Source organism: Prinia subflava (assembly GCF_021018805.1).
Source record: "Prinia subflava isolate CZ2003 ecotype Zambia chromosome W unlocalized genomic scaffold, Cam_Psub_1.2 scaffold_32_NEW, whole genome shotgun sequence".
Taxonomy (NCBI): Eukaryota; Metazoa; Chordata; class Aves; order Passeriformes; family Cisticolidae; genus Prinia; species Prinia subflava.
The window spans coordinates 66,809-210,987 of record NW_026960609.1 but is presented as its reverse complement, the minus strand read 5'-3'; the positions used below and the strand labels follow the sequence as shown (position 1 = coordinate 210,987).

General features: G+C 44.0%; 1 protein-coding gene and 2 pseudogenes across 2 annotated transcripts; all 3 read right to left on the bottom strand.

The window, feature by feature from the left end:
- Positions 1-27,567: 27,567 nt before the first annotated feature.
- Positions 27,568-52,675, bottom strand: LOC134565041 (beta-mannosidase-like; annotated as a pseudogene).
- A 12,837-nt stretch (positions 52,676-65,512) lies between these two features.
- Positions 65,513-110,689, bottom strand: LOC134565056 (beta-mannosidase-like; annotated as a pseudogene).
- Positions 72,276-81,340, bottom strand: LOC134565055 (uncharacterized). 2 transcript variants are annotated; one of them, XM_063424423.1, is made up of 3 exons: positions 78,590-81,340; positions 76,175-76,284; positions 72,276-74,348 (listed from the first exon to the last, which is right to left on the bottom strand). In XM_063424423.1, exons 2-3 carry the CDS (start codon positions 76,233-76,235, stop codon positions 72,982-72,984), a joined length of 1,428 nt encoding a protein of 475 aa, XP_063280493.1. In that variant the 5' UTR covers positions 76,236-76,284; positions 78,590-81,340; the 3' UTR covers positions 72,276-72,981. The 2 variants fall into 2 exon arrangements, with proteins under 2 accessions (XP_063280493.1, XP_063280492.1); XM_063424422.1 differs by lacking the exon at positions 78,590-81,340 and having other exon boundaries at positions 76,175-78,359.
- Positions 110,690-144,179: the final 33,490 nt, after the last annotated feature.

The following is a 144,179-nucleotide window of genomic DNA, read 5'->3' as shown; positions in this document are numbered from 1 at the left end:
TAAATATTATCATTGTTTCACAATCTTCTCCTTGGAGAGGAATGACTGTGTGACAGCCTCCTTGACCAATGTGGCTGAGAGGTGGAAATGCCACTCTCCAATCCATGGTCACCTTGCTTAAAGTATATAATAGGAAGTAATAAACAAAGCAAGGGATTCTCCCCTGCTGCTTTCTGCTCTCCCAAATTCCTGGCTCCATGTGTCTTTTCGAGCGAGGCTCACAGCATCAGGAGATCAGGTTGGTCAAGCAGGAGCTGCCTTTCATAAACCTCTGCTGGCTGGGTCTGATCCCCTGGTGATATGAACAAAGGCATGTTCTGGCATTCCAGGGACACTTCCTGACAGAAAACATTGGTGGTTTAAAGAACAAATTTACCAAAAACAGGAGGTGCTAACAAATTACTCCTTCAGTCATTAAACTTGAGAAGATGGGAGGTTTGGACTAGGGATGGATTATCTGAAACAGAGTAAACTGGGGGGCAGTATCTGATCCAACAAACAAAAGCTATGGGCCTTGTATGGGGAATGGACAGGGAGAGTCTGGGAGGGGTTGAAATCTCTAAAGCCCTCAGGACTGCTACAGGACTTCCTGGAATTTCAATTGTCAATTAATAAAATTGCCAATACAATAGATGTTGCTCACTGCAGAATCCAAGCAGAGCCCACCATAAGCTCAGACAAGTTACCCAGCATGGTCTGAGGTTTCAGTGCCTGTTGACTTGAATTTTTTTCCTGAGCTTAATTCACATGATGAAAATCTAGGCTTCAGCTCTCTTATATATGGAAATTAATAATGCAATTGATGTAGAGCAGTTTCTGCTACTTAGTGTAATATAAAATCCTGTTTCTTTTTGAATGAGTCCTTCTCTCAGTCTTTGCTGTGCCTTGATTTCTAACTGGATTACACAGCCACACTGCAGAGGGAAAGAGAGAAGGCTTGCTACCTAGGCAGCAGAGATCCTCAGAAAACCTTTACAGTGGAGAAGATGACACTCAGAGTGAACATGGCATTAAACTTCCACAGGGAAACCAAAGCAAACAAAAACCCCAGCCAACAAACAAAATCAAACAAACCACACACTTAAAAGTTTGCACCATTTCAAAACCCAATCTACTACTATGACACCCATTGTTATGAAATGCTTGAAACATCATTAGTCTGCTTAACTCAGATGAGCTTTTAAGACTGGTGTGGAATTGCATTTTATGGAAATGGTTTGCTCTCGTTCACCCCTGGAAAATGTATGGTTTATCCCAAGTCTGTACCCTCTCTGCAGTATCGTGTATCTGTAACCTCATTGGCTGGAGAATGTTACCGCGCCCACCTTGAACCTCTGTGTTAAGAGTGCAAATGCAGGGGGCTCACCCTCTTTGCCCCTCTTCCCCCTGGAGGTCTCGAGATGCTCCCCTTCCCTTCCCCCTCTCCCGCAGGACCATGCTCCCTGCCTGGAGTGAGACTTTGAATAAACCCTCATCTCAGCAGCCATCTGAGTCTCTTTGCCTGCCAGCACGGGAACACCCACGACCCTAGGACCCGGGGGTCTCCCGGGGGACCCCCCTGGGAGCACCCCAAAATTTAAATTACAACAGACTGGTATTTCCCTTCCCAAACTAGAGTCATTTTAAAGAACCAAAACTCAACTGCTGTAGCAATTTCACACAGGAAGTGTTTTCCAAAGACAACTTTTCCAGCAGCAGGATCTTGATAATACATTTGTCAAAGTAACTTTGGACAGCAAGGAAAACTGAAACTAATTAAAATGCCCATATTTTCCAGTTCTTCTGTTGTCTTGATTTTCATATGACCAGAGTCACATTCCTTTATTTAAAAGCAGACAAGTTACAGATCAACTGCACTGTGCACACACACCCAAAAATGGATGTAAAAAATCTGGAGGTCAGGAAACCTCCAGATGCTCATGAGAAACCTCTGGGTTTAAACTTTGCTGTTACAGACATGCATGCCCAAAGGTAACAGTCAAAAGTTATTTAAAATAGCCCTGGGGTGGTTTTCTCCTCCTCCCACCACATTTAAACAAATTCTTACAGAAATCCAAGTTCCTCGATTTTTCCTGACAATAACAAGGGATTTGCACTCTCTGTGGTATTAAACTTCAGAACAGGAAACTAAAATTTGGTTTGTAATGACCCCAGTACCCTTTTTTCTGACTCTTCCCCGAAGCCTTCTACACTGATGGCGGGAGTGCAAATAAACAGATCTCCCCAGAATGATTTTAAATTAATCACTTCACACCATTAAATGCAACCTGAGAAACATGCTGCTAGTTCTTTCTTAACCTCAGCCTCATGAATTCAGATCAATTATTCGCCATAACAGCCTGTACCAGGGCTCACCAGGGGCTCTGAATATTGAACCTGCAATAAAAGCCAGTTATCTGTTCAAGGGAATCTCATGACAACTGAGTTAGGTACCTTAAGGTGTGACACTTGTCTGGGAGTGTGTCCTGGGTTATGTAAACAAAAAAATGTGTATTCTATTTCATCTATTGAAGCCAGTTAAGGAGATGTTTGGGTTTTTTTCCTTTATCTCTTGTAACTCCAGAGAGGAGGGGGATGGATGCCTTCTGATAATAGGCCAGCTGTTAAAACCAGGTGGGGCAGTGTTTCTTCTCTCTTCCACCACTGTCCACCCTCAGAGGGGAATATCTTCTGTTAATGAGACATTAAGACTCACCACATGACATGACACATTACACCACCCCATTGTGAGATGCTCTACCCACTGGGAGGGGAGCCAGCTGTTCCTACCAAGATAAAAACTGAGCTGTAGGAACACCAAGCATCCACTTTTCCACTGGATTCTCAGAGGAAGACCGGACTCATCTCACCACCACTACAGGATCATCTCTACTCCAACAGAACCACATCTGTCACTCCAAGAGGACTTATCTGGACTGCTTCCAACACTCTGGCTGACAGTGTCAGGTCGTATTCCTGACTCCATCAGGGTTTTCTAGGACTTTTGTTTGCTTGCTTGCTTGTTTTTTTGGTTTTTTTGGTTTTTTTTTTTTTTTGTATTACTGCATTTGCATTTTTTAATATTCTTAGTAAAGAACTGTTACTCCTATTCCCATACTTTTTGCAAAAGTTGCAAAATTGTAATAATTTGGAAGGAGAGGGCTTTACATTCTCCATTCCAAGGGAAACTCCAGTTTTTCCTGACAGATACCTGTCTTTCCAAACCAAGACAGAGTGTCACAGCGCTCCACCAAAACATATTGCAGAGATGCTAAATCATCCAACATGGCACAGTCAGCTTCAAGCTAGGTGCTAACGGTCAGAACCCAGTTGTGATAAAAGCTGTTTACTTCTAAGCTGAAGGCAGAAGTACTGTGACACAAGTGCTGTGCTGTGTTCTCATTCAACCCAAGCAAGCATCTTCAGGGTAAAAGTTAAAAGGAGAAACATTTGCAATTTTCTTCCTTCCCCAATGTGGAAATATTTCTGCTTTGTACCGGAAATTATGCAAACCCCTCCATGACTTTCTGCAAAGTAACAGATTTAAATAAAAGCACTCATTGGTGATACTACTGTGTCATCTAACAAGATGCAGAAACATGTTTTTGAAGTGCAAATAAAACTTATTTCTCCGAAGTCTTGCATAATTTCAGCCATTAGTATCTCAAAATCCCTCTACCACACTGCTTAATTAAATGAATATTAAACCTTTCCTCATCTCACTGAGGGAATACAACAAAACAAAGGGACAGCTGTATCTCTGCTGAGCTTCGTTCTTCTAAAGCAACTTCAACAACATATGAATAATTCAAGTATTTGATAAATATTCTACAGTGTACAGTCTCTGTACTCAAATAAACATTTATGGTCTCTGCAACCATTACATCTATCAATACACCTGTCTTTACAAAGGGACACTTTTCCAAGCATCTTTTTCTCTCGAGGCATTTAAAGCCTAAGAGCATCACTCACTGCTAAAATCATAAAAATGAACATTGTGATATTCCATTTCCTAGTACAAGTCTAGAAAGTCTAGAAAGATGGCCTTAACATTTAAATATTTTAGCCTCTTTCTTCTACTGGTTTTTCCTTGTTGTTGCAGTTATTTTGCTTGGATTAACCAAAAAAAAAAAAAAAAGGAGTGGGACAAACATCTCCCAGAAAAAGACGGGGAGGATGGTGTGGGCTAATTTTTTCTCAAAACCAGGCCAAATGGCATTTTGTTCCATATTTTTTCACATGTGAAATGCTTAAAGATTTTCAAAACCAAAACATGTGAGAACTAACTAAAATTGAAAGACAATCTATCGAAGTCCTATACAGCTGCCATAGGACAGCTTCTCCATTTCTAAATTACTTCTAGACAAAATGTTTGGATTCAGCCACTTCCCTCATACTATACATTCCTCATTCCTCTCCTACTTCTTACTGCCTAAGTGACTTCTCTTTATATGTCTGATTGTGTTCTAATAGGGAAAAATAAAAATTGTAAATAGCATATTAGCTGAATAATTTAGTCACGAGGAGTGATTCACCTCATCTGACACCAAGTTAGACATCAAATCTTAGCCAGTCATCTCCTATAAAAAGCTTCTCAGAAGCTACACTGGGTGAGAGATATCTTATGAAATTCTATGAAAATAAAAAATTCGTCATGGAGAAGATAATTCATCCCAGTTTGGAGACAGCTAGGGACTTCATGAATCACATTTGGAGATAACTATCTCTCCCCCAGCTGACTACAGAAGAAATCTAGATGCTCAATTTTTACATCATAAATCCCATCCTGGAATGAACTTCTAAAGGATGGACAGAAACATGTTCAAAGTTTGTAAAGCTACCCAAGAGACAGAGCAGAGCTATATTTCTTATTCTAATACTTCCAGATGAGGAAAACACAACTGGTAGCTGCTGTTACCAGACTGTCACAAAACTTACCCAAGGAAGCCCCATGAAGGAGCCTGCCAAATGTCATTGAGTTGCCAGTACAGAGCTCCCCTTGTGTGTCCTTCTCCACTGATTATTTCACGTTGACTAAAATGATAGAATTCAGTTTCTGTCTTTATACACTGAACCTGCATCACCTCGGTCAACAAAGACATAAAAAATATTTTTGGTATATTGGATTTTACTTTTTTTCAAAACATGTATGAATGTATTGATACACAACACAGACATCACAGCAACAGCACATAACTCTAAACTTGAGCCCTGAGGAGTATCCACCTGCAGTGCAGTGGATCTCTGCTGGAAGGAGTTCTATTCCTAGCAGCTCCCAACAGCTTTGCCAGCAAAAGAATCTCATATGAGGCTACTTCCATACAGTGAAGATGGTCTTTGACAGGCAAATCGAAGACAAGGAAAATTAAATGAAATTTAAAATAAGTTTTTCTTTTTTACAATAATTTAAATAACCCCCTCCAGAGTTGCAAAATTATGTTAAGCTGCATTACTTTCAGTATACATTACCTTAGTGTCTAAACCCCTACACTGTCTCAGGGTCTTCATTCCCTGAGATTCTCCTCAGGGTTGCTGTTCCTCAAGGTAATAGGATCTCCCCAGGGCTGCTGTTCCCTGGGAGTTTCCTCGGGGTTGCTGTTCCCCGAGGTAATAAGGTTTTTCGTCTCCTCTTTGCCCTAAGTGTTTCACACCGAAGGTAGAGACGACAAGCTGAGTCCGCTAGTGCATGTTTCCAAGGTTGTTTATTCTTCATTATCTCTCTGTTCTTTCTCAGCTCTGCCAGGCCTCCCTGGCAGGGTACCTTATCTTAGTTCTTTCTCTGCTCTGCAAGGCATCAATGGTGAAGGGAAATCACGGCTGAAATTGCCGTTGACCCAGCAGGTAGCCTTGATATAAATGTGTAGGAATTATTTGCAGAGGATTCAGAAAGGGTGTGGCTACCTTATGCTGGAAGGGGTGATTGGGGGAAATGCATTGCTAAATTCGGATAAAATTCCAGAGCACAGTCTTTCAACTGAAGAAATAATTGCTTTTTAAAAAAAAATCTTTTGAAAATAAATATGATTGTGATTGAGTGGAAAAGGAAGTTTGTACTGTAGTCCAAAAATCATGTGGAGTTTGAACTGACTTGCTGTTACCAATGGTGAATATTTGCTGCTGCTTCTGGGCTAGCATATTTTGAACTTTGTTGTCTTCAGGAGTAGATGAAAGCTTTCTTCGTTACTGTTTTTGTTGTTGAAGCTGTGCAGTCTGCCTGGAAATCCATTGCAATGCTGCTGTTCCGCCATGCGTGGCGGTGACGCTGAACCGGCTGGGTTCAGTTTCAGCTTGTCCGGCTGGCCAGGCCGTTCTGACTGAGCTGAGGGATTTGGGGTTGATAAAAAACATTGAGGGGTCCCTGGCACGGCCAACTCCGTGCCAATGTTGTGATACAACGGGCATGTTTGTGAAAAATTCTTTGCCCTGATCACTGCAGCTTTTGGGTGTTGCTGCGTGTTTCTTATAAATCTTAAATGCTGTGCGTTGCCGTCATGCAACATCATCTTCTCCCTCTCCTTTCTGAGGATGGGAGAACTACAATGCTTGTGAAGCATGCTTTAAAAAGCTGCAATTTTGCAATTGAGTCACTCGCGTAGCGCCGGCTGGGTGCTGCAAGCATATTTGCTATTTTGCTTTAATTATTTCAACGCCTTGGCATTGCTGCATAATTGCTTTTAATTTCAGTCTTGCCCCGAGGTTGCTGCGGGAGGTTCCCGCTGCCTGAGCACTGCTGTGATGAGAGGGAATGGGCGGAACGCTGCTTGCATTTGCCGGGGGGGGGGGGGGGGGCGGTGCCCAGAGGGAAATCCCACCTTGGCCCAGCCTCGCCCCTGTCTGCACCGGCATGGGGGCGTGGAACGAAACTCCTCCGGCGTGGCCATGCCCCTCCTCTGCCTGTCCTAGCCTGGCAGAGCCTGAGGAGACGCACTCTCCCTGCTCTCTCCTGGGGTCCGCCCCACCCCGATCTGCGCTGGTGCTCCTTACAAATTCCCCCAGCGCTCGCGCTTCCTGCATCCCTGCCGCTTGTGCTGGAGTGGTGGCCCCGGGCCCTGCCTCGTTTTCCACGGTCTGTGTCATCACCGTGTGTCCTGCCCGCGCCGCAGACGAGTGCGGTGTCCGCAGGCAGGGCGTCCCCCCGGTCTGTGTCCCCCCAGGTGCCCCACACGGCTTGGTTTGGTGCGCCTGACTTGCTCCGTGCACCCGCGCTTCCGCACTCCTGCGCTTGGTGACCGCTGCCTGCGACCCCTCCACTCCTTTCCCGTTCGTCTTGCCCTGTCCCGCGGGGGGGAAGGGGGGGGAGTGGGGGGGGGGGGAGGGGGCGCAGCGCTTTGTCCCTCCGTGTTCGATGTTTGGAGGGGGGGGCTGAGGGGGCATGGAAGCAGGGTCTGTGTTGGACTCCCCGCGCCTCCTGTCCCGCCTCCTTTTGCTCGCGTGCAGTGACACTGGTCTGTTTCCGTCCCTCCACGCGCGCTGCCGCGGCGTGGCCCCATCTCCGCCTCCCTGCTGGGGGGGGGCAGCAGCCTCTGTCTCCGGCCGCACGGTGAGTGCAGGGGGCTGCGCAAACTTCTGCGTGGTGTGACCCAATTCAGCTTTTCCCTCGCCCCGCGGTGCACGGAGGAGATCGCTCTGCTCGCAACCTGTCCTGTTTTCCCCCGGCACGGCGGCCGCGCCCGCCGCCGCTTTCGCATCAGCTCTGAGCTGTGCGAGCACGGCGGCGGGCCACTGAACCTGCCCTGTGTGAGTCATATTTCATGAAAATCACACAGAAACGATTCGTTCTCCTCACTTTTTTGCTCTGACCGATTCAGAGGCGACTACGAAAGCTCGCCTTCTCCGCATTCTATTTCTTCACCCTCTGTTTCCAACCCCTCTTCTTTGCTAATGTTTCCTTCCCAGTGCAGGGCATCTGCGGACTGCCCTCCCCCGCGCTGTGTGTTCTCCCCCGGCCCTGGTGGCATGGCTGGTGTTCCTTCTGCCCTTTCCCCTCTTTCCCTTGCTGTTTTGCAGTGGGGGATGGGGGGAGCAGCGCCGCACGGCCGCGCGCCGCCCGCTTCAGTGTCCTTGCCAGGGTGCGGGGTAGGATGCAGAGTGGGTGATGGGGTTTTGAACTCTGGAGCACTCAGATGCCTCTGCTTAAGTTTACACTTGTGTGCAGAGGACTCGATTTCGTAAAATATCATATCAAGGCCTTCCTGGAATGCAGGATGAATGAGGAGGTTTGTGGCAGGCTTATAGGTTGTGGGGATGTCCAAGAAACTGTTAGAGACTGTTTTTGAGTGTCCCATCCCTTTTCTGGGGTTGCAGTCGGCATGTGGACTCACTTGCTCAGAGGGCTGGGAATCTAATTTCTCTTTGCCTCTCTGCTGCCATGGGAGTTTTAATTCTTCCCTGGAATTCTGTAATATCATTTGCAGCAGTGCTCTTGCCAATGCCAGTAATTTGAGAGCTGCTTTATCTCTCCTTATTGCTTTTTGAAATAGTTTTTTTTCACCTCTTTCCAAAATTCTGTTTGGAACTATAGTTCCGTTCTGCATTGTGGAATTTCGAGGCAAACCCATTATTAGAGAGCTGCTGGATCTTTGTCAAATAAAGCTGCAAGTTATGCAGCAGTGATGCTTTGCCAAGTTAATAAGATACGTAGCTATTTCTGGGATACATTCCCCCCGTGTTCTGGGTTTTTGACCGGTCTCACCTAAGTGCAGTCTTTCCTCCCTGTGGAACTGGAACCAGTGTTGTCCCTGGCTGTCTGGCAGCTGTGGGATGACGTAGCCATGGGCCCCTGGGTCCACGCCGGTCCGGCTGAAGTTCCAAGGTCGGCAACCTGCTGAATCTGTTCTTATCTTCTAATGATGGAGTTTTGTCTTCTTCTAAGGGTCCGTGGCTGCTTAGATGTCTTTGGGCACCAGTCTCTCAGGGTCTTCATTCCCTGAGATTCTCCTCGGGGTTGCTGTTCCCCGAGGTAATAAGGTTTTTCGTCTTCTCTTTGCCCTAAGTGTTTCACACCGAAGGCAGAGACGACAAGCTGAGTCCGCCAGTGCATGTTTCCAAGGTTGTTTATTCTTCATTATCTCTCTATTCTTTCTCAGCTCTGCCAGGCCTCCCTGGCAGGGTACCTTATCTTAGTTCTTTCTCTGCTCTGCAAGGCATCCCCAGCAGAGCAGGACATGCGGCGGACTGGGCGGATCAGAGGGTCCCGGACCCTTTGTACCATTTGTCACGATCCAAGTAGGAATCGTGATAGGTTCGTGTGATCTCAGAGTGCAAAATGTACTCGAGGGGACAATAGTTTAATCATACAACAAATGCACCTTTATTGAGTGCCAACAACACTTGCGATAGAGGGAATGAGAAAGGAAAAATAGGATACAGAGTGAGGAAAGAGGGGCAGGGGGATATAGCTACCAACGGCAGAGGCGTCCTCGTGGCGTGGCGTCTGGCCAATGGATCCGTCTTCTGTCCGTGGGGAGATCTCGAAGTGTGAGTCACAGGGGGAAGCTTTTATAGTCATTTCAGAAGCGGGGGGCACCTGGCCAACACAGGCAAAAGCGGGGGGCACCTGGCCAAGGCGGGCAGAAGCGGGAGGGAGCACCCGAAAGTCATTGTGAGGAGCCCCGTTGCTCTGGGAACCAGGTGAAACCGTTTAGATCAAGCAGGTCTGGGACAAGCAGGTCTGGGCCTGGTTGCAGGTAAGCACAGGCTGTCCAGCCGTCCATTGTCTTCGTACAAGTTCCCTTGGGAGCCAGCTCCGGTCCAGTAGTCACACCTGCAGTTCAGTGCTTGGTACACACACACACACCGTGGCTTAGGCCCGAGCCCCTTGCACACGGTCCCTTCCTTGACAGGGGTCCTTGATGAAGGTCATGAGGCAAAACCAGGGACCCTCGGGCCCCGACTCTCACACCATTTCCCTGGTCCAACCACCGTCCAAAATGTACTTTTTATTTACAGAATCATACCAATACTTACTACCTATGTTAACATGTCATTACTACTCTAAACCAATCCTTGAGATCCAACTCAGCAGAAAATGGGGGATGAAAGCAAGAACAAGGAGCACAGGGGCCACTCCCCAATTCCTCCATCTTGCCTCTTCAACCCCATATACTGAGAATCCTAGATTCTACATTTACATTCTATGATAAACTAAATACTACTTATTTTGAATTTTCTCAGCTTGTGATTCTTCATACAATGTGGGCATTCACTCCCATGGACAGGGATCAGAAGCAGTGTCCTCCTGGGCTCTGTGTGAGGCTGGCTGACCCCCTTGTACAGATCCCAGACCCCCCTGTCCGGTCTCCAAACCCTCCAGGGTGGCCAGAGGGATGTTCTAGGCTCCGACACACTGAACTTACATTCTCACTATACAGTCAAAACTGTGCATCAGAAAAGCAACCTTTCTGAAGTTGCACTCCCACTCCTTTTCGCCTTCTCCATGTCGTCTAAAAACCACTTTTCAGAATTTTTCATTGGCCAAGTTCTCAATGGATGCTAAACAGACTGCTATGTTCTTCACACCGTTTATTATTAGGTTGGGGAAATATAAAGAAATTCCTAAAGTAAAGTTAATAGCCTTCAGGACAGCCCAAAAGGTAAAGATATTACTTCTAGTTAACCACTGAAGCAAGATTGCTTTCTTTATCCTTTTTGCTATCCTTATTTTGGTATTAAATTGTTTAACCTTTTAATAAGGCCTTGAGAGACAGCCTTACAGAAACTCTCATTGCTTTTTTGAGTCAGGACCTCATGGTGCAAGCTTTAACTCCTGGTTTCAATTTCACAGCATCATCTATCCTTGTTCTCTTGTCAAGAGTGCCAAAAATTCTTAAGCTATTTTGCTTTTATATAAAACTTGCTGACAGCAACTCTCAAACATTAGATACTTAATGAGTGTGCACTTATTTCCATCAAGAGAGTTTTGGAAATTCTTGAAACACAACAAAAATTAACAGCACTTTCAATTTGCCTAATAGTATTAGAAAGTTACTTAGTATCTTTCAAAAGTTGCACAGAAATCACAAATAAAGAAGTAAGTATGATATAGAACTACTACTACTATGAATGAAAAGCAAAAGATATCTTCCTGATTTGAAAAAAAACCCAAAATATATTTTCTAAACTATCAATATTTGAGTCCATAACAAAATAAAAGCTAATACTAATCTAATTAATAGAGAACTACATTCTTTGGAAAAAATCTTGCTTCCAAAGCTCGTGTGTTCCATGTGGCAAGAAACAAAGGAGTGAGCCTACAGGGGCCACATGAAGAGCAAAACATCCCACCCTGGAACAGGGAGTAACACGGAGCACTGGGCATAATCTTGTACTGTGGAAGCCCAGCATATCTCTGCATCCTTCCCCAGATACAGGAGCCCACTTGGGGAGAAGGACCAAGGCAGCACATACCGACAGACTTTCTCCTAGTTGAGACAGTTTCTGGGTAATTCCCTGACTATTTCAGCCCTTCAATCATAAAAATTGGAGTCTCTCTACAATAAAAGAGAGACAAGGTAGCTCCAAATTAAACTGGACTCTCCAGTTCGTCAGTATGGAAACTTTCTGTATGATGGAACATTCCCTAAGGGACCAGGTCCAGTTCTAACAGCTGACAGAATTTAATGGAACGAGTATGGACAGCTACTTCTATGGAAGACAGCACTGTTACCTGAGTGAGGTAAATCATGTCTTTGAACTGCTTTACATGATCTGGGCTCTGGGGAAGCTTGAAATGACGCCCAATCTCTTGAAGCATCTGAATGTTGCCAACTTCATGGTGTTGCCGATGGAGAGAAAAATTGCTTGTGTAGGACCAGTCCTCAGGGGAGGAAACCTTTTAAAAAACATATAAATAAGGTATCTGAATGAAAATCTAGAATGTACATTTAATGACAGTCAGGATATTGAGGAAAGGATATCCATTACAGCCTACCAACATCATCCAAAACCTTAAAACTGGTAGTATATTTCTATAGTGCCTCATGTAGTCATGCCAGGACGTTGAATCACTAACACCCTTAGCTTACTCTTCTTGTACAAATAAATGAAAACACACATTGTTGTTGAACCCAGAAGAGGACCTTTTGTCTCAGTGGCATTTAACTTATTTGTCTGAAGGTTTCGGTTGGCCAAGGGACCTCGGAGTTTTGCTTGCATTCACAGTAAATCAGAAACACCCTAGATTAATATGGAAGAATGTAATCTAGTCAAACATATTTATGTATAAAAGTTATGTAAGTCAGTAGGGCTATAATAATATGTATATATTTTTTCAAAACCTGCCTCTGATAACAAATGATCATAAAACAGCTTTTTTCAACTAAAGACAACAATGCAGCATAACTCATTAAGTTATTACTGCCAAGTTTTCATTGTAATTACTCTCTCTAAACAGTCTTATTTAAATTTATTTCTCTTTAGGCTGGATTGAATAATTTTTATTGTTATTAATATAGATTAGTGTTCTGATTATGCTTCAAATAATATACTTTGCCCAGCAAATTGAAAGGAATATTCTAAACTCCTTTTGGTTGCATGCATGAATATCAACATCTCCCCCTGGACAAATGGACAAACAGCATATGTCTCTGCTCCACTTTGATAAATAAGACGGAACATAAAACAGCGAAATTTAACAGAGACAAAACCAAATCCTTTTACCTGCAATACATTAAGAAACAAATTATTTAAATAAAAGAAATTGGTAAAATACATAAAAATCAAAACATTTTAAAATCCAGCACAATTCAGCTTTTGTCAGGTTTCTTCTCTTTCTCAAATACATGTCCCCAAGACACCATAAAAGTAAACAGATGTTAGTGAATCATTACTGAGTTATACATTAAATAGAATCACTACCAGAAATAACAGTTTCATTATAGTCTCTCGTCCAAACCAAATCCCTCTTGCAACACCAAGGAAAGTATATTGAACACTGTGAGAGTTGGGGCCCAAGGGTCCCTGGTTTTGCCTCATGACCTTCGTCAAGGACCCCTGTCAAGGAAGGGACTGTGTGCAAGGGGCTCGGGCCTAAGCCACAGTGTGTGTCTGTACCAAGCATTGAACTGCAGGTGTGTCCACTGGACCGGAGCTGGTTCCCATGGGAATAGACGGCTGGACGGCCTGTGCTTACCAGTGGCCAGGCCCAGACCTGCTTGTCCCAAACCTGCCTGATCTGAACGGTTGCACCTGATTCCCAGAGCAACGGGCCTCTTCACAATGACTTTCAGGTGCTCCCCCCACATTGGCCGGGTGCCCCCCACTTCTGAAATGACTATAAAAGCTTCCCCCTGCGACTCACACTTTGAGATCTCCCCACGGACAGAAGACGGATCCATTGGCCAGACGCCACGCCACGAGGACGCCTCTGCCGTTGGTAGCTATATCCCCCTGCCCCTCTTTCCTCACTCTGTATCCTATTTTTCCTTTCTCATTCCCTCTATCGCAAGTGTTGTTGGCACTCAATAAAGGTGCATTTGTTGTATGATTAAACTATTGTCCCCTCAAGTACTTTTTGCACTCTGAGATCACACAAACCTATCACGATTCCTGCTTGGATTGTGACATTAAATTGGTGTCACGGACAGGATTCTGACAGAGGGGTTGCAAGGTTGTGTGTAGTCTGTAACAGGGAGAGGAAGTCTGGCTCCAGCCTCACCTAGCCTGTCATATTGGTGAACGCGGTTAGAAAGCAAGGGGGGCCTCTCTGATTCCTCGCACACTGCACACGCCTAAGGTGTAAAGGCACCCCAAACTCGATTGAGGGTTGTGCTGTCAGAATTTCACAAAAGAACTTTGAGTGCAAAAGTCAGGACCGACTACCTGGTGTTAGGGGGAGACATCCTGCGTTGTAATTGAAGGTGAACCTCCCAGGTAGATGGGTCTCCCCACCCACCCAGGGAAGAGAAGGGAAGACACAGCTCTGCTGTGTGTGTGTGTGTGTGTGTAACTAAGCAGTGCCTCCCTGATGTGGTTTTTGATCCCTTCACAGACATGGCTGAGGACTTCACTGTAAAAGATAAAACCGCATTTTATGCCTTGTTGGCAAAACACAATGCCCGACCCTCTCCTGGGGGGGAAGAATGGGCGAAAGTTAACTGGTTTAATTTGGAGAATGTAATTGATAGAATATCCTCTTTACAGCATGAAACAAAGTACAAATTGGGCAGAAATTAGAATATCCTTGTTTCAGTTTTGGGAGCTTGCCTCACAGTAGCCATAACAGAATGTAATGTGAAAATGACAGATCAGGAGAGGAAAGAGTTAGATCAAGAAAGAAAAGAGAATCTTTTACTGAAAACAGCTTTAAGAGAATTATCTGTTAAAAATTCCAAACTTGATGACCCACCAAAAATTACTGTGGAAAAGGAATCTCCTTGTATTTATCAAATATATCCACAAAAAGATTTGGAGTTAGTAAAAGATAGGATGCCAAAATTGAGACCATTAATTAAAACAGAATATAATTACATTAATGATGAAGATACTGACCCACACATCACAACTAAAGAAATCCCATACACAGCTACTGAATTGGCAAAACTAAAAAAGGACTTTAGTCGACTTCCACATGAATCAGAGACAGAATATGTCTTCCGAGTGTCTCTCACTGGAGGAGATCAAATTTTATTGTCAGAACAAGAAGCTAGTGATTATTTGGGTCATGGTGTTTTCTTAACAACTGGAGATAAGCATAGATCATGGTCCCTAACTCAGCATGCAGCTTATTGGGCTGGGGGAATTAGTCCCTTGGAAAGGGGAGACCCTTTAGCCCTGGTCGGTAATTCAGACCAAATTTTAGAAAACATTCACAAAGTTGTTTACAAATGATACATGAAAAGAAATTACATTCTGGTTGTGAATCACCAATGCAATCGCCGGTAAAGCCTGAAATTAAATTATGACTCCATTAATTTGAGGCTTGCCGGAGACCCTGATTCTTTTACAGAAAACTATAGCAACAATCACCGCACTTGATAGGTTGGACCGGTTTCTCGGTAACCTAAAGGATCAACATGATTCCTCTGATCCTGACAATCCTCCCTTTTCAACTCCCTCCCAACCCCCAGACTCACAAGTGCTCTCTCCTGCTAGTGACCGTAAGGTCTGGACATGGAGCAAAGTTGCAGAAGAGTTGATCAATTATAACAGAAAATATGGTTCTGTAAATACCTCAGCAGAGAAACCCCAGAAAACTAAAAATCTTAGACACATTGTTTATTCAGGACACAAATCAGAGAAAACCAAAGGTGTCTCACACATCACTGCTCATAACACTACTGCTCCTAAAGACAACACTGAGAAGGGGAAATTAATCTCCAATAGCCAGTATTTGTGGTCTTTAGGGTGTTGACTGGAATGCAAAAACAACAACACAGAGGCAGAGGTCTGCAGTGAAAAGCTGCTCCCCAAAAAGAGAGTGAGCCTGTTAATTTCTTTTCATTTTATAATTTTGTGGGTCTGGTAGTGGATTGGCTTCTGGGGTTACTACCCCTTCACCCCACTGGCCAGACCAGCTGTCAACCAACATTATTTTCAGGCTAGAAATATGTAAGCAAAGGACAGTGAACAAAAACAAGAAAGGTTGTTTATGTTCCAAAGTGTGAGAAAGTGAAAAACTGACCCTTAATATTGTACAGTAACTAAAGAACTGACTCCATCTTATAAGCAAGTAGAAGGCTTTAAAAAATTTCAGAAAAACCAGGGCAACATTAGGGCTGAGAAAGGGGGTCTCCAAATACATTATGGATGGCTTGCCGATTAATAAATTAAGTAAAACTGTGAGTAACTGGCATGTTTCTAAACCCATTGTATCACATTCTCCTACTGTAAAATACACTCAACCCACTGCACCCCTTCCACAGGTTTTGGGCACCCAGCCAGAACAATCCCTTCCACCAGTTCTGGGTGCTGAGTCAAAACTGAGCACTGAGCCAAAACAGCTTTCTCTGGTTCATAGTACCCACCCGCTTTCAGATGTGTACCCCATTGAGTCTAAACACTTAAACTAGATTCTCCATCTCTTGGTGGGCTGAGGGATGGAGATTGGGTGTACTTAAGAATGCTCACACATGATAAAACAACTGGAGATTTATGGATTACTGCAATAGTTGGCCCTAAACGTGTATTTGTTACCTTTTTAGTTGATACTGGAGCACAAATTTCTGCATTAAAAAACGCAGGTGCCTGGAAATGTGGAGCTGTTCCATTGAAAAAACAATACTGTGTTGTAAATGCTTTAGGTGCCCCTAGTGTTACACACATAGCTTTGATTAAGCTTTTGCTGCCAGGAGAAGAGAATTTATTGACTATCAAAATAGCAGTTGGAGATTTTGAAAGTAGCTTGATGGGGATGGATATTTTAGCAGGCAGACAGTGGACAGATTCAGAAGGCTGTTTATGGTCTTTTGTCATACCACAGCTTAACATCAGGTTGCTACAGGTTGCAACATCACTCCCTTTTAGCAAAATCACCAATGTGAAATAATACCCTCTTCCTTCTGGAGCCAAAGAGGGCATCAAACCTGTTATACAGGATTTGTGAGATCAAGGAGTAATAATTAATACACATTCTCCTTTCAACTCACCTGTTTGGCCTGTGCGAAAGCCTAATGGTAAGTGGAGATTGACAGTAGACTATCGCAGGCTAAATGCCAACACAGATCCACTCACCGCAGCTGTGCCAAATTTAGCTGAATTAATAACATCAATTCAAGAAAAGGCTCACACCATCATGGCAACTATAGATGTTAAAGACATGTTTTTCATGATACCTATACAACCAGAGGACATGGACTGTTTTACTTTCACCTGGGAAGGACACCAATATACCTTTACTAGACTCCCCCAAGGATATTGACACTCTCCCACTCTAGCCCACCATGCTTTGGCTAGAGAATTAGAACTAATACCTATACCTGACAATGTAATTGTGTATCAGAACATTGATGACATCTTGGTAGGGGGAGACAAACTAGAAGTAGTGGGGGATACTCAACAGAAAATAATTTCCCGCTTGGAAAGTCTTGACTTGCAGATACCCTCAGAGAAAATTCAGAAACCTTCACCAGAAGTGAAGTTTCTGGGCATTTGGTGGAAAGGAGGTATAACATGTATTCCCCCTGATACCCTGACTTCTTTAGATCAAATTAAAATGCCCTAATCCAAGAAAGATCTCCAGCAAGCTTTAGGATTGTTAGTGTTTTGGAGAAAACACATTCCAGACTTTTGTATCATTGCTAGACCTCTTTATCATTTGCTGAGAAAAGGGGTGAAGTGGGATTGGACTCAGTCCCAGGAGGAAGCATTGCAATTATTAATTTTTGAAGCTACAGCACACCAAGCACTTGGTCCTATTCACCCTACAGATCCTTTTCAAGTAGAATGGGGGTTTGCTTCCTCTGGATTATCAGTGCACATTTGGCAACGAGGGCCAGAAGGCCCCACTAGGCCTGTTGGTTTTTATTCTTGAGGCTTTAAAGATGCTGAAAAGAGATACACAGTTTGGGAGAAAGGCTTGTTTGTGGTTTGCTTAGCTCTCATTGAAGTAGAAAAAATCCCACGGCAACAACCCATTGTTTTGAGAGGCCCTTTTAAAGTTATTAAGATTGTTACCACTGGAGCTGCCCCCCCTGACGGGGTGGCTCAGGGGCTTCAGTGAGGAAATGGTACTGTAACACATTTAAGATCACTGGAGGTGCTGTTAAAAACTTAGCCATTCAAGAAACAGAGCTTGAGTAATAGCCAGGACAAACCTGTTTCTGTGATTAAGGTAGCCCCTCCTTTTTCCCCTGAACAATCAGAAAATTCATGGTTCACAGATGCTTCTGCTAAGCGGGAGGGAAAGGTATGGAGATACAGGGACGTAGCCTTACACATTTCTTCAGGTGAACAAATCATTACGGAAGGAGAGGGTAGTGCACAGGTAGGAGAACTCATAGCTGTTTGGAGTGTTTTCAAGCGTGAAGCACAGAATACTTCCCTTGTTTGTATTTACACTGACTCCTATGCTGTGTTCAAAGGATGTACAGAGTGGCTCCCTTTTGGGCAACAGAATGATTAGGAGGTTAACAGAAGCATAGTGTGGCAAAAGGAAAAGTGGCAAGAGATTCTAAGCATTTCTAGCCAAGGAAATTTTGCTGTGGGGTTGTTGCCTCTCACCAGACAGATGGAAATTTCGCAGGAGAGTGGAACAATAGAGCAGATGAGTTAGCTAGACTGAGTCCCCTGAAAAAAGAACAAATCACAGAGGACTGGGATTGCCTATGTTAGAAATGAGACGCTTGACACGGCCAATATATCAAGCAGCAATTCAATTTAATAATTAATTAATTAGCTTATTAAAGTGTGAGCAAAGACATCGCTGGGTACAGTGGTAGGGGTTTTCCCTTCCGACTGCACACTGATTGCTGGACTTGCTGGGATTTGGCTATATTCATACATATTCATAAGCTTTCTCAGCAGTTTCCATTTCTAGTTTTAACATCACAATTCAATACTTAACAGTAATAAATCTATAGTTTGTCCTGTATAATTCTATAGACTATTGTGATCTATTTCGATATTTCAATATTCCAGGATGTACATCCAGGATATGTTTTCCAGATGGTGGGGTCCGACTTCCAGATGTGGGGGTCCCATTTTTATTTTCCAGGTCCATCAATCTCTGATAGTGATGTCCAGTTTCCCTCTTCAGAAGTCATAAATCAGTGAGCTGAAGTCTTTCTTTCGTGTCCAGGATGTTTTCCCACCTTCTGTGAAAGGCCTGGGCCCCTTCTTAATTCCTTCTTTTGTCTAAAAGCCTTTTTACAATCTAAAACAACAGTTAAAAATTCTTTAATACAAAGCAAGTTTCTAAGGTTATAATTAAAAGACACTTATTACAGAATAGCTTGAGACTTATAATAGGTAATTGCAAGCAAAAGATTTATTCAAAAACTTCCTTCCATGCTTTACTCAGTTGTTTATTAGAACTCATCTTTATAACTGTCCCATGGCCGTGTTCCACAACTAGAATTACACAGATTTTCTTCATTTCCCTGACACGAAACATAACTTTGTATTTCACAGTCCCCACTCTGCTTGTATAAATTTTTATTTATCTTACTTATTCGTGTCTGGGTTTCGAATCTGGCCAAAACTTCAGTAACTTTTCCTTCTTCATCCTTTTCCTTCAGTTTCATTATTTTGGATATTTTAGATGTTTTCCCAAAATGGCCAAATTACCCTGTAGCTAGTTCAGGGTCTACTGGCATCACAACGACCTACATACCTTGAATCACAGAGTGGATAAGCCGAACAAAGCATGGAATTAAGCAAGGTAAAAACAGCAATCCAGCAAATGAACACAATATTGTAAATCTTATTTTCTTCCACCAAGCCCCTCCTCCAAACAACTGGTCCCACCATGAAGCTTGAAGGATAGAATTCCATTGTTGAACAAGCACATGTGCTATTCTTTTAATGTCTTCTGCTATTTGTGAGACAAGCTCCCCATTGTCATCTATTTCTAGACAACAATCAGAAGTGTTAAATTTTCCACATACTCCACCTTCTTCAGCTAACAAATAATCTAAAGCTAACCGATTTTGGTACACTGCCGCTCGAGTTTGGGTTAATTGTGTAGCTAGCAGCTCCAATGCCCTGGAGGTCTGATTTGTTATTATTTGCACTACTGCTTGCAGCCGAATTATACCATTTAACATGTATATTGGGGTTCTATAACCCCAACTACCATCCTGAGCCCATGTAGCAGGACCATAGTACTCAATTATTCTTTCTGGGGGCCATTCCTCGTCTCTCCATGTTTGAATTCCACCCACCAAGCTTCGTCTTTCCCTCATTTTCATCTGCTCATATAAAGGTTTTCCTAGCGCTTTCCTTTGTTCTTGTGGTAGCAGGAAAAACCCTGGTTGTATTATCCCAATTGTACAGGACCCTTTCCAATCTTTTGGCAATTTACTGTATGCCCTCTTCCCACATATCCAAAACAAACCCTCTGGAGCGCCCCACTAGTCTGATTCGCAGGAGTTTCCCAATATTTTCTGAGGTTCTCAGCTTCCTGGAAGGGGTTTGCTCCACTTTTGTTACCCCAATACAGTCCAGTAGCATCTAATTCACAATCAGGCATTTGTCTGTTACTTAAATATTCCTCAGGTTTTTGTGGCCACCACCAATTTTTAGATAAATTTGTGGTATACACTCTTTTGCAAGGGGTTTCCCCTACCCTTGTCCCAAAGGCTTTCCCTTTCCTGGCTATGCATTCTTGGCCTATCACTACATTTGTCAGTACCCATCCTTCTGGCCGTTCTTCAGGTTTGATAATTCCTGTTCGGTTCCACCTTAAAATTTGTGCTACTTCTAGTCCTTCTCCTCTCCAAGGCCATTGCTCTGTCATTTGGGTCCCACCACAAATCCAGCACTTGGAAACACTTAATTCTATTACAGTTCGTTGCATTAAATCCATGGACAAATTGTGTCCAGAAGTGGAAAGGTCTAACTCTGGCAGCTGTTTCCTTAATTTCTCATACAAATCTGGGGAAGCAACTTTAGATTCAGAGTGGGTTTTCAACCCTTCCACTGCTTTCTGCACTAAATTCTCCTCATATTGGTCTTGAACTCCTCCTCCATCAGTGTATCCCCACATACCTGCTTTGGTAAAACATATATATTCTTCTCCTCTTGGACATGTCTGGTAATTACGGCCAGCTCCTCCTCTTGCTCCTAAATTCCTTGCCATCCAAAATTCCCTTCCTTGCTCTTCACAAACACTTAACTGACTTTCATCATAACCACCTTTGTTTATATGGGTGTGACCAACAAAGGCTACCGTTGTGACTCCTCTCCCTTTCACCGACTGGTGACATCGGTGGCAATTGTCAATTGCCTTGGCAGTGCTTACACACATGATCAGGTATATAATGAGAGGTCTAGTATGACATGCCTTTCCACCCCTCCAACCTATTGGGTTGCTGCCAACAGTTGGGATTTTCATCTTCTTGGTGGCAAAGGAAGAGGTCAATCTGGTCTTGCCCTCTATTTATTCTTACCTGTGAATCGTGCCAGGCCCACTGAAGCTTAGCTCTGTGCCACTCCCTTATTTCAATTTGGTATCTGTCTGGTATCCAATTGTTGTAATCACACTCAGTTCTTTCCAGTTTTGCTTTTGCTTCTTCCTGCAGATCAATCCCAGCCCATATCCCATGCAGCCAGGTCCCCCACCAATCTTTATCACCTACTTTGATGTATCCCTTCTCTACTGCAGCCTTTAGTGTTCTATCTGTCTCTCTCATCCCTACAACTCCAGCAAAGGGTACTAGGGATCCTTGCCCCCACCAAGTTTGTATACCACAACTTCTGACACTCAATGCACCTGAAACCACCCCAAGGAAAACATTCACAATTTTGGTTAGGACATTTCATTTCTCTTGGAAGGTTTTGATTCTGAAGCCTCAGGTACAAGTGTTTCCGAAAGATGTGTCAGTCCTTTTTAAGTCTTATTTTCAGTTCTCCAGGAGCAGAAGTGATTTTCCACTGAGGCTTGGCCGGTGCCTCTGTTAGTGGTCCCACTGGTCCTTTAATGCGAGATGCGTGGGTCCAGCCTTTCTCTGCAGTTCGGATGGCTGTATCAGTGGTTAAGAGGGTTAAATATGGGCCTTCCCATTTAGGAGATAAGCTCTCCCCTTTCCATCTTTTAACCAGCACCCAGTCACCTGGTTTTATTTTGTGTATGCTAAATCCTAGAGGGGTGGATTGAGCCAATATTCCTTTTCCTCTCAACTCTAATACATGTTGTCCAATTGTTTGAATATATTTCTGAATACTCATATCTTCAATTATTACTGATGTTTGGGGTATCTCCTGGGAATATGGCATTCCATAAAGCATTTCGTATGCTGATAGCCCAGTATCTGCATTAGGAAGTGTTCTTATATTAAGCAATGCTAAAGGTAAACATTTTACCCAGGACATCTTGGTTTCAGTCATTAATTTGGTTAATTGCTGTTTTATAGTTTGGTTCATCCTTTCCACCCTCCCAGTGCTCTGAGGGTGCCAAGGGGTATGGTATTCCCAGGAAATACCCATGGCTTGTATTACCCCTTTGATGATGCTAGAGGTAAAATGGGAGCCTTCCCATTATATATATATATATAGCCTTCTTTATAACTGTCCCATGGCCGTGTTCCACAACTACAATTACACATATTTTCTTCATTTCCCTGACACAAAACATAACTTTGTATTTCACACCTATTAGAATGGGTGCATGTTAAAAGAAAGCAAACAGGTGCAAAAGATTTATACAGAGATGCTCATGCCCGTGGCTGGCCGGTTACCAGAGAAATGTGCAAATCATGCATTTCAGCCTGTGAGCAATGCTGAAAACGGCTTGAAAGACACCCTTTGGAAGATGACCCTTTGCATTTAAGAGAAAATAAAGGTTTATGGCAAATAGATTATATCGGTCCTTTTAAAAAGTCAGGAGGTAAACATTTTGTTTTAGTAGGAGTGAAGATTGTGTCTGGGTTAGTCCAAGCCGAAACTTTTAAATGAGCTCCTGGAGATAACCCTGTTAAAGCATTGCAAGAGTGGTTTGGGATTTTTCCAAAACCCCAGGAAATTCAGTCTGACAATGGGTCCCACTTTACTGCTGAAGTTGTACAGGATTGGGCAAAAAGTGAAGGAATATAATGGAATTATCACACCCCTTGTTACCCCCAAGCTAATGGTATTGTGGAAAGAACTAATGGTCTCCTGAAATGATTCCTTAAACCTCAGGATGGAGGTTGGGATCTTTGGCTGTGGGAGGCCTTGAAAGCTGTGAATGACAGATGGGGAGTAAACAGCTGTCCCAAAATCACTGCATTTTGTCCAAAGGCCCCAAGCATAATTCCTGTTCTACAGGGACCAAATGATTCAAAAAACCCAAGTCACTATCCTGGACAACCTGTTTTGGTGGACCTCCCTACAGTGGGAGAAGTATCACTTGTGTTAAAAACCCCTCTGAATAAATATGCATGGGTTGCATCTGATGCTCTGGGGAAAGAGCATCGGATAAGTACACGTTGGATAATTCCATCATTTTAATTTTCTGCCCCTTTAGTGCCAGGCTCTGTTGTTTTTGCTTTTTTACAGGAGAACACCGGAGGACATGTGTAGCAGATGAACATGATACCTATATTAATACTTCTCTGCATCCTACCGCAACACCATGGCCAACACCCTGTCGAGTGGCCATGGTCAGAAGCTACTGTCAGGTTTACCAGCATCCAAGGATCCTTTCCCAGGGATCGTCACCCAAACCTAGCAACCGTGGTACTGCATGACTCTGAGGTATACCACTCAAGTGACTTGGGTTGGGATCAGAAAGATTGGTCCAGAACTGTAACTGGGACTTTTGGCGAGAGGATTCAGGTAGGATGCAGGAAAGTAGAAGGTCTTTCACATGAGAAAGCTTTGAGTATTGCCATTGCGGGAAATTTTTTGGAATCAAACATTACAAGCAATTTGCACCCCAATATAACAGCAAATCTTTGCTGTACAACAGTGTGGGCATGTGAAAAACAAGTTCCTTTTATACTGTGTTGCCGTCAAAGGATGGTAGATAACTTTCCCTTAGACCCCAGTACTAACAATGTTGAAATCATGAGGCTTTGCAAAAATGAATCTGGTGATTGTTGGCATAATTTCACGTTAACCAAATCCACCTATGTATCATGTAATTGGCAAAAAATGGATCAATCAGGTTTGCATGGTTTGGTTTATAAATTTAAAATTAATGTTGTGGCAAAACCCATATTGAGTGTAATGGTAGTCTACCATGGTGAAAGTGTCTCCCTAGTGGTGGATGACAAAAATAAAGTTTTCCCTCCTTTTGTGGTATCACAAGGTGATGGCATAGCAATAAGATGTGAATTGAATAGTGGATCACACGTAGAACCAGTACACGGTTATAGCATAGGGCCTCATGGCCGTATTTTGTTTTGTGAATTTCAAAATCAGAACTGTTGGTTAACTTTAACTGATGTACAGATTTCTCATAAAATCATGTGTGGAAAAAAACCACTAAATATTGGGGAGAACTTGATGTTGATGTTGTGATGCCCACTTCCCAACCCCTGGTTGTGTTAACCCCAAAGATTTTTGAAATTCGGCCAAGAAATATATCATCAAGAAAACTGGACAACAACAAATATTGTTCAATCCGGTCTGGTCTCTTAAACAAGTCAAATTGTTGATGCAGAAAAACGTTTCAGAAATCCAGCCAGCGTGCTCACCTTTTTTGCAGACTTCCTTTGAGGGGTGGGATACCTGGTTACGAAAATGTAGCCCCTCTAAGAAACAGATGGCGAGAGACAACCGGTGTAGTGGGAACGGGACTGGGAATTTTGAACAGCATTGATTCAGAAGTATTGATGAATAAATTGGCTGCCACAACAAGAGATTAAACAAGACTACAACAGCCCTTGTCCTCATCTTTATCAGCTTTGGGGACTCAACAGTGGTTGTTGTCAAACATACTACCAAATTGGGAAAAGGTGAATGCAAATGACCACAAATTGATAATTGGTGCACTTAGTGTTGCCCAGAATAACATCTCCCTAGCTTTGTGTTCAAGCCAAATTCTCAGGGTTGCTGTTCCCTGAGATTCTCCTCGGGGTTGCTGTTCTCCTAGGTAATAAGCTTTTCGGGACTCTCTCTCCCTCTGAGGGTTGTTGTTCCCTGAGACTTTCCTCAGGGTTGCTGTTCCCCAAGGTAATAAGGCTTTCGAGCTTCTCTTGCCCAAAAGGTCTCACGCCAGAGCCAGAGAAGACAAGCTGAGTCTGCTAGTGCATGTTTCCAAGGTTGTTTATTCTTCATTATCTCTCTGTTCTTTCTCAGCTCTGCCAGGCCTCCCTGGCAGGGTACCTTATCTTAGTTCTTTCTCTGCTCTGCAAGGCATCCCCAGCAGAGCAGGACACATGGCAGACTGGGCGGATCAGAGGGTCCCGGACCCTTTGTACCATTTCCCTGGTCCAACCACCGTCCACAATGTACTTGTTATTTACAAAATCTTACCAATACTTACTACCTATGTTAACATGTCATTACTACTCTAAACCAATCCTTGTAATACAACTAAGCAGAAAATGGGGGATGAGAACAAGAACAAGGAGGACAGGACCACTCCCCAATTCCTCCATCTTGACTCTTCAACCCCATATACTGAGAATCCTAGATTCTTCATTTACACTCTGTGATAAACTAGCTACTACTTATTTTGAATTCTCTCAGCTTGTGATTCTTCGTACAATGTGGGCATTCACTCCCATGGCCAGGGATCAGAGGCAGTGTCCTGATGGGCTCTGTGTGAGGCTGGCTGACGCCCTTGTACAGATCCCAGACCCCCCTGTCCAGTCTCCAAACCCTCCAGGGTGGCCAGAGGGATGTCCTGGACTCCGACACCCAATTGTGGATGCAATCAGTTGCTGCTTCCATAATTAGAGAAGGTGAAGAAGGCACTTTTCTCACTGAATTTTGGAAAATAATTTGGAACAGTGCCACTGACTTTGAAAGAGATTTTCAATCCTGGTGGAATTTGGTAAATTTCACCTATGATCCTAGCACAAACACGACCACAGCTTTTATACTAACTATACAAAATTCTTCAGTGTATTCAATTTTCCCTATCATTGCATTAGGACTGAATCACGATGGAGCTGTTCTCTATCCTTCTGAACATAGAGAATGGGCCCTTCAGGTTGGTAATAAATGGCAAACTGTCAATTTGGAAACCTGCATTGTCTGAGAACAACAAGGGTTCATCTGTGAAGGTAATGCAATTAGAGCTCAGGACATTTGCCTAGACACAGAACAAAATGTTTGCCATTTTGAGGTTTGTTTTAATAAGACTTTTGAAACAGTGTTTGTATATATAGGCCATGGTTGTGTATGTTTAAGAACTATTTGTGATTCTTTGTTTGTAGAAGGTGTAGAAATAGATGTTAAAAATCATTCAAATCTTTGTGTTTGTAATTTTACCAAGATTGTAGGGTGTGACTTTTCTCATGTGGCTCCAGTTATTTCTCACTACCTTTTACAGTCCAATTATACACTCATTCACAAGCTATTCCCTACACCTATTGGAATGAACATTACTTTGGTAAAGCAATTGTTGTTTCATCAGGACTTGATCAAAATTTTGAACAAAATTAAAGAAGATGGACAGAGAACTTCGGTAACAGTTTATCATAATCTAGAAAAAATACACCGTGTTTTGGAGAGAGTTAAAAAAGATGCTGAACACAAATGGTGGAATACCCTTTTTGGATGGTCACCTACTGCCACTGGTGTTTTGAACAAATTGTGTCACCCCATTATTGTTCTTTTAATTTTGGTATTGATTGGCTTTGTTTTATCAGCAATTTTATGCACCATGAATTGGAAAATGATGAAACGGACTAAACAATTGGTTTTGATAATGGATCCACACAATTTGGTCAATAACTTACTTGCCATAGATATCCCCAAGGTTATTGACACAAGGTGAATTATACCAACAGTAAAAATTTTTTTTTGATGCATATTGATTGTTGTATTTTTGATTTTTTGTGATTTGTTTTGATTGTTTGAAAGAAAATTGTTTTATTGCAACTATTGATTGAAATTGTTGAACTGGAATTGTTTGATTTTTTTAATCATTAACTGAATGTGAACTTAATGAGAAAAAATTTTAACAACAATTTGCTTTGTTTCTTTTTCTTTTCCCTTTTTTCTCTTTCCTACTTTTCTTTAACCCTCTACTCTTTTCCCTGTTTTCTGGGATATGCTACTGATGGCTTGACGAGTCGTGAAGACTTCACAACCATGCTGCTGAATCAAGCTGTGTTCTCTTGACACGATCGTGAGTCACGAGGTGGTGTGAGAGTCGGGGCCCGAGGGTCCCTGGTTTTGCCTCACGACCTTCATCAAGGACCCCTGTCAAGGAAGGGACTGTGTGCAAGGGGCTCGGGCCTAAGCCACGGTGTGTGTCTGTACCAAGCATTGAACTGCAGGTGTGTCCACTGGACCGGAGCTGGTTCCCATGGGAATAGACGGCTGGACGGCCTGTGCTTACCAGTGGCCAGGCCCAGACCTGCTTGTCCCAAACCTGCCTGATCTGAACGGTTGCACCTGATTCCCAGAGCAACGGGCCTCTTCACAATGACTTTCAGGTGCTTCCCCCACATTGGCCGGGTGCCCTCCACTTCTGAAATGACTATAAAAGCTTCCCCCTGCGACTCACACTTTGAGATCTCCCCACGGACAGAAGACGGATCCATTGGCCGGACGTCACACCACGAGGACGTCTCTGCCGTTGGTAGCTATATCCCCCTGCCCCCCTTTCCTCGCTCTGTATCCTATTTTTCCTTTCTCATTCCCTCTATCGCAAGTGTTGTTGGCACTCAATAAAGGTGCATTTGTTGTATGATTAAACTATTGTCCCCTCAAGTACTTTTTGCACTCTGAGATCACACAAACCTATCACGATTCCTGCTGGGATTGTGACAAACACTGAGGAGGGAAACAGTACAGTTTCATCTCCTCCCTCCCCACCAGCACACAGCTCTATCCCACTTCTGCCATACCACACCTAACAACACATTACTACAGTTTGGATGCAGAAGTTTGTTGGGAAGAGACTCGTTGCCATCACTAAATGAGAACAATGGGGACAGTAAGGTGTGGAGGTCCAGCCTTACCTTTTAATCGTGCAGAGGAAGGCCAGGATTGAAATCCATACTCTGAAGCAAAACGAGTTTTAGGATACACTGTCCAGTTCCAGCAGTTACTGTTGTAGTCATAAAAGTGTGTGTCACCATAATGGCTATCATAAGGATCCTGGGACAGCCAGCCTTCTTTAACTGACTCCAAGCCATTGGTAGGACTGGATGCAACAAAAGGATGACTCCCATCTTCCTGGGATTAAAAAAAAAAACCAAAAAACAAAACAAAACAACAACAACAAAAACAAACAAAACCACATGCCCCTTACAAAGTGATTGGCTTTTACCATCTGAATACATAGACCATTTTTTTGAAAAGAGGGGGTTGGGGGCAGGGAGACCATGGTTTTTCCAAATTTCTGAGTCACCACCTGGGAAACATTCTCTTTCTATGTCCTAACATTCATCATCTTTACTTGCTGTCTTGGTTTGAGGGGAAGTGAGTTTTTCAGGAAGATGAGGTCAAACCAATCAGTGGTCAGGTTTGAATGTTGGCACCTTTAGTGGCCACTGAGGGGTTGGACAAGCCTCTGAGGACACAAGGGGGTTAAAAGCAAGGACTCCCAGAAGGACTTCCTCTTTCTGGCTCTGCTTTCAGGAGAGGAGCATCTTTTCCTTCCTCCCCTGCCCAGCTGACCAGGCTGGGTGGGGGAGGGGGGCCAGGTGGTCAGGCTGAGGTAGACCTCGGGCCCCAGGGGGGGAAAGAGAGAGAACGGGACTGGAGCTGGGCCAGCCCCACCCAGGATGGAAGGGTGGAGAACTTTGGAGGTGCCTTCCATCCCACCCTATCCCGTTCCCCACCCCCCCCCCCCCCCACCCCACCGTCTCGTCTCGTCTCCGCCCCCCAAGGGAGAAGATGCCAAGCTGCTGCTGTGTGTGGGAGTTGTCGGAGCCTGTGAGTGCCTGAGCCTGTGGCCTTGCTGGGAGACAAAAGCTTTAACTCTTTCTGAAGCAGAGGAAAATTTTTCCCAGACACTGATTCTCATGGCTGGTGGTTTCAGAAGAGAAAGTGACAGCCTGGGACCAAGATGATAAAGGACGATAGAAAAGACCCCCAGATCGGCTAGAGATGAAGAGGAGTGGCTTCTGAACTGGACTTTTCTTGCGTAATGTTAGCCATAGACGGACCCTGAACTCTCCTGAACATAAATAAGACTTTATTTGGGTGGATGCTTTTTGACTCCAAACCAAAGACTTTGTGACCTATTCTTGGAACCCTTGGCCCCAGGGGTAAATGTGGGGGGGACTGCTTGTTCCAATATGAGAAGATGGCTGGTTTTTGGTACTTGTCCAAACATCCTTAAAAGAGCCCTTTATGCAGTTTTGGTCCATGGATGGTGGTGAGAGCACTGGACATGGAAAGGAGGGTATCACCCTGGCAGGCTCCTCCAGGTAGTGCCATGGGTGACATGGGAACAAGGGAGGGTGTACCTGTGTTTCCTGTGGGGGGTCTGTGGTGCGAGAGAGACTGCTCTCTCCCTGGATGGATTGAAGATTGGTTTTTTTAAGGGATGATGACTTTGACAGGGAACCCAGGATTGTGGAAGGTTTAAGCAAGTAAGATGAGGGTAATGTGCAAGTGTAAACTGTTGAGCATGTAAGGGATGGAAATTGGGGGGAGGAGAAGAAATGTTCTGGGAGGTTTTTATTTCTGTTTCTGGGTGTTTGGGTTTTTTTTCTTTTCTACTGTCTGTTGTGATGTAGTTTAATAAAGTTTTCTTTCTATTTCAAGTTTTAGGCCTGCTCTGCTCTGTTCTTGACCACATCTCACAGTAGCTCATTAGGAAAAACATACACTCATGGGTGCACTGGCATTTGGCCAGCGCCAACCCATGACACTTGCTTAATTAGCTTCTTACTTATGTTCTTGAAGGACAGCTGGGCATGATTCTGCTTGCTGTGCTGTTCTGAGGGATTCTCTACTCACATCAAGAGATTTTCTATCTTTATATGCCTCTAAATTTGTGGCAGTGTGAAAATTAGGTTTATTAGGTTTATCGTATTATTCCTTTGTTCTCTCTCGCACATGCGTGCAGCTGTCGTTATGTAACAGTCCGTTACCTGTCATTCATTCTGCCCGTGGTTTTTTGTATTCTTCCCCGCTTCCCTGGTTGGTAAAGTTAAATTTCCCGCATGCTTAACGGTCCCAGGGATTCCCTTCATTGGTTGTTATACCCTCACCCCTCCCTCTCACCTATCTGGATAAAACTCTGCTCAGACTGCTTTTGCGCGCAGTTGCAGCACAGCCGGAATGCGTGTGTACTTACAATAAACTCCACTGCTACCCGCTGCCTCCCTCCCGCCTCTGTCCGAGTCATTTTACCACCGCTGCTGAGAGGATCTCTCAGGAACAAGAACCCCGTAGGAATCAGCATCATTCGCGCGGCGTACAAACTGACCCTTCAAGCGATATTCACGGTGCCAGGGCTAGCCGGGATGGAGATGCTGAGGTCTCAAAATGCGGCAGAGTGACATATCGTGTGGTGCCAAACGTGGGGCTCCAAAAAGGTCCTCACATTTCTCGAAGACCCACGGAAAGGACTGGCAGACTGCCGCAACTAGGAGCGGAGTCTGGGAAACGAAGTCCGGGGACGCTACACGGTCCCTCGTCTGAGCAGCCTCGTCCGCTCGAGGAACGCTCCCAGGGAAAGGGAAGGCAGCACCACTCTTCACACTCAGAGAAGGCGTCTCCCCCAAAGACAGAGGTCTCCCCGAGATCGTCTTTTTGCACCCACCGCAACGGTTTGGTAGGTATCCCCGCTTTTCTGCGCAGTGGGTTTTGGTTTTGGGACGCAGTCCCCGGAGAGCTGGTCGCGTGACTGCTGGCATTGAGCATTTTGGCTCTTTGGCCGGTTTCGAGTTTCCCTGGTGCTTTTTGGTTTTTCGGTTTGTGTCAGATTTTACGTTGTGCACGAGTGCGTGGGGGTGTGCGTGTGTCCCCCACTCGCGCGACAGTCAGCTGGGGAAAGGGTGAAGCTCGGGAAGAGCAAGTTGCTGGCTGCCAGCTTTTGTTCCGTGCTGCGCCCCGGTGTTCTTCCGCAGATTTAGTGAGTGTGCGTGTGTGCCGGTGATTAAAGAGCGCAGTGATTTTTTTCTTTTAAAGATTTTTTGTTGCCGATCTCGGTTTGGGAAAGTGCTGAATTTAAGATCTATAAGAGGATGGGTGCTTCTCTTTTGTCAGCACAGGAGGGAATTTTTAATGTTCTGGTTGAATTGTTAGAGTTTAAGAAAGGTAAGTTTTCAAAAAGCTGTTTGACGAGGTTCGTCCGATGGCTCTGTTTGAACTTTCCGGACCTCTCCCGATCAAAAGCTCGCAGCCCTCACTTTTGGAGCGCTACAGAGAGAAAACTAGAGGAATTGGCAGACGCTAGGGACAAAGACATGCAGAAATTCGAGGTTTTGATTTTGCAGCTCAAAGCTGCCGTGGCAAAATACAGGGAGTTTGAAAAAGAGCCTCTGCAAGGACCAACTGCCTCGGGTTCCCTTTCCCTCAACCCCAAACCCTCTCTCCGCAAAAAGGGAATTTTAAAAGAAGTGACAGAAAAAATGTCTTCAAAACTCCCATTCCCCCCGCTCTGGCAGTCGAGGCCAGACTGCCCGGGACCCCTCTGAAAGCCCTGGCCAGGTGATCGGAGGACCTTCCCCTCCCCCAAATTCTCCCGGTTCGAAGCCAAAAGTTAGTTTTAAAGTTACTGGGTCACAAAAGCCTCAAAATGGTGACTGTGGCACCCAAAATGGGGGGGACCGCGTGGTCTGGTCACCATCCCCCTCTTCTTCTTCCCATGATTCCCTTTGTTCTCCCCACCCTTCCCCTTCACCCCACCCCTTCCCGTCCCCTACCACTCCCACTGCCCCAAAGTTCCCACCCACCTGCCCTGCTCCCAGACCCGCCCATGGACCCGCCTGCCAGGCAGAGCCACAGGCGGAGTCCTTGACATGCCCCCACCCCGGAAGTTGGCCATCTTGTTTGTTTGGTTCCCACGGTAACGCTTCTGGACCCCACAGTTGGAACCAGGAAGTAAACAACCGGGAACCAGGAAGTCAACAGGCTTGCTTTACTGCCGCGCCAGTGACTTACCAAAGATCCTGGGGAGACAACAATAATAATCCTAATTGGCAACCTTTCTCCCAAGTAATCATTAGGGATCTCTGTAAAGCCCACAAAGAGTACGGTAGGGAAAGTCCGTACTTCCGTAGTCTCCTCACAGCTGATCTTTCTAATGTGGCAGTTGTTCCTGCTGATTTAAAGCAGCTGTTTTCATGCTTCATGAATGTCACAGAGTTTAAACTCTGGGAAGCAGCGTGGAAGCAGCTGTTGAACGAAACACTACCACACCTTTTACAGCAACCAAATACAGCAGTTGATGGTCAGGGGAATGCTATGTCCATTAGTCTCCTTTGTGGTTAAGGCCAGTGGAATTCTCCTTCCACACAGGCCTCCCTGATTCCCTCTGCAGCCCTCACAGTAATTAGAGATCTGGCTTGCAAAGCGTTTTTCAGCCTCCAAACACATGCTCCCATGCCACCTTATACCATGCTCAAACAGGGTCCAGCAGAACCTTTTGTAGATTTTGCAGAGAAACTGACCCGTGCTATTGAAGTGCAGGTCAAGAATGAGAGTGCCAGGGATCAAATATTAGAAGAAATAGCATTCATTAATGCTAAGGATTTGTGTCGCTCAGCTATTTTGAGTCTTCCTCTAGATCCTCCTTGCACACTCCACTCCATGCTTCAAGTGTGTCAGGTCAAGGTCCCCTTCCTCAGCCATGGGACCCAGCCTCGACCACCTCAAGCATCTTCTCTCCCGCGACCTCCACGTGTGGCTCGAGCGTCCCCTGCAGGCCAGACGCAGCACAAGCCTTTGCAATGCCGCATATCCTTCCACTGCAATCGACAGCAGCAATGCTTCTTCTGTGGAGAAGGACACTGGGCTGCCTCCTGTCCTCACAAACATCAAGGACAGACGACAACACCCTGAACACCTGGAACTCCTCGACCTTTTCATCAAACGCCAAAATACTAAAGGGGGAGCGTGAGTCCACCCAGCGCGATGACCCCAATCGGGTGGACCAGACAGGGGGGTCAAAAGGGGGTCAACCAATTTGTGAAAACACACCGGACGGGACATTGTTCTCACCTGAATTTGAACTTGCAAAACCCATTTTAACAACTAAATCTCTATATGAACCTTACAGGTTGCAGATCACAGAACCGTTGATTCCAAGTGACCATGACTGGCATTTTGTTACCATTGATCGTTGCAGCGCCAACGACTGGCCATTGGCGGAGTGCTGTAAGTACATCATGGTTGGGGACTGCAAACACACTCCGCAAGAGGTTGAGGTTCTTCCTGGGCGACTTGTTAACTGTCCCAAGCGCCTCATCCTCTGGCTGCATTGTATTTACCCACCCACAGTCTTACCGAAAGGACAGATAATTTCACAGGCCATCCCATACGGGGACCCTGACTTCCAGAACAACACAATCACAGTAAACACAGTACACAAGGTAACAACACAGAAACCCAGGGTGAAGTGTACATTTATGATGAGTGGAGAGTCCTTTGATAAGGATCTTCTTTTTGACACAGGGGCAGACTTGACATTGATCCCAATCAAAGACTGACCATCACACTGGGCTCTGGAGGACGTGGCAGGTCACGTCCAGGGTGTAGGAGGCCTTCAATTGGCAAAGCAATCAAAGAACGTGGTGAAAGTAAGGGGACCAAAAGTACAATTGGCAACTATATGTCCTTTTCTTTTAGATTACAAGGAGCCACTGCTTGGCCGAGACCTCATGGCGCAGTGGGGAGTCACAATTAACATCCCTGAACCCCCACAAAATTTTTGGGCAGCGGCTGCTGAGAAGCGCCCCCTCCAAAGACTGAATTAGAAAACCGATGATCCAGTCTGGGTGGAACAGTGGCCGCTTTCTAAAGAGAAATTACAGGCGCTTCAGGAGCTCATAGAAGAGCAATTGGAAAAGGGTCACATTGAGGAGACTAATTCTCCTTGGAGTTCACCAGTCTTTGTCATCCGCAAGGCTGACAAGACTCGGTGGCGGCTCCTTCACGACCTCCGCCAAATTAATAATGTTATTGAAGATATGGGGTCTCTCCAACCAGGAATGCCCTCCCCAACCATGCGCCCTCGAAATTGGAATCTGGCAGTCATTGATATAAAGGACTGTTTCTTCCAAATTCCCTTACACCCTGACGATGCCCCACATTTTGCCTTCTCGGTTCCTTCCATCAACCAAGCAGCTCCAAGGAAACGATATCACTTGCGAGTACTTCCCCAAGGAATGAAGGCCTCGCCAGTCCTGTGTCAGCAGTTTGTCGCTTCCTTGTTGACCCCCGTGAGAGCAGCCACGGAGGAAGTAATCATCCATCACTATATGTATGATATACTTGGTTGTGCCCCGACAGATGATTTACTGTCCCACACACTTGGCCTTGTAACAAATTTGTTAGTTGCTGCAAGTTTCGAGCTGCAGGCAAACAAGATTCAGCAGATGCCACCCTGGAAGTACTTGGGCTTGGAGATAAGTAAGCAGACCATTGTTCCGCAGAAATTGGAGATCAGGACAAAAGTCCAGACCCTTGCTGATGCCCATCAACTCTGAGGTGCTTTGAATTGGGTAAGGCCCTGGCTAGGTCTGACCACCAAAGACTTAGCCCCTCTTTTCAATCTTTTGAAAGGGGGAGAGGGGTTGAGTTCTCCTAGGTCACTTACCCCAGAGGCAAGAACAGCACTTAAGAAAGTTCAAAAAGCAATGTCTTCCAGACAGGCGCACAGATGTGACCCAGACCTGCCTTTCTGTTTCATCACCCTAGGAAAGCTGCCGCATCTGCATGGCATCATTTTTCAGTGGGACCAGTCTGCAAGAACACCCAGACAAGGTAATAAGGGCCAAGGCAGGGGAGATCCTCTTCTGATTATGGAGTGGGTCTTTCTCGGCCACCATCGGCCCGGGAGAGTGGCACAGCCGCAAGAGCTCATGGCTGAGCTCATCCGCAAGGCGAGAGTGCGGATGAAAGATCTGGCCAGTTGTGATTTTGAGTGCATTCACATGCCAACTGGCTTGAAGACGGGCCAAATGACAAAATTCATGTTGGAACACCTTCTTCAAGAGAATGAAGCATTGCAATTCGCCCTAGATTCCTTCACAGGCCAAATTTCAATCCATCGGCCGGCCCACAAATTGTTCAATTCAGAAGCAGCATTCACATTGGCAATGCAGAGTGTCCGGAGCAGAAAGCCCCTCAAAGCTCTGACAGTTTTTATGGATGCATCCGGGGCTTCTCACAAGTCAGTTCTGACTTGGGAGAATCCTGAAACTCAGCAGTTGGAGGAAGATGTTGAAGAGGTGATGGGATCACCTCAGATTGCTGAGTTGGCCACAGTCGTTAGAGCCTTTGAGAAGTTCACCGGACCATTCAATTTAGTTACCGACTCCGCATACGTTGCAGGGGTGGTATCTAGGGCAGATCAGGCCATTCTGCAAGAGGTGTCCAACACTGCTCTGTATGAGCTGCTCTCAAAACTTGTAAAGCTTGTCTCCCACCGAGAGCATCCATTTTATGTGATGCACACGAGATCACACACTGGTTTGCCAGGGTTTATTGCTGAAGGTAACAGGAGAGCAGACGCCCTCGCCGCTCCTGCAGCAATAGCCCCATTGCCAAACATATTCGAACAGGCAAAGCTCAGTCATCAGCTTTTCCACCAGAACGTGCCAAGCCTAGTCAGACGTTTCCACCTCACACGTCAGCAGGCCAAGGCAATTGTCGGCTCCTGTCCATCGTGTCAGTCCCACGCCGTGCCCACACTACATGCCGGAGTCAACCCTCGTGGGCTTCAAAGTGGCGAGCTCTGGCAAACAGACATCACACACATTGCATCATTCAGAAGACAGAAATACGTCCATGTATCAGTAGATACTTTCTCGGGTGCAGTTTACGCCTCTGCACACACAGGGGAGAAAGCATAGGATGTCATTAAACACCTTATCCAGGCATTCTCTTTCATGGGCATCCCCAAGGGCCTCAAAACTGACAACGACCTAGCGTACAAGTCAGGTGAGTTCTGCAGCTTTCTGCAGCAATGGGGAGTGGAGCATAAAACAGGCATCCCACACTCCCCCACAGGCCAGGCGATAGTGGAACGGACCCATCAGGAAATCAAAAGGGTCCTTGCACAACAGCAGTTACTGAAAGTTGAGCCCCCCTCTATCCGATTGGCCAGAGCCCTGTTACACGATCAATTTCTTAAACTGCAGTTTTGAGGTGTTTAACCCACCAGTCATGCGACATTTTGGATGAAATTCCGATTTCCAACAGAAAGAGAAACCCCCAGTCCTGCTCAGGTCACCTGAGAGCGCACAAGTTGAAGGTCCATATGACCTGGTGACGTGGGGGTGAGGGTATGCCTGTGTCTCCACGCCCACTGGGCTCAGATGGCTTCCTGCAAAATGGGTGAAACCTTTTAGGAAAAACCAGGGGGAGAGAAGGGAAGATGTACTGCAGGTCACTTCTGCAGCGCTGCGCCATAAAAGGCGAAATTACACCTGGTTGACCCTACCCATTCTCTGGGAATGGGAGGACCCCTCACCTTTTTCTTATTTCCAGCCCTCATGTTTATTATTCTGTGTTCTTAAGTCTGTTTTTCAGTTTTTCAGTGTGAAAGATCCAACCCAGACCAGAGAAAGTCTCCACCATGACACATCTCTTGCCGACGATTCGACCTCTTTTAGAACTGGGGGGTCTCGAGTTGGGTTGCATTCATTTTAAAAACCTGTGTTATCGTTGTAATTGCTTTAGTTGTGATAAGTTTTATTAGCAAGATAATTCATAAGTTTAAATCTAGTGCCACATCAAACCCAGCTGTGAACCATGTTTCCATGGCAACTGTTCCTGAGGAAGTGGAAATGGAAAACTTAGAGAGGTCTTGGGAGGACGAGAGCCTCTCTGAGGAGCAGTGGCTGTCCATGCAGTCAGGGTTCAGAGACAGCTTTTCTGAATTTGAACATCAGCTTCCTCCATGCCAGGTTTGCTCATCTTAATAAAAGAAAAAGGGGGAGATGTGGCAGTGTGTAAATTAGGTTTATTAGGTTTATCGTATTATTCCTTTGTTCTCTCTCGCACATGCGTGCACCTGTCATTATGTAACAGTTCGTTACCTGTCATTCATTCTGCCCGCGGTTTTTTGTATTCCTCCCCGCTTCCCTGGTTGGTAAAGTTAAATTTCCCGCGTGCTTAACGGTCCCGGGGATTCCCTTCATTGGTTGTTGTACCCTCACCCCTCCCTCTCACCTATCTGGATAAAACTCTGCTCAGACTGCTTTCACGCGCAGTTGCGGCGCAGCCGGAATGTGTGTACTTACAATAAACTTCGCTGCTATCTGCTGCCTCCCTCCCGTCTCTGTCCGAGTCATTTTACCACCGCTGCTGAGAGGATCTCTCAGGAACAAGAACCCCGTAGGAATCAACATAGATTCTTAATGAAGACTATTTAAAGTGTGCCTTGTGAAATATATACTCAAGGAACATTAATATTTGACTACTGTGACTTCTTTATGGAAAATTATTACTTTTGCAGTGTTTTTGCAAGAGCAAGGCCATGATTTTCTCATTTCTTCTTAAAAAGAAATATACAGTCACCTAAATTTAGTCCTAACAAATCCAAGGTGCTCTGCTTTTAAATTCTTCCATGGTATCATTACAGGTTATTGTCATTTTAGCTGGCTCTGCATGCTAAGATAGATGAGACTACAAGAACGGTTACATTTCAAATTGTTCAGAACTGCCTTTTTTTGTAGCCTCAGTAGACTTCGAATACTAAATCTTTTTACAGTAGCCTACAAAGTACTGAAGGAATCCTTTTACAGATATAATTCAAGACCCTACTTCTAGTAAGACAGAAGCCTGAGTTAGTTACCAGTAACAAGTTACTGCAATTGGCTCAAACACAGCAGTGCACTCAGATATGTGCTTCATTTTAAGAAACAGTACTGTTTCCCCATCTTCTTTTTTTTTTTTTATGTGATTAATTAATAATTAACTGAAATAATTTACTACAGGAAATCCTGGATTCCCTGAAGTCTTTAGCTCAAAGGTAGAAGTCTTTTCAAGTTACCAAGTCCAGTACTACCAGTAGTTACAGGTTTCCTCAGCTGGCTTCTATTACAGGACCTGAAGTTATCTCCCTCTATGGTTCCTTTTTGCACTCAAAATAGTTATTCTATGGATTTAAGATAAAAATGGGTCTGTCTTGGATGGCAATGCTGCACAAGTATCAAGCCAGAATACCTCACTTCGTTGCACACACACTGGCCACCCAACTCACATAGCTAATGACAAAAACACCACAGCATACCTTTACACAGAGCTCAGTACAGAAATCTACAATCTCCTCTTCTAAGAGGAGAAATAAACCTACAAAACCTGTGGCATATGGGTAGTGCCAAATGACACTAGATTTCATCAAGGATTCCAGGTGTTTGTGGACTGCATACTCGCAGTTTAAATTTTACATCAAAATATTTTACTTTGCCTTCATATACTGCAGAATACTAATATTTTGTTAAAAAATGAATACAATGACTACACAGCATGAGTTCAGTGTTTAGCATCACTTTTGCTTTACTTGCTTAGAACAAAAAATATTCAATCACATAATGAAGAAATAACATCTTTATAGATTTCTTCAACTGCTACTTAAAAACCTAAGGGTTGTTTAAATGCTTTTCACTGTATTCTTCAACAAAATCAGGACAAAGGAAACCTTATAATCTAGATTAATTCATTAATGGACAAGTTGATTTTTGACCATTGGATGTGAAGGCACTTGTGGACAAAGTAAAAGCAGGAAGGAAAAAGAAGCAAGATCTACTACACTTTCAGGTCTCAGTTTACACATCACAAAATGTTAAAGACAAGTAATTTTTTTATTTTTCTTTTTACTTTGAGAATAACTCTTGAGTTTAGAGAGTTGTTTAGAAGAGCTTGGAAAGGGCAACTTCTCAACATGCTGTTTCTCACGTCTTAAAAGGATTAAAAGAAAAAAAGGAAATCCCAACTTGCTTAAGCATTAAAACCTTTTGCCAAGCCATATCCTCCTACAGTTTCTTGAGATTACTTACACTAACAACTATTTCATGTATGTTCTTCACATAAAGGGTCACGTAGTCTTTGATATAGAGTCCTATGTCAGGATAAGGTATGGAGAACCAGTTGCTTGCAATTGCTGCTTCATTTTCATTGTTAACACTCCACAGAATAATTGATGGATGTGATTTTAAACGTCATACCTGAAATACAACTTACTATCACCGTGGGGCCTGACCAGAAATGAGACTCAGGAGACAGATCTTGGCTCATCGGGCAGAGCAGGGCAGGAAGACCACTTTATTTACAAAAACCCAGTTTTATACATTTCCTATGGGGCCCGTGGATTGGAGGATGGAATTCCACCTCTCAATCCACATTGGTCAAGCCAACTGTCAATCACCTTTCTCCTCCCACCTAGAAATATGTAAACAATGAAAGACAGTTAGCAAAACATGGCCAGTGTTTATAAAACATGGTCCTGTGTTTATATTCACGAGCGTGAGAAACTGTACATTTCTCCTTTAATATGAACACTCAGCAAACCAGGAAAAAACCTCATGGCAACAACTTACCATTTCAGAAGTCAAGCAAAATTACTTAACAATGATTTTTTTAAAAAAATCACTTTATTACTAGTTGAATTACAAGTCCACATGTATATTACATATGCTAAGCTTACAACTCCCGTTTTTTGCCACATGGTTCACTATTCCCTCAGCTTGCCACCAGGCTCAAAGTTTTGTAATACATGCTTTCAGAAGAATAGACTTCTAACATGCTGACATACATCTGCCTTATGCACATATGTACCATCCAACTCTACTCAGCCATTTGTGAAGGATAAATTCTGTAGTCTGCTTAACTTGACCACTCCTGCAAGCAGTCAGAGGAGTTCAAGATTTAGCAAGGTTACATTTTGTGTCTGCTACATAAAGGTACACTAACAAACACTTCCAAACAATCAATTTTGGAAAGCTAACTTATACAGTCAGTCAATGAAAAATAGATAATGTGAAATAGAGCTTGACAAATGGATAAAATATCTGATGAGAAACTTCTGCTCTTTCGGATTCTAAATAATTCTGGTTGGTTAGATATAGCTCACACGCAAACATAAAATCCTGCCAAATCTACAAGGGAAAGGAAAGATTAAAAAAAACTGTCAGCAAGTTCCTTTATATACTTTAAAAATATATGGCTATTGGGATGCACAATCCTTTGTTCAGACAGAAAACAAAACACATTCACCATGGGGCTCAAGTATGTGCATACTCCACTGTGGTTATCCTCGGTATCAGTGTTAGAAAATATTTACCCTTAGGAATCAGATCCTGACAGTATACTTTAAGAAGCAGAACAGAATAATCAGAAACATGAACAAGGAGCGATTTGCAGCTGAACAGAACAATTTGATATTTATTAATTATTTTGCAGGTGTTACACCAAATCCACTTAGTGAGAAGAGACAATAATTCTTCTGATGTGGTACTGAGCACACCTAACAGATGTTTAATGTGTACCTGTTAAGAAAACACCTCCATACAAAATAATCTTAAAACCAGCAAATCTCACCCAGTAAGAGGGGCAGAAACAAACTAGATGCTCTGAAAACACAGTGATCTTTCTCTTCAAAGAAAAAGTAGATACTAGAGAACAGCAAGCCTTTCAATTCAAGAACAATAAACTCCATTTGTACCTTGCAGGAGAATTACAAAAAGGGGAAAGGAGGCCCAATGAGATGGATAAGATTTCTTGTTTACCTGATTTGCTTTTTAAATTGCTGTAACCTAGAGGCTCCTTCCAGTCTATCTCAAATGTTAATGAAAAGACCTCTAGAAGGAGCACCTTAACCCAAAGGAGTCTGTAGGAGACTTCGCTTTTCTGAATGCCATGCTACATAGAGAGAGACAGAGACCAGCTCCTCACACAACTCCATTTTCATTGCAGTGAGAATATGCTTTTCCATGGCTCTTTTCAGCACACATTCCCTCAGGAAATGGAAGATAAAGAATAGGACAGTGGGAGATAATGGTGCCATTAATAATTGTTACAATCCTAACGCTGTACAGAAAAAGCAAAGCTATTGCTGCAGAATCTCTCATAATCCTTTAGTAACTGTTGGTGTCAAAATTCTCTATTGAAAGAAACTTTTTCTCACTATTTCCCCCAGTGAGCTATCATTGGTTTTCCTTAAGCACAGTTTGACTCCAATGGACTTTTAAGCCTTTGCAAGACCATCAGAAGAAACAAAACCAAAAACTTCCCCCACTAACCCCTCCAGAATAAGGGTTTGATTTTCTGCATTTACTTGCTATTTTGGCTGTTAAATACTGTGATAAATGACATGAAATAATTCGTGTTTATTGTGTATATAAAATGTAATTTAAGAAATGTTCTGTAAAATAAAATGAGAAAGTAGGTTGGGCTTGGGACAGATGGAATTTTAGGATGAACAATGGCCTCTGCCAGGAATTTGGGATGAACAATACCCCTGTCAGGAAACTGGGAAATACAAAATTAACAACAGAAAAGAAGGTGGATCCAGAGACAGATGGGTCCTTTTGGGTGGTGGAACTGTGAACAATCCAGCTATCAGGAACGATATGGATCTCGCCTCACTATCTGGGGAACGCCTCTCCATTCACGATTCCACCTCGCCATTCATGATTCCGAGAAACTGAATTAATATTCATTTTCCCTCAGAAGACCCATTCAACAGACCACACGCAGAAAGAAACTCCTATGAATATGAAGGAAAAGACAGAGGACAAAGAAATGTGAAGAAATACTCTGCCCCCGGCTAAATAAACTGTATATAAGGAAACTCCGAAAAGACTGGATTTGTGAACGGGGGAGTTATGGTGTGCTAGAGGCCGTAGCAAAGGTTCACCCAGTGCCGATCCCGGGACTCTACACTGAACCTCCGATTGCTGGCTTATCCTAAATTTTGTTTTGTTAATTCTTGATAATTAATAAAAGTATTTAATTCTTTGGAATTGGCTGAACATTTATAACAATGCCACCTAAATCTTGCACTGAGCACTGTACAGACACAGATCAAAGTGGCCTACTTAAGGTGCCTAGTGTCAAAAATTGAAGAACTGTAAGTGCTCAGAAGCCTTGAAAATCAGGACACTCATTCAGATGACTAAAACAGATGTAACTTTTTTTTTTTGCAAGCACACCCACCGGAAAGCTGCAAGGTATGAATTCTGTTTCCCTGCTTCTTATGGTGTAGAGTAAGACCAAACACACTTCTCAGGATTTTTAATACGAAATGCAACTTGGCCTTCATTCATCTTGTCACTACTTCATCAAAACTTATTAATACGTGCCTCCAAGCTTATATAATCAAAGGTACTCATCTAGGATTAGTGATTGCAGCAGGTGTTCTGAAGTCTGGGACTGGATCTTGAGGCTGGAGGCAGAGCAACGCAGATCCAATCAATGTGATTAATAACATACGTTCTCCCCTTTATTCACAAGATGGCTGGTTATATACAGTAAGAATAGTTTACAGTAACAGGTGCGTTTCTATTGGCAGTGAGCGTGGACAAATATGTAAGCTATTACAGTTTAAGGCAGCAACCGTATTTCTATCCTAACTATCTTAGCTAAGGCATGTACACACCTTAAGTGAATTTTCTAACTGCGCCACAGGTTTATCTACTTCTAGGCAGGCCAGAATCTGAGGCCTAACAGACCCAAATCTGAGGCCCAGTTTGGGATAGCTCTACCTTTACTCTATAAGTCATCCTGCTCTTGCTACAGTGTTCACCTTACAGCTACATTTATAATCAGTTATAGCTTGTTCAAAACGGCCACTTGGATAATGCCTTCCATGTTTGTCTTTGGGCCAAATGAAAAGTTTGAACCAAAAACACCCAAACCTTTTCAGCTATTGCTAAAATGAAGAAAATACTCTTAAAATAAATAAAATCCATTTCCTCAACTGAGAAAAGCATGGCTACCTTCTACCAAATGGCAAGCTTCTACTATAAAGTCTCCAAAATATCACTTCCAGATTCAACAGACAGCCTCTGAAATCAGAAACCATTCAAATTAAAAATAAATTAAAGAAACCCAACCAGCCAAGCAAAAAATCAGGTTAATCTGTGTCTTGGGTTATGTAACCAAAAAAATGTGTATTCTATTACATCTGTTGAAGCCAGTTAAGGAGATATTTGGGTTTATTTCCTTTATCTCTTGTAACTCCAGAGAGGAGGGGGATGGATGCCTTCTGATAATAGGCCAGCTGTTAAAACCAGGTGGGGCAGTGTTTCTTCTCTCTTCCACCACTGTCCACCCTCAGAGGGGAATATCTTCTGTTAATGGGCCATTAAGGCTCACCAATGACATGACACATTACATCATCCCATTGTGAGATGCTCCACTCAGTTGGGGGGGGGGAAGCCAGCCATTCCTACCAAGATAGAAACTGAGCTGTAGGAACACCAAGTATCCACTTTTCCACTGGATTCTCAGAGGAAGACCGGACTCATCTCACCGCCACTACAGGATCATCTCTACTCCAACAGAACCACATCTGTCACTCCAGGAGGACTTATCTGGACGGCTTCCAACACGCTGGCTGACAGTGTCAGGTCGTACTCCTGACTCCATCAGGGGTTTCTAGGACTTTTGTTTGTTTGCTTACTTGTTTTTTTTTTTGTATTACTGCATTTGCATTTTTTAATATTCTTAGTAAAGAACTGTTACTCCTATTCCCATACTTTTTGCCTGAAAGCTTCTAATTGCAAAATTGTAATAATTTGGAGGGAGGGGGTTTTACATTCTCCACTCCAAGGGAAACTCCAGTTTTCCCTGACAGATACCTGTCTTTCCAAACCAAGACAGATTCCAAACCAAGTCAAGTTGACCTCACATGTTGATACTCTACAATGTCCTTTGGAAAGATGGTTAGAACTTATTCTCTTTTTTTTCATTTAAAGTGGATTTTCATTCACAAGTTCTTGTCAGTTTTTAAGTAAGTATTCTGTGTCGTTTTTACCATTATTCCTATTTCATCACAAATATCGTAAAATTCATCTTCTTCATATATTCCTCCTCCCCAAACCCGAAGGGCATTCATGTTAGCATCTGCTGCAGACTTCAAGAGTAGCCTTAGTCTGTCAAATACAAAAAGGAGATATACAAGTTTTGTGAAGTTGTATTACTTAAGAGTTTCTAAGGTTGTACAAAAAACAAAGAAACCAATGCCCCTACCCAAAAAAACCCCGAATCTAAATCATTAGCAGGCAGTCTAAGACTTACAACTCTAACAGAAAGTATCAGAATACTATGGTTTCTAAACCTGCATGTCTGGACAGAGCTTTCAAAACGCAATTTTTTGTGCAGAAAAAGTTGCTTGCTCCTGTTAACACTTAAGAAATAGGTGGAGTTACACAGATGTAAGTGCTTTTACAGAAGTGTTGGCAGGACCAGATTTAGAAATACTGTGTTTTATTAATCATGTTGGTCTTTTCTCCCCCAATATTACTTGGTTTGTATGTGAATTACTTGAATTTAAATTCTCTTTAAACATAATCAGGAATGTATATTCTCTTCCAAAGTTACATAATGCATAGCAAGAATGTGGGAGTGAGAGGGTGAGAAAGACTGAGACTGGGAATCTCATTTTAGGAGTTTTAGGCTCCATTTTTCCTTAAATCATACTGGCAGTCTCTAAATAGCATGTGAATGCACACTGCAGAATGCCCTGTTGTCCTGGTGAAAAGAACAGGGCATATGCCTTTATTAATATTCAGCTCTTTATTAAAGTGATCAGCTCATTATTAAAGTCATCAGCAGGATTGCAGAGTCCAATCTGAGTTTTCCACGCTGCTGCAGCCATCTGAAGGAGCAGGTGCTGTCCCAGTTCATCATTCCACTGCAAACAGTAGATGCCGCAGTCCTTGTTCCCATAGGAACAGCTGGGAGTTCTCTCTGGTCAACCATCAGAAGGCAGAGCAGTGGGGGAGGGTCTGCCACTGGAGTGCAGAGTCAGCTCTTTACCCTCAGGGAAAACCTTCAAGAGTTTCCCGTTGTCTGACCAAATCACTTCAGCTGGCTGGTTCCCATTCCATCCAAACTCCTCACAGGCCATGGTGAATCTTCAAACCAGGCCAGGGGGTGCATCCACTTCTTGCTCGGCCAGGGCACTATCTAATTCTCCTCTGACGAATCTAGCTTCTTGTCTTGGGGTGCAGTTTCCCTAAAAAACCCTCCCAGGATCCACCAGGTCGGTTTTATTTGCATATACAAATGCATATGCATTTTTCCTGGTCGCAGCAGAGGTATTCCTGCTGAAGGAGGTAGTTACAAAGAACAATGATAGGACTATCTAGTCATGGGCAGCTTCTTTTCACATTTTAATGAGGTAGAAAAGTGTTGCCAGGCAACTTTTCTTCAGGGCAGCTTCCCTCCCTACTCAAACTTGCTGAGGTGTGGGGGTTACCTCTAGCCAGGAGGGGATCAGCCTCTTTCGAGGGACAGCAGCCTTACCCCAGCTATGGGGTTCTCTGCAAGATGGAAAAACCCCCATTTTTCTCAAAGGCTGGATGACGGCACAAATTGGGAGGAGGGCGGTGGCATTCTCAGAGCTCTTTTTATATGCTAATGCATGCTCTATGTTTTCCTCTGGGGGGGATGGTGCGACTGTCTCGGCTGTCTCGCTGTGGGGCTAGGACAGGGATAGCCCAGCCCCGCCCCCCCCTCCAGGAAATTTGTTCATAACACTGGTTCCTCAATAACCCCGAGCAAAGCTTAGTCCAAGTACAGTACAGCCCCCATCCCACCAGCATCTCCAGGGTGCTGTGCACTGAAATCCAAGTAGCCTAGATGAGACCAGGAAAAGGGAAGAGGGTACTCTGCACCTATGTAACCCTGCATGACATGAGTTAGGACATGGATGAAGCATACATCCTCTGACTACCAATAGATGTGTCCAGACAATAAGGTCAAACAGCCTGAGGATCATCCCTGAAAATACCCAAAAGGCCAGTAAATATGAACTTCAAACAATCACCTTCCCACCAGTAATTGCACCTACATGCCTTGAATATCACTCAAATCTGTTCATGTTAAGTCCTAATTCTGAAGCCTCCAACCCACAACAATTAGTGTTCTACCATCAAAGTTTTACCCACTAAAGCCAATCTTCCATAAAGGGTGGGAGAATCAGGAGGAGGAAAACATGATCCTTTTTCTTAGAGAACATCAAATGTGTCTTACGTGTCATAGGTCACTCTGTCCTGGAAAGAATCTGCTGGAATCCAGTTTGAGCCCTTAATAAAAATGGGTAGGACATTGATTCTGAAGTAGAAACTCAGACCTGGTGAGCCAGGAATAAGCTCCTGAACCAGTTCTACTGTCCAAAAATAAACCTGTGAAGATGTGAAACTTAAATTTAAAGCTGACAAAAAAGGAATTAAAATGACATAAACAAAAAAAATCATTACAAAAGGGATTGAACCGAATAATAACAGCATAGAATTTGTCAAGGAGTCAAAAGACATGGTCTCATGTCTAAATTCCTGCTTGCGGAAAACACACTGTGGGTCAGTAGAACAGTGCAAGAAAGAATACTTACAATAAGCCTGTTCACTTTTTAAAGTTGCTATTGTATTAAGAGAGCAAGGCAAAGCATGAGCAAATTGTACATGTGCACACAAGTATGTAAGGGACAGATAAAGTTTGGTTGTTGCAGAATTCAGTCAAAAGTCAAGCTGAAGGCCAGAAAGAGGAATACAGTGGTTGCACCAGATCAAAACCAACATGTAATCTGCAATTTTCTCTACCAGAAGACTGCAGCAGCTCAGTTTTAAGTCTTGCCCATGAATCCTGAATGCCTAGCATCAGATTCACGTAGTACAAGCAAGATCTCCTTTTACTGCTCTGATACCTTTTTAACAGGTGTAACACTTACAGAGAAAAATATACCCATGCAAACACAATTGCCAGTGTGCAAGTGAAGAGCCTCCTGGCCATCACAGCTGTGTTGAAACAGCATGATCAGCAATAATGTTTCAGAGAGACCAGTTCAGCTAAATAAACACTCTGAGTAAAGTATTAAAGCACATCTCATGCAGAAGCAGAGGCCAAACTTCTACAGCTGCTCTTTTAGCCTAATATATGGCATTGTGATGCTGAAACAAGAAAACATTCCTTTTTCCTGTTGCAGGTAGAATTAAAGCTCTCAGGAAATCGTTCCAGACATTTTCTGGGACTTCACTACAAGCAATAATGCAGCTCTGAGGGGTATCCTGGTTGCACTGACACAAACAGCCATGAGGGAGCAGTTAATGCACTGCAACAGCACTGACCCCTTATTCATACAGGTGCCTTCTCCACCTGCCATATCAGCTCCTGCACAGCTCCAACTCTTTCAGAAAACACCTCTTTCAGAGAGACTTAAAATGTTTTCTCCTGCATCCTTGTGCCAGTTCAACTTCTTTAAGTCAGAAAGAAAACTTTTTCTTTCTTGTACCCATTGCTCATTATCATAGGGAGAAAACTGGAAAATTAAATAAAGAGAAGGAAAGCTAATAGTAAATTTTAGCCAGAACAGGTTTGGGTCAGGAGAGCAGGAACCTCATTTTTTCCAAACTACTCCTAAGATAGCAACCACTCCTCTCTCAGATGACTATTTGCTTTATCTTTTGAAAAGGTCAGCTTGTAGAGTACAGCCTGTACTCTCTCTGCCACAAGCTTCAGCTGAGGCAAGAATCTGTCAGTAAATCAGGCTAAAATTAACCTAGTTAAGTGCAAATGATACACCTGTCTTTAAGACAAAATGCAATTCTTTATTTCACACACCAGACATGGCTGTAGTTTGAAAGGGAAATTATTAATCCCACTATGGGACTGCATTTTCTGAACATTCAGCTTATAAAAAATCACACATCTAGACAGGAAACTATTTCTAGCAGTAGGGAAGAAAAAGATTACCACTTTTTGCTTCCTCTTTGGTGCTTCTAAGTTAACTGGACAATTATTAACCAAATACCTGTACAGAGACAATGCATGTGACAAACCAGATGCTTTAGTGGAGGTCACAGATTACTGAGCTCAACCTAAACAGCTCTGCATCATGGTAGTGACCATTCCCATAATTTTGCAAACTTAGTTTACCATGAGAAGTTGAATTTAAATAATAACCAATGTTTCATACAACTTTCACAGTTACTCTAACTCCTGAATACTACAAAAGGAAAACTATAGTATGAGTACTGCACTAGCAAAAAGGTTCTGATCTTCCTACAGTGAATTCAATTACTTGGAGAAAAACTCCTCAGTCTCCATTACGGCTCTTTTTTTATGGCACAAAGTGGAATGGGACTTGCAGTCGGAGCTGCCAAAGTATTTGGGGTGTCATCTTAATGGATGTCATCAGGCAGGTTGGTACTGTCTCAGAGTGCATTTGTAATGCAGTATTTATATTACTAACAGAAGTTATGTGATACTGTTTTATTCATGCTCAAGTAGAACTCATGCAACTGGCTAAACCCAAGGCAATCTGAGAAGCTGAAACACTCAGCCAGGACCACCCAGACAGCAAGAGCAAGAGTAAAAGCTCCTTAGCCTCAACATTCCCAGGCCTTCAAGATTCAGTGCAACTCCATTGTTTCCCCGGGGCCAGCTGGTAACAGCACATCTTGTTCCTACTACAGCTTCCTTCTGCCTTGCAGGGGGGTAAAAGAAGGGCAGTGGGAGACAAACAGCATCTGGCATGCTTGGCTATGTGCCCTTTTGACTACCAAGACCTTAGCCACCTTGAAATATGTCTCATAGAGCTTGCTGCTTGAGGGCTAAACATTTCTCTCAGTCTCAGGGCATGCACAAGAGGCTTTCTAGCCACCCCAGACCAATAATATGGTTCTGGGCATAATTATGAAACAGATATCTGTCTTTTTAAGGCACATACAAAGGCTTTGTACACAGTTAAGTGACCTGTGGATCACATTTGGCATTCCCATATTTAGCAGTAGGAAAAGTAATAAGGATGAAGATGCCTAGAGCTGAAATAAGATCACTGAACAACCCAGTGACCTAACAAATTAGCATGCAGCATGAAAGTGGTGTGAAAAATACAAAGCCAGAAAGAAAGTCTTCTGGAAGTCATGCTAAAAGGCCTTGGGGGAAAAGAGTGTGTAAAGGCATGGAGGGAAAGACAGCTGGAGGCCAAGATCTTGAAAGTACAAAAATAGCCTTAGAAAACAAAAAACTGAGTACAGTACTGGAGAAATGACCATACAGAAAGATGGGGAAATAGAACTGAAAAGCAAACAAATGCTTCATGGGGCAATGAAAGAGGTAATAAATTCCTTGATATGGGGATGGCAAGAAATAAGCAACTTATCAATAGCAAACAGTACCCTCCATCAAGAAAACCAGTGTCGCTGTGAGACTTTGTTTCATATTATCCTGAGAAACAAGCTCTAGAACAAAATACTCAAATGGAAAACCAAACCACATCCCATCCTGGATGTTGGCTTTTATTCTGCTTTGGTTTTCTGCTACTCTGAACAGGAATAAATACTTCTCTGAGCCAAAGAGATTCCTAGCACTGCTGACTAGAGCTCTATAGAGCTCCTGCAAGTACATACTGGAAGGTCACCCAGAAATATTCCCAAAGGATGAATCAGTGTTTTGAAGACTACTCTATCATGTCAGAATCCAGAAAGTAGTTCAAGCTAGGAGTAGCCAAATCTGACATAGGATCAAGCTGTGCTTTCTCACATGTACAGTTTTCATGCTTCAGTTTTCTCCTGTCCAAAGTTAAGTAGATACTCATATGGACACAAACCACTTGTGAAATGCCTCACCACTATTTTTTCTGGGGGAGGGGAAAGAGTGGAAGTAGGAAATTTATTCCTCCTGAATACAGTCAGTACAACATGGTCAACAGAACTGACAACAAAACAACTTTCAGGAACATTAATCCCTGTTTGCATCTCCTGAACTACTCAAAGTTCTTATTAAGCTATATGAATGTTGCTGTTCAGTCCTTCTGACATGAGAGAAAATTATGCTACAACATGAAAAAACTGCATACAGAACCTTTTCCCACTCATACAGCTCTGAGTGGGGGGGTAATGGTGTGTATGTGCATGTGTGTCTGTTGGAATCTAAGACAGAGATTCACAAAACACAGGAAGGATGACCAGACTTCCCACTGTAAGCTATAAAGGCTTAATTCTGGTTAATTCGCAATCCCCACTCTGTGGTACATTTGCTTTTTTTTCCCCCTCTTTCCCCTTCAGGACAAAAAAATAAGAGGCTTCTATTGTAGACCATGAAGTCCCTATGATCATATGCCACAGAGCTCTGTGAAATATTCTGACATGAGCACCAAAATGGAAATTATTAGCTTTCCTATGATTGTGCAGTTTTCACACAGTAATAACAGAATTTTCCTTTTTATAGGCTTTATAGTCATATTTCTTACAACCAATTTTTCCAAGCATAATATGCGGTGGGTTTTTTTAGTTGTTTCAAAATTAGAACACTAATAATAGCAAAGAAGTATTATTATTATGACTTCATAATCAAACTAGGGGCTAGTCCTACAAAGACTATAACACCAGAAGCTATTAGTTTCTCCTAAGTTTTTTTCACGCAAACAAATGTAACAACAAATAGCAGTTTAGATGTCTGGTGACCAGATTAGTTTTTAGTAAAGCAATGCACACCAGAAACATCTAATAAATGCATACATTTATGTGGTTGTTTCCATATGTTCATGTCATAAGGAGGCCAGTCTAATCTCTCTGATTTTTCTTTTTAATGAACAATTGGCAATTACCTCTTCTACGCTTCTTAGTAAAACCAAACAAATAATTAAACAGCCAGTGTGTTAGGGGAACCCTTATGCGAAAATCCCCAAATATTACTTTTACCGTTGTATTTAAGACCTTACCTATCACCACGAGCCTAGCCAGATAAGGACACTCGGAGACAGAGATCTGGGTTGATCAGAGCAAGCAGGGCAGAAGACCTGCCCTTTGTTTATTCTTCCTATTAAATACCTCTAGCAAGGTGACCATGGATTGGAGAGTGGGCATTCCCACCTCTCACCACATTGGTCAAGGAGGCTGTCATTCAACGTCCCCTTCTCTTGGAGAAGGAATTCATAACAATGGCAATATTTACAAAACATGATCTTCGGTTTACATTAAGGAGTGTGAGAAGTTGCACACTTCTACTTTAGTATGAACGCTCAGCAAACTAGGAAATCTCAGGGCAACACTTACCTTTTCTTAAGCTTGAAGCATATTGTCTTGGGTTGAAAAATGTGACCAAAAATGTGTATTCTATTTTCATCTGTTGAAGTCGGTTGGGAGATATTGTTCCTTATCTCCTGTAACTCCAGGGGTGAAAAGAGGGCAGATGTCTTTTGTTAATGGGACAACTGATAACACCAAATAAGGCAGTGCCTTCTTTTCCTCCACTCACCCTGCTCCAAGGGATATCACCTGTGAATGGGCCATTTAAGGCCTCTCACATGACTGATAACATTACTTCATTCCATTGTGAGATGCTCCACCCAGTGGGAGGAGCCAAAGCCTTTCCACCAGGATAAAACCAGCAATCCCAAACACCAAGGGAGCCTGTTTCCACTGGATCCCCAGAGGAAGACTGGACCCTTTCTTGAGGATCATTTCTACTTCAACGGAGCCACAACTGTCACTCTGGGAGGCCTTACTTCGAGCTGCTTCCAACACCCTGACCAAGAGGGTGTCAGGTTTGCATTTTGACTCTGTCAGTAGTCCTTTGTACTATTGCATTTATCTTATTTTATTTTTATTTTTATCTTTTTGTTGTTTGTTTCTTCTCTCTCTATTAAATTGTATTTCTGACTTGGAGTCTCACTGGTTTTACTTTCAAACCAGCACAGATATCTATCACATTTTAATAAATAAATGTAGGTTAGGTTTTTAGGAATGTGTCTATCTCATAAATTTTTACAAACTGAATTAGCAAGAAAAATCTCAGTAATAAACCTTTGCATGATCTTACAGAAATCTAAAAGGGGTTTTCAGTGCATGATACAAAACCAAGAGCATGGTATATCAAGTTTAGAAGTGCTGTTTTCTTTTCATAAGCTAGAAAACTTAAGAAGTTAACATCTTTTCTCCTCTGAGGTTTCTGGTTAACTGTAAGCCAGCTTGCAGCCACAATGTAAGTAACAGCATCCATACAAGCTAAGACTACCAGAAAGCAGGTAGCCACACATTATGACATTAGATAAAGTCATTTCTCATTAGCATTTTCACATGCATATTACAACTCAGCAAAACATTTAAGAGCTCTAGACACCTGCTATGCAGAGCAGACGTCCTAATATTATCAGTGCAATGCCAAATGGAATTAAACTTTAGGGCTCACCTTTGAAAACTTCTCAATCTGGCATCCTACATCCATCATAAAAGTTGTTGTCATATTTTATCCAGTTTGCCTTCCATGTCTATTTGGCCACCAAGCCTCCACTGCAGCGCTCTTGAACATGCAAGGGAGAAAGTCTGAGCAACATGTATAACAAGAGGTATCAAATGCACCTGGGGCTCAGATAGCTTTGAGTGAATTACCACAATACTAATGAGGTTTTGTGCTTCAGCTGAGATATGCTAATACTCTCTCCTGCTGCAGCTCTGAGGTGAAAATCATTTAAAGAGAGAAGTGTGATTTCTTCTGCTGAAGTCCAGGCTATCATTTCATTTTGTGTCCACAACACACCCTGAGCACTCCTGGACATACATGCACACGTGTAGATGCTACTCCTCAGCTGAGGTACACTGACACTTGATTCCTCCAAACTCCAAATATCCATGTCAGGAGCATCCATTGTTCACTGAGGCCTGTATCATAACCTCCTCTCATTTATTCTTTTATCTATTCCATGCGATATTCAATATACAGCAGTAATACTTTCTGTCACGGTGCTGTGTTTCGAGACCTCAGTGTCTCCACGCACGGTCAGCCCGGGACACTGTGACACGGGACGAGGATCAGTTCGTGCGCCGTGCGACAATACTGATTCCTGTGGGTTCTTTGTTTCGAGAGATCCTTGGCAGCGGTCTTAAAGTGACGAAGCAGAGGCAGGGTGGGAGGCAGTGAAGTAGCAGCGTTTACTGTCCGGCAAGCGCGATATTCCGCGCTTGCGTCTGCTCTCGCAACTGCCCCGAGGGGCGGTTCTGCGTACACTTTTATACAGATGGTGTCAGGGAGGGGTAAAGGCAAAACAACCAATAGAGGGAATTCTAGGGACCGTTAGACAGGTGCAATGTTCAATTTTTGCCAACCAGGGGAGAGGGAGAAATACAAAACTCGTGGGCTTTGTGAGTGACAGAAAACTGACAGTTACGTAACTTGCCACAGGGGTACACGGGGATGGGGAGGGAACAATGGAACATATAACAAACTTAATAAACCAAATTTCACACACCGCCACAACTTTCAACTGTGACTGTTAATATGTGGCCACACTGACTGCTTCACTTATGTCAAGCTTTTAAGTCAAATTCTCTCATTCATTTGGTGGTTTTTTGCTTTGTTTCTGTATGCTTCCTAATCACATCATTAGTACTCCATAATTTTTACAAACATGAAATACAATCTCCATGATGATAGAATATTTATCTTCACTCTAGCAGCCTACTTCTGCTGCTCATTCCTGTTGCCAGCATTTGCAAGTTGAGTTCATCACACAAAAATTGTGGAAAGAAAGCAACAATGAATGCAACCAAACAATGGAGGGATCAGCACTGAATATAGACAGGCAAGGAGTGCCTCAGTCTTTTCAAACAAATTGAAGCCAGAAAGCAGCTCAAAATGTTTTGCTGTAGCTGTACTTGGACACAACCATCATGAATATATCTTTCAGCTTCTCCAGTACAGAATTATCTTAACTGCTTCTGAGGAAGTACTGATCTCTGTGCTGTATGGATGCAAATGGAAGCACAGACTCAGCGTGTGCCTCGACAACAAGGGAGTGTTTGCTGCTGCCTGGAATGACTGGATGTCTCATTGGCCACTAATGATGTCACCCCTCTACTCACCACTAACTGATAAGCAAAATGCTGTCATGTTGGCAGCACAGCACTTTGCGTGGCAACTGCAGGAAGGATGATACACATCTCGGAGACATGCACCACTCGAACACCTACTGACTCCACAATGTAATCTGCAGTAAGCTCTTAACGAGAAATAAATTTCTGGTGAGGTCTCAGTCTCTAACATGCACCACACAGAGAAAGGGCTCCATTAGCCTCATCAGTACATGAGAACACATTTCAGGGCTTCTCATAAAATCAGCTGATGTGAATTCATGCAGCAAAACCTTTTGTGCACAAAGAATAATGAAATACTGCTGCCTCTTCTCTGAAGGAAGTGCTTCCTTCCAGACTTGCAGTTGCACTATACTAACAGATCTCTCCTGAAGCTGGGGGTGGGACAACTAAATAAGCAAAAATAATTTTGGAAGTTTTACTTTGTAGTGCCTATTTAATGTAATCCATTAAAAGGCTAAGCAGAGACTAATGGTTGTTTTAAATGAAACCGGGTATTGGTAATTGCTCATGTAACTTGCATGTCAGTTGACAACAGTAACAAAAACTGTTTCTATGCTTCTGTGTCAAAATCAAACAAAGCACATAAGTATGCAAGTTACAGAGTGTGCATACTGGAACATAAACACCCTGCTTGCTTTCTCTCCATGCAAACAACTCAAGACAAGTCAACTCAAGAACACACACAGACAATGCAGTCAAACTGGGAAAACAGATGCAGAGTTACACAGCAATGCAGAAAATCAGCAGAGCCAGTAAAATATAGAAGAGCTTCAAGGCAGACCCCCTAATGCTATTAACTGCCAGTACTGTCAGAAGCCCCAAATTCCTGCTCACAGCACATCCTCCACCCACAAATGTGTCCTGCAACAGTGAAGCTCCCGTGGAGAACTCCGTCAGGTGTGGCTCCTTCTACACCTGCTGGGACTCCTGTCCACTGGCTGGAGCCTGATTTTTTAATTGAATTTGCTCCTCATTAGAGCACCTTCTACCGCTCAAAAATTCCTCCTGAGATTTGCCTATCCAAAGGACTACAAGCGAATGTAAGCAGTATTACTCCACAAGATTTTCTTTTGCTTTTATTTACCTGAAAGAATATCTACTGAGAGGTTTGAAGAATGTTTCCTCTCTCTCATGAGAAAATCTTATGTATTGCAGTATATTCTGGTTCCAATCAGTCCAGTAAACAGTAGCATGTGAGATACCTGCTGCCAATGAAGTGAAGTGACACAGGGTATCCAAAGGTTATTTACCTAGGTAACTCAAAAAAGGTCATTTAAGAGTGGCCAGCGATTATGCAATCTTTTTCTAAGGCTTCATCACCTTTTTGGCAGTGCTGCCTTTTTAGCTGTGGCGCTACATAGCTCCATAGACATCAGATTTTAGAAAAGAAAGGAACTGTTCTCCTACCCTGTAAGGGATACAGAACTGTTTTAGAAGTCAGGAACACAGTAAGGAATGGGAGGTGTTGGGGGTTAGATTTGTTTCTTTTTCACTTACACAAATTTTTCCCATAAGATGCTAGGAAACTTAAGGACTGAGTACTTTAAAACAAAGAAGTGGTCAAAAGAGATGGCAGCACAAGTCTACACCTATTGTTTTGGGGTCTCTGGGAGTTTCCCTCTGAGGGGGAAGATAACACTAGCTTTGGGAGAAGTAAAAGACAGAGTTGGAGGCAGTTTCGGTCTCTTGCTCTCAGCATCAGGGAGGACGGACAGGCAGCTGCTTGCTGCGAGAAGAGTTCACTGTCATCACTGCATCCCGTCCTGGGAAATCTACCATCATCTGCTTGTGTGCCCAGGAACTATGAGCTCACCTCCTCCTGCCCTGCTGGGCCGGCCCTGCCCCCACCGCCTCTGCTTCCTTGGTGTTAGAAGCTTTTCTGCTACTCTGTAGCCCTGCACTGCCCTGCCCTGTCCTGCCAGGACATCCCTGCCGCTCCAGCTACCAGCGCAGAGCTCCTGATCTCATCCACCAGCCCGTGACTTTCCACCGTTCCAGCTTGGTCTCTTGGAGTCCCACAGGGGCACCAAGATCAAACTGCCCCCAGACTTTGTGAAAGAAAGCCCTCAAGGTTCCTGGTTCTGTTTATTATTAATGCTGTAGTTGTTGTTTGTTTCTTTTGTCATGTACACTTTTAAAGAACTGTTATTCCTATCCCCTTACCTCTGCCTGAAAGCCCTTTAATTTTCTAAATTAGAATAATTTGGAGGGAGGGGATTTGAATTCTCCATCTCTAGGGAGGTCCTGCCCCCTTCCTAGCAGATACCTGTCTTTCAAACCAAGACACATGATCTTTCATTAAAGAAAAAAATTCAAACACTTAAGATTAAATTTAACAATTTTCAGGCTATGTCTGAACCAGCCTACATGGTTAATCTGCTTATTTAGTGCGTTTGACATCTGAGTCCAATGGAAGAGAAGAATGCAATATGATTTATGTTTCTTAACTCTTTTTTTTTATTCAAAAGCCATTCATGCTTTTTTCCAGAGTTCTGTACAAATGTCAGAGACCTTGACACCAGTTACTTCATTAGGAAAGAATTTTTTCCCACCAACTCCCATAGACATTGTATTTACTTTTAGTCAGCACACATATGAACATGGTACTCTTTGGGAAAGATTGTAATCACAAGTCAGTGCAATCACTTTTGTCAATGAAACAAAAACAGCATTAACAGAAAACAAGCTGAATTCATCCCAGACTCACTGGACAAAATGAATGGTGCTATGCTGGGGATGAATTGGGCCCTCTGTGTCTAGACTTGACAGGCTATTATCTTTATGTCCCTTCTTCCACCCATGTGTCATGAAAGAAACATGTTAATGACTTCGCTGAGATCTCTCTGAAGATACCACAGAGCATGCTCTCTTTTAGAGTTTACTGAATAAGGAGAGCCAGGGTCAAGGGTACTCAAGATCTATGTGTAAATTTCCCACTAACTTCAGCAATTGAATTGCCAAGCTACTAACAGTCTGGCTAATCCTATACTTCAAATATTACAGATTAACATATAAGCAAAAGCAAACAAAACAGAAAACAAGGAGAACTAGAACTAAGACATATTTTGTATACTCAAACTACTAATAACTTATTTGCTCTTTTCATTTATATAGTCTAGCTCTCCTTCCTCCACAAGAGAGAGAGCTCACTCCAAAAAACAAAGAATTGCATTCAGCCCTGGTGTGATTTTTTACTGTCTTTCATAGAATGAAGAGCAATGATTGAGTTCCCAAGTTTATATTACACCCAGCATTATCCAGTGAAGAACAATTTTCAGAAATATGGAATAGGTTAAAAAGTACCCAGCCTACAAGGATCAGATGTTACAGTGCATTTTTCCTCCCTTACAAAAGCATATAGAAATTCCAACCCATTCTTAACTGCATGAGCCATGGGGTCTAGGCAGAGAAACCAAGAAAATTCATCTTTTACAGACTCAGTGGTCAAAAGGCTATGACGCTAAATCTGATGAACAATAAAAGTATGTATGCAGCTTAAATTCAGGTTGTTCATTTACTCTTTCAAACATTATTAGGTTTGAATACTAATAAGCTCTTGTTCTGGTTCCAAGCCACTCTCTGCTGAATAAAGAGGTTTGCTCTCTCCACTTATCCAGAGAGCAAGACTATACCTACTAGAAGGTGGAGTCGTGGGAATGTGGAAGGGACCAGAAAAGATTTTTACAGTAACTGAATTTTAGAAAGCACACAGTCCGTGCTGGGGCTTCCTGTTGCCCTGGGTTTTCTGAGATTTTTTAAAGCCTTCTACTTGCTTGTAAGATGGAGTCAGTTCTTTAGCTACTGTTGCGATATTAAGGGTCAGTCTTTCACTTTCTCACGCTTTGGAACATAAACAACCCTTCTTGGTTTTGTTCACTGTCCTTTGCTTACATATTTCCCACCTGAAAATAATGTTGGTTGACAGTTGGTCTGGCATGTGGGGTGAAGGGGTAGTAACCCCAGGAGCCAATGTGCTCCCAGACCCACAAAATTATAAAAGGAAAAGAATAAACAGGCTGGCCCCTCTTTTCTCGGTGGGGAGCAGCTTTCACTGAAGACTCTGCCTCCGTGTTGTTGATTATTGCGTTCCGGGCAACAGCTGGTGACCCCGTCTGTGTGAGAAGTCGTTTGGTGAGATCTTTCCTTTCCCTCCCTCCCTGTTGTGCGGTGGTTTTTTTTTAGACAAATTGCTTTGCGCTACACCGGTGCCAGTGTCTACTCCCATGCAGTATGCAGGACTCCGAGGAGTTGGAGTTTTGGGGGGATTTGTTGGAGCGGAAACACGCTCGGGTGTCTCGGCAGGAGCTTCAGCGTTTGTACGAGTGGGGCAGAGGGCGTGGGTTCTTTCCCACACCAGATAAGGTGCTCCGTCCAGAGGCGTGGTCCCTCCTGGGAGAATGCCTCATGGAAGCGGTCGACACGGAATATGATGTGGAAGTAGCACGCCTTTTGATGAAATGGAAGCTGTTTGAGAGGGCTGCGTTCAGGTCAAGCCCTCCCAGCTCGTAGAGCTCGCGGGCTGTTTCCCCCATCCTGAAATGGGGCGGGGAGCTGGGGGACGGCGAGGTCATTCTGTCAGACCGGGAAGTATTGTCTGAGGCCGGACTTCAGCTCCCAAGGGAGGAAATCTCAACCCCTCCCTCTCCGGTCGCTGCGCCGGGGGGTCTTTCTCCCCCGGGCTTCGGTGTGGATCTCCGGGGGGCGGGGCGAGCCCCGGACCCCTCCGAGCTGCTCGGGCAGCAGGGGGGCGGGGCCCCGGCAAGCCCGGGGCTGGTCCCGCCTGTACCTGCACCAGGGACGGAGGAGCCCCTCCTCCATGCCTTTCCGGCGTTGGAGGGGGACGGCGACCCGGGAGCGCGGCCCCCAGAGCTCTTTGACCGGGATTCAGTCACGGTGTGGTGTCCATGCTGTGGCACGCCCATTGCGTGCCCGGTGAAGCCGGCTGGAGCGGCACAGCCCGCTCCAGCGTCCGGGCTCGCCCCGGGGGGTGCTGCGCTGGCCACTTCTCCACCCGCCCCGCCTGCTGAGGGCGCGGGGGGTGTGGACGCCCCCGGAGGCGGGGCCCCGGTCGGTTTTTCGCTGGACCCCGCCCCGGCGGGCGGGCGCACAGCCCCGCTCCCCGCGGGGACGACTGTGCCTGCTGTGGGTGTCCGCCCGCCCGCTGGGACCCTTCTGGGGGCGGTCCCAGGCCCTCCTCTGCCCATGCCAGCTGTGGCAACGGCCGGCTCCGCCGGGTTGCCGGCGGCAGGTGGGACAGCCCCGGCGGCGGCTGAGCTGCTGCTGCCGTCTCCGCCCGAATCGATCCCGGGCGGTGAGGCTTTGCCGGGATGCGTGCGTGCCGCGGAGCCCTTGGAGCGGTCCCCGGCGGCCGGTGCCGCGGCGCTGCAGGCGGGCTCCAGCCCCGCGGGGGCTGGGGCGGGTCCGGCGTCGGCGGCTGGCCCCGCTCCCCCTCCCGTTCCCGCTGCGAGCGCCGCGGCGGCTTCGGACGCCGGGGTGTTTAAGTTCAGCGCCAGCGGGGACACGGCCGGGATGCGGCCGGTCTTTGATAGAAGTAAAGGGCCCCGCACTGTTGGTTCTTCCTCCACAGCCTGGTGGACACTCCCCCCCTGTCAGGTGGCAGTACGCCCGAGAGACCGCAAGCGGTTTTGGGGGGAAGTGAGAGCTAAGTCCGAACAAGTGGGTGATTGTGCTGGTGCGCAAGACTCATTGGGGGTTGAAGATGTGTACTCCAGCCCTGTTGGTATTGCTGCTGATGCTGCTGCTGGACCTGCAGCGTCGGGTGTTCAGCCAGTCCCTAGCCGAGTGCCTGCCTCTAACCCTGTGGGACCCACAGGGCAGGATGTGGCAGGCTCTGCTGCTTCATCCGGGGGTCTTCAGGCCTTCCCTGTCCTTCAGGATGTTACTCATAACACCCATCAACCCTTGGCTTGGCAGGCCTTGGCAGAGCTGCGTGATGCAGTCAGGAAGTATGGTCTGGGGTCGGCCGAGGTGATGCAGATCCTCCGGTTTTTCAACGCAAATCTTTTAATACCATTTGACATAAGAACCATAGCTCGGACCCTCTTTCCACCAGTTGAGTATGACTGCTTTGAGGACATGTGGACTCAGCTGGCGGCCAGAGTGGTGGAACGGAACACGACACTGGATCCGGCCGATCCTAGGCATACAGTTAATACTGATATGCTGCTGGGAACAGGCAATTATGCCAGGGCCGATGGGCAGGTTGGTTTTCAGCCCTTGGTCCAGGAGCAGTGCCAGGAAACAGGCATGGCAGCCCTGGTCCAGACAATACAGATGGCTACTCCAGAAGAGTCCTTTGTAAAAATTGTCCAGGGAGCTGATGAGCCTTTTCTCCGCTTTGCGGGAAGACTGACTGCTGCTGTTGAAAGGCAGGTGAGTGATCCTGCGGCTAGGAAGCTCATGCTTCCGTTGCTTGCTCAAAACAACTGCAATGCTGTGTGTAGGGGGATCATGGAAGCACTTCCTGGGGATCCACCGATGCCACGGATGGTTCAGGCCTGTGCGAGGGTGACCCCTCCCAGCCACAAGATGGCTGCTGTGGCTGCAGCCATGCAGCCGACTGCGGCTGCTGCTGCACAGCCCGCTTGGATCACTCCCCACGGTGTGCAGTGGCAGCAAAGGGGTGCTTGGGCCAGGAGGAAACAGGGCAGAAAGGCGCAGAAGCCTACGGCTGTCTTGTTCTTTTGTGCACGATGTGGAAGGCCGAATCACGCTGCAGACGCGTGTAAGGCAACAGTGCACGTGAATGGTCGTTCGTTGATCAGTTCGGGAAATGCAACACGGAGCGCGAAGGTGAGGCACGTGCCAACACAAATGCCTCAGCCTCATCCCGAACCAATGGAGATCTGCTCGGCAGGCTTGCAGCCAGCACCCGCGGTTCAGCAGGAGTTGATGTCTGCACAGCCGAGTCTGTCGTAATTGGTTCGGACAAAATACACAAGGTTCCCCTGGATGCCTTTGGTCTGTTGGGTGATGGCATGAGTGCCTTCCTGATGGGGAGGTCCAGTGCCACCATTCAGGGTATCATTGTGCACCTGGGGCTGATCGATGCCGATTTTTCCGGGCAGATTCACGCGATGGTCTCCACACCTACCCCCCCTCTGACTATCCCAAAAGGCACACGAATTGCTCAACTTGTTCCTTTTAAGTCTTCTGTTTCCAGGACAGAGGACCGGTCACGAGGTGACGGCGGTTTCTGGTCTACTGGGCCACCTCAAGTGCACTGGACCGTTGCCCTGACCAAAGACCGTCCTGAGATGGTGTGTACTGTGTCCATGGCTGGTGCAACGCCGCCGGAGATTCAACTTCCCGCCCTCCTGGACCCTGGGGCCGATGTTACGATTCTCTCCCTGGCAGCTTGGCCCCCACAGTGGCCTTTGAGCCTGGTGCAGACACCTGTGACGGGCATAGGAGGAACGACACAAAGCTACGTGAGCCAGAATCCCGTTATCGTTACCAACCCGGAGGGACAGACGGCCATGGTTTGGCCTCATGTTATGAACACTCCTAGGAACCTCTGGGGGAGGGATGTTTTGGCCGCGTGGGGGGTGCGAATCACCACGGATTTTTAATGGGGGCCACTGTGATGAAGGGCGCAGAGTGTCCCACGCCTCCTTTACGGTGGCTGGTGGACAAACCCATCTGGGAGAATCAGTGGCCCCTCTCTCATGACAAGCTAGTCGCCCTTCGTGAACTTGTTCAGGAGCAGTTGGACCAGGGGCATCTGGAACCATCTACCAGTCCCTGGAACACTCCTGTGTTTTGTATCAAAAAGAAGTCTGGGAAATGGAGGTTGCTACAAGACCTCTGAAAAATCAATGCCGTGATGGAAGGCATGGGGACATTGCAGGCGGGCATGCCATCGCCTACCATGCTTCCCGCGGACTGGCCGGTCCTCATTGTGGATCTGAAGGATTGTTTTTTTACGATCCCTCTGCATCCCAATGACAGACAAAAATTTGCATTCACGGTACCTGCAATAAACAATGCTGAACCTGCGCAGAGATATCAATGGAAGTTTCTGCCTCAAGGAATGCGAAATTCACCGGTATTATGCCAGCGGTACGTGGCCCATGCCTTGTCTGGAGTCCGCAAGCAGTTTCCTGATGCTCACATCTATCATTATATGGATGACATTTTGGTGGCTGCGCCCACCCAGGATGAGCTGCTGAGGATACAGCCTCAGTTATTGAATGCTCTGCATTCACATGGACTGCAGGTGGCTCCAGAAAAGGTACAACAGCAACCTCCCTGGAAATATTTGGGTGTCAAAATTCTGGAACGGACTATCGGTCACCAGGAGGTGCAGTTTGTGCAATCAGTAAAGACACTGAATGATGCTCAGAAGCTGGTTGGTGTCATCACTTGGTTACGTCCGTACTTGGGACTGACCACCGCACAACTGTCTCCCTTGTTTGAATTGTTGAAAGGGGACACTGATTTAAAGTCACCTCGTAAATTGACCCCTGAGGCACAAAAAGTGCTGGAGGAGGTGCAGCAAGCTGTTTCGGCCCGCCAGGTGTACCGTATTGAACCTTCCATTGATGTCACTGTGTTCATCACCACTCCTGATTTACATCCTACAGGTATCATTGGTCAATGGAACGATGATTGGACTGATCCTCTGCACATCTTGGAATGGGTCTTCCTGCCTCATCAGCCGCACAAGACGGCAACTGCGTTGTTTGAATTGATTGCGCACTTGATAATCAAGTGCCGGCAACGCTGTTTGCAATTGATGGGTGCAGATCCCTCAAGAATCATACTCCCGGTTCAGAGGGAGGAATTTGATTGGAGCTATGCGAACAACGTTTCGCTGCAAAGTGCTTTAGAGGGTTTTTCAGGGCAGATCACTTATCATCTGCCCAGCCACAAGCTACTGCAAGTGGCAAAAAATACTCGAATTTCATTACGACCCAAAAACAGCCAAGAGCCAGTGCAAGGACCCACTGTCTTCACTGACGGTTCAGGGAAAACAGGAAAAGCCATTGTTACCTGGAAGGATGGATCTGAGTGGCAGGTTTTGGAAGGCCATGAGGACGGGTCAGCCCAACTAGTTGAACTAAGGGATGCCGTCATGGCATTTGAAAAATTTTCCCAGACACCCTTCAATTTGATCACGGATTCCGCCTACGTTGCCGACATCGCACAGCGATTGGGTTATTCAGTTTTGAAGGAGGTCAGTAATCCTGCCTTGTTTCATTTACTGAAGGCCCTGTGGTGTGCGATTCAGTCCAGGGTTCATCCCTATTATGTTCTGCATGTACGAAGCCACACTAATTTGCCAGGGTTTGTTGCAGAAGGTAACGCAAGGGCTGACAAGTTGGCTAACCCAGCGTGGGTAGCTCCTCAGCCTGACACACTTGCGCAGGCCAAGGCATCGCATGGGTTTTTCCACCAAAATGCGCATACGCTGCAGAAGCAGTTCCAACTGACGGCCACTGAGGCTCGTGAGATTGTCGAGTCATGCGATGACTGTCACGCTCTTGGTGTGCCATTGCCGGCAGGGGTTAACCCCAGGGGCCTTAAGGCCTTGGAGCTTTGGCAGACCGATGTCACCCAGGTCGCCGAGTTTGGCCGGCTCAAGTATGTGCATGTCACGGTGGACACATTCTCCTCTGCGATGTGGGCTTCGGCTCACACTGGAGAGAAAGCCCGCGATGTCATTGCCCACTGGAGGCAGGCCTTTGCCATTCTTGGCATACCTTCTGCGGTGAAAACCGACAATGGTCCTGCTTATGCCTCTCAACAGGTACGGCAGTTCCTGCAGTTGTGGGGTGTGTCACACAACTTTGGCATCCCTCATTCTCCAACGGGGCAAGCAATCGTAGAACGCGCTCATGGGACACTCAAGCGTGTTCTTCAGAAACAAAAGCAGGGGATGCAGGGCGAAACCCCGCACAGTCGGTTGGCAAAGGCTTTGTACACCATCAACCACCTCACAGTGCCGCAGAACTCAAATAACCCTGTGATTTTGAATCATCACCTCTCGTTGCAGGCTTCGGATGACGCGCATCAGCCTCGAGCAAAGGTTCGGGTCCAAAACTTAGTCACCAAGCAGTGGGAAGGTCCCTATGACCTGATAGCTATGGGGCGTGGGTATGCGTGTGTGTCCACAGATACTGGGGCACGTTGGGTACCCTCGAAGTGTGTCCGTCCTGACCTGCGACCGCAGAGGCAGAATTCGGCTAACAGGCGAGGTGGAGGCCGTGATCAACTTGAAGGTTGCCAGGTGGATGAATCCTCAAGTGATGACTCAGATGCTGATGATGCAAGTGGTCACTGATGATTCCTCCACAGAAAATGGTTGAATTTGTATATATGCCTTTTGTAAATTTGTTCATTTTTCTTTTTTCTGTTTTTCTTTTTGTAAAGTTAAAAAGGGTGAGATGTTGCCCTGTTTTTTCTGAGATTTTTTAAAGCCTTCTACTTGCTTGTAAGATGGAGTCAGTTCTTTAGCTACTGTTGCGATATTAAGGGTCAGTCTTTCACTTTCTCACGCTTTGGAACATAAACAACCCTTCTTGGTTTTGTTCACTGTCCTTTGCTTACATATTTCCCACCTGAAAATAATGTTGGTTGACAGTTGGTCTGGCATGTGGGGTGAAGGGGTAGTAACCCCAGGAGCCAATGTGCTCCCAGACCCACAAAATTATAAAAGGAAAAGAATAAACAGGCTGGCCCCTCTTTTCTCGGTGGGGAGCAGCTTTCACTGAAGACTCTGCCTCCGTGTTGTTGATTACTGCGTTCCGGGGAACAGCTTCCCATGGAAATTCCAGTTATGTTAATTCTAGCTAAGACCTGCAGCTATTTCAGGACACTTTAAAAGCAGCCATGGAGTGGTGTCTTCCTCTTTTATACATACACAACAAATCTATTCCCAAGAGCCAAAATTCACCCCAGTGCAGAGGACCCACGTGCTAGCCTTTAATCCATTGAAGACTCTGCTCAACAGTCAGTGAAAAAAAGTATGTGGGTGGTCTACAACGGGGCATAACACCATTTACAGAAAGTTTCAAAGGAAAATTAACTACTTTTGCACAGCTGCAATGATCTTCAGGACAAAGGATAGGAAAATCAGAGACCACTGCAAGAGAGGAAACCAGTTTGGTAAGTTAGGTAGCAAGAATGCCGAAGGTTATCCTCTCCAATTGCATCTTTAACAATTATCCTTGCATAGCACGACTGCTTTTCTCTCTCAGACTTCATGTTGTGTCCTGAAAATTCGGCACTTTTTGAATTCTGCTCACTGTGCATTGTTCCTTCCAACACAAAACCAAATTCCCATAGCAGCTTTGTTTTAAATGCAAGTGAGACAAAAGTGAGACATACTTACAGGGAATCTTCGTGAAAACACATGCCAATAGAAAGGAAAATTTTAACAACTGGAGAACAGGTGCTAATCTCAATTATACTACATTTATTTCTGCACTTATTCGGGGACTTCAGGCAAAAAATGATTCTGAATTCTAATACTTTTAACAGTTATTGTTTGTACTGAAGTACTGTTTCAATTCCTAATAAAGGTGTGCTGTGGAAAGAACTACACACAGTCATAAAAAACCCCATACAACATTTCCTAAACTGACGGTTAATTTGGCTTAACAATAAAATGGTTTGTATTCTAAAGGTGAAACCAATAAAAAGAAGAAACAAGAGACTTACCAAAGAAAGGAGTAATAGAAAAGTAAATCAGGTGATAATGGTTATAGGCCTCAATCCTAACATCTTTCCAGATTCCTTGAGTGGGAAAAGAAGGTCCCCAATCCCAACTACAGGAACACTGCTCCTGGAAAACAGAATGATTATGCTACAACTGCCTGTTTTTCACACAGACATTGATGCTGTGCCATAAATAAGACATTTGCTCTCTGTGAATAAAATATTGACATGCACTGAAAGAATTTTTCCAGTTTCCATAAATCCAGAAGAGCCTACAGTATTTTTTTCTTATTTCTCAACCAGAACTTTGCTGCTACTACCCGTTTTATATAAAATTAAATTTTGTATTAAACGTGCACATACGGAGAAATTTTGTCTTACCTAAAGAGCAAAACAACACTTAGCATATCACTTAAAAAAATGCCAAAAAAACCCCAAACAGTAAAGATAAAAAAAAAAAAATCCAGGAGATTACTCTCAATTCAGCTGTGAATTATTTTAGTTTGTAATGTCTTTATTTAATTATATACCTAAAAGACAAACTAAGCAGAAAACTGACAGGGATGTTACAGCATTCTAGAATAACAGTATCAAATTAAAAATCATATATGAAATTGTTTATCTCCTATTTTTAGTTTTAACAGCACAGAGTAATACAAGGAAAGAAATGGATATGTGTATTTGTGTAGTTCAGTCATGTTCACTGTTTCTCTCCTTTTCATGGTTCTCTTATACAAAAAGGGAACAAAACATGGTTGAGAAGTAGCTTAGTTCTGGTACTAACATCAGAATAACTGTCAGAATTATAAAATGCTGGTCAGGCAGAGAAGTACGTACACCAATTTCCATTTAGCTGTTTTCAAACCTGGTCAGACCTCTACTTAACAAATCCCTTGACAACATCTATTCAACTGCCCTCCAAGTTTCACACAGCCCCAGCCCCCAAAGCAAATACAATAGATCTCCTCAAGTCTTGTACAGTGACACACAGTTCTAAATTTAGAGACTAATAACTTACAGCCAAGGCATACTAATTTGGGCAAACCACATTGCACAAGCTTGGCCTATCCCCTGCGTTGTCAGTCAGCCTCCCTGTCTCTCAAATTGCAAAACAGCCTTCCAGGAAACAAACACTGCACATATTTCAAACAGAAAACCAGGGATAACATATTCTTAGAAAACATGTCCAATTGAAAGTCATTTTCCCTTTATAAAAAATAAACAAATAAATCACTGACAGATTGGCAGGTCTCACTAAAAATACTGCAGAGACTGCTATCAGAAACAGTCACAAGAACAACACGCCTGTATCACTGGAGTACATTAGCAGCAACAGGCTTGTGTTCTGTCACAAAGTCCTACTCAGATTTAGATAAGTTTACTGCACTTAATATTGTACCTGAAAAGTGTAAATAGCTCTCCATTACTTTCAGATGGGAAGCAGCCAGCTTATAGCAATGTCCTAGTATGTTTGTTTACTTTTAAATACATAGCTGCTGCTGTTGCCATATACTCAGAATGTTTCTGGAAATTTCTTGAGCAGCTTCCAAGTACAGTCAAAAGTTCATTTGAGGAAAAAGCACTAGGGTATTTTCTTAAAAATTTAAAGGTATAGTTCAGTGAAGCATAAAATCATTCCAGGTCTCTTTTGCTCTATAAATAAGAACACAACTAAGTCCCTTATTCCTTCCAAGCCTCCCCTCACACTGATTTCTGAGAAACACAGTGGGCTTAGAAAAACTAAGAAAACTTTCTAAAATGTAGAGAAAATAAAAGTAGCAGCAAGCAGAAATACAGACAGCATCTTAATCCTAAAGGATCTTTCCAGGACAACATGGAGTCCATTTTTACATTAATAAATTCTAAAGGAAATTATATCCAGGTTTAAAATTACAGGATGCTAGTCATTTTTGAGGAGACTCTAGAGGGACTTTCTAATAAAGTTTGAAAATAATTAACAAGAAAGGCACTTAAGTGGAGAAAAATGTGCAAAACCACCCAAAAAGACAAATTAGAAAAGATCATCTAGACATTGCCTCTATCTGCTACAAAGCTATCAGAAATACATGAGATGCTGCTCAAATTATAGTTTGCCAAGTAAAGTTTTAACAGCAAGGAAGCCATATCTTAAATCAAAGTTTCTGAGTTTCATTCCTTTGTATTTGTCTTGGTTTGGCAAGACAGGTATCTGTCAGGGAAAGTTGGAGCTCTCCTTGGAATGGAGAGTGTAAACCCTCTCCCTCCAAATTATTACAATTTTGAAATTAGGGGCTTTCAAGCTAAAATATGGGAATAGCAATAACAGTTCTTTACTAGGAATATTAAAAATACAACTGCAGTAGTACAAAAAAAAAAAAAACAACAAAAACAAACAAGCAAACAAACAAAGTCCTAGAAAACCCTGAGAGAGTCAGAGATATGACCTGACACCCTGTTGTCATGGTGTTGGAAGCAGTCCAAATAAGTCTTCTTGGAGTAACAGATGTTCTATGGAGTAGAGATGATCCTGTAGAAAAAAAGGGTCCAGTGCTGGCAAGATGGGTCCAGTCTTCCTCCGAGAATCCAGTGGAAAGCAGGCTGCTTGGTGTTCCTACAGCTCAGTTTTTATCTTGGTGGAAATGGTTGGCTCCCCCCTCACTGGGAGGAGCATCTCACAATGGGATAATGGAATGTGTTGTCATTGGTGAGCCTTAATGGCCCATTGACAGAAGATATCCCCCCCCCCGTGGACAGTGGTGGAAAAGATAAGAAACACTGCCCCACCTGGTTTTAACAGCTGGCCTATTATCAGAAAGCATCTGCCCCCCTCCCCCTGGAGTTACAAGAGATAAGGAAAAAAAAAAACATCTCCCCAACTCGTTTCAACAGATGAAATGGAATACACATTTTTTTTGTTACATAACCCAAGACAATATTACACTGTTTTTTCATTGAATATGTACATATAAGTCACGCTTCGCAACACTAATCAAAACATGTCCCCTGTTAGATAACACTTCTTGGGACATGCCAGAGCTGCCCAGTATAAATAGCACAGCACATGAGCAACAGCAAACACAAAGCTGCTTGGATGCGCTTTTTACAGCCTTGGCAATACACACTGGTATTTGCAATAGTGAACTCTATTGTCAGCATACGTTGCTAAACACACCCAGTGGATCAAAATGCAATGATTACACATTTCCCAATGCTATCCTGCCCTCTTAGTAGCAACTCTCCTTGCTGACTGATGAAAACAGCCTTTTAAACATTCTTATCACTTAGATATGAAGCCTGGCCTTCTCATGCCTCTTGTATTGTCAATATACAAGATTACAGGTTTCTAGGGGGGGATGGGAGAAGGAAGCTGCAATGAAAAATATGCCCTACTTATAAAACAACATTGCGGGTTTCAGAATACAACTGTAAGGACAGCTTGTGGTGCATTCCTCTTTCCCAGCCTGAAGCCAGAGACAAGACAATCCTGCTCCTACCTTTCTGATGAAATTAACATGGCCCTCTCCTTTCTGCACAGGTGGAGAGCACGCTGGGGGAATGCTGTGTGCTTTGTGACATCTGCTCTGCTGTGTATGAAATGGCTGACAAGAAACGGACTTCAACAAAATTGACCTCCTGGATCAGGCTGGTAATATCAAACCTCTAGCACAAAACAGAACAAAACCATTACAGTGCTGACATTTATATATGAGATCTATAATCACTATTACAGGGAGATTTTAATACCATACATATATTATTCAAAAGCTTTTGAAATACAGTCTCAGTATGCTCTGGTTTTGAAGGACAAGATACTTTGTAAACTGAAAAAAAGAAAATACACAGGAATGTTCCAGATTGAAGGAGATGTTTCTTGGTAAACCACTTTCCTCACACCAAGCTCTCGTTGCAGGCTGCAGCACTGTGCTTGCACACAGAAGTGCATGAAGGACAAGGACAGTAAGAGAATCTTTACCCTCCTTCCTCATCCAGAACTCGTGTATCTTTGACAAGACACCTTATTGCACCTCAGAAAGCTGATCCATATAGGAGTGCTTCCAGCTCACACTGTGCTGCCAGCTCATCTACCACAAGGCGCTGAGCTGCCTTGTCTATGGATGCTGAAAAGCTGTAGTTCATGCCCCAAAATGAAATGAGCTGCATTCTCATCCCCCAAATGTACACACACATTCTATGCCTGCTCCAAATGAAGCATTTGGGGGCTTCCTCACCAGGTCACAAAATCCCCTTCAGTGTGGCTGAAGAAAAGGAGAAATGCTCCATTTCAGAATTACCCTGTGCTATCACAGGTATGGTTCTAATGGCTAATACCCATTTATTCCTCAGAGTGCACATTTTTGAAAAGTCAAGTCTTGGTAATTTTTTCTAATTTGGGAGCAGCCCAGATAAAATCACTTATTTCTGTAGCATACATCAGGATATTAGAAAGCAAATAGCATTCCCCAATCCAGAGCCTTCAGAGAGAGTCCTTCCTGCAGATGTTGCCATGCTGAACAGGTGAACAAGGCACAAGCCTGGGTCACTGTAACCTCAGACTCAAATTAATGCAGTACACTCTGGTTTTACAGTGAAGGCCATTTCATGAATTGTTACAATCTTGTAACAGAATTTCTTAGAGAACATGGACATGAGGTATTTTGGAACGAGAACTGAGCTATCCCAAAATGGGCCCCAGGTTTGGGCCTGTGTAGAAGTAGATAAGTCTGTGGCGCAGTTAAAATTTAGATTGAGGTGTGTTTATGCATTAGATAGGATAGTTATAGTGAAATTATGGTAGCTACCCTAAATTGAGATTGTTTGCATTCCTTTTCACGCTGAATACCAATTAGAAAACACCTGTAACTGTAAATTATCTGAAACTGTATTTAACCAGACATTTTGGGGAATAAAGAGGAGAACGTATGATTTCACCACATTGGTTGTGCTCTGCGTTGCTCAGTCCATCTTCCATGTAATTAATAGAGGCCCTGCTTTTGCAATCTGATACAAAATGAAGTTGCAGAAATATGGACAAAATAATACCACTTCCTAACTTTACAGAGCCTGCTACTGACAAACCTTTAGATACTCTCCAAACAGTAAATAATTACAATTTCATAAAAGCTCTAAGAATTTTTTTATTTTACTGATGGAAAAACTAAGTCAATGAGAAACTAAGTGGTTTGTCCTAGGTTACATAGACCCAGGTGGCAGAATGTCTTATGCCTCAGTCCAACTCCTCTGCAATAAAACCTGCCAGAATGGTAAATGCTGAGAAATGGAGACACCAGAATTCATTTGTAATTCAGTTATTCCACTATCATTCTTCCTTTAACTCTTCAGATTTTTTTATTCTTTTAAGATAAAAGCAAGGATTGATCCTTATGGTAATATCAGAATAATTTCATATTTTAAAGCTATAAAATTAGTTTGAATGGTTTTGCCTTTCTCAAGATCATTCCATAATGAATACTCACATGCTAAAATAAGCAAAGCTCAAAAAAGCATGACAATGTTATCCCAAGTACCATATTAAAAATACACCTCTTTAAAAACCAAAAGCATGAAAACACACAGGCTTTACAATACGTGCATTTTCATTGCAGTATTGACATGTAAACCACTCTAATACCAATTAGTAAGCAGATTTACAGCTAATAAAACAGATTTAAGCTTACGTTTTCTTGGAGCTGGGACAGATTCCAAGAATCAAGACATATTATTAGCTGAATTGATCTTCTGGCATTGGTCCTCTCATTTAGGACAAGGCACATTCTCTAGATATGACCCTGTTGCTAGTGGAAAGGTAAGTACACTTCCCTTTCTAACATTCACCTGATTACACATGCAGTCTTCATGTCAACACTTTCTGCATCCAAGCACCTACTTTTATGGGTACTTGAATGCACTGGAAGGGCTCAGAACAAAAGGGCTTTGAAGAAAAACAGAAGCACCTTCAGAAATAAACACATTACTTACATATCTGTTGAACATGTTGTCTGTTCTCCCTAGAGTGACATTGTTGAGCAGGATCTGTGCTACTGCATCTACTCCCTCAAAAACCAAATTCACTTTCTGCCACTTTCTACAGAAGAAAACATATGTGTGAAAAACTGTCAGAATACCTAGAGTTAAAAACACACAGGAGACAGTGTAAAAATGTATATTACTATTATACCAGCAGTTGCCTCAGCTACCTGCAAGAACATTTGACTCAGTGTAGCTACATTGTACCTTTAAATAGCCAAATTAGGATGACAGCTGAAGTAGCTCAAGTCAGCACGTTTAAGAACACAACAGGTTCACATACCCGCCAGATATTAGATGGGAGAGCTTTTAATTAGCTTAAGTATTATCTTTTCTCAGCTGAAAATTCATAACTAATTTTTAACAATCAATTAAAGAAAAAAGAAAAAAAGCAACAATTGAAGTGTTTTGTAGCAACAGCTTTGCAGCTGCACATGATTGCATATTTTCTTTTATCAGATACAAAAGTATTAAGCAGATTTTGAGATAATGGATTAACTTGCAATTCTGCATGAAAGATGGCACAGAACTAATTTAGGCATATCTTTACTGCATACCTGACATCAAAAGGAGTTTTGAACGTCCTGCTGTAAGTCTAATTATCTAGTGAGATCCATCTGTACATCTCATCATTAAATCTATAGTATGGATCCTAGTAACAGACCAACAAAAAGAAAATTACAAGATTTATTTAGTAATAGTGTTACTACATAAAAAGCACCACAATATCCATTAGATTAATCCGTCGGTGTGCTCACAGAGAGCCAACGGGCTCTGTCGCCGCTGGCCCAGACACAGCGACAGAGTGGTAGGGGGTCAGTCTGCAAGCTCACAAGCAGTACTGACTCCTGTGGGTTCTTTGCCTGGTAGAGGCTTATGCGAGCGATGGAGATTCGACGGGCAGTGGAAAGAAAGGAGGAAACAATTTCAGACGAACAGAGGGTTTATTGCAAACACCTCCTCAGCCCGAAACTGCTCGGGGGGAGAGGGGTGCGGGGGGTTTTTGTCCGAAGGATTCGGAGGGGGGACAAAGGGGGTGGCCAGCCACTGCCAGCCAACCGGGGCAGGTTGCCAGGGGATACAGGTGTAATAGAACATTACTTGGACTAATCAGGGGAAAAATAGGAGGGATTTACAAAGGCGGGAGAAATGACTGGCAGCTAACCGTGTGTCGCATGACAGGTGCCGGAGTCATGTGAGTTAAACAAAGGAACAATCGAGGGGTGGGGTACAGGGAACCCAACAAGTACAAAAGTATAGAAAGCCTAACCGATTAAATTAACACACTGCCACACCTCCCCGTTTTCTTTTTACTAAAAGAACAGAAGTGAGGGGGGTCCGGCAGATGCTCAGAGTCCAGGTAACATTTGGCGAATCGAGGTTGTTGAGCTGGCCACTAATCGTCTGCGAGGCTTTCACCGTCACTTTCTTCTTCAAGCTCCTTTTCAAGCTCCTTCAACTCGTCTTCAGGAGCTGTGGCCTTGGCGACCCGAGCAGCAGCCGGAGAGGGGGTAGATGTGGAACTTAAAACTAACTTAATTAACGATCTCCTGATTAGTCCGAAAGCAAGACAAACAATTAAAATAATAAACAAAGTCAACAGACATGTTTTTAAAATGGACCCGTCCCATCCAGATAAACCCCAACCTTTAAAAATGTTGCTCATCCAATCACCTGTCTCTCTTTTGATGTCACTGATCATATTTTGCATCTGTACAATGAGTTTTCGAGTGCTCTCAGCCCGAGTCGACAGATTAAAACAACATAGACCCTCAAACTCCTCATACATGTGATCGTGGAGAAGTATGATGTAGTCTATGGCTGCCAGATTTTGGAGGGAAGCTTGCCTCATTATTTCCTCGTCCTCCAGGAGGTTGAATAGGGTTTTGGAGGTTAAATTTGCTTGTTTCGCCACCCAACATTTTAAATGCCCCAATTCCCCCACGGCCTTAGCAAAGGAGACCCATGGGGCAAAATTTGTGATTGCGACCTCTTTAGTTTTGTTCCAATGAATAATTTCCGAATCGCAATCCGGGTCTAATTTTCTAAGGTCTCTTTTGGAAACTGCCAATCCATGTGCACCACTTTGTTTCTTTTGTTTTTCTTTCCAATCCGTGATTTGCATCTTGTTGGGTGTGAACAGCCCTACCTTTCCTAGGGTGCACGGACCTCCAGAAAGACGAGAGGGGATACCTGCCCAAGCCCGATCTCTGCAGATCAGAAAGACTCCCTCGGGTAACTTTTGGGGGTGGTTGTGAATTTGAGGGGGAAGAACTCCCTTGGCCAACTTCTTGCACCACGAGTGGGCTCTGTCTAGCACTTTAGATTGAAAAGCGTGCTTGGTGCGGTTGTCTAAAGTGTCGGCCGAATTGGTAATACGAATGCAGGCGGGAGCTGTAGTTGCTCCGAGGAGCCGCAGCTCTCGGGGTTCCTCTTTCATATCTGGCAGGGAAAGCACAAAATTCTTCCAGCCAATAAAAGGATTAAATTGGGGGGTCTTACTGATGCAGTGGGCACAATGGAGAAGTCTTTCAGGCATTTCCCACTGTCTAAAGGGAATCCCCATGAGGCATGTGGACATCGGGTCTGAGACTGATGCTTGATTGAGACAGATGTGATCCTGTCCCATAGATTCCGCGAGCAGAGCCCACACGTTGGCTCGCGACTGTGGGACGGTCCAAGCTTGGGTGAATGTTAGCAGCTTGGTCAGAAAGAGCACGGTCGGGAGGCTTAGCATCTTGGGTCCGGGTCTGAAAAACAAAACTGGGGGGCCAAAAATTATTAGTTTGGGTCACAGAAATAGGTAAAGGACAGGTCATGGTCCCATTCCCACAGGATGGGAAGAGAGGGTCTGGAGGAGACTCGCTTTCGACGGCGGAATGCCGCTGAAGCCACCTGCGGGACGTTGTCGTCACGCTCCCTCTTCCTTTTAATGAATGGTTTTACCCATTTGGCAGGTATCCATTTGATCCCGGTAGGCGTGAGGACACAGGCGTACCCACGCCCCCACGTCACCACGTCAAATGGACCCTCCACCTTCCCTGACTCAGGCGATCTCACCAGCACTGGGGGCTTGGGATCGAACTGCCACTCCTTGTTGCACCCAAAGTGTATGGTAATGGGCGGATTGGGATTTTCAAAGGAACAATTTAGAAAATTGATGACATAAAGGGCTCGGGCCAATCTGATTGCCGGCGGTTCCACCTTTAATACCTGTTGCTGTTGTTTAAGGACCCTCTTGATCTCTTGGTGGGTCCTCTCTACGATTGCTTGGCCTGTGGGGGAGTGGGGGATGCCTGTCTTGTGCTCCACTCCCCATTGCTGCAGGAAGCCAGCAAATTCCTTGGACTTGTACGCAGGGCCGTTGTCTCTTTTGATCCCCTTGGGGATGCCCATGAATGAGAAGGCCTGAACAAAGTGTTGGATAGCATGTTGGGCCCTCTCACCTGCGTGCGCAGAGGCATAGACAGCGCCAGAGAAGGTATCGACGGAGACGTGAACGTACTTCAGTCTCCCAAATGATGGAATGTGGGTGACATCTGTCTGCCAGAGTTCACAGCTCTCCAACCTGCGAGGGTTGACCCCGGCATGCAGGGTAGGCACAGCGTGGGACTGACAGGAAGGACACGAGCCAACAATCGCCTTAGCTTGTTGACGTGTGAGGTTAAAACGTCTAGCTAAGCTAGGCGCGTCCTGATGGAACAGCTGATGGCTGAGCTTGGCCTGCTCAAAAACGTCAGGCAATGGGGCTATCGCTACAGGGGCAGCAAGAGCGTCAGCCCTCCTGTTACCCTCAGCAATAAACCCAGGCAATTCCGTGTGCGACCTGGTATGCATCACATAAAACGGTTGCTCTCGGTGGGAGACAAGTTTGACCAATTTCGAGAGCTGCTCATACAGAGCTGTGTTGGACACCTCCTGTAAAATGGCCTGATCTGCTCTAGATACCACCCCCGCTACGTATGCGGAGTCGGTTACAATATTGAGAGGTCCAGAGAATCTCTCAAGTGCTCTGACGACAGCGGCCAACTCGGCTATTTGAGGTGAACCCTCAACTACTTTAATATCTGCCTCCCACTGCCGAGTTTCAGGGTCCTCCCAAGTCATCACTGACTTGTGAGAACTCCCGGACGGGTCAGTAAAAACCGTCATCGCATCGAGAGGTCTCCTGCTCTGGACACTCTTTAAAGCCAATTTAAATGTTACGTCCGAATTAAATAGTTTGTGGGCTGGCCGATGAATTGAAATTTGGCCCGTAAAGGAATCTAGAGCGAATTGAAGTGCTTCATTTTCCTGAAGCAGGTGTTCCAACATGGGTTTGGTCATTTGGCCTGTTGACAATCCAATTGGCATGTGAATACATTCAAAGTCCCACCCTGCCAAATCTTTCATCCGCGTTCTTGCTTTGCGGACGAGCTCAGCCATAAGCTCTTGTGGCTGTGTCATTCTTTTGGGCCGATGGTGGCTGAGAAAGACCCACTCTATAATAAGAAGAGGGTCCTTTCTGCCTTGGCCCTTGGTGTTGTGTGCTGATGCTTTTGCACCCGTGTCCCATTGAAAAATGATCCCATGTAGATGTGGCAGCTTACCCAGAATGATGAACCGAAAGGGAAGCTTGGGATCGCATCTGTGTGCCTGTCGCGATGTCATTGCCTGCTGGACCTTCTCCAACGCTGCTTTTGCCTCCGCGGTAAGCACCCTAGGAGAACTGTGTCGGAGTCTAGAACATCCCTCTGGCCACCCTGGAGGGTTTGGAGACCGGACAGGGGGGTCTGGGATCTGTACAGGGGGGTCAGTTAGACCCACACAGGTCCCAGGAGGACACTGCCTCTGATCCCTGTCCATGGGAGTGAACACTCACATGCAGGAAGAATCACAAATCCTAAGAATTTGAAATAAGTAGTGGATAGTTTTTTATAGAACATAAATATAGAAATTAGGATTCTTAGCATATGGGGCTGAAGAGACAAGATGGAGGAATTGGGGAGTGGCCCCTGTCTTCCTTGTTCTTGTTCTCGTCCCCCATCTTGTGCTGAGTTGGGTTTTAGAGATTGGTTTAGAGAACTGACATGTTAGTATAGGTAATAGGTATTGGTAAAATTTTGTAAATAAAAAATACGTCTCGGACAGTGGTTGGGTCAAGGGGACTGTACATAAGGTACGGGGCTCTCTGATCCGCCCAGTCCGCCGCGTGTCCTGCTCTGCGGAGACACCTTGCAGAGCTGAGAAAGAACTAAGATAAGGTACCCTGCCAGGGAAGTGTTTGGCAGAGCTGAAAAAGGACTGAGATAATGAGGAATAAACGGCCTTGGAAATGTGCACTGGCGGACTCAGTTTGTCGTCTCTACCTCTGGTGTGTAACACTTAGGGCAAAGAGAAGACTGAAAACCTTATTACCCCTGGGAACAGCAACCCAGGGGAAACTCCTAGGGAACAGCAACCTTGGGAGACCCTTATTACCTTGGGGCCAGCAACCCCAGGGAGAATCTCAGGAAAACTACAACCCTGAGAATTGGTGCCCGAACTCCTCCGAGCAGCCACGGACCCTCAGAAGAAGACAAAAACTCCACCCTTAGAAGATAAGAACAGACTCAGCAGTTGCCGACTCTGGAACTTCAGCTGGACCGACGTGGACCCAGGGGCCCAGGGCTGCGTCATCCCACAGCTGCCGGACAGCAAGGGACAACACCGGTTCCAGTTCCACAGCCAGGAAAGACTGCACCTAGGTGAGACCGGTCAAAAACCCAGAACACGGGGGTAATGCATTCCAGAAATAGCTACGTATCTTATTAACTTGGCAAAGCATTACTGCTGCATAATTTGCGGCTTCAATTGAAAGAGCCAGCAGCTCTCTAATAATGGGTTTGCCTCGCAATCCTACAACACAAATCGGAACTAAAGTTCCAGATAGAATTTTGGAAAGAGGTGAACAAAAAAACACTATATCAAAATGCAATAAGGAGAGATTAAAAAAAAAAAGCTCTCAAATTAATGGCATTGGCAAGTGCACTGCTGCAAACCATATTACAGAATTCCAGGGAAGAATTAAAACTCCCACGACAGCAGAGAGGCAAAGAGGAATTAGATTCCCAGCCCTCTGAGAAGCGAGCCCACATGTCGACCGCAACGCCAGAAAAGGGAGGGGACGCTCAAAAGCAGTCTCTAACAGTTCCTCGGACATCCCCCACTCTGCACCCTACCCTGCACCCCAGAAAGAACACTGAAGTGGGCGGCCCGCGGCCGTGCAGCGCAGCTCCCCCATCCCCCACTGCAAAACAAAAGGGGAAAGAGGGGAGAGGGCAGACGGAACACCAGCCGTGCCACCAAGGCAGGGGGAGGACACACCGCGCGGGGGAGGGCGCCCCGCAGACGCCCTGCACTGGGAAGGAAACAGCCGGGAAGAGAGTTTGGAAACAGGGTGAAGAAATACATTAAGGAGAAGGCAAGCTTTCACAGTCGCTTTTGAATCGGTCAGAGCAAGAAAGTGAGGAGAATGAATTGTTTCTGAGTGATTTTTATGAAATGCTGTTTGCACCAAGAATACAGAGCAGGTTTAGTGGCCGTGCGTGCTCGCACATCTCAGAGCTGGAGCGAAAGCGGCCGGCGGTGCCGCCGTGCATCGCGAGGCGGGGAAGCCGGGATTGGGTCGCGCCACGCGAGCTTTTGCGGACCCCGCGGCACTGGCCGTGCGCCCGGTGGCAGAGGCTGCTGCCTCCCCAGCAGGGAGGCGGAGACGGGGCAGTGCCGCGGCACAGCGCGAGCAAAAGGAGGCTTGTTCCCTCACCCCCCCCCGTTTTTTCCCCCCCCCCCCCCCCCGTTCCCCGTCCGCCACGATACGCGTTCCCCGGGAAGGAGGCGCGGGGAGTCCAACACAGACCCCGCCTCCATGTCCCCAAAGCTCCCTCCCTCCAAACATCGAACACGGAAGGACAAAGCACTGTTCCCTCCCCCCGGCCCCCCCCCCCCCACAGCGGGACAGGGAGAGACGAAGGGGAAAAGAATACAAGGATCACAGGCAGCGGTCACCGAACGCGGGAATGCGGAAGCGCGGGAACGCGAGAATGCGGAAGCACGGGAACGCGGGGATGCAGAAGCGCAGACGCGGGAATGCGGAAGCGTGGGCAGGGCGCACGCTGATGTCGCGGATGGTGAAAACCGAGGCAGGGACTGGGGGCACCACTCCAGCACAAGCTGTGGGGATGCAGGAAGCACGGGCACCGGCGGCATTTGTAAGGACCGCCAGAGCAGATTAGGGCGGGGCGGACCCCGGGAGAGAGCAGACAGAGCGCGTCTTTTCGGGCTTTGCCAAGCCAGAGTAGGCAGAGGAGGGGCGTGGCCACGCCGAAGGCGTTTCATTCCACGCCCCCATGCCGGCGCAGACAGGGGCAAGGTGGGGCCAGAGTGGGATTTCCCTCTGGGCACCGTCCCCCTGCCCCACCCCCTCGCAACGGGCGTTTTGTCTATTCCCTCATAGCAGCAGTGCTCAGGCGGTGGGAGGTCCCCCAGCAACCCCGGTGCACAATCGAAATTAAAAGCAATTATGCAGCAATGCCAAGGCATAGAAATAATTAAAACTAAGCAGCAAATATGCTCGCAGCACCCAGCCGGAGCTACGCGAGTGACAAAATTGTGAAAGTGCAGCTTTTTAAAGCATGCATCACAAAGATTATAAGTCCCCATCCTCAGAAAGGAGAGGGGAAGATGATGTTGCATGATGGCAACACATGACATTTAAGATTTATAAGAAACACGCAGCAACGCGCAAAAGCTGCAGTGATCAGGGCAAAGAATTTTTCATAAATATGTCCGTTGTATCACAACATTGGCACGGATTGGCCGTGCCAGGGACCCCTCGATGTTTTTTTTATCAAGCCCAAATCCCTCAGCTCAGTCAAAACGGCCTGGCTAGCCGGACAAGCTGAAACTGAACCCAGCCGGTTCAGCATTACCACCATGCATGGTGGAACAGAAGCATTGCAACAATTTCTAAGCAGATTGCACAGCTTCAACAACAAAAATAGTAACAAAGGAAGCCTCCATTAACTCCTGAAGACAACAAAGTTCAAGATATGCTAGCTCAGAAGCAGCAGCAAATATTCACCGTTGGTGACAGCAAGTCAGTTCAAACTCCACATGATTTTTGGACTGTAGCCCAAGCTTGTTTTGCCACTCAATCACAATCATCTTTATTTTCAAAAGATTTTTTTTTATATAAAAAAAAAGCAATTATTTCTTCAGTTGAAAGACTGTGCTCTGGAATTTTATCCGAATTTAGCAATGCATTTCCCTCAATCACTCCTTCCAGCATAAGGTAGTCACACCCTTTCTGAATCCTCTGCAAATAATTCCTACACATTTACATCAAGGCTACCTGCTGGGTCAGCGGCAAGTTCAGCTGTGATTTCCCTTCACCGTGCCACATAGGTATTATGTGCAGCACAGAAAAAGTAATGCCCCAGTCCTCATAGAGGAGGGGGAAAATGATTTACAATATCCACTCCTCATCCAGGAGAGGGAGAAAAGTTAGAAATGTTAGCAAGCTCCAAAATGGAAGAAAGAGCATCATGGTAATAGCAATTGAATCACATTCCTGCAAATCCACAGGATGAAAGAGTTATAACAGACTGCAAAGAAATCAAAAAGAAAACACTGAAAGAGAAAAACTGTGATATAGTGAAGCATGGAAAGTATTGTGTTACCAATGACTTATGATCTACAGGATGAAAACTCAAGATAGGGGCAATTGTATCACGATGTGCTCAAAGATTGAAAGAAAGTCATGTGAGAAAAGGGTTTGAAATTTCTGTACTTCAAACAGTTTTTGAAGGAATGCTAAATGGAGGAAAGCCCTCGATGAACTAAGGAACAAATAGCAGGGAGTGAATGCAACCCTCACCATGTTGCAGGTGGCAGGGGACATACCACATGACAGAGCCAAAATTCAAGCCAGGGATTTGCCACAACAGGTGCAGGCAGACATCAGAAGTACACCACAAAAAACAATTTTGTAAGTTCCATCGATTGAAACACCTGAAAACATTTGTACATATATAATATACATATATATACATATATAATAATCCAGCAAGGACCTTCAAAGTCTTTCATGTCATTCCCTGGTTGCCTCACCAAGACAATGAACAGGCAAGTAAACAATGAAATAGCAAAGCTACACCTGCTTCAATTCCTTGCGTTTGGAAATGCCAACGCAGAATGCAGATGCATCATCAATGCAATGCCTGGTCGATCGTCTCAGGCAGAGATGGTGAAGGCAGAGACGTTGAAGGCAGAGACGTTGAAGGCAGAGACGTTGAAGGCAGAGATGGTGAAGGCATGCAGTGAAGTGGACACACCTCAGCACGGCACATCAGTGCAGGCAGGCATCTGAAGAAACCAGCTTGAAAAGATCCTCCAAGCCCGGGATGAAGGAATTCTCACAGCACTTCAACAAGTGATTCAACAGAACAGCATGTGAACATTGTAAGAAAAAATCAGAATAAGAAAATACAATCATTTGTCCCTTTGTTGTGGAGCAATCCATCATTGTGTGAGAAACACAAAATGTGAGAAAGGGACATCCTATCATAAAGAAGAAAAATAGAAAATGAAATGAAGATGAGCTTTTAGCCAGAGTTAATCATTATTTGTTAATATGAGTTATGTTTCCACATTTTACTGTTGTTGAAATTTTTGTGTGGTTTGGTTCGAGTTTAAGTTACATATTGTTAAATATATCATTCTAAAATTTATTTCAAGTTTGGGCCCTGATGAGTTTAAATTAAGTTTGTATTTGAGTTTCATGAAGTTTAATTAGTAATTAATTTATATTTTATTGATTAATTATATATGGATTTTATAAGGTTACTGCAAGTTGTAGATTTTTTATCAAGCTTTATTTATGTTGAATTCAAGTCTTTGTTGATTTAAAAGGTGATTTACAATTTATAGAAGGTATGTTTGTTTAATATGCAAAGTTTAGTTATTTTTCTTCAACAAAGAAACAGCTTCAACTGAAATGATGATGATGGAACATTGATAAATAAGATTTGAGGAGAAGATACAATTTGTTAGATCCCTGATTTTATTGTTGGTTATGAATTGTTTCAGTCTTTTGTGTTTCATTTTAAATTAATAAGTGTATGAGAGTTTTGAAATGCAATTTAACATGTTAAGTATTGATACATTGATTATATAGTATGGAAACATATATAAAAATTGATAGTACTTGTAAGTTAATATTACCGTTAAGCTTTTATGCCTTGTATTTTATTTATAGGATTTTTCAAAAGGCATTTGTAATTTTGAATCTTTTCTATTTGTTTTTTAACCATTTAAGTATTTCGTAAATGCTGTTGTTGACAAATGTAGTTGTATTATTAAGTGCAAGTCAGAATTTTTTCTTAAGTTTCATTTTAAGTATATAATTTGTCTCTTTTATAATCAATCTTGTGTGTTTTATGCAATGTTTTAGCTTGTCCTTTTGAAGTTTCATTTGAATTTTTAACTGTGTTATGCATTTCACTTGAAATGAGATTTTGGGCTTGCTTTGGTACCTCTTGTGTGAGTAGAGACATTGCATTTCAGTTTGTTAAATCTTTAAGTGTTTTTCAGAAGGTCTTGGAGAGAGATACCTGAAGCATCATTGATGATTTTTCCATCAGCTGTTGATCCTGTGATTGTTCCAATTGGTATTCAACTGTTTTCAAGAAAAGTTCCAGAAAAGACTAGCTCCTGAGTGATCTGATCAATTTTTCATCTTAAATTTTAAATGTTTCTTTTATGTAAAAACGTTATGACAGTTTGTTGTATTTGGGGCATTTGATGCTCGTTGTTAGAGGATTTATTTGGAGAATGTGCTAAAGAGCATCACTCCAACTTGAAGTTTGAGTTCTGGCCAAACTCTGATTTTAACTTGGACGGATGCTGTTTGCCAACAAAGCCCAGAGATCTCTGCTCCAAAAAATAATAGGCAAGTTATTTTGACTTGGCAATTTGATCTTATTAATATAACAGCTGAATCAACTTTGTCGTGAGACCTGATGTCTTGCCTGGGAAAGAACATCGGGATCTCCACTGAAGGAAAGTGTTTCAGCAGTTTGCAGTCTCTGAGGTAATGGCACAAATGATTTGATAATCACATTTCATTTTCATTGGTATGCCGAATTTTTCCTTTGTGTTGAGCATTTCTTTATAGAATTCTTTTGTCATGCTTTATAGTACTTATGTTTTATATCTCAAAAAAATTGAAATAACCTCCATGATGCAAAAGGAGAGGGGAGGAATGCTGAGTGTAAATTTAAGCAGAATGCTGAGGAAAAAATAGTATGTTTTAAACTTTTGATAAGTTTTTTTGTAGTGTCCACTTCACTGAGCAGCAAGTGGAACGGGAAGAGAAACGTGAAGAGAATCCTTTAGTCTTGAGCAGAAACCCAGAGACAGGATGGATTGGAAAATCATTTAAATTTAAGGTTTGGGGCAGGGATTGTGCTTGTGTTTTCACAGGAGCCGAAAATGAGCATCAGCAAGGCATGAGAACCTCTGCCAAAGTCAACGACATCAGGCGTTGGTCCAGAAATGGAAAAGCAGGCACACAGACGTGGCTGTCAAGACTGCAGACATTTCTTCGTTTGGAATGCACAAGATTTTGGGACTTGGGATTTCTCTGGGACTTGAGTGGTGTTGCATTTCAGATATTCCCACAGAGAGTGAGGCCTTTGAACAAGCAGTTTAATCAAGTGTTATACTTGTGCATTGTGTTCTCACCCATTGTCTTGGGCAGTGGGGTGGTTTTGCCCATGATTCAGTCAAGGAAGAATGGTTGGGAAACTCTGGCCAATGTATCAGAGCTGAGCATCTTTCATTTGACATACTCAAGATCAGGGAAATACTTTTCATCATGTTTTATGAGTTTGTTAGTAGGCAGGTGATTGAACAAGTAGTCGATCCCAGAGAACATCCCTCCAGCAATTTCACAGTTCATTTTCAACCTGGTGGGCAAATGGGATGTTCAAATGAAATTCTTTTCTATGGTTCTTTGTGAACCTCGAAAATGAAAACCTTTGGTTCAGCAAAAGAGAATTTTTGCAGAAAATTTGGTCTTTCCTGGAGTGACACAAAAAAGATAATATCGTAGACGTCACTCCAAATCATATGATTTGTAAAAGTGCATCACCTTAGTGTAACTACACTGAGATATCAGATAAACTAGCAAGCCAGGTTTCAATGTTATTCCCGAAAGAAATCCTTTTCATTTTTGAAGACAGGATTCAGTCTGTGCTTCTTGCAGATGTCAAGGATGGTCCATGCAGCAACAAGAAATGTTCTTTGTTAACACATGTTAACACCCAGCATGACATTGATAAAAGAGCAAGAGAGGAAAGATCTGTTGAACAATATGATCCAAGTTGTGATGGTAATGCAGACAGTATCAGGGATGATTTTAATACTATTGGATCAAAAGGGCTGTTGTCAGAACAAGTATGCCCATGCCACTTCTCTTACACTGAATGATTTGTTAACTGATATTGACAGTGTGAGACAAAAACAGAACAGCAATTGATTATTCATTGCTGATGCTGAGACACAAGTAAATAAGTTTGAAGGAATATCATGAGAACATAAGACAACTGGAAAAAGGCTGTGAACCAACTTATTATAAGAACTGAGCCTTGAATGGATGGAATGTTCAATGTGTTTAACCTTTTATCTTGGTAGAGGGAACTTTTGAGAGTATGTGTGTATTTCCTGTTGAAGCTTGTGATTCTTCTGATGTATGTGCCGTGTTTTCTTCAAACCATACGGCGGGCCAGGAAAAGAGTTGTCAGAGAAGCATTTTTACTGCAAAGAGGAGGGGGAGATGTCGGAGTCTAGAACATCCCTCTGCCCACCCTGGAGGGTTTGGAGACCGGACAGGGGGGTCTGGGATCTGTACAGGGGGGTCAGTTAGACCCACACAGGTCCCAGGAGGACACTGCCTCTGATCCCTGTCCATGGGAGTGAACACTCACATGCAGGAAGAATCACAAATCCTAAGAATTTGAAATAAGTAGTGGATAGTTTTTTATAGAATATAAATATAGAAATTAGGATTCTTAGCATATGGGGCTGAAGAGACAAGATGGAGGAATTGGGGAGTGGCCCCTGTCCTCCTTGTTCTTGCTCTCGTCCCCCATCTTGTGCTGAGTTGGGTTTTAGAGATTGGCTTAGAATAGAACTGACATGTTAGTAAAGGTAGTAGGTATTGGTAAAATTTTGTAAATAAAAAATACGTCTCGGACAGTGGTTGGGTCAAGGGGACTGTACATAAGGTACGGAGCTCTCTGATCCGCCCAGTCCGCCGCGTGTCCTGCTCTGCGGAGACACCTTGCAGAGCTGAGAAAGAACTAAGATAAGGTACCCTGCCAGGGAAGTGTTTGGCAGAGCTGAAAAAGGACTGAGATAATGAGGAATAAACGGCCTTGGAAATGTGCACTGGCGGACTCAGTTTGTCGTCTCTACCTCTGGTGTGTAACACTTAGGGCAAAGAGAAGACTGAAAACCTTATTACCCCTGGGAACAGCAACCCAGGGGAAACTCCTAGGGAACAGCAACCTTGGGAGACCCTTATTACCTTGGGGCCAGCAACCCCAGGGAGAATCTCAGGAAAACTACAACCCTGAGAGAACTGAGCTCCCCTCCCCCTTTCAATAAATTGAAAAGAGGGGCTAGATCCTCGGTGGTCAGACCTAGGTAGGGCCTTACCCAATTCCAGGCACCGCAAAGCTGATGGGCGTCCGCAAGGGTACGGACATTTGTCCGAATTTCCAATTTTTGAGGCACAATGGTCCTCTTACCAATCTCCAGGCCCAGGTACTTCCAGGGTGGCATCGTTTGGATCTTATCTTTTTGCAGCTCGAACCCTGCAGCAACTAACGAATTGGTTACAAGGTCAAGCGCTCGCATAAGTTCATCTTCGGTCGGCGCGCAAACGAGGATGTCATCCATATAGTGGTGGATGACAACCCCCTCCGTGGCTGCGCGCACAGGGGACAGCAAGGAAGAGACGTACTGCTGACACATCACCGGGGAGGCTTTCAACCCTTGCGGGAGAACTCTCCAGTGGTACCTCTTCCTTGGGGCCGCTCGGTTGATGGAAGGAACCGAGAAGGCGAAACGCGGGGCATCATCCGGGTGTAGAGGAATTTGGAAAAAGCAATCTTTTATGTCAATTACAGCCAGATTCCAATTTCGTGGCAGCATGGTTGGGGAAGGCATCCCAGGTTGGAGAGACCCCATATCTTCAATTACTTCGTTAATTTGGCGGAGGTCGTGGAGGAGGCGCCATCATTTTTTGTCACTCTTTCGAATGACAAAAACGGGCGAGTTCCATGGAGAATTGGTCTCCACGATGTGACCTTTAGCTAATTGCTCCTCCACGAGCTCCTCAAGCGCCTGTAATTTCTCTTTTGTTAGCGGCCACTGCTCAACCCAGACTGGTTTATCTGTCGTCCAATTCAGTTTGAGGGTCGGGCGCTTCTCAGCAGCCGGTGCCTGAAAATTTTGCGAGGGGTCGGGATTTTCAATTGTGACCCCCCACTGAGCCATGAGGTCTCTTCCAAGCAGGGGTTCCTTGTAATCTAAAACAAAAGGACGGATGGCAGCCAATTGTCCTTTTGGCCCCGTAATTTTTACCACGTTTTTCGTCTGTTTTGCAGATTGGAACCCTCCTACACCTTGGATCTGTCCGTCCACGTCCTCTAGGGGCCAGTGCGACGGCCATTCCGCTGTTGGAATGAGCGTAATATCTGCCCCTGTGTCAAAAACAAGATCTTTATCTACCGATTCATCTCCCACAGTGAGCGTACATCGCACTAAGGGCTTACGGGTGGAAATGTGATGTACAGCATTTACAGTAAAGGTAAGATGTTCTGGGTCACCATAAGGAATTGCTTGTGCGATGACCTGGCCCTCGGGTAAAAATGTGGGCGGATGAGTGCAGCGCAGCCAGAGAATGAGGGCCCTGGGGTTGTTGTGAAGTGTCCCCGGGACTACCTCAATCTCCTGCGGAGTATATTTGCAATCACCGACGACGATGAACTTACCTTAGCCGGTCATTGGCCACTGATGTAACTTCTTTGGGTCTATGGTCACAAAATGGAAGTCCCTATCCGTCAGGTACAATGGTTTGGTGAGATGCAACCTGTAGGGTTCAAAAAAGGAAGAGGTGGTGAGAATAGGTTTTGCTATATCATGTTCAGGTGTTCTTGAGTCTGGTGTAGAATGTCCATCCAATTGACCCCCTTTGGAGTTCCCTGCCCGGTCCACCCGATTGGGGTCGTCGCGCTGGGTGGACCCGCGCTCCCCTTTCAGTTTTTTTGCTGTGCCTGGGAAGGCACCGGTGTTCCTGGAGATGTATTTTGAGTCCGCTGTAGTGAAGGTTTCTTAGGGCAGTTGGCAGTCCAGTGTCCTTCGTCCTTGCAGAAGAAGCAGCGACCAGGGCAATTGCCGAAGGAGGGTCGCCGCCGAGGCGGACGATGTCGAGGCTGTTGGGATGATTCTGCAGCACGCACAGCCTTGGGCGCAAAGGTTGCCTGGGAGGGTGGTGGTGGGTTCCTCCGGGCAAGGAAGGGCACCTTCATCTGGCACACCTGGAGCATTGACTGGAGAGTGCGGGGCGGATCTAGGGGAAGACTCAAAATTGCCTGTTTACACAGGTCGTTAGCATTAACGAAAACAAGCTCCCCTATAATACATTCCCGTGCACTTTCTGTTTGAACTTGAACTTCCACTGCTCTGGTGAGCCGCTCTACAAAGGCAACAAATGATTCAGAAGGTCCCTGCCTAATGGTGGTATAGGGTGGTGATGGTGCGTCTGGCTGCAAACAAAAGAAAGCCTTGCAGGCTATATTTTTTATAATTGAAAGGACTGCTGAGGGTATTAGAGCTGCCTGGGACTCAGGGGAAACATAGGAACCTTCACCAGCAAGCAACTCAAGAGAGAGGGGATTGCCCTGTTCATCGATGGCTGGAAAGGGCAACTGAGGCATTGCTTCTCGCAGGGCCTGTTTAAATGCTGCGTCCCAGAGCTTAAACTCTGTGCCATTCATCAGGCAAGAGAAAAGCTGCCGGAGGTCTGCTGGAACAACATGGACACCTGCGAGATCAGCAATGAGGAGGCCACGGAAGTAGGGACTCTCCCTGCCATATTCCTTGTGCGCCTTGCATAAATCCCGAATGATGCTTTGGGAAAAAGCATGCCAATTGGGTTTTGGTGTGTCACCACCACGTGTTCTGCGGTAGGTGACAGGTGCAGCAGAGAGAGTGACCTCCGGTTCACCCTCGCTCATTTCTTCCGGTTCCCAACCGTGGGAACCAGAAGAGAGGGTGTGGGAAAATTGCTGGCAAGATGGCGTCCTTCCGGGGCGGGGAGAGGGACTCGGCCCCGCCTCAGGGGCGTGTCGAGGGGCAGGGTGAGTGGGCGGGACCTTTGGGGAGGTGGGAGGGGTCCGGGAAGGGGCTATGGGAGGGGCGGAGGGAGGAGCTGAGGGAAGGAAGGGGTTGGAGGGAAGAAAGGGGTTCAGGGGATGGGGGAAGGGTGGCGGCCACGTGGAGGAGTGGACGCCATTAGGTGGGTCACTGCTGCCATTTTGTGGCCAGTGTGACGCATTTAAATTAAACTGAACCTTGGGTTTGCAATTCGGGGAAGCAAGGGGAAGGAAAGGTCCTCGGTCAGCTTGGCCAGAGCCTTCCGAGGGGTCCCCAGCAGTCTGTCCCAGGCTACTGGGGCTCGGGGGCCGGGAATTTTTCGGAGAGTCTGGACGGACAACTCTCTGAGTCGCTGCTTTCCTCAAAATTCCCTTTCTCGGGGCAGAGGGGCTGGGATTGGGTTGAAGGGAAACCGGGGCTAGCTGGGGTTCCTGAGAGCTTTTCTGCACTCCCTTTTTCGTCGCTGCCGTCTTTAGTTGCAAAATTAAAAAGGCTAATTTCTGTGTGTTCTTTTCCCCGGCGTTACCTAATTGTAACAGTTTCTTTTCTGCCAGCTCCCAAAACCGGGAGGTGTGTACCATCAGCGGGGACGCCGTTGGGTAGTGCAGGAAAAGCCATCGGACCAGCTTTTTAAAACAATCCTTAGAGAACTTAACTTTATTAGCTTCTAACAACGCAACGCAACTGTAAAACACTCCTTTCTGGGAAGCAGACAGAGAAGCACCCATTCTGCCTGCGTGATTTCTGGAGCTAGCAAACAAAAGACGCAACGAAAAAAAACCCCGCCGCGCACTTTTTAAAACTGATGTTTCACACGCCCGACCGCCTCTGCAAAATGCCGGCGCACGCGGCGAAACCGAAACTGGCTGGCCGGCGAAAACCCGCGCCTGCCGGCAGCCGCGCTGTGCGAGCCCGCGCTTGTGCACAAAAATAAAAGCTTTAAATCAACCAAGGGAACGGAAAACCGCCGGGGGGGGTGAGCCCAGGACAGGGGCCAAAAAACCCAAATCCCGGGGGCCGCGCGACCTCAGCCCGGGGGGTGCTGTCCCCCACAGGCTGCCAGAAAGGGAAACGCCGTTCCCACTGACCCGCCCCGCGGACTAGGGGGGTCTGCTTACTTACGAACCCCTGGCGTGGTGCTCCAAAGCTGCTCCAGAAGATCCACCACCGGAGAAGGACCGTCTTCGGGATGCGGCGGAGACGGCTGCCCTCCTCTCCCCCGGGGAGCGGTCCCTCGCGGAGGGCGCTCAAACCCGGGCCAATGTGACGTCCAGGGATTATTTCAGGTGAGCTCAGCTCCTTGCTGAGACGCACCAATCCTGCCCGTGGGCCCCGTAAAGGTGCTGAAAGCCCCTTTCCAGTGCCCCACGTTGGGTGCCACACCTCCGTCGGTGTGCTCACAGAGACCCAACGGGCTCTGTCGCCGCTGGCCCAGACACAGCGACAGAGTGGTAGGGGGTCAGTCTGCAAGCTCGCAAGCAGTACTGACTCCTGTGGGTTCTTTGCCTGGTAGAGGCTTATGCGAGCGATGCAGATTCGACGGGCAGTGGAGAGAAAGGAGGAAACAATTTCAGACGAACAGAGGGTTTATTGCAAACACCTCCTCAGCCCGAAACTGCTCGGGGGGAGAGGGGTGCGGGGGGGTTTTTTTCCGAAGGATTCGGAGGGGGGACAAAGGGGGTGGCCAGCCACTGCCAGCCAACCGGGGCAGGTTGCCAGGGGATACAGGTGTAATAGAACATTACTTGGACTAATCAGGGGAAAAATAGGAGGGATTTACAAAGGCGGGAGAAATGACTGGCAGCTAACCGTGTGTCGCATGACAGGTGCCGGAGTCATGTGAGTTAAACAAAGGAACAATCGAGGGGTGGGGTACAGGGAACCCAACAAGTACAAAAGTATAGAAAGCCTAACCGATTAAATTAACACACTGCCACAGATTAACACTTCTTATTTCAGTCAGTCTGCAAATGCAAAATCAGCCTTAGTTAGTTAGTCCTGATATTCCTTTTCACCCTTGAAATTTTACATGAAAGCAAAGCTTTAGTAACATTTGACTTTAATTTATGTAGATCAAAATCCTGTCTGCTATAATCACTCAAACTAGAAGTAGCAGAATTTGTTTTTACAGAAGAAATTACTGGTCTGGAAATTAACCAATAAATCCAGAGAGCTTGTGACTTAATGAGAGGAACAGAAACATAATCACCCTCATAATTATGGAAAAAGGAAGACTAATATGATTTTAAGAGGCAAAGACAGCATTTTAGGCCTCTAGGGACAGCAGTGAACAAATCTCAAGTTTAAAGTTATTGCAAATAATCCAGTTGTTCCTTGACAGCTAGACTTGCTGCTGTAAGGATAAATGAAATTATTGTATGTGGAGGGATGGAGAAAGAGATGAAGAAGAAGCAACACAGTTTTGCTAAAAAACTAAATTACTACTTTTGAGAATAGTATTGCATTTACACCAAATGTGCCCTTCCCCTTTAACCACACTGCTATGATATATGATAAACTGGCCCTGCAGAGACTGAAATTGTGAACAGGGGAGCTCCGGTGCGATAGAGGCCGAAGTTACTGTTCACCCAGTGCTGACCCCGGGCTCGACACTGATTTTTGCTTGTGTTTTTTTTTTAATTCTATTTTTGTAAATTATAAATAAAATTCTTTATTAATTTAATTGGCTACACATTTATAACACTACCTAGGAAGAATAGAAAGTACAGTTGGTCTAAGCTACATCCTCGGCCTTTCTGGCTTCATGCTGTATTTATTACCTTAAAGCAGGTCACCATGTCCCTCACCCAGGTTAAAGGACTGACACCCCACGGCCTCGCACCTCACACAAAGGCAGCAGAGGGGCACAGCATCCCATCCCATGTCAGAGTGCAGGTACCCGGATCCCTGCCTGACAGCCCCATTCCAGCCCCTGAACAGCTGAGCTGCTGCCCCAGAACAAAGGCCAGTCTCTTCTCACCTGCATGACTCAACCTCACCTCAGAGAGAGGGGAGCTGCATTAGGGTTTGCTTTCATAGGACTATTCTGAATATCCTACGTCACACTGAAGAAAATCTGCCCAGCGCTTTTTTTGTTTTCTTTTGTTGGTTTTTTTTTCGTACTTGCTGGAACTTAATTTTTCTCCCCATTTCAGGAGTCACTATGCACAGTAACAACATTTGGGATTTGAAATCTTCTGAAAAAAATTGTCTTTTACCTCATATTTGTTTTGCAATTAGCAGGGTCAGGCTCTATAATAAACACATAAACTTATTTACATAGCAGAACAAAATAATAACATCTCAGTGACTCTCCTCAGCAGCACAGACCCTTCTGGAGTGTTGCAGCCATCAGGCCTAGTAGGCCTCTCTGGCAGTCAGTCACCCAAAGGCAAAGAAATGCCTAGTCATGGTGACTGGGCCAAATAACCCCTCTCCCGCGCTCGGACCCTCTCTTATCTCCCTGTAAGACAATAGGTCACTTTCTACCCCGACTCATACCATTGGACCATTTCTCAAAACCTCGGTACCTTATAAAAACCCCACTTTTCCCCAGCTCAGCAGAAGAGCTGTCCCTGAAACCCTTCATGGAGGATGCCAATAAAGATTCATCTGTGGAACTTCATACAGCGCTTCTCCTCTCTCTCCCTGCTTCTGCCAAGGCACTTAGCAAGCTTATGAGCTGAATATCACTAAGCTGAAATCCCTATAAGAGCTATCACTGCAAAGCTGAAATCACTGTTAACTAAGCTTGCTAAGTATTGCCTGTGCCTGGGAGCTTCGCCTGGGTTACTTTGGGCAGGAGGTACTTAAGTGTACTCCCTATCCAGGAACACCTAAGGCAGCTGAGACCGGACTGAAGCTACCGTGAGAAAACAAAACTGGAGTCCTACAGCAATACAAACATCATTCCTTGGGCTCATACAGAGGGAAAGGTGTCACCCTGCCTCTACATGCCACGCTCTATCAATCAAATTTATCACTACAAGGGAAGAGTCAAAAAGGAAAAGCCTTATCACCTGAGTAAAACTGACCTCTGTAATGGTAATACAGTGTATTCTCGAAGAGTTAAGTAATCATGAGCATACAGGACTATTACTGAATTTTAAGACATTCATTCCATTACTTTTGGGGAACATATCTCAGACTTTTATTAAGATGCAAAAGTTAAAGCCAAGAAATGCATATTAATATGCAAAATTTAGGGTCATAAAAGAAACTCCACTGAGATCATTGTACTGAGATAATGAGAGGCAAGCATTTGTAATAAATGCCAAGCCAATTCCAAGTTAATAAATGATTTTATTAATTTTAGAAAAATCAATGACCAGAATTTCGGGTAAGCCAACAATCAAAGAATCAGTGTCGAGTCATGGGATCGGCACTGGGTCAACCTTAGCTGCGGCCTCTATCACACTGCAGCTACCCCTGTTCATGCTTTCAGTTCTGTGAGTCCAGTTTTTATACAGTTTCTTTAGCGGGACAGGGCATTACTTCATGCTTTCTTTTTCCCTTCAGTTTTCCTTCATATTCATGGAGATTCATCCTTGCCGTTAGGTCAGTTGAATAGTTCTTCTGTGGGGAGATGAATATTAGATACAACTTCTGGAAATCATGTATTGGGATGTGTGTCCCTGATGGCGGAGCAAGGCCAATTTTGGTGGTAATGGTTGGGTCGTTTGCAATCCCCTCTCCGGAGAGGACCCATCTTCCTCGGACCCTCTCTCCTTTTCTCTTGTAAATTTGCTCATTCCCCAGTTCCTGGCATGGGTCATTCTCTGATTCTTGAATCTGTCTACACCCAGTCTCGTATGATTTTACCATTTATTTCAAAGGGCACAACTTGATTTATATTATACATACATTATAAACACAAATTATCCCACATCATTTATCACACTGAATGTCAGAGACCGTGAAACCCCACAATATGTAGTTCAAAATGCCCATTTTAAACAAGTCTTGCTTTAACATTATATTCCATCTTAGATATACTTACATATACATACATATTCATATTTAACATTATATACTATTTTGTTTCACATTATGTTTTGAAGAATGTGCATGGTAAATTTCAATCTTTGCTACTTGTATGTGTGAAATATTTAAAAAAAGGTGTGAGAGGAAAGTTGCAAATGCACTATCAACAGCAGACTGTAAAGCCATTTGCTTAATGGTCAAACAATCAACATCAGTGCCTCGGCAAAAATGCACAAAAGAAACCTGCACCATTTCTCCCACAAAAGCACAGATACTGAGATGTTAATGAGCAAAGTCCTGACTTCTAGAAAACAAAAAACTTGTTGACTAGCAGCAGAAATGCAGGAATATTTCATCAGAAGCAGAAATCATTGCCAAATGGGCTCTTACAGGAGCTTACAGAGTGGCATGTTTAAATCTCAGAACGTACTGAAGATCCTTTTTCCTGAAGGAGCTTTCTTCTTTACTAGCCTAAAGCCTTCAAACTTCAAGAAATGCATTGGTTGCTAAAACAAGTGTCATAGAAGGTGCAAATTAGGCCTTCTGACTCACAGGCATCCACAAAGTTAGATGGAAAGCTCACAGTTCTATGTACCTTCATGTAAAGCTTAATAGTTTACTGGTATCATTGCTACCCAACCAGTAAGCCAGCACATATATCACACAGAAAAGCTGTTAAATGTTAATAACTGGTCAATCATATTAACCATGACAAATGTTGATTGTTGTAAAATCAGTTGTAGCAACGTTCAAGCAATGCTTTTAAGACAATTCTCAAGGTTCAGGAGAAACACATAATCACAACAAAGTCCTCTAAGAAAGCAGAATTATTTCACCAATACATTTGTTAGGTTATTGACTTTTTCATTATTAAATAGAACTGTTCTGAGTGCTGGAAGATGTAACCATGTAAGTCAAATTGTTTGGATTTCTCTGAAACAGAATTTCATCCCGCGTTATATCATTTCACATCAAAATTAAAGGCTTGGTTCAGAAAAATGCATGCAAAAAAAGGACAAATTTAGAACACTTGAAGGCACAGGGAGAAATTGAAAGATGACAGGAAATAGGCTGCACATCTACTAAATCCACTTCAACAGCTCAGTGTGTTCCTAGAAGCAATTCACAGAGGGGTAGAGTCAACTATAGCTATTTTTAGATCCCACCAAACACAATAGCCTTGCATTTTTCTGCTCCCTGTAATTTGGGGGGAAAATCTGAAGCATTCAAGCCTGTTCCCTGATGCCAACCTCAACGCTGTAAGCAAGCAGCAAATCACCTCCTAAGAGGAGGTTAAAAGCCCTGCTGCAGATGATAAAAAAGGAAGCAATTTCCAGGTCAGCTAACAGGACATCAGCAGGACTTCAAAAGCACTGGCAGCACTACAATGAAGGAACTGCCAGTGCCCAGATGGAAGCTTCTCCTTGCAATGATTTTAAGGGGATATTGAAAAGGTACGGTGATATAAGCTAAGAGATTTTCCTGTTGAGCAGGAAATGGATGAGAAATGAACACTTGAGAAGTGAGGCTCCAAGTCCAAGTGAGACAGCGAGTGAGTGGTGTCAGACACACCCTGGCCCAATTAAGGGACACATCCTGGCCCCCCCGCACTCCAGGAGTTCTGAGGCACATGACACAAATTATACCAGACAGAGTCAGCTGTACCCAGGTGGAAGATCTGCATGTAATAAAATGAAATTTAATAAAGAACAAAAAACAGATCCTTTGCCTTACCCTGCTTTTGTTATGGTCTAATTTCAAGTCACCTTGCGTGCTCTTCTCTCATAAACTCTGCTGATATTTTGTCATGTACACCATAAGAAAATTCTGATGGTGTAACAGATTACCAAAATAAAATTTTCAAGTGATGTTTCATGATTTACAGTTTAATGATTCTGCTATGGGCAACTTCAGACTGAAAGCTAAATAGTTAATATATACTTATCTATACCCATGTGCTCTTTGACATCACAAGTGATAGCAGTCAGGACATTTATATAATTTTCACAGCTTGAAGTCAGGCTGAACTAACAGTAGTGATGAATGGATCATATTCTTAGAGCGTAAGTTTTGGAAGTTGCTCCTAAAGTAACTAAATTTCAGTAGCTGCTCTAAGAAAGCAGTAAACTGAATGTCACTGTCAGTGTTCAAAATTGTTTAATGTTCTGTCACAGCAGAACACTAGGCCAAATATGACTAAAGAGTTAACATAGTAATACCCACTGCTTAATAATACTTGAATACTCTGATGTATTTAACAGACCATTATAAATCTTATCTCTTTTAACATCACAAGCTTTTGAAAGAAAAACTTAAGTGTCCTTTAATATTTATGCTAAGTTTTACTAAGGCTTTTGAATGTTTGTACATATGTTCTCACAGCTCAGTGAAGCACCTGTATTTCAGTGGAAAACAATAAAATAACCAACTATTCCAACAATGAATGCCATGTAAGCTGAACAGAACCATAGGATACCAAATCGAATTGTTACCTGGCCTTTTCAAAAAAATCTAAGTATAAACAATAGCATATTTTATACAAATGCAGAACAAGCTACAGAAAACCACAGTACTTTCCAGAAATGTAGAACTATAAGATGGGGTTCATAAACTTCTGTCTTTTCTAATAAATTTTGATATCCAAGTATAAACAAGAGCACTGATGGCTTCTCTGTCAAGTGCATGTCCTTGTCTAACAGGCCAGAAAATTCAGTGTTACACAGCCCCTATATCAGCATCACACTTGCAGACTTCTCATAATACTCTATACAAGTCTAAGTGACAACTAATAAGACAAAACAGCCTTATGTATAAACGGAAATGACTGGCTGTCCTGGGGTGACAGGACATTTTCATGCTTTGTATCCCAATCGTGGGTTTCTGTTCCCGTGCTCTTGGTTTGTTTTGTCTATTAGCCGCGCCCTTCCCCCCAGCTGCTTGCTTTCGCTTGCTGCTGCTGGCTTTTCAGCTTGGCTTGCTGCTGGCTTTGCTCTCTTGCTTTTTTTTTTTTTTTTTTTGCTTGCTTTTTGCCATTTTTCTGCTTTTGTCTTTTCCCCTTCTTTCCTTCCTCCCCTTTCCTCAAGACATCGGAACCGGCTCCGGACCTTGATCTGGGAAAGTCAAGGAACTCCCCCTGGAGTCTGCATCTGTGAGAGAAGCTTGGCACCCTCCCCAGCAGAGACTGTCCAAGTTGTTCATCCTCTCTTGGACTGGTGAAAACATTTGTTGTTATCTCGGGCTGTTCTCTTTCTTGTGTTGGGGAGTGTTTTTTTGTTGTTTTCTTAATAAACAAGTTTTTTCCACTTTTCCTCTGAGGAAATTCTTCCCAAACCCGGTGGTGGAGGGGGGGAGGAGTTGTGGGGGTTTGTTTTTTAAGGGACTCCTTTTGGAGATTTTTCCCCTAATTTGTCCCAAACCAGGACACTGCCATATGAGAAAATCCAGCTCCAACAGCCATATTCCTCAGAACTGAAAATTTACAGGAGTCACCTGCCAGCAACAAACTGCATCATGCAGAACCTGAACATTATGTGGTAGAGGGTGCCTATTTCCAGCACACAGACTTAATAAGCAAGTTACTTGTGGGTACATATGGCTTACCAGAATAGTGCCTGAAAGAAAATACTACACTGACACTGGTCAAAAGCAAAACCTTCAGACAAAATTGTTTTGGCAAGTCTTTTTCCAGAGCTGTAGGGTTAGCAACAGATTCACTGCAAGTTTGTAAAACGTCTGCATTCAAAACAAAGCTTTATGCAAGTGACTATTACCCTTTTCTATGTGCATTTTTCATGTGTTTTTTAAAATTTTACATGTAAACAGTTGTCGCTGTTTGCCATGCTCGAAATGACCATGCAGAGAGTTGGAAGTTGTGAGAGAAAGCAGGGCAGAGCCAGTCCCCCCTTTGTTTATTACATGCTCTTAAATACTATTTGAAAGGTGACCGTGGATTGGAGAGTGGTATTCCCACCTCTCAACCACATTGGTCAAAAGGACTGTTCTCAAGGTTATAGTTTCCCTGAGATTCTCCTTGGGGTTGCTGGCCCCAAGGTAATAAGGTTTTTCCCCAGGGTTGCTGTTCCCTGGGAGTTTCCTCTGGGTTGCTGTTCCCAGAGGTAATAAGGTTTTCAGTCTTCTCTTTGCCCTAAGTGTTACACACCAGAGGTAGAGACGACAAGTTGAGTCCACCAGTGCACATTTCCAAGGTTGTTTATTCTTCATTATCTCAGTCCTTTTTCAACTCTGCCAGGCCTCCCTGGCAGGGTACCTTATCTTAGTTCTTTCTCAGCTCTGCGAGGCATCCCCAGCAGAGCAGGACAAGCTGCAGACTGGGTGGATCAGAGAGCCCCGCACCTTATGTACGGTCCCCTGACCCAACCACTGTCCGAGATGTATTTTTTATTTACAAAATTTTACCAATACCTACTACCTTTACTAACATGTCAGTTCTACTCTAAGCCAATCTCTAAAACCCAACTCAGCACAAGATGGGGGACGAGAGCAAGAACAAGGAGGACAGGGGCCACTCCCCAATTCCTCCATCTTGCCTCTTCAGCCCCATATACTAAGAATCCTAATTTCTATATTTATATTCTATAATAAACCATCCACTACTTATTTTAAATTCTTAGGATTTGTGATTCTTCCTGCATGTGAGTGTTCACTCCCATGGACAGCAATCAGAGTCAGTGTCCTCCTGGGATCTGTGTGGGTCTAACTGACCCCCCTGTACAGATCCCAGATCCCCCTGTCTGGTCTCCAAACCCTCCAGGGTGGGCAGAGGGATGTTCTAGACTCCGACATCTCCCCCTCCTCTTTGCAGTAAAAATGCTTCTCTGACAACTCTGTTCTTGGCCCGCGGTATGCATTGAAGCAAACACGGCACATACATCAGAAGAATCACAAGCTTCAACAGGAAATACACACATACTCTCAAAAGTTCCCTCTACCATGGTAAAAGGTTAAACACATTGAACATTCCATCCATTCAAGGTTCAGTTCTTATAATAAGTTGGTTCACAGCCTTTTTCCAGTTGTCTTATGTTCTCATGATATTCCTTCAAACTTATTTACTTGTGTCTCAGCTTCAGCAATGAATAATCAATTGCTGTTCTGTTTTCGTCTCACACTGTCAATATCAGTTAACAAATCATTCAGTGCAAGAGAAGTGGCATGGGCATACTTGTTCTGACAACAGCCCCTTTGATCCAATAGTATTAAAATCATCCCTGATACTGTCTGCATTACCATCACAACTTGGATCATATTGTTCAACAGATCTTTCCTCTCTTGCTCTTTTATCAGTGTCATGCTGGGTGTTAACAAAGAACATCTCTTGTTGCTGCATGGACCATCCTTGACATCTGCAAGAAGCACAGACTGAATCCTGTCTTCAAAAATGAAAAGGATTTCTTTCGGGAATAACATTGAAACCTGGCTTGCTAGTTTATCTGATATCTCAGTGTAGTTACACTAAGGTGATGCACTTTTACAAATCATATTTGGAGTGATGTCTATGATGTTATCTTTTTTGTGTCACTCCAGGAAAGACCAAATTTTCTGCAAAAATTCTCTTTTGCTGAACCAAAGGTTTTCATTTTCGAGGTTCACAAAGAACCATAGAAAAGAATTTCATTTGAACATCCCATTTGCCCACTAGGTTGAAAATGAACTGTGAAATTGCTGGAGGGATGTTCTCTGGGATCGACTACTTGTTCAATCACCTGCCTACTAACAAACTCATAGAACATGATAAAAGGAATTTCCCTGATCTTGAGTATGTCAAATGAAAGATGCTCAGCTCTGATACATTGGCCAGAGTTTCCCAACCATTCTTCCTTGACTGAATCATGGGCGAAACTGCCCCACTGCCCAAGACAATTGGTGAGAACACAAGGCACAAGTATAACACTTGATTGAACTGCTTGTTCAAAGGCCTCACTCTCTGTGGGAATCTCTGAAATGCAACACCACTCAAGTCCCAAGAGAAATCCCAAGTCCCAAAATCTTTTGCATTCCAAACGAAGAAATGTCCGCAGTCTTGACAGCCACGTCTGTGTGCCTGCTTTTCCATTTCTGGACCAACGCCTGATGTCGTTGATTTTGGCAGAGGTTCTCATGCTTTGCTGATGCTCATTTTCGGCTCCTGTGAAAACACAAGCACAATCCCTGCCCCAAACCTTAAATTTAAATGATTTTCTAATCCATCCTGTCTCTGGGTTTCTGCTCAAGACTAAAGGATTCTGTTCACATTTCTCTTCCCGTTCCACTTGCTGCTCGGTGAAGTAGACTCTACAAAAGAACTTATCAAAAGTTTAAAACATACTATTTTTTCCTCAACATTCTGCTTAAATTTACACTCAGCATTCCTCCCCTCTCCTTTTGCATCATGAAGGTTATTTCAATTTTTTGGAGATATAAAACATAACATAAGTACTATAAAGCATGACAAAAGACTTCTATAAAGAAATGCTCAACACAAAGGAAAAATTCGGCATACCAATGAAAATGAAATGTGATTTTCAAATCATTTTTGCCATCACATCAGAGACTGCAAACTGCTGAAACACTTTCCTTCAGTGCAGATCCCGATATTCTTTCCCGGGCAAGACATCAGGTCTGACATCAAAGTTGATTCAGCTGTTATATTAATAAGATCAAGTTGCAAAGTCAAAATAACTTGCATATTATTTTTTGGAGCAGAGATCTCTGGGCTTTGTTGGCAAACAGCATCTGTCCAAGTTAAAATCGGAGTTTGGCCAGAACTCAAACTTCAAGTTGGAGTGATGCTCTTTAGTATATTCTTTAAATAAATCCTCTAACAACAATGAGCATCAAATGCCCCAAATACAACAAACTGTCATAATGTTTTTACATAAAAGAAACCTTTAAAATTTAAGATGAAAAAGTGATCAGATCACTCAGGAACTCGTCTTTTCTGGAACTTTTCTTGAAAACAGTTGAGTACCAATTGGAACAATCACAGGATCAACACCTGATGGAAAAATCATCAATGTTGCTTCAGGTATCTCTCTCCAAGACCTTCTGAAAAACACTTAAAGATTTAACAAACTGAAATGCAATGTCTCTACTCACACAAGAGGTACCAAAGCAAGCCCAAAATCTCATTTCAAGAGAAATGCATAACACAGTTAAAAAAATCAAATGAATCTTCAAAATGACATGCTAAAACATTGCATAAAACATACAAGATTGATTACAAAAGAGACAAACTATATACTTAAAATGAAACTTAAGAAAAAATTCTGACTTGCACTTAATAATACAACTACATTTTTCAACAACAGCATTTACGAAATACTTAAATGTTTAAAAAACAAATAGAAGAAATTCAAAATTACAAATGCCTTTTGAAAAACCCTATAAATAAATGACAAAGCATAAAAACTTAACTGTAATATCAACTTACAAGTACTATCAATTTTTATAAATATTTTCATACTATATAATCAATGTATCAATACTTAACATGTTAAATTGCATTTCAAAACTCTCATACACTAATTAATTTAAAATGAAACACAAAAGACTGAAACAATTCATAACCAACAATAAAATCAAGGATCTAACAAATTGTATCTTCTCCTCAAATCTTATTTATCAATGTTCTATCATCATCATTTCAGTTGAAACTGTTTCTTTGTTGAAGAAAAATACTTAAAATTTGCAAATTAAACAAACATACCTTCTATAAATTGTAAATCACCTTTTAAATCAACCGACACTTGAATTTAACATAAATAAAACTTGATAAAAAATCTACAACTTGCAGTAACCTTATAAAATCCATATATAATTAATCAATAAAATATAAATTAATTACTAATTAAACTTCATGAAACTCAAATATAAACTTAAACTCATCAGGGCCCAAACTTGAAATAAACTTTAGAATTATATATTTAACAATATGTAACTCAAATTCGAACCAAACCACACAAAAATTTCAACAACAGTAAAATGTGGAAACATAAATTAATACACAATGAACAACTGGCTAAAAACTCATCTCCATTTCGTTTTCTATTTTATCTTCTTTATGATAGGATGTCCCTTTCTCACATTTTGTGTTTCTCACACAATGATGGATTGCTCCACAACAAAGGGACAAATGATTGTATTTTCTTCTTCTGATCTTTTCTTACAATGTTCACATGCTGTTCTGTTGAATCGCTTGTTGAAGTGCTGTGAGAATTCCTTCATCCCGGGCTTGGAGGATTCTTTCAAGCTGGTTTCTTCAGATGCCTGCCTGCCCTGATGTGCCGTGCTGAGGTGTGTCCACTTCACTGCAGGCCTCTACCATCTCTGCCTTCACCATCTCTGCCTGAGACAATCGACCAGGCATTGCATTGATGATGCATCTGCATTCTGCGTTGGCATTTCCCAAATGCAAGGAATTGAAGCAGGTGTAGCTTTGCTATTTCATTGTTCACTTGCCTGTTCATTGTCTTGGTGAGACAACCAGGGAATGACATGAAAGACTCTGAAGGTCCTTGCTGGATTATTATATATGTATATATATGTATATTATATATGTACAAATGTTTTCAGGTGTTTCAATCGATGGAACTTACAAAATTGTTTTTTGTGGTGTACTTCTGATGTCTGCCTGCACCTGTTGTGGCAAATCCCTGGCTTGAATTTTGGCTCTGTCATGTGGTATGTCCCCTGCCACCTGCAACATGGTGAGGGTTGCATTCACTCCCTGCTATTTGTTCCTTAGTTCATCGAGGGCTTTCCTCCATTTAGCATTCCTTCAAAAACTGTTTGAAGTACAGAAATTTCAAACCCTTTTCTCGCATTACTTTCTTTCAGTCTCTGAGCACATCGTGATACAATTGCCCCTATCTTGAGTTTTCATCCTGTAGATCATAAGTCATTGGTAACACAATACTTTCCATGCTTCACTATATCACAGTTCTTCTCTTTCAATGTTTTCTTTTTGATTTCTTTGCAGCCTGTTATAATTCTTTCGTCCTGTAAATTTGCAGGAATGTGATTCAATTGCTGTTCCCATGATGCTCTTTCTTCCATTTTGGAGCTTGCTGACATTTCTGACTTTTCTCCCTCTCCTGGATGAGGAGTGGATATTGTAAATCATTTTTCCCCCTCCTTTATGAGGACTGGGGTATTACTTTCTCTGTGCTGCACATAATACCTATGTGGCACGGTGAAGGGAAATCACAGCTGAACTTGCCGCTGACCCAGCAGGTAGCCTTGATATAAATGTGTAGGAATTATTTGCAGAGGATTCAGAAAGGGTGTGACTACCTTGTGCTGGAAGGGGTGATTGAGGGAAATGCGTTGCTAAATTCGGATAAAATTCCAGAGCACAGTCTTTCAACTGAAGAAATAATTGCTTTTTTTTATAAAAAAAAAATCTTTTGAAAATAAAGATGATTGTGATTGAGTGGCAAAACAAGCTTGGGCTACAGTCCAAAAATTATGTGGAGTTTGAACTGACTTGCTGTCACCAACGGTGAATATTTGCTGCTGCTTCTGAGCTAGCATATTTTGAACTTTGTTGTCTTCACGAGTTAATGAAAGCTTTCTTCGTTACTGTTTTTGTTGTTGAAGCTGTGCAATCTGCTTAGAAATTGTTGCAATGCTTCTGTTCCACCATGCATGGTGGTGATGCTGAACCGGCTGGGTTCAGTTTCAGCTTGTCCGGCTAGCCAGGCCGTTCTGGCTGAGCTGAGGGATTTGGGCTTGATAAAAAAAACATTGAGGGGTCCCTGGCATAGCCAGTCTGTGCCAATGTTGTGATACAACGGGCATATTTGTGAAAAATTCTTTGCCCTGGTCACTGCAGCTTTTGGTGTTGCTGTGTGTTTCTTATAAATCTGAAATGTCATGCATTGCCATCATGCAACATCATCTTCCCCCTTCCCTTTCTGAGGATGGGGGCTTATAATCTTTGTGATGCATGCTTTAAAAAACTGCACTTTCACAATTTTGTCACTCACGTAGCTCCGGCTGGGTGCTGCGAGCATATTTGCTGCTTAGCTTTAATTATTTCTATGCCTTGGCATTGCTGCATAATTGCTTTTAATTTCAATTGTGCATCGGGGTCGCTGCGGGACCTCCCGCTGCTTGAGCACTGCTGCTATGAGGGAATGGGCAGAACGCTGCTTGCATTTGCTGCTTGGGGTGGGACAGGGGACGGTGCCCAGAGGGAAATCCCACCCTGCCCCCACCTTGCCCCTGTCTGCACCGGCATGGGGGCGTGGAACGAAACGCCTCCGGCATGGCCATGCCCCTCCTCTGCCTACTCTGGCTTGGCAAAGCCCGAAAAGACGCACTCTCTCTGCTCTCTCCCGGGGTCCGCCCCGCCCTAATCTGCGCTGGCGGTCCTTAGAAATGCCGCAGGCGCCCGCGCTTCCTTCATCCCCGCAGCTTCCGCATTCCCGCGCTTCCGCGTTCCCGTGCTCGGTGACCACTGCCTACGATCCCTGTATTTTTTTTTCCTTTGTCTCTCCCTGTCCCGCTGTGGGGGGGGGGGGGAGCGGGGGGGGGGGGGGCAGTGCTTTGTCCTTCCGTGTTCGATGTTTGGAGGGAGGGAGCTTTGGGGACATGGAGGCGGGGTCTGTGTTGGACTCCCCGCGCCTCCTTCGCGGGGAACGCGTATCGTGGCAGAGGGGGAAGGGGGGGGTGGGGCAAGCCTCCTTTTGCTCGCGCTGTGCCGGGGCACTGCCCCGTCTCCGCCTCCCTGCTGGGGAGGCAGCAGCCTCTGCCACCGGGCGCACGGCCAGTGCAGCGGGCTGTGCGAACGTTCGCGTGACGGACCCAATCCCGTCTTCCCCGTCCCGCGATGCACGGCGGCACTGCCAGCCGCTTTCTCTCCAGCTCTGAGCTGCGCGAGCACGCACGGCCACTAAACCTGCCCTGTATTCTTGGTGTAAACGGCATTTCATAAAAATCACTGAAAAACGATTCATTCTCCTCACTTTCTTGCTCTGACCGATTCAAAAGCGACTGTGAAAGCTTGCCTTCTCCTTAATGTATTTCTTCACCCTGTTTCCAAACCCTCTTCCCGGCTGTTTCCTTCCCAGTGCAGGGCATCTGCGGGCCGCCCTCCCCCGCGCGGTGTGCTCTCCCCCCGCCTTGGCGGCACGGCTGGCGTTTCTTCTGCCCTTTCCCCTCTTTCCCTTCCTGTTTTGCAGTGGGGGATGGGGGGGCTGCGCTGCACGGCCGCGGGCCGCCTGCTTCAGTGTCCTTGCCGGGGTGCGGGGTAGGGTGCGGAGTGGGGGATGTCCAAGGAACAGTTAGAGACTGCTTTTGAGCATCCCCTCCCTTTTCTGGGGTTGCGGTCAGCATATGGACTCACTTGCTCAGAGGGCTAGAATCTAATTCCTCTTTGCCTCTCTGCAGCCATGGGAGTTTTAATTCTTCCCTGGAATTCTGTAATATTATTTGCAGCAGTGCTCTTGCCAATGCCATTAATTTGAGAGCTTCTTTATCTCTCCTTATTGCTTTTTGATATAGTTGTTTTTTGTTGTTGTTTTTGGTTTTGTTTTGTTTGTTTCTTTGTTTGTTTTCACCTCTTTCCAAAATTCTATCTGGAACTTTAGTTCCGATATGTATTGTGGATTTTCGAGGTAAACCCATTATTAGAGAGCTGCTGGCTCTTTTAATTGAAACCACAAGTTATGCAGCAGTAATGCTTTGCCAAGTTAATAAGATACGTAGCTATTTCTGGAATGCATTACCCCCGTGTTCTGGGTTTTTGACCGGTCTCACCTAGGTGCAGTCTTTCCTGGCTGTGGAACTGGAACCGGTGTTGTCCCTTGCTGTCCGGCAGCTGTGGGATGACGCAGCCCTGGGCCCCTGGGTCCACGTTGGTCCAGCTGAAGTTCCAGAGTCGGCAACTGCTGAGTCTGTTCTTATCTTCTAAGGGTGGAGTTTTTGTCTTCTTCTGAGGGTCCGTGGCTGCTCGGAGGAGTTCGGACACCAATTCTCAAGGTTATAGTTTCCCTGAGATTCTCCTTGGGGTTGCTGGCCCCAAGGTAATAAGGTTTTTCCCCAGGGTTGCTGTTCCCTGGGAGTTTCCTCTGGGTTGCTGTTCCCAGAGGTAATAAGGTTTTCAGTCTTCTCTTTGCCCTAAGTGTTACACACCAGAGGTAGAGACGACAGGTTGAGTTACCCGGTGCACATTTCCAAGGTTGTTTATTCTTCATTATCTCAGTCCTTTTTCAACTCTGCCAGGCCTCCCTGGCAGGGTACCTTATCTTAGTTCTTTCTCAGCTCTGTGAGGCATCCCCAGCAGAGCAGGACAAGCTGCAGACTGGGCGGATCAGAGAGCCCCGCACCTTATGTACGGTCCCCTGACCCAACCACTGTCCGAGATGTATTTTTTATTTACAAAATTTTACCAATACCTACTACCTTTACTAACATGTCAGTTCTACTCTAAGCCAATCTCTAAAACCCAACTCAGCACAAGATGGGGGACGAGAGCAAGAACAAGGAGGACAGGGGCCACTCCCCAATTCCTCCATCTTGCCTCTTCAGCCCCATATACTAAGAATCCTAATTTCTATATTTATATTCTATAATAAACCATCCACTACTTATTTTAAATTCTTAGGATTTGTGATTCTTCCTGCATGTGAGTGTTCACTCCCATGGACAGCAATCAGAGTCAGTGTCCTCCTGGGATCCGTGTGGGTCTAACTGACCCCCCTGTACAGATCCCAGACCCCCCTGTCTGGTCTCCAAACCCTCCAGGGTGGGCAGAGGGATGTTCTAGACTCCGACAGACTGTCACACAACCTCTCCTCTCCTTGGAGAAGAATGGGAAAACAATGGTAATATTTATAAAACACAATCTCCTTGTTTACATGACAGAGCGTGAGAAGGTGAAAGCCTTCTACTTTAATATGAACGCTCAGAAACTAGGAAATCTCATGTTGACAAACAGTAGTAAGAGCTACAGTGTCTTAATGAAATGTTATTAAAACAATCAAGCCAAACATACTCTGATGCAATCTCCTGGCCCTTGAGCTTTTATCATAGTTAATCTAGCATTTGAACTATGTTGAGTGAACATGAAAGAAAATAATACTTTGGTAGGAAACACAAGTGTCTCCCCCAAAAGCATTTTTTGAGACATGCATATTTGGTGCATTCAGAAAGACATGTTCCTCCAACGTATATTTTATGAATCAGAGTAAAGATATTTCTAAAACAAATGCTAAGAGGATCCAGAGAGATGAGTAATGAACCCTCAGTGTCAGAGAGATGTTTTCCAACTCAAGTGTGTTATAAATGAGTAGCAAATTAAATTAATATTTTTATTAATAAATTACAATATAGAATTTTGAAAAAGCCACAAGCAAAAATCAGTGTTGAGCCCGGGATTGGCACTGGGTGAACTTAGCTTCGGCCTCTATTGCACCAGAGCTCCTCTGTTCACAATTTCAGTCTCTGCGGAGCCAGTTTATATACAGCTTCTTGGGCTGGACAGGGCATTGCCTCATACTTCTTTTGTCCCTTCAGTTTCTTTTTCATATTCATGTAGTGTTTTCCTCCCTGCAGATTGAAAAGGTTTCCAGGAGAAATGAATACTTGATTAGATTTTTGGGAACCCTGTATTGGGATGCACACCCTGGATGATGGAGGCCAGATCAATATCGAGTGTTAATCGTTGGGTCCTTGGGTCATTGTCAAGTTCATCTCTGGAGAGGGCTTATCTCTTCTCAGACCCACCCTTCTTTCTATTGCAAATTTTAGTCATTGCCTGAGTTTAGGGCAAGGGCATTTACAATTCCTGAACATTTTTTTATTTACAAGCCTGAGTGACTTTTACTCTATACCTTCTAAAACACGAATTATTTTATATGACAGATTACAAACACGAATTATTTCACATTATATCACACAAACACAAATTATTTCACATCATATATCACAAAGTGTATGGCCTGCACAGCAGATTAAACTAGGGCTACAGACATGCAATCAAAGTACCCCTGTGCAAAAACAGTTTGTGTGTCGACCTGAATTTGAAATGAAACACACAATGATAAATAAATTTCTTGCAGCCAAGTCTTGCAATCTAAGCCACATTCTGAAGGCTTAATATTCATCAGCTTACCCCTGCTGCTCTCCTTCTTGTCTTTAGATGCCCACTAAGCTATATTGCTGGAGTAGGCCCTTCCAAATTTTGCTTTAAATTTCTGCTTTGGGTGCTGTGATAAATGATTTCCAGAGATAATGAACTCTGAAAAAATGGAGCAACCAGTGCTCTATGCCTCTACAATTAGGGCAGTGTGCATGGTTTTGTATAAACAGGAATATGGAAACATGATTTTAGGCAGCTGCACTTGAAAACCCTTGGTCACATTCACTGCAGTGAAACCTCAGGACAAACAGCTGAGCCCCCCTCTGAAGCAGGAAGCCTTACACTGTAATAATGAATGATGTCACTGACTCCCTCCAAACAACCCAGGCATGCTGCTTTGCAGAATGCAACAACTATGGTGACACGGATTAAGTACATTTAACACCATCTGCAACAGATATCAAATCTGCTAAGGTTGCTCCCCTGTTCTGATATGGTCTGCATTCTATCTTTTAAACAAAAATGCGATTTTAAAACAATTTAGTTATCCTGGTGCAAATTTGTGTGAATGCTTCTCTATGCAAACTGAGCTTTGCTAAACTGAGTAAGAATGGGTTTAAGCTGGCCTTGAGTTACCAGTACACACCTATACATAGAAAGAAGTTATCTCACTCTGATCTTGGAACTAGCCAGACACCAGCTGGGTCCAGTCCAGATGTCAAGCAACCATACTAGTTGTGAAAAACGTGAGATGATTAACTCATGTTCTTATGGTAAATTGGAAAATTATAAAGCTGTATAAATTTATATCAGGTAAAAGTCTATGTTTTAGGAGGTTTCTCCATTCAGAAGGGAACAAAAGACTTTGCAGCCTTTTCAAGTATTGGGAGGGGACCTGTTGAGATGAGCAGGTATCAGCAACTCACACCTCGGGAGCCACCTTCACAGACCATCAAGCAATATCACCCATATCTCGAACATTCATCAACTATAAAGATCCATAGAAACTAAACATTAACACATGGACTTAAGAGGGGAGCTCTTTTCAATCCGACCGGAGACGAATTTAGGTTTGAATAGCTAACCAAGAAACAAAGGAAAATATGGGGAAATATTGCCAGAGGCAGAATAAAGAGTATAAAAACCAAGCCTCGAACATAGCAAATTCGTGTACCCAGCTAGAGACACAGACGGCCAGGGTCTATGTCTATAGGTCACCCTTGGCTCTCTTTCCCGGGAGAAACTCTGTCAAATAAGTGTCGCTGTTTGTAGGGGGGTTTTTTATTTACTTAAAATTCTGTAATTTGATTCCAAATTTTGTGATTTGAATTTTTAATAAACCAAATTATTGAATTTGGTAATAAATTGTCCTGGCATTTATAACACTAGTGAACCCTAACTCAGCATTTTGACAACAACACCACAAACTTGGCAACAGCTTCCAGTCCACAGCAGGTTCATACTCCACTGTACCAGCATGTGTTTGGGGCAAGTTCTTGTATTCACGTAAACATGTTCTAAGTGACCACAACCAACCATCATCTATTTAATTAGCCAAACATTCACTGCTGCCCAGCTGGCTGACTAAGCTCTCATGCCACTTTGCAGGCTTGGGATTCTGCCTAGGTACATGAGAGTTCATGATCCTCATTTCCAAATATACTGCTAAATTACAAGTCAGTTTGCAGCAATGCATTTAAATTAGCAATCACATCTTCTCACTTCATAAGTGTACTTCGGGTGAGTAGTTAAATGTGAGTATTTCATTACATCACTGTCTTGCATGCCTGAGTCAGTGCATTGGCCACAGTTTCTCCTGGATGATTATTCACACTTCTTGCAGCAACACCTCCCAGCACAATCAAACATCCCAGACGTTCAGTTTACCTTGTGCACTTTTGCATCAGAGAAACCAGCACAGTTCCCTTCACTGATCCTCCACATAAAGTCTCCCTGCCCCTAGCACATTTGAAAACTATTGAAAAGCCCTTCTGAAACCTTAATTCTCAGTGTCCAAGATGTCACATCACTCAGCATATAGATGTTAAAAGAACAGATCATCATAGCTCTGCCTATCCCTTCATAGCATATTTCTTTTTCCAATGTTGATACTTTGTATCTGGCAGTGACACTCTTTGGAATCTATTATTAGTGCTGGGATTCCCAACCTGTGCCAACACAGAAAATGCTAAAATTATCCTGCCCAAAGGGTGTCACTCTCTCCTTTTACCTCTCTTTAATTAGAGTATAATAAGCTGAAGGATAAAACCCAAGAAATAGAAAATATAGAATGCATACATTCAGAATGTGTTTTTACAATAAATGATGCACAAGAACTGCACCATTAGGCCCACAATAAAGGAGGGATATCATATACTCAGAGCATACAACAGTACTTTACATTTTCCAGCACAGAACTGTATTTATCACCTTTATAGATGACTTTGTTAACTTCACTGTCTTTTATTTCTTTCCTTGTTCCAGGTACACGTTTCATTTTTCTTGTTTCCTTTTAAACAGGCATCTTATTTCAACAATGATACAGCTAGTGCCATGTTTCATGTCAGGTCTGAGTCACAGGCACCTTTATGCTAGTATCAGAATACTTTGCTACTCATTTGCAAGTACAGTTTTGAAAATTTGTCCAAGAAAGTGGTTGCTGTGTTTCTATAAATTTAAAAATTTTATAGAGACAAGTGTAAACAGAAGCAGAAAAGCTTCTTCAAAGTGTTAAGACGGGTTAGTCCTTTAAATTTAACTTGTTTCAGAATATACTTTCCTTAGACAGAATGGGTGTATGTGATCTCCACTGTTCTGATATTCCCTGCAAGATTTAAAAGGGCTTTTTAATGGCCTTAAATCCCTAACTTTATGGCATTAACAAGTCAAACTTTAGGAGGGTGGGTTTAACTTTTCATTCTTTTGAGGTACCACTGTAGGTAGGCGTGCCTTACGTGCTGTGAGGGTATTGCAGGTACACGGTGCCAGCACCTTGGCTGCATGTCAAAACCACAATCTCACATTCTGCAAAGCTTCCATTTGTATCCTCGGCCTTTTGCAGGACTGAGGACACTGCAGCCACCAAAAGAATCCTGGCTGCTGCCCCGGCAATGCCAACCAAGCCTGCAGTGGCTGGGCAGCTGCCGGGACAGAGCTGTGTTTTGGGGGTCTGGGTTCTCCCCTCCGAGGCGGGCTGCCCACGGCGGGAAAGGCTGCTCCGGGGCCTAGCTCTCAGAGTATCGTACCTGGATGAGGTCCCAGCAGAGCAGGGTGGTGTGAATGCAGCCCGGCACCTCCGCTCGGAGTGACACTGAGCCATTCCTGCTGCGGAGCAGCCAGGTCCCCTGCAGCCTGTGTACCTCCGGGCTGCCCATGGCCACCGCCAGCAGCAACAGCAGCACCGGCAACAGCAGCGTGGTGAGGCCCATGGCGACAGCCACTGGGAGCAGCAAGATGGGGCGGTGCTTCCAAGGAAGGGAGAGAAGAAGGGGAGGACACTGGCTCTACTGAGGGGGCTGCAGCGCAGCTGGAACGCAAGCGGCAATGGCCGCGCTCCTGCCCCGGCGGTGGCGGCGCCGGTCCCAGTGCATAACCCTGCCTGAGCACATTGGAGGAGGGGCGGGTTGGTTTTCTTTTTTCCTCCAAGAGGCACAACGAAACAGTGATAAGAGGAGCTCAAATATGGTTATGAATATCTCAGATGCAGCAAATGCACTCGGAGCTCTAGAAAACAGCAGGCAAGCGGGAAGGGATGAGGAAGAGCTGTGACAGCACCGTTGTGGGTTCTCTCAATATTGGCTCCCTCGAGTCATGAGGCTTTTATAAGCCCTCAGACTTACACATCCTTTTTTCCATAAAATTACAGAGACTTATAAAACCGTAAAAAACGTCATGGACATCACAAAGTACTGTGGTTTCCTCATAAAGCAGGGCTGTGGATTTTGTTTATAAAAATTAAGTAAATTCATCTGCAAAAGGACAGAAGCATCAGCACCCAAGTTTTATGAACGAATTCTCAGTGAGTGTGGATGCTCCAAAGGCTGCCCCTGTGTAGCTGCCGTAGCCCAAGATGTGGCGAGGTTATGTCTCCAGAACTCCTGAGACTGCTGCTGCCACCCCCAGCCCTGACAGATCCACTGCTGGACCTCCGCCACTGTAGACAGGGCCCTGCCCTGGGGAGACGCCTTGGCGGCTGCCCGGAGCCACTGCACCTTCTGGTGTCTCAGCCCCCGCTCCAAGGGAAGCAGCGGCCCCACCTGCTGGCCAGGAGCCATGGCTGATGTTGCAGCCTCTGCCCCTGGGAAGTGAAGGAGTGCCGAGCGTGGTTCTGTGGAGCTCTGGAGGGGGCAATGGGAGGCACCGGTGCCTCGGCACCTCAGAGAAAGGCGACCTCCCCATCCCTGGTGGGGCTGGGCAGCCATCCTGCCAGTCCTGCATTCCTGCATTAGCATGTTAAAAGCAAGGTGATTGTCCTAGCTGTGCCTAATGTAATCGAAGCTCACCTAGTTCCCCCCCCCCCATGCTGCCTACTTGAGGAGGGCATATGCAAATAAGACGAACACACAGCACGCTAGGAGAGAGTTCTTTGGGGATGAAAGGCACCCCAAAATGGAAGACTGGACACAAGGAAAAGATCCAGGTGATGCTCTCGCCAAGGAGGAGGTGGATGCACTCCCTGACCTGGTTTGAGAACTCACCATAACCTATTAAGAGTCTGACAGGCATGGGGACTAGGCCAACTCGAGGGACAGAGATAGAGAGAGGGAAACTGTCGAGGTTTTTCCCTGAGGGTAAAGAGCTGACTCTGCACTTCAGTGACAGACCTCTACTGCTCTGCCTCCTGATGGTTGACCAGAGAGAGCTTGTAGCTGTTCCCATGGGAACACGGACTCGGCACCTACTGTTTGCAGTGGAGTGAGGAACTGCAACAGCACCTGCTCCTTCGGATTGCTACAGCAGTGTGAAAAACTTCTGTTGGACCCTACCATCCAGCTGATAACTTTAATAAAGAGCTGATCACTTTAATAAAGAGCTGAATATTATTAAAGGCATAAGCCCTGTTCTTTTCACAAGTATGGTTGTCAAATCACACTGTAGCTTTCCTGTGTGCCCTTGCTAGGTTAATCCCTTCATTCACAGCCCAAAAGCAAGATTTAAATCAAAAGGTTTTTAAATATCTCCGTGGAAGGCCTTAGCTACTGTCCAGGTGGTGTAACACCCATGGTACTTCATACTCTGTGCCCCCTGAGCTAGGGGGTGCAGGGCATTCTAGCTCATCTCCATGAACTGGGAATGTTTCACATCAGCACCCCTAGCTGAAGCTGTGCAAGACAAGAGCAGTAACACCAGAGTTTTGTTTTAGCTCCTGGCTTGCACACACCTATTTCAGCATACTGTAAGAATCCACCCTAATTTTGCCTTTAAGGCATGACTGAACATATCCAACATGTGTTGCATTTCCCTGGGAAATGCTTTGTTCCTCCCCAGAGACCCCTAGAGCCTGTAAACAAGTAGTTTAACCCTTCCTCCCCTTTCTGACCCTATTGCCCGAGTTCCAATTGTCTCTCCTTCGCAGGAGCCTAGATAAGGCCCTCTTCTTCCTCATTCTTGCTCTTTCCCCCCTGGAAAGCACTTTGAATAAACATCTTGAACTACATCTGGAGGTTAGAGCCTCTTTTGGAATCCTTTGCCCTGTCCCTGAAATATTCGTCCAAAGCCTTCTAGGATGTAGATGGCCCAATTCACCTAGAGCTTCGGCTGCTGCGACCCACGGAAGGAACAGGGACACAGCAACTCTTTTTAACTTTGCCCAATGAAAAATTTCTGAATTACAATTTGGGTCCAGATTGTCAGCACTCCTCTTTTGAATTTTGTTTGCTGATTTGTTTTTGTGAGTCCATTAGCTAATTAGTTTGGTTGGGTGTCAATACGGACAATCGCTGTATGGTATATGGCCCTCCTAAAAGCCGAGATGGAATTCCTGCCCATGCCCAATCCCCACAAATCAAGAACAATCCCTTAGGGAGGCTTTTGGGACTCGAGTGAGATGGGTTGTGTGCTGCAATATAGCTTATATTATGACACCACCTTTTTGCAGTAAACTCTTCACGATATTGCCTTATGAGGTGGTATTCGTTTGTACTAGAAGGTTTTGGGAGGACAGAAAAATGTATGCAGTATGTCGCAGGGGAGGAACCCAATAGCTCTAACTCTTGGGGTTCCTGAGCTATCTTGGGCAAACTCCGCAACCACTCCTCTAAGGGGTTCATGACCACCACAGCTTTCTTCTGATGGTTTTTGTGTGGACAGGGGGTGTGCAGTTCTGGAATTTCGTTGGACCTATATTTGTCCAATCCTGCTGGAAATTCTCCAGCCTGCAATGGAATTACTACCAGACGAGTGGACATGGGATTCTTTGTTGCTGCAGTGGACAAACATATGTTTTCCTGCTGAAGTGTCTGTGCCAGGGTCACCCAGACATTTTGACGTGGCTGAGGGATGATCCATGCAGCTGCCAGACTGTTCAGCATTAGCATGACAACTTGGATGGGGTTCATCACAGGGTTGAGTGGGAGGTAGGTTTTCTGTAAAAAGGAAAAACAAACATTTTTAAAACATGTTCAAAGGTTTCTGTTTCTGCCGGAAGGAATCCACACCTAGGAAGATTCTTTTTCCTCCATCCGGTGGCCTCTTCTCTTTGAAGCATCTGCTACTTGCTTCTCATCCCCTTCTGCTGGAGCTGGATTTTTGGGGACAAAAGGCTTCACCCACTTCTTGGGAATCCACTGAGGGCCTGAGGGAGTGGCCACACATGCATAGCCACGACTCCAGGTCACAAGCTCATAGAGACCTTTGGTTTCCCAAGTTTCTGGATCCCAAATCAAGACTGGTGGACGCTGAGAGAATTTGAACTGATTGCCACTGTTAAAGTGAAGTACCACAGGTGGACTCATGTTTTCAAATGAACAGTTCAGAAAATTGATGGTAAACATGGCTTTGCAGAGCTTCTGCTGTGGAGACATCCACGCAGCCGAGGTGTTCTGCCTAGCCAAAACCTGCTTGAGTATCTGGTGTGCACGCTCAATCACAGCTTGACCTGTGGGGGAATGGGAGATGCCAGCTTTATGTTCCACTACCCACTGCTGGACAAATTCCAGGAACTCCTTGGACACATGTGCTGGGCCGTTATCAGTTTTGATTGTTTTTGGGATCCCCAACACTGAAAAAGCTTGCACCAGATGCTGCTTGGCATGTACAGACTTTTCTCCTGCATGGGCAGAGGCGTACACTGCACCTGAATATGTGTCAATGCTCACATGAACGTATTTGAGGTGACCAAAACTAGGAATGTGTGTGATGTCTGTCTGCCACACTTCACAGCTGCCAAGGCCCCTGGGGTTAACCCCCATGCCCATTGATGGCATGGCCTGGACCTGGCAGTTTGGACAGGTACCCACGATGGCTCGAGCCTGACTCCGAGTTAGCTGGAATTGTCGGATCAGAGCCGGCACATTTTGATGGTAGTGTTGGTGACTCAGTTTTGCCTGTTGGAAGACGTCAGGGAGATGTGCTTTCTCAACTGCTGCAGCAAGGGAGTCTGCCTGACGATTCCCCTCTGCAATCTCACCTGGCAAATCAGTGTGTGACCTCACATACATCACATAAAATGGATGCTCTCGATGAGAAACTAAATAAATTAGACTTGAAAGCAATCTGAAGAGATGTTCATTCTCTATTTGTTTGAGCATGGCCTGCTCCTCTCTGGACACTACTCCCGCCACATAGGCATAGTTGGTTACCAAATTAATTGGTTCCAAGAACTTCTCAAAAGCTCTTACCACTGCAGCCAGTTCAGCCACTTGGGGGGATCCCTCCACAAACTCAACATCAGCTCCCCACTGCTGAGTCCATGGGTTCCTCCAGGTCATCACCAACTCTTTGGAAGCCCCCGATGCGTCCGTGAAAACTATGAGAGCTTTGAGTGGTCTCCCACTCCTCTTCTCATGAGGAATGAGGTGGAATTCCTCACTGAACAACTTGTGGGATGGGCCATGGACCGATACTTGTCCCCTGTAGCTGTCCAGAGGTGACTGGAGACTGGCATTTCTCTGGAGCAAATGCTGAAACATCTCTTTGGTCAGTCTCTCAGGAGAGTTCTTTCCCTCCTCTGAAAGTCTGAACGGGAGGTGAATACATGCAAAGTCACAACCAGCCAATTCACACAATCTTACCCTGGCCTTCCGAATCAGCTGAGCCATCAGCTCCTGTGGCTCTGTGATGGTCTTGGATCTTTGGTGAGAGAAGAAGACCCACTCTATGATCAAGAGTGAATCTCTCTGCTCCTCGATCCACTGGAAAATCAAACCATGCAGATGTGGTAATTTTCCTAGAACAATGAACTGGAAAGGCACCTTTGGCTCACACCGATGAGCCTGCCTCTCTGACAAGGCGTTCTGTACCTTTTCGATTGCAGTCTTTGCCTCTGAGGTCAGTTCCCTGGGGGAAACCAACTCCCTCTCCCCCTTCAATAAATTGAAGAGGGGTTCTAGATCCTGATTTGTGAGGCCTAGGCAGGGTCTTACCCAATTCAAAGACCCACACAGGGAGTGGAGATCTTCTAGGGTTTTGGGATTGCAATCAATTTCTAAGTTCTGCAGAACAATGGTCCTTGCAGTGATTTGCAAACCCAGGTACTTCCAAGGTGGCATCCTTTGAACTTTGTCTTCCTGCAATTGAAATCCAGCAGAGGTTAAAACTTTAACCACTAGGTCAAGCGTGTGTTGGAGTATAGAATCATTGGGGGTACGCACAAGCACATCATCCATGTAGTGAAGGATGATGGCTTCCTTTCTTTTGGCATGTACCGGAGACAGTAATGAGGCTATGTATTGCTGGCATATGAAAGGACTCGATTTCAGACCCTGGGGAAGGACTCTCCAGTGATAAGGCTTCATTGGGGCCTGTCTGTTAACAGTGGGAACCGAGAATGCAAACCGTGGGGCATCTTCAGGGTTTCAATGGAATTTGGAAGAAACAGTCCTTGATGTCTAGGACAGGCAATTGCCAATCTCGAGGGAGCATTGTTGGAGTGGGCATCCCTGATTGGAGAGGTCCCATGTCTTCTAGAATTTTGGTAATTTCTCGGAGATCATGGAGCAATCTCCACTTGTCCTTCCCCGGTTTCTTTATTACAAAGACTGGGGAATTCCAGGGGCTTGTTGTCTCTTCTATGTGTCCTTGAGCCAATTGCTCTTCCACGAGCTCCTCAAGCACCTTGAGCTTCTCTACTCAAAGGCCACTGTGCTACCCACCTTGGGGTATTCTCCAACCACTTTAACTTTTGGGTAGGGTGCTCCACAGTGGCTATTTTCAAAAATCCTGGGGTGTCTTGAGAATGACCAATTGGACTCCCCACTGGGACATGGTGTCTCTCCCACACAGGGGTGCCTTATAGTCTGCAACAAATGGACGGACATTTGCCACTTTTCCGTCAGGTCCCTCAATTTGCATGATGTTTTTTGAAATCCTTGCCAATGTGATTCCTCCCATGCCCTGAAGTTTGCCAGCCACAGGTTGTAATTCCCAATTTGATGGCCACATGGTCTGTGGCAGTATCGTGATGTCTGCACCGGTGTCCGGAACCCTCTCCACATGGAGGCGCTGTGACTCACAGGCTAGGTTGCAGGCCATAGAGGGTTTATCCTCTTCCACCACCTCTGCCCAGTAGACTTCTGGTGATTTTTCTTCTGCTGTGATCTCTGCTGGAACGGGAATGGCCTGGGCAAGGATTTGCCACTCTACCAGGTAAAAGGGTGGGTGCATGCAGCGTGCCAACAACATGAGGCCTGTTATCTTTCCCTTAATGGTCATGGGAGCTACCTCCATCTCCAAGGGTGTGTGTGCTGTGTCCCCAATAACAAAATACTCACTGTCCAATCCCATGTGGTAAACCCTCAGGTCCTGTGAGATGTTTGACAGATCCACTGTAATGACTGACCAGTCAGTAGATCTTAAATGAAAACCTTTGGTAGTCACGAGCCTGAATCGGCCGCATGGCTGCCAAACCTTGCTAGTTGAACATTTAACATTTACAGTTTTCTGCACCCCCACACCGTGTGACCCATCTTCCCCCCTTTTTTTTAACAGAGAGGCATTTGCCAGTGTGAGTCCCGCTATATTTATATCTTTGAGCGTAGTTGCATAAACAGCGGGTATGCGCTGTAAATTCAGGTTTTTGTTTGTTGAATTTCTTCCGTTTCTCGTTTTGGGGGCAGGTTCTGGCAAAGTGTCCTGGTTTCTTGCAACGGAGGCAGATGATGTGCTGCAGCTGGTCTGGTGACATTGGTTGCCTCCTTGGATTTGGTGCCGCAGCTGCTGTAGGCTGTGGGTGTGCCAGTCCTGGATTCCTTTCAGGTGCACAGAACAATTCTGACTTTTTTGTACAGGCTTCTATCATCTGTGACAGACTGGGGGATGGTTCGAGGGGAAGGCTAAGCATAATTCTACGACAGGTCTCATTAGCATTCCTCTGAGCCATCTCCTTAATCAATTCTGCCTGCACCACTGGGTCTTGCACCTGTCATTCCACCTGTGTTCTCAGACGGTTCACAAACTGCAAGAACCAATGACTATGTTTTGGTAAAAGGGGCAACTGGCCAATCTGAAAGAGCTTATTTTGCAAACCATGGATGTATAAATTGGAGAAACAGTGGGGAATTCACCGATTTTTATATATGCCTAAAGCTCCATCTGCACTTTTGAGCAGAGATTTGCTAGAGCAGCTGGAGGCAAAAATAACATTTAAGAATGGAGATATTATTTTGGAGGTAAAAGATCAACAATATGCATAACTGTTAAGTTTAATGATGATAACCAAAGAAATTGAAGTTGCAAATGAAGAGGAAAATTTCAGGAAAATAATAGATCAGGTATTTCCTGGAGTGTGGCCTTCTGATATACCAGGAAAGGCAAAGAATGCACTACCAGTGCAGATTAAACTTAAAGAAGGAGGACAGCCAGTAAGGGTTAAACAATACCCCCTAAAGAAAGAAGATAGAGAGGGGATTAGTCCAAATATTGAAAACTTTTTGAAGATAGGACTACGGAGGGAGTGTCAGTCTGATTTCAACACTCCTATTTTGCCAGTGAAGAAGCCTGATGGGTCATACAGGTTGGTACAAGATTTAAGAGCTGTTAAAAAGGTAACTGAGGACTTGTACCCAGTAGTTGCCAATCCTTACACCCTGTTAACCCGTTTAACGCCTGAATTAACCTGGTTTACCATTTTAGATTTGAAGGATGCTTTCTTTTGCCTAACTCTCCATGAAGCCAGCCAGAATTTTTTTGCATTCGAGTGGGAAAGCCCCAGATCTGGACATAAAACTCAGCTCACATAGTGCATATTACCGCAGGGGTATAAGAACTCTCCTACCCTATTTGGGGAGCAGCTTGCAAAGGATTTGGAGTCCCAGGAACCTCCTCCAGAAGAAGGACAGCTCCTCCAGCATGTGGATGACCTCTTAATAGCCACTCAGACTCAGGAAACATGCGTGGACTGGACAGTAAGCCTCCTAAACTTTCTGGGCATGCAAGGGTATCCAGTATCCCAAAAGAAGGCTCGGATGGTAAAGCAGACAGTTATTTACCTGGGCTATGAAGTAAGTGCTGGACAAAGAACCTTGGGACAAGATTGCAAGGAGGCAATATACCAGACCCCAAAGCCTCAGACAGTGAAAGAACTGAGAACCTTTCTAGTCATGACAGGGTGGTGCAAACTGTGGATTTATAATTATGGATTGCTTGTTAAACCTCTGTATGCTTTGATCACAGAAGGGAGCAGAGATCTTCAATGGACAAAAGAAGCAACTCGAGCCTTCGACCAGGGTCCTGGTTTAGGACAAAGTAGGGGAAAATCTCCAAAGGAGCCCCTTAGAGGACAAAAGGAATTTCCTCAGAGGAAAAGTGGAAAAAACTTGTTTATTAAGAAACAACAAAAAACACTCCCCAACACAAGAAAAACAGCCTGAGATGACAACAAACGTTTTCACCAGTCCAAGAGAGGCCAAACGGCTTGGGCAGTCTGCTGGGGAGGGTGCTGAGCTTCTCTGTAATGCACACTCTGGGGGGGTCCTTGACGTTCCTGAATCAAGGTCCAAAGCAGGTCTGATGTCTTCAGGGAAGGGGAGGAAGGAAAGAAGGGGAAAAACAAAAACAGAAAAAAAATGGCAAAAAGTAAAAAGCAAGAGAGCAAAGCTAGCAAAGCAAGCCTAAAGCTAGCAGCAGCAAGCCAGAACAAGCAGCTGGGGGAGGGGAGTGTCTATAGACAAAACAAACTGAGAACACGGGAACAGAAACACACAATTGGGATACAAAGCATGAAAATGTCCTGTCACTCCAGGACAACCAGCTAAAGAAGGCCCTCATGTCAGCACCAGCCTTGGGACTTCCGGACATGAGTAAGCCATTCTTTTTGTTTTCTCAGGAGAAGCAAGGAATCGCTTTAGGAGTACTAGCACAAAATCTGGGCCCGTACCGAAGGGCAGTTGCCTACCTCTCCAAACAGCTGGATACAGCAGCTAAGGGGTGGCCAGGGTGTCTCAGAGCCGTTGCAGCAGTAGCAGTGAACATCCAAGAGGCACGCAAGTTCACCCTGGGCCAGAAGATGACTGTGCTAGTGTCCCACACAGTGTCTACAGTCCTAGAAGCGAAAGGGAGGCATTGGCTCTCCTCACAGAGATTCCTGAAGTACCAAGCTCTACTGGTAGAACAAGATGATGTTGAGATTGTAGTAACTAACATTGTGAACCCAGCTTCCTTCCTCAGCGGGAATATGGGAGAACCAGTGATCCATGATTGCCTGGAGACCAATGAAGCCACCTACTCCAGTCGCCCGGATCTGAAAGATACCCCGCTTGAGAATGCTGAGACCTGGTTTACTGATGGGAACAGCTATGTCATCAGTGGGAAGAGGCATGCTGTGTATGCAGTTACCACAAGCAGAGAGATAATAGAGTTTATACCATTACCAACAAGTACCTCTGCACAGAAGGCTGAGATAATTGCCTTAATTCGAGCCCTAGAGCTGGCAAAAGGAAAAAGAATTGACATCTATACAGACTCAAGGTAGGCATTTGGCGTAGCTTATGCACATGGAGCCATTTGGAAGGAGAGAAGACTGTTGAACTCACAAGACAAGAATATTAAACATGCCCAAGAAATACTGAGACTATTGGATGCAGTACAATTACCTGAAAAAATAGCCATCATGCACATTAAAGCAGACCAAAAAGTGAGCTCTGAATTGGAGGATGAGAATATGCTGGTGGATAGTGAGGCAAAAGAAGCAGCAAAAGGTGAGATACCTGATGAGACAATTGAGGCAGCATTGATTCCAGATGGAAAAATTTCTATTGAGGTGTCCTAGGGTGACTTTATGATGCTTGTACCCCCAATAGTCTGTTCTGTCTGTGCTGTACCTTTAGTTCTGTGCCTTTAAGACTGGCTCTGACAGCAAAGCAAGGAACAAAGAAGCGCCAAGTTTGTTTTCAAAACAGCTCTCACTCCTGCACATTCCTCTCTGGACTGTGTTCGCCTGAAGCACAGACTGGCGGCTGGGACAGTATAACGGTCCGTGACTCGGTGGGGGTCTCAGAGCATGCAGCACCTCGGGGAGCAACACTTCCCCCCGGAGCTCTGATCCTCTCAGCTGTTGCTTCTCAGGGCACAGAGATGACACAGAGGTGAGACAGGTCTTGGGGTGAAACTGAGGTGGTTTAATGAAGGTGTACCAGAAGCCCAAGACCCTGAGCAGGGGTCAGGCAGTGGGTTTTATGAGGGGGTGGTGCAGAACAAACAACCCATGAGGGCACAGCTACGGAGGGGTCCAAGGTGGAGTTTACATCTTACAAACTTAGCAGGGGGAACAGGGGAGGGGAATGATACACAGGGACAAATAGGGCATCGAGTAACTAAAGACTGATAGGGAAGGTTCTGGTGAGAGGGGTAGGAATACAAGGGATTGACATTTGGGAAAGGAGGAGGTTAGGGAGAAGATAGGCAGCTGGGGGCCAATAGGAGAGTCTCTAAGGAGTGGCTAGCTAAAAGGTAAAAGGGATTGACATATAACCAATTGAACAGAAATTAGGGTACGAGTCAAAATATAATACAAGCTGATACAAAGAGACAGGCACCATTATAAGGAATGGGGGAGGATATGCTTAGGGAGGACATACAGCAAATCCTAAAGCATAATCATAATTTCAAGCAAACCCCTTTGTCACCATGAGATTCTCCTAGTTTTCTGAGCGTTCATATTAAAGTAGAAGTTTTAACCTTCTCACGCTCTTATGCAAACAGTAGATTGTGAATTGTAAATATTACCATTGTTTTCACATTCCTCTCCAAGGAGAGGAGAGATTGTGTGACAGTCCCTTTGACCAATGTGGCTGAGAGGTGGGAACACCACCCTCCAAAACATGGTCACCTTTCAAAAAGTATATAATAGGAAGTAATAAACAAATGGAGAGATTTTGCTCTGCTGTTGCTGCTCTCCCAAATTCTGACTCCGTGTGTTCTTCAAGGGTGGCTAACAGCGAGACCCCTTGTCTTGGGTTGAAAAAATGTAACCAAAAATGTGTATTCTATTTTCATCTGTAAAAACCGCTTGGGAGATATTGTTCTTTATCTCTTGTAACTCTAGGGGAAGAAAGAGGGCAGATGCCTTCTGTTAATGGGACAACTGATAACACCAGATAAGGCAGTGCCTTCTTATCTCTTCCTCCACCCACCCTTCTCCGAGGGATATCACCTGTGAATGGGCCGTTTAAGGCCTCTCACATGATTGATAACTTCATTCCATTGTGAGATGCTCCACCCAGTGGGGGGAGCCAAAGCCTTTCCACTGAGATAAAACCAGCAATCCTAAACACCAAGGGAGCCTGTTTCCACTGGATCCCCAGAGGAAGACTGGACCCTTTCTTGAGGATCATCTCTACTTCAACAGAGCCACATCTGTCACTCTGGGAGGACTTACTTCGAGCTGCTTCCAACACCCTGACCAACAGGGTGTCAGGTTTGTATTCTGTCACTCTTTCAGTGGTCCTTTGTACTATTGCTTTTATTTCATTTTATTTTATTTTTATCTATTTTGTTGTTTGTTTCTTCTCTCTCTATTAAATTGTATTTCTGACTTGGAGTCTCACTGGTTTTGCTTTCAAACCAGTACAATCCCTTATAATTGCTAACTCACACAAAAAACAGAAGGCTAGCCAAGAACTTAAAGCAAAATCACAATGCAACAGGACAGAGTTCTATTTTGCTTTTTAGTTAGTTTAGCTAGCTAGGGCAGAGAAGTTCCCTGGACTAGGTTTTTTTTTTTTTCCTTTTTCTTGGGACTCTTCAAATTTGCTCTGGACTGAAAACCCCAGAGGAGCAGCGAGGGCTCGCACCTGCGGCCCACTGGGCCTGGACCCCCAGAGGGACTGGGACTGATAAAAAACTGAGTGAGCTGAGCCACCCACGGCAAGGATTTTTTCAAGACTGCCATCTCTCTTTGGAGCAGTGAGAAGTTTTATTGTTTCATATTATTCATTCTTTATGCTTGTGAGCATTTTGTTTGTTAAATAAATAGGTTTTTTCCACTTTTCTCCGAGGAAGTTCTTTTCCCGGACCGGCTGGAGGGAGGGGCCTTTTCAGTTTGCTTTCCAGAGGGACCCTATTCAGAGGTTTCCTCCCAAATTTGCCCTAAACCAGGACATGAGGGTAAGATAATATACAATAAAAAGGATAAGAAACTTATTAAAGTAGAAAAGGCAAGTTATAACCATGAGGGATGGGCTGTAACAGAAGAAAGGAAACTTGTAGTACACTTGTATTTCTTGTGGTCATAAGTACAGAAGAAACATGAAAAAACACACTGAGGAATAGAAGCCCTGTATAACCATTTGAAAGAAAGAATTCTGGCCACGAAATTGCAGGGCACAATTGCGGATGCATGTGTCACCAGCCAAAGGATGGTAGTGATGGTTCATTTTGATTTCAAAGTGCAAAAAGAGGCAACAAGAACTTAGTTCAAGTAAAATCAATTGTATCTTTATTGATACACACAATTATGCGATAGAAGAGAAGGGAAAGACAGAGAGAGAGAGAGAGAAAAGAGGAAAAGGGGGGTCATAGCTACCAACTGCAAGAGTGAGTCCTCGTGATGCTGGAAACGAGTAGACAACCTTCGCAGTCCTCGTGGCACGTGTCAATAGACTGTCTTGTGCGCTGGGGAGGCCTTGAAGTGTGAGTTGAAGGGGGAAACTTTTATAGTCATTTCAGAAGCAGGGGGCACCTGGCCAATGCAGGCAGAAGTGGGGGGCACCTGATCAACGTGGAGGGAGCACCCAAGAGTCATTGTGAGGAGCCCCGTTGCTCTGGGAATCAGGTGCAACTATTCAGATCAGGCAGGTTTGGGACAAGCAGGTCTGGGCTTTGCAGCAGGTACAGCACAGTCAGTCAGAGCAAACACAGCCTCCACAAACACAGCCCAGGAACCGTAACAGCCCCTCATTGTTCCTGCACAGGTCTCTGAAAAGGGCGTCCTGGTCCAACGGGTGCACTTGCAGGGAGAAACTTGGGTCCCTCCTCGGTCAGGCCAGAACTCCTGCGCTGTGGCCCAGGGTCCTTGGGGGTCTCAGCCTCTGACAGTCGTGAAGCAGATGAGGGACCTTTGGATCGACTGTTACAGCATGGCTGGAAAAGCAGGGATGTGCACAATCCTGCTTTTAGCCTAAAGGATGAGTAGAAGCTGAAACGTCCTTGAACCGTTCCTTAGATGGGATAAGGAGGAAGTAAAGTTTGGAGCAATAGCTGTAACAGGATGCTAGACAGGATGTGTTGACCATAAGTTGGGGAAGGCTCACAGCATCCAGCCACGTGGACAGAGCTTCTAAGCCAATTATGTATACTGCAAGGACGCATGAATACTATGGTTTAACCAATGATGTTCAGAGTTAAGTGCATGATATGCTTAGCATAGTATAAATGTAAGCCAAATAGCTGAATAAACAAGCAAGATTTCTAACTCATATTGAGTGCTGTCTTGACTCTAGCTGATTCCTGGCAACACACAGTGATACAAGTAACTCGTTAGTGTAGCCTTTGCCTCCGAACTAACCCTAAAAACACCCCAAAGCCTAAAGTGGGACAAAGTGGGAAAAGTCGTAGACCTGGACAACAATGGCAAACTGATTTTACAGAACTGCACAGAAAGGGAGGGTATCATTACCTATTGGTGCTAACTGATACCTTTTCAAGATGTCCAGAAGGCTTTCCTGACAGGACAGCTAAGGCCCGAGAGGTGACCAAAGCACTGCTGCAAGAAATAATACCACGATTTGGAGTTCCAGCCACCATATCCTCAGCTAGGGGGCCACACTTTATTTCAAAAATTGTACAGCAAATAAGTCACCACCTGGAACTAGACTGGGAATTGCATATCCCATACCACCCTCAATCTAGTGGCCAAGTAGAAAAAATGAACCATTTGATTAGACAACAAATTGTGAGATTGGGGCAAGAAGCAAATGTGCCCCGGCCCCAGGCTCTCCCACTGGCATTATTGCGAATTCAGACAAAACCAAGGGCAAAAGAGAAACTAAGCCCTTTTGAAATATTGTATGGGAGGCCATATGCAGTTCAAGAGGGGACAACACCCATTAAAGTAGGGGAAGAAACCCTACATAGATATATGGTGGCCCTAAATAAACAACTTAGAGAAACTGAGAGATGTGGCTGGAGCTCAAAACAGGGAACTAGATGGGCCAGTACATGATGTACAACCTGGGGATTATGTGTACATTAAGTCTTTTGCAGAAAAGACCTTGGAACCGCAGTGGGAAGGACCATTCCAGGTGCTCCTCACTACCTTCACTGCAATCAAGATCAAAGAACAGAAGGCCTGGATCCATCACTCCCGAGTGAAGAAAGCCCCAGAGGGAATTTAGGAGGTCACACCAGGCGGTAACGAACTGAAGCTGAAGCTCACTTGGGACCATGAATAAATAGACTAATAATTATTATGGACATTATGTGGAAAGTTGTAACTATTGTAGTGATTACCTTAGCCATAACAAGTGTCAATGCAATACCACGTAAGTATAATGTGGCTGAGATGTACCGGTGCCAAGGAAGAGCTTATGACCCTTACTCTCGTAAGGCTTTAAACAAGATGCTAAAAGTCACGAATGCAAGCTTGTGGGAAGGAAGAAATGTTTGGGGATGTAAGTATGCATTTGTACAGGATGGATTCCACGAGGCTTACCACCCACCCATGAGACCCATCCGGATTAGTCCTGAATGCTGTGACAAATGCTTGAGTAAATGTCCTCAGTTTAGGCTCAAAACAGAGGGGTGTGCAATAAGAGGGTATGATATTGACTTTAACATCACTCAGGTATGTACTGAGCTCCATAAGGACCAGACCAAGATTACTCCACCAGTGCCAAGACTGTGATCACCCCGATGCCAGCTATTCCAGAAGTAGAGGAACAAATAACTCCTGTAGTTACCAGAATTGGGCCATATGCTATTAAGAAGACAGGAGTTCAGAAGCTGATAGCTAACCCAAAGTGGTCTTTGAAACGAGTAGAAATGGGAGTACAGGTAAATGCTTCTCACGTTCGGCCAGAATGTGCCCCATTTCTCAGGAACTCCTTTATGGACTGGACCACTTGGCTCCAAAAAATTATGCCTCCTAATTTTAGGAGTAAGAGGGATCTCACTGGGTTGCTAGGGACAGGACTGGGAGTGCTGAACACAATAGATTCAGAAGTGCTGATGAATAAATTAACCTCACTAGGGAGCGATTTAGTCAAACTACAACCTTTGCAATCCTCTCTACTAGCACTAGGTAACAATCATTGGAAATTGACCCAAGTATTACCAGAATGGGAAAATACAGAGGAGCGAGATCATGAGGTAATATTTAATGCGCTAGGCACAGCTAGTGAAAACATCTCGTTGGCTCTAGGGTGTACTCAAGTGCAACTGTGGATGCAATCAGTGGCTGCTGCAGTTATCAGGGAAGGTGGAGAGGGAACATTCCCTGCTGAAATTCGCAAGATTGTTTGGGACAATGCCTCTGATATGGAGAGGGAACTTCAGTCTTGGTGGATGTTGGTCCATTTCACCTATAACCCTGTGACTAGGCTGTCAAGCCTTTGTTTTAACTATACACAATGTCTCAGTGGACCTAATACATCCAGTAGTCCCCTTAGGATTAAACCATGAGGGAACAGTATTGTACCCTTCTGAACACAGGATGTGGGCACGAGAAATTGAAGGAAAATGGCAAACTGTTAATCTAGAGCCCTGTACTGTGAGGAGACAACTAGGATAGATATGTGAAGGGACATTAGAAGGTGACGACGACACTTGTTTGGATACAGACCAAAGTATTTGTCACTTTGAAACACATCCAGGCAAACAGACAACTTCACTTGTGTATACAGGACAAGGTTGTGTCTGTCTTAGGACTGCATGTCCCATCATAAGGATATGTCATGGGTTGGCACTGGCCAGATGCTAATGCACCCATGAGTGTATGTTTTTCCTAACAACTACTGTGGGATGTGATCAAGAACAGAGCAGAGCAGGCCCAAAACTTGAAAAACAGAAAAAAACTTTATTAAACTACATAAGAACAGAAATAGAAAAGAAAAAAAAAAACAAAACACAACAAAACCTAAACACACAAAAAACAGAAATGAAAACCTCCCAGAACATTTCTTCTCCTCCCCCAATTTCCACCCCTTACACGTTACCCTCCATAAACCAAAACCCTGGGTTCTAAATCAAACAATCACCACTCAAAAAACTAATCTTCAATTCAGCAAGGGAGAGAGGAGTCCCTCTCGCACCACAGACTGCTCCTCAGAAAACACGGGTCCACCCCTTATGTGTTTCCATGTCACCCGTGGCACCACCCGGAGAAGTCTGCCAGGGTGACAATCTCTTTTCCATGTCCAGTGCTCTCACCACTGTCCATGGGCCAAAGCTGCATATAGGGCTCTTTTAAGGATGCTTGCATGCCGAGCTCTCCCCATCTTTCCCCTGGGGCCGAGGGTTTCCAACAACAGAGATCTTCCCTGAGGGCAGAGGGCGCCACCACACCCTCTTCCTCTCTTCTCTGTTCGCTCCACTCTTACGGTGCCAGTCACTGCAGCAAAGTCGAGCCGGCTGCATCCACCCAAATGCAGTTTATGTTCAAAGAGACTCAAGTTCAGTCTATGGCTAACATTATGCAAGAAAAGTCCAGCCCAAAAGCCACTCCTCTTCATTACTGCCCATCTGGGATTCTTTTCATCTTCCTTTGTTATCTCAGTCCTAGGCTGTCTCTCTCTCTCTTCTTACAAACCACCAGCCATGAGAATCAATGTCTAGAAAAGTTTTCTTCTGCCAAGAAAGAGTTAACAGTTCCTGGCTCCCAGTAGGGTCACAGACTCGGCACATCTCTACACAGCCGGGAACTTTTCTTCTCCCCCCCCCGCTCTGCCGGCTGCCACCAATATCAATTCTGAAGCTCCGAAGCAGCAGTCTCTCTCCTGGGCGGGGGAAATGGGGACGGAGGGCACCTCCACAGTCCTCCACCCTTCCATCTTGAAGAGGCTCGGAATGGCTTTTCCCCTCCCCCACCCAGCCCCGTGAGCTGGGGGGGAGAGATGTGTGCTCACCTTGCAACAGGAAACAAAGAGGGCTACTCCCTCTGAAGTCTTTGCTTTTAACTCCTTGTGTTCTCAGAGGCGTGTCCAACCTCTCAGTGGCTACTCCAGGTGCCAGCATAAAACCTGACCACTGATTGGTTTGCCCACAACTTTCTGGAAAACTCACTCCCCCTCAACCACGACAGGATAGACAACCAAATTATAGATGAGACTCAATTCAATTTGTGTGTCTGCAATTTTGTTAGAATTAAAGGATGTGATTCTTCCTATTGGGCACCTGTAATATCACATCAATAGATAAAAGCCAGCCTAGCCACTGTGCAGGAGATACTGCCTGTGCCCATAGGAATGAACTTGACTTTAGTTGCTCAACTGATGAAACATCACAAATTGAGAGAAATCTTAAAAGAAATTAGAGATAGAAAGAAGACAATTATGATACATCATGACACAGAGACCATCAAAAGGGTTTTTAAAAGGCTTGAGGAACATTTGTCTCATCATTGGTGGGATGTGCTTTTTGGGTGGTCACCAACAGCAACCAGTATACTGAATGCCTTAGTCCACCCTATAATTGTGTTGCTTATTTTGGTCAGCATAAGTTTAGTATTATCTGTTGTAATACTTGTTTGGAATTGGAGGATGCTGTAACGAGTTGCAGCTTTAACATCACTGTCAAAGGCGTATGGCTTGGTCTTGAGAGACACCAGCCGTATGGCTTGGATAGATGAAGAAGACTGTATACTCAGTAAAAGAATGTAGTCATTTCAAAGAAGAAGTGGGGAAATGAGACACTAATTTTGAAGCTTTGAGAAAAGCTAAGGTTATAGTTAACAATAGATGTTGCTGATTTAGCTGAAATGAATAGATAAGCTTTGCTGAAATCAGTTAAAAGTTCAAGATGGTTAAAAGAAACTCGATTTAAGCTACCCTGGATCTACTCATTGCTTGTCAACTTTATGAAAAACAGAGAAACTAATCAATACAACACAAGACAATTGCAAACCTCTTGTTTCCAGAAACCCATTGAAATAGTCCTGGAAAACAGGAAACAGGGAGTTCTACCATCCATTAATCACATCTGCATTGAAAAGGTTGAAAGTTTAGAACGAGGAAGACTGGTTTTACTTCCTCCTTTTGGTGACCACTCCTCACAAAAGGACCACTGACCCATTTCAGGGAACAAACTACGCATGCTTATAGCCTTTTTGTCAATTAGCATACGAAGCAGAGAAGAGGAAGTGACAGGGTGTCCTGGTTTGATTCAGAACCGAGCAGAAACATCGAATTTGGGATGTTTTTTTTGTATTTGTTCTCTTTCCTTTCTGTAAGATAGACTTTGGGAGGAAAAAAGGCAAAAGAAATCCAACCTAAAGGTTACAAAGATAGTTTTATTAACACACACTAGGAAAAGGAAAAAAAAATAAAAATAATAAAATTTGAACACTTCAAAACTCTTCTCCCTTCCTCACAAACTATTCACTTTCCCACAACCAACCCAGAGAGACAAAATTATGATTTTAAGTCAGTTTCACCACTTAAACCCAATCTTCCATCACTTTGGGAGAAGAGTCTGTCTTGATATCCCATGAATTTTCCCCACTGTTTTCCTGTGGGTCCCAACTCTCAGAAAGACAGTTTTATAAATGAGTTAGCCAATTAAAATTATTAATAACAATTTTATGAATAAAAAATCAATTGCACAGAATTTCGGGTAGCACACAATCAAAGATTCAGTGTTGAGTCCCGGGATCGGCACTGGGTGAACTTTAGCTTCGGCCTCTATCGCAACGGAGCTCCCCTGTTCACGAATTTGATTTTGCGAGGTCTGTTTTTATACAGTTTTTCGAAGCGGAACAGAGTATTACTTCATACTCTCTTTGTCTTATCAGTCCTTTTTCATATTCATGCAGTCTTCATCCTTGCTGTCTGGTCAGTTGAATGGCCTTTTCGGGTGGAAATAATTATTTCGTTTGATTCTGGGAACCAAGTATTGGGATGCAATTTTTGAAGGGTACGGCGAGGTTTGTATCGGCTGATAGCCAGGTGTTGGCCGGGGAATCAGCCAGAGTCAAGACAGCACTCAATATGAGTTAAAAATCTTGCTCGTTTATTCAGCTATTTGACGTACATTTATACTGTGCTAAGCATATCATGCACCTAACTCTGAACATCATTGGTTAAACCATCGCGTTCACGCGTCCTTGCAGTATACATAATTGGTTCAGAAGCTCTGTCCACGAGGCTAAATGCTGCAAATCTTCCCTAACTTATGGTCAATGCATCCTGTCTAGCATCTTGTTACAGCTATTGTTCCAAGCTTTACTTCCTCCTTATCCCATCTAAGGAATGGTTCAAGGACATTTCATCTTCTACTCATCCCTTAAGCTAAGAGCAGGATTGTGCACGTCCCTGCTTTTCCAGCCGTGCATCCACAGCCAGGGATGAGCACCCCAGATGGGGAGGCGAGATCCATATCTCGTTCTGATGGCCAAGTCGTTTGCACTCCCCCCTGGTAACAATACTGCATCTGCTGCTGAAGCTTTTTTCTGTTGCTAATTCGCTGTTGTCTCCAAAGGCGTTTCTGGTTCCTTGCTTATCTCATTTCCAACCCCGAATAATTTTATTCACTTATAAAACACAACTTGACTTCTTGTTACATATTTACAAAAACACAAATTATTACTCATCATTTATTACAATTACCCCAATTCTGATTTCAACACATTAATTTGTGTTTTACTATTCTTATCTCTATTAATACTCTGGTTCAAGACCACTTTTATAGCCATTTCTTTTCCTCTTGGCCTGAACTTGAAAACTGGCTAATGCCTCTGCTGCCTCGCTCTTCTTTTCTATCTTTAACTTCATGATTTGCAGTATTTGTGTTCTTTGTTTTATTAAATGTTTTAAAAGCACAAGGCATGGTGTTAGACAAAGCAAACATGTGGCCCTTATTATGGTGTATATCATAAAAATTCTTATCTCTCTCTCCCATGCCTTCTCTTCAAACAGCTGTTCTAACTATGAAGTTTGAGATGCTGATTTACTACAACCTGATCCTATGAATTTCTCACGGACTTCCTTATCTTTAGCCATTATTTTCTTTAAAACTTCTTGGTTCTGGTGTGCAAGAGCCCATATTTGAGAATGCTGCTTCGCCAATTCTAAAGTGAGGCTTGAGACAGTTTCTACTACTGCTTGTAATTTTATGAGCCTCTGCAACAGATCAGGGTTTGGTCTCTCGTGCATTGTTGATTCTCTTTTGTATCTGAGGGTTCTTTTTGCAACTCTTTTTTTATTTGATACCAAGAAAATTTCTTTAACTCTTAAGCAAATTCTGGTTTTTCTCTCAAAGAATTTAACTTGCTTAATTTAGTCTCAAATGTGGGCTTGCCATACCTCAGGTTTCTCTTACTTTAAAAGTCTTTTCTGTTTGCTACACATACTCCTAGTGATTTTTCTTCGCAGGATGCTATGGTTATTTGGAAATATATTATGGGTGTGAGCCTCTCTCCCCCGGCTCTCATGAGTGATTATTTGGGTTATACACGGGGGTAGTTTGTTCCATTTCAACACTCCATCGGTATGCATTGAACAAGCCTGACTGCGTATTTTTAGGCATGTCTCGTATGCTGTGGCACACTATTTCTTTTTCAAATTTATACTTTTTAACTTTAGTGACATTTGATGGATGACACCCTTTTACACCATAACACCAGTACTTCTGATGGGTCGTACTCTCAAGGCTCGGTTCGCATCTATTAAGGCTTTGTTCTCTTTTGCCAGGCTGCCCTTTCAAGGGCTGGCTCGCCATCTGGCATACGGCTAGGCTCAGGATTATTAGGGTTTTCCATGGGTATGCTCTTCTGCCTCTGCATGCACCCACTGGGTTGTGGCCAGCGGCAAGGGTATCTATCTTGGCAGCAAGAGTACCCTCTTGGAATTCCATATTGAGCTTGAGCCGTGAACTTCCTCTTAAAAACACCCCACTTGGATACTTTCACTGGGTCGGCCTTACAGGGTGTCTTGGCCGTCTTCCAGAACTCGACTGCTAGGTCCTGTGCTCTAGCATTGAATTGTCTCTTTATCTTTTTCCAAAATAGCCGAAACTACAAAGGGAAGTCTAGTTCAATTATGTCTAGATGCATAGCCAGTACTAAGACACACTCAGTCAGGTCTTGCTCTGTCTCAAAGCACTTAGCACACAAACTCTTAGGTCTGTATCTTTTTTCACAATGTACAACCCAAATTTAATACAAAAGTGGGGGGGGGGGGGGGGCGGTGCATAGCAGAGGGGGGTGAGCAACTCAGCTGGGAGAACTGGGAAAACTGGGAAGTGCCTTCACTCTCTTCTAGCTTCAGGATTTGGAAAAAGCTTCTAGCTTGGGAGCTCCTCCTGCTCTGCAGGAAACACAGAAATGGCTTTTGCTTTGCTGGGCTCAGGGCTGGGGGCTCAAAGCTGGGTCTGAGTGGGGGTTTAGGCTTGGCTTTGGCACCACTCGGCACAGACCGATACCAGGGTGAGCCCAGGTGCTGTCTTGGCTGTCACTCCCCCTTGGGTGGCCACAAACTTAGGAACACTTGAAGGTTTTCTTCTTCTGCTTATCTAAATTCAGAATTAGATGGCTCCTGCTGGCTGGAGTTGAGCCTTTAAAACACTGAAACGGAGCAGAGCAGGGTGGAAAACACCTGGATTTGGGGATATGAATCTAACTAAAGCTGCTCCAGGCTTGGTCTTCAGCTCTACATTTTGGCTGTTAAAACAACAAAAAACACTATCACAAGGGACCCCCCCCCCCAGTGGTTAAACTCTCAGTGCTTCTCCTAGGGGGAGGAAGTGGGAAAACTTCATTAGACTTTAGACACAACATTGGCAGGAAAACAGCAAGAAAATAAAAGAAAAAAAAAAACAGAAAAAAGAAAAAAAAACAACTCACAAGACTTAAAGCTGCACTATGCCTTTACAGTTAAAAATAAAGAAAAAAATTCAAGTCTAACTTAGATTCTTTTTTCATATGTTACAGCTAATAGTCCATTCTCCATGGTTTTCACAAAAGACCTCCAGCCAAAACCGGCAAACTCTTCAATCCCTCCTTCCAATAATCTTTATCAGTCCTTTCGTTGACTTCATCATGCAATCTGTCCCTTTCTGTGTTCTTTCTTCTCTCTCTCAGGGAAAAGATTGGAATTCTGGAGGCTTCAGCTTTCTCAGGTCCTACCTCCCTCAGCTGTGGCTTATGATGTCAGATCTCAAGGCCGAGCAGAGCTCCAGGTGGCCAGGTAGTCAGGATTCATAAATGTCTCTTGCCCACCCCTGGGATTTCATGGGGGGGCCTTTCAGCCCAGAGCTGCCATCAGAGGGCACAGGCTCCCCTTCCCCTGCCGGGAGAAGGGCTCAGGGCCACGGCCAGGCCTTGGGCTGCCCCTCCCCCCCCCCCCAGCAGGGGGAAGCGGCAAGGTGTTTTACAGCTGCTACTCGATCCCTCGTGGACGGGGACATATTCTCATTCCCTCCCCGGCCCAGGAGTCACCAGGCCAAGGGAGCCTCCTGTGAAAGTTCCAGGCCCAGGCAGGCCTCAGGTTGTCCTGCCCCCCTCCCCCCCCCCCCTAAAAAAGGAGAGAAAGGAGAGCCCCTTCTTACCTCCTTCGAGGTCGGCAGGAAAAAGAGCAACTTGGACTCACCTAGACTTTTATATGGGTATTCCTCAAAGTCGCATCGAGCTTTCTCAATGGTCCAACAATATGCCAATATTCAAAAATGGACTCTGATAGGTGCTTGTCAGGAAAACAATCCCCAGGTCCTAACAGGAAACTACATCCACTGTAACTAAAAACCAAACTGTGTCAACCTATAACACGGGTATGAATACGCATTTGTATTTTGTGTATTCAACATTTTTGTAAATGAAAAGCTTTGTGATCTTTGCAGTGCGCATTAGGGAGCTACCCCAGGCGCTGCCCGGCAGTCGCAATAAACATACACTTTCTTACTTTAACTGTTAAGAGAGGTTTTTGGCTGTCACAGTTGGATATTGATATTAGATCAATGTTCATATTTTAATAAATCATACTGACTCAAAGAGAAAGACACTAGCTGATTTTTTTTCTCTTAAAAATTTCTGCTGCCAACTTCAAAAAGGGATACCCGGGAAGCACACTGTTGCGCAGCAGAAGGCCATGCAGAAAGTTAGCTGTTAGAACAGCTACCGTGTGTGTAATTTTAAGACAGAGTAACCCACATTCACTATACTGACTAACTGAAATGCTGGTCCCATTTCAGTTCAACTCCCAGGTGTCTTCTGGTGAGACTGCCAAAAAAGGCTATCATCCTAGGTTGAGTTACTTCAACTGGCTTTGGATACTGTAGAATTCAGTCATAATTAGTATCTTCGCACCTTTAATAGTGCAGACTATAAAATGATTATACATTAATAGTAGAGAGCCTTACTCTGTTTCTGTCCTCATCTGTAAATGAGTAATGTTTTAAGGGCAATCAAACATTTCAGGGTTCTTTCCTTTAATTCACTGATACAACACTAAAACCATTTAAACATTGTACTGCTGCTTGAGAGATCTTACAGGATATTATTTCTCAAGAAGCAGATTTACAGCTGTCAAAAAACAACTCCAATTTTTTAAAATAATTTTTTTCCAGCAAGTCACATGATGTGTTCCCAGTAAGAAGGAAACTGCATTTCAAGATGTTTACTGTACTTCTGTGTTTTGCCTTTTATTCTTTCTGCTTAAGACTGACTGGAGCAACACACACACCAAAAAACCTCAACTTAAAAACAATGCTGTAATTAAGTATTTTGAGAACATGCTGTTTCCTTGTTCAAGGCTTATAATTAAGTTAAATCATGTCTCATTTTCATGTCCCAGTTTTAGGGTTTGTTTTTTGTGTGTTTGATGGTATTTTTAAACAAATTACATTTTTGCTGTTTCAAGATAAGAATTCTAAAGGCTGTGGTTTAATCTTTTCAAATCTTAAGACACAAACCAAGACAAACCGAGTACTTTCTTTTACTGTGTACTCTATTAACTCTTTCCGAAATACCACAAATTTAAGAGGTTATTACAATTCTTACTTTATGATACTGCAAGCAGAGATTCTTTATCAACTAAGACAAAAAGCTGAAGGCAAAACCATGCCTTTGACTCTATTAGAATAAATTCAGAGCAGTTCCACTGTAGCTGCCCAAATTCTGCCATGTTAATCCAGGAGTCCTTTGTTTCCAAATGCTATGCAATCTCTATCATTACAACAGGCTGCTATTTTCTCCTTCAAATTCATGTTCAATGAGTTCATGTAAAGGTTTTAAACAGAGGTTCTCACAGATTTGGATGCAGTACTTCCAGATATTACTGCCCCCACCTGTCCACCCTGTACCATTCTTCTGCTAAAGGTAAACACCTCTGAAGCCAAACAGGACTTGTGTTCACAACGGTCCATATCAGGGCATGCTCTCTCTTTTGGTAACTGTGCGCTGGCTGCGGATACCACCACCACAGACCACTTGTCAAAGATGCAAAGCAACTAAAGGAACATCTACCTTAGGGAATTTTTTACAGATGCAGCAATATCAGTGTATACATGTTTGGCATAAATACCTTCAGGCAGCACAGAATATCCATAGGAAGACCCCACAGTTCCTCAAAATTACACCAGATCTGTTTTCTGACTACATCTGCAGAACAGAACCACCGTGCAGAACAGTTACTCTCCATGCTGGAGTAAAGACAATATGATGCAGGGAGCTCTCCAGCTATGGATTTCTTAAGGACATTATTCTATACTTATCTTGAACAACATCCAAAAGGATGTTAAAAATAAAATGAGGAAATAAATTAAGATTGCTTTTAGATGAGGATACTATTAATACATCCCTAGAAGAGAATACTGTACTAGGTTATCATGAGCAAAATACAAAGTGGCAATCTAAATGGTAGGCCTGAACTTTCTTTTATAATTATGGCAAAGTCTGTAGGCCACTGCAAGGGGATTTCCTTAGCAAACAAAATTACCAACTCTAACAATCATGAGTAATTAAAAATAAGTATGTAGAAAGGAAGTTACCGCTCCAGGCAAATGCTGTAATGGAAGGGGAAAAGCAAAAAATACGTAATAATAATTTTAAAATTTCATAAACAGAAAAACAAGTGATGTCTTGAGTATAACCTTCAACTTCATCAGGCATGCTAGGGCAAAAGCCTGTATTTGTATCTCTGCATATCTTGCTTTGAGATGCACTTAAACCAAAGGATTTAGGTGTCAGGTCACCACCTTCCATAGAACAGGCACAAAAAGCCTAAGGCTCTTCAAAGCCAACGTGGCCAGATTTCTAAAGTCATGTTATTTAGAAGGTGGAATTCCCACAGCTTTTAATTTCTTCATTTTATGAACAATTTTGAAACAATCCTAATCTATTTATAAAATTATGTAACACTGATGGATCATTGCCATTTACCCTTTGTTTCATAAGCAGCAAAATCAGTGTACAGTGCTGTCCAAGCTCCCCTTCAATTCTCATTAAAACTTACTTAAAACATACTGATTCTCTGGGACTTAAAGAAAATTAGTACAAATGCAGACATTATGAAACAGGTTGTTTAGCCTTTCTTAGAGGCTTAAAAGTAGACAAGTCATCTGTGACCACAGCAGAATGCACAACTTGTCCCTGAATGCCTAAAATGAAATCCCTCAAAATGTAGGTATCTGTAGGTAGCAAACTGTTTCACCCGTGACAGAAGTTTGAGAGGCTTCACTGAGCCTGTGTGCTTGGCACTTTACCAGCTGAGAGCAGGACATACCAGATAGATCACACTACATATGAAGCATACATCCAGCCTACTGTTTTAATGAATGTTTTCTGTGCAGGTGAGTATTAAGAGAATGTCAACAAAGATTTGTAGCGGATAAATTGGATGAGTAAATGTAAATGGATTTGGAGTTGCTGAAACAGCTGGGAGTTGCATTTCTTTTTCTAACTCAAGTGACTCCAAACAAACCACTGGGGCAGCAGGACCTCTGTTTCTCAGACCTTCAGTGTGGCTAATGCACCTGGCTTCAGCACTAAGACAAACTCTGTCCCTTCACTTCTACCAAAATTACTCTAATGCAAGCACCAAAAATATTCAAAATAACTTTACTGAAAATGGTGGGTACTCAAGAGACACTTTCTTATCCTCTTGAAAGTTTCATGATTATTTCATCACCTATAACAATTTCCAGATTTTTTAATCAACAAAGTCCTCACTGAATCAACTCAAGACCCACTTAGGCAACAGCATAAGCCAAGAGCATGGCTACGCAGGAAAAAATATTCACTTGTCTGAATGATTCCAGTGAAAACCCTTTTGTATAACAGAGCTACATCCTCATGGAGTCCAGGAAGCTACATGCCCTATCACTTGCTGCACTGGTACAAATGTCTCAGGAGCAAGAGTTACAGAAATTGACTCATGCACATTCACGAAACAGGCATGCTTTAATATAGGCTCTATTTTTTTTTCCCAAATGACTTCATACATAAACAGCACTAAAATTTCTACTTTATATATACACCCATCTGTTAAAAAAAACATTATGTGCTTGATTCTCATGGCAACAAAAAGGAAAAGACTACTGCATTATATAAAGAGTACTGGAAGGATCAGAGAATATCTCAAATTGGAAAAGACTCATATAAGGATCATCAGAAGTCCAACTCCTTTCTCCTTGCAGAACTGAATAAAACTAAACCATATGACTAAGAGTAACATCCAGATGTTTTTTGAACTCTGTCAGGGTTGATGTTGTGACCAGTTCCCAGGGGAGCCTGTTCCAGTGACTGACCACTCTCTCAGTAAAGAAACTTTTCCTACTGTCCAACCTGAACTTCCCTGACACACCTTCATTCCATTTCCTTGTGTCCTCTCATAATGTCTGACTAGATCTCTTGTTTTGGTACTAGTCCGAATTTTAACATTCTGATATTTGCACTGGAAGAAAGGAAGGCAGGCAGTAGTTTTATGGCTAGATACATTTAAAAGAGAGTCTTAGGGATTTGAAAAGAACCTTGTCTCTTCAGCTCAGTCCTTGGTGAAAGGAGGACCCCTTCAGGGAGTGGCCATGGCTGAAAGACTACTCACACACATTTTGTTAACAGCAGAATTCTCAGCCCAGTGGATCCAAATAATCTTGTGCTCAAATTAGTCCCTATGCCTTTGATTGCTGCTACAAATGTCACTGTTCCATGGAGGAACTCTTCTCACCACAAGGACTATAGATAAGCACAAAGGCAATAGCAGCCTGTAGAGAGGTTCTAAAAACCACAAGAGATCGCTGCCTGGAATCAATCTCCTTCCCAGATTGTTTCAGCAAGAGCAAAGATCTTCAGCTAGTCTGAACTAATATGTATCAAATGAAAGGACAAAAGATACAATATAACTTCAATTAAACTTTGCATTAAACAGCATACATTTTGATCTCTATAGAACATTTCACAGAAGTAACACAATATTCTGAAGGTTTTTTAAGTTTTAATTAGCGTGTTGAAGATTAAACAGTCACCTAAGCTTTTGGCACCTTTTACATATTAGCAAAATAAACAGCATTCAGCAAACAATCATTTCCAAAGGTATGGCTTTCTGATGAAAGGGTTTCTTCATTACAGGAAGCTATCATGACTCCAGAATATTAAGTACTTAGAAGGGTCAAGATGCAAAATTATCTTGAGTACTAATCTGTCAATAAACGTTGTTATGTTGATTCTCAGCATATTTTCAGTACAGTTTATCAATAGTGGTCATATTGACAAATACAGTTTTAAAGGTCTGAAAATGCCCTGAGGAATTTCAATCACACCAGAAAGATACTTTAAACTATTTTTAAAAGATATTTTAGGCAATTCAGTCTAATGAAGTGCTTCAATTTGCCAAGCAAGTTGACAAGTAATGATTTTTCCACAATAATCACTTTGGAGTCCTCCATACCTGGTCAGACACATGAAGGTTTACTTGGAGGCCAGAAGGGTACAACTGAGCTTCTCCTGCCACCTCCTGCTTTCACAGTTAGCAGTGGACAGCTTAATGCTGACATATGAAAGCCACTGCATGACTAGAAAGTCACTAATTTTTTAGTGAACATCTTGGTGGTAGCTTGAATTTGGAGGCTTTTCAAGATCCCTTTTGTTGTGTTCTCTCATTAACAAGCACGCTGATCCACTGTTTATCCTTCCAGCTTCCCAGCAATGACCCATAATCTTGTAACCACCAACTATTACTGCTACTTCCTCTTAGCAGAACTCTTTGAGAAGAGCTTATCAGTTTGCTGCAGCTGGCTGCCCTCTCCTCTGTCCACACCCTAAATTATTCATGTGTCAGCACATGCTTCATGGGAACTTCTTTTTAAAACTTCACTGAAGCTTACAACACTGAGCTTTCACCCTTCACTCTGTCTCTGTATAGCTGCACTCCAGATTCCTAATCTTAATACATACATGACCTTTGTTTTACCTGTACTCACGTAACTTAAAAACCTAAGGAAGTTTCTTAATCTATTTTTTCAGTATTTTTACAAGCTCACCTCCCAATGAGAACTACTGCAGTGATAAAGTAAAAGGTTTTGCTACCCCTTCCCCTTTTGTTCATACTTTGTACTTCGAGGCATTACTTGCTCTAGCAACTGTATAAAATTACTACAATTACTAGCAATTGTATAAAATACTGGTTCATAAATTGGAAGCATTCAAATAGTTTCCAGGCACTGCCTAGCTAAGTCACGTGAAAGACATTCCCCATCGGATCAGGGAAGGCAGCAAAGAGAAACCCTATCTAGCAGGGCAAGTGTATGTGGCAAAAACGAGTTCAGGTCTCTAAAAGATGAAGACAAACATGGCTGGGTGGCTGTGGGAAAGAAAACAAGTTTAGGATGGCTGATTGGTCAACTATAACTTATGTCTGTATCTGGTCTCCTGCCCTGGGAATCAGAAATGTAGCTTCAGTTGAACAGCAAAGGGCAACTTCTCACCTTCTTTTTTTTCCTCCCATCCCACCCCTCGTAAAGCACAGTATAATGCATATGTAAGATATTAAGATGCCACATCAGTCACATCAAATAAAAAAAAAGGGGGGGGAGGGGAAGGCTGCTTAAAGTTAAATTTTTCATCCAAAAATTTCAAGGTAACTGCTCAATGTTTTTCCACAAACCTGTCTTTTCATGTTTCCACTCTGAAAATTTGGAACATTTTTCTACATCAGTCTTACCAGTATTAGAAAGAATATTATGTGCAAAGCTATGATTCAGGGTTACCTGCATTTTCACAAAGCTTTTCTCATATAATTTAGTTAAGCCAAAAAGAATGCTCTTTTACTTCTTTCTCAGTTTATAAATAAATAGTCAAGGCTATGAAAATTCACATCCTTTGCACCAAAACAGTAATTCTGAGTGTGAAGTGCAGCACGTATGAAGCAGGAGAGGACAAAAAGAGCTAAGTAGCAGCAATCTACCTACCTCCTCTCTAATTCAATTGCTTGTGATTGTGGGATGATACCTTGAAGTGCTGCTTTCAATAAATTTGGAAAGGATTCTCAGGAAACAAATCATGATGTAAACAAGAACTTGAGAGATATCCTCATGAAATACAACTAAAACTGTAAAAACAGAGCAGTTAGTACAACCAACCAATAAAATCAGGGGATGACAATTAATTTACACAAGAAAGTTCTACCTCTTAATGCTGGTTAGACTCATCACCTGCACTTGTGCTCTGGCAGCTTGTTACTGAGCTTAGACCAGACACACATGCTTAAGAGGTGCAGTACTTCAACTCTTTACAGACAGAGATTGAACACCACCCAGTCCCAAATACTAAATTCAATTCTTCAGCCAGCACTAATCCATTCTAAAAAAATTTCACTACCATGTTCCACTAAGTTTGTTACCTGAGAACTACAATCACTAACAGTGATCCTCTCCTCAATGTTCTTCTGAGTACAGGCACAAAATCTAGAACCTTCTGAAGAGATCTGGACTTCTTACTCCAACAAAAGCATTCCAAACCTTCCAACAGATAAAAGAATAAAATAATGGTTATTTTGAATAGATTCTTCAGTTACTGAGGTATCTGTGAATTAATTTTCAGCATTCACTGTCAGAGCACAATTAACACCATGGCAAGTAATCTGCAAACCTTGTTTTAGCAAGAGTATCCTTCCCCAAAGAATTAACAGCTTCACACTGAAGTGATCTTTGCCAGAGCTATGAAGATCATCACTATTTACCTTCATAATTTGCCAGGAAGAAGGGCTTATAGACTCACATTAAGTTCTCTGTGTAAGGCTGCAAATTGCAGTTCCTCCTTCATATCTCAGAGGATTAGAGTTGCATGTTCAGTAGAAAGTTGTGTTTCAGAACATTCTCTAGAAAATCCCAATACCCCACAAAACAAACAGAACAAAAAAAACCCAAAAAACCAAAAAAACAAAAAAAACACCCCAAAAAAAACCCCAAAAAAACCAAAACAAAAAACCCAGGACTCATGACTGAACAGTTTCATTTTCGACTTGCATCAAAGACTGTAAGATAAGAAGTGCTGAGGCTTACCTGGCCAGAGGGGAAAAAATAAAACAGACTTGACTTACAAATAAGCACAGGCTTCTCTTCTCCTCAGCATACATGAAACTACTGTATTCAGGGTCTAAAAATGCTTTCTTAAGAGAACATCACCTGTTAGGCAGCTCTTCAAAATACAGGTAACAGCTTAATTTTTGCATTCCCTCTGATGAAACATGAGATCACATCTGAGACTAAACTTGAGTCAGAATTCCCATCTCTGATAAAAGTAAAGGCATTTTGAAATTCTGTCTCCACAACCCTAGTCTGCCAAAGCAGCTGGAGCAAAGCCAGCTTCCCAGCTCTACAGCTAGCATTCCTCCCATGAGGATAACGTATCACCATCTTCTAAGCAACTCTTAATACTCTACACCTTAAGTCTGTGATGGGACAATGCACAGTTAATATGAAGATTAATGAAGTTTAAGCAAAAGCCAGAATTATCTAATCTGCCAAACTCCTAAGTACAGAGCTTGAGTATTTCTGCTTGAAGCTCCTGAAGGGGAACCAATCTCAGCAGAAGCCATTTAGAGAGGAGCCTACTCTTCCAGAGCACAGGAACAAACCCAGAGATCAAAGATTAGTATTAAAAGCTTTTGAAAACAAATATATTCTGATCAACTGTGTGTCCTGAAAAAGCTTTGTCCCACCATGAATTAAAATCCTTCACTGATCAAAGAAGATACTGAAGTCTCACCAATATTTCTAATGCATAAGCAAAAATACCCCAAACAAACAAAAGCTATTTTGGGCAAATAAGGATGTTTACCAGAGAAATTTTCAAGTACTACTTTACACAAAGCTGTCCTATCAAATTCACTGTTTCACTTCTGGCATCTATCACTGTGAAGATGCCTGTCACCTCTTCTATCCAAGGCAGACAGCTGCTCGAGAAATAGTTACAGACCCTACTCCTGGAAGCCACTGAACTCTTCCCCCCACAACGGATTGGCATTAAACCAACCACTGCAGTACACAAAAAAGACCACTTTTAACTATCCCTGCAAAAGACTGAGTGCTTGCTTCTAAATGCACTGCAGACCAAAGTTACTGCACAGTTTTCTGCAGCGTTAACCAAGAATGATAAGTCAGTTTGTGGGCATCAGCTAAACCATCACAAACACCAATTTGGGAACTGTTCTACACTGAACACACACACCTGCAAGAACTTGTCTCTCTGCACTCTGAACTGGTTTTCCAGTTAAGAGTATTCTAAATTGCTATTCTCTGTCAGGCTAAGATAGACACTTATAATTTATCAACTATCTTATTCCAAATGATTTTGAAACCAGCTGCTTTTAAACTAGAATGCATGAACTGACAGCAGCCCATTTTCACTTCACAGTAATACAGGCAGCTTATCTTTACCTTCTGTACCTTCCCTTTACATCATAGATTTATCCAGTTTTGTTTCTTGTGTTCCCAAGCTTTCTCTGCATTGGTCCTGCATTGTTGCCAAAATACAAGCCCTCAGCCTAATACCTAAAGCATTTTAGCTGCAATTCCATCTACCTTCTAAAATATGCAATTGCCTATCATGATCTGAATCAAACTGTTCTTCAATTTACACCTACTTTATATTTATATTGAAGGCACTGGGGTAAAATACCATCCATTCAACGACACCAAGAACCAAAGACCAGAAAGCAGATAAATCCAATCAGTACCCTGTGTTTTGTTTTCACATTTGAAGGAATTAGTAGAGTCTGTGTTCTATAATAAATATAAAAATAACCTTTATACCTTAAGATCCTTTATTGATCACGCATTACCTCATTCCATTGTTCTAGTGCTAATTCGTTTAACTAAAGAGGGTTTTGTCTTAGCCTCATTTTCATGTATGAAACTACAAATGAATCAGGGAAAAACAATTTAATTTTTTTTTTTTTGGACAGCTATAAACACAGCAAGAACTCTTCAGCTGAATTCCAACTATGCTTAAAGTTTTACTAGGGATATGCAGACTGAAGACTTCTGAATCACCAGCCATATTTGATGGACCTAAGGTATCTGCTTCAGATGAAAATGCCTGTTAAATCACTATTTTTTATAGCAAAGAGGAGTTTGAAATAAAATAACTAGAGAGAAAAATTGAAGGGAGGCTGCAAAAATTAATACAATGGAGTTATTTAGAACATTTCTGGCTGTGAGTGTTTAAACCCTCATGTTATCTGCTGATTAATGCAAACTCCTGTCTGCATAAGCAACTATCCAATCTAACAGGACTGGTACTGTACATCTGCACACCCATCTACTAACTGGTTGTCTTTTAATCCTTTGCCAGACTGTAGTTCCATGCCTCCAAAGCAACCAAAACTTGCTGCTGTGGTCTGCTTAAAGCCAGACTTCTCAGAAAAAGTTAGCATCTGTAATCTTAATACAAAAACTGTGGCAAAGTGCAACCGAGTAGAATGCTTTTATTCAAGCATGCGAAAACATGTGTATACTCATAACAAATACAGATGCTGTGTGCATCAGAAGACAGAACAAACAGAAAAATCCCTAGGCAATACTATAGATCAAGTTTTTCCTGCATCCTGAAAAGACTTTTTTTGTGCTTAAAACCACTAAAGGTTTTTTAAGTGAAACTTTAACTGACTGCAGTCATGTTGGCAAATTCAAACCCCAATTAAATATAGAAAACAATCATAAAAAATATTGCAGAAAGAACACTGTAGTTTCTTTCACTGTTTTGTCTTGGCTTGACATTTTGTTCTCTATACTCACTCTCAAATAAATCATTAAAACAGAGACAGATTTAG

Excerpts from the sequence above, each read along its gene's own strand:
- LOC134565055 (XM_063424422.1), bottom strand. The coding sequence starts at position 76,430 with ATGGACAGGGATCAGAGGCAGTGTCCTCCTGGGACCTGTGTGGGTCTA. Across the intron at positions 74,349-76,174 it reads CTTTCGGTTCATCATTCTGG|TTTTGTTTTTCAGACCCGGA; the intron begins GTAAGCTGCCAC and ends TTGGCCCCCCAG.